Here is a 144179-nt window from a genome sequence, read left to right on the forward strand (position 1 = left end):
TACTCCTTCTCATAACACAAGCACTAGGGGTACCAAATGAAATTAATAGACAGCATGTTTAAAACAAACAAAAGGAAGTATTTCTTCACACAGTGCAGTCAACCTGTGGAACTCTTTGCCAGAGGATGTTGTGAAGGCCAAGCCTATAACAGGGTTCAAAAAAGAACTAGATAAATTTGTGCAGGATAGGTCCATTGATGGCTATTAGCCAGGGTGGACAGGGATTATGTCCCTAGCCTCTGTTTGCCAGAAGCTGGGAATGGGCGACAAGGAATGGATCACTTGATGATTACCTGTTCTGTTCATTCCCTCTGGGGCACTTGGCATTGGCCATTGTCAGAAGACAGGATACTGGACTAGATGGATCTTTGGTCTGACCCAATATAGCCGTTCTTATGTTCTTATGTTTTTAAAGACTGTAGCTTCTTATGTCTTAGCCACTAGAAAGCTCTCTCTTTTTGTTTAAATAAACTTGTTATTTTTTATCTAAACCAGACTGGTGCAGTGTTTGAATTGAAGTGACTGTTAGCTCCAGTTAAAGTAGTTATCTGTGCTTTTGTCTCTTTAAAGGAGCAATGAACCTTATTACTTCTCTGAGTGTTCCAGGAGAGGGCTGGCCTCTTCAGGGCAGTCAATTTTGGGGGAAATTTGGGACTGGGAGTGTGTGTGGGGGTTACCCTACAAGTAGTAACCAAGGTTGGTGGATACCAGGGTGGGGCTGTTGTGTTGTAGGCAGGCTGCTGGGGTCAGGGTACTAAACTAGGGCTGCACCACACAGACATTAAGGGAATTGCATGCTTGTCTGCTGGCCCGTATCTGGGCTGTGAGCCACAGCAGCAGAGCATTTAAGCACCCAGAGTTACAGGGCAGGTGGTGACACAACCCCTCACTGGTTTGGGTTGAACCCCAGAACTTCACACACCAATACTGCTTTCTTCCTCGATTGCGGCTTTTGGGGCACCTAATAAAGTGTTCTTTAAAAAGTCCCAATTATCAGTCACATTTTTCTGATTAAATTCTTCATCCCAGCTGATTTGGCTCATAATTGTTTTCAGCTTTTTGCAATTGGCCCTTTTAAAGCATCAAGGATATGTAGTGACTGGTCTGGACTTTATTCTGTTTGCACATTATAAATATGATCAGGTCATGATCCTGCATCCTGCAGGCACCTCATCCTTCAAAGAAGTGTGAGAGTATCTTCATGCACGTGAGTTGTGCCCTTGAACTCACCGGGATTTCTCATGTGCACAAATGTTGGCAGGATCCAGGGCTAGGACTGCAAACTCTTTGCTGCAGGGAACCCATCGTCTATGTGTTTCACATGCAGTGTCTGGCGCACTTGTGGGGTGTATAACATAATAAATAATCATAAAAAGCTGATCAGGCCTGTGTCTTTTACCAGCTTCCTCGGCACTTCCTCTACCCTGGGGAATACTATAGCTATGGAGTGACATAAAAAGGCAACATCTCTTTAAAACTGTTCCCAAGCCATGGAAACCTCATTATGGTTAAGTGTATGTGCAACAGGGTGACTGGACCTTCAAATTGAGATGTGTCCAGCCCCACCTGAGATCCATTTAGCTCCCCTCTCCAGATGGAGAAAATTAACAATGTCACATGACAAGCAGGTCATATGGCCAGTTCAGGTCTTCTGGGGGTATAATAGGACAGAAGCCTGTAGAGAGCTAAAGAAGAGAGAAGGAAAGATACTAGGTAGAAAACTTTGGGTGTTGCTGTTTGATAAAGAGCAGGGAGAGACTCAATGGAAAAGGAGGGCTGCATGAGGTGCCCTACACAGAGAGACAGTCCCCAGCTCACAGGCAGAGAGCCTGGGGAGTGCAAGCCTGCCTGGAACAGGAGCCAGCTAAGAAGGCTGGAGTGTGGAAAGCAAGTCTGGTAGAGGAAAGCCTAAGCAGGGACAGGACTAAGAGCCCTCCACCAAGGGTTTTTGAGCTAGCTAGGAAGATGATGTGGGAGCTTTTGTGTTTCCTTTTGAACTTTGTTAATAAACCCAGACCCCAAGAAGGAGTGTTACCTGATGCATAAAAACCTCTGACAAAGTTTTTGGGGAGCCCAAGGGTGGGGGAAGTGAGGCAGTGGTCAGCCCAAAGCCAGACTAGGTATGGCATCATACAAGATAAAGAGGAATATTTCTAATGTGTCAACAGATTTGGGATAAAAACTAGAAGCCATACAACTTTAGTTCATAGCAGGGAGCCTAGCTGTTGAGAGTGAGAGGTTTTCAGTGTAATAGTTATCAATATTGTATTGCAAGCCTTATGTTCATTCAAGTGAGTGAGATGGGAAAGAGATCTGATTTCCTCCAGAAAATCAGCACTCTGCAATCTGAGAATGTGGGGAATGTCAATCTTTCTCCATCTTCCTTTGCAAAAGTAAGGCAGAGATTTGTCCAAGATATAAGAAAAGTAATACCTGAAACTAAAGCTCTGGGTTTCAGGGTGATTGGAGTCTGTTCTTAGTGCCATTAGTCAATGTTCCTTGACAGGATTTACATAATTCTGAATTATGGTTATTGTAGTCAGCAGGAGTAAGATTTAGCTTTTAGCTAGCATTATTAATCAATGTTATGTTTGATATACTTCCAGATAGCAAAGATATCATGTAAACACAAAGAAGTGGAACTATTTTAGCATGATGAAATTGAAATTTTTCCCTTATAAATGTTTTGGTCTTGGGTAGCCTCATGAAATACGCACCACACTTCCAAGATTCCCTCAAGTCCTACATATTTAAACCACACCAACATATGTCAGTGCAATCACTTGATGGGATTATAAAGGTATGTAGGTTTTAGATTATACTGTTTCAGAAAACAACTTGTTTCCAATTTTCAGACAAGGAGCATTCTTTTTTTTTCTTTTTCTTTACCCTTTAGACTTAAGGTTGTCTGGTTATGACCTTTGTGCCTGTGGTTGAATATGTTTGACTTGCTATGGGAACAGACACTAAGACTTTGTGAGTATTTGGATCTGTGTATGTTTGAGAAGGTGATATAAGTAGGTATGTAGCTTTTCACTGTACTTCCTGGATTTTGTGGTTTTCACTTTTGTGTTATTGTCCCTTAGCAACCTTAACTGGTTCTCACAAAGTGTGTTTATTTTTGAATTTGTAATAACATCTGCGCCACAGAGAATGAATCAGATACATCTGTGAAATATTAGTGAAATCACAGTAGGTAGTCACACATCATGAAGTTTCAGAATGATCAAAAGAGTTTTCTGGCCTACTACAATAAATGTCTGGGATTCAGAGAATGTTAAAAGTGGACTGCATATTAAATAATTAATATTCATGTAAAAGCACATTCTATAACTAATTATGGTACATCTATATTCTTCATCAAATTCATCAGGACCTCCTGAAGATTTTATATATTGGAAAAAACATAATTGGCAAATTTGGCCATAATCGCCCATTGTCCAAATTAGCATATGGAGAAAATGGATTGTCTCCTTCAACCAATACCTTAGGAATTCAGAGAGAATTAATCTTATAATTAGGGGTATCAGAATGTCATAAGCCAGGGAAAGTCCTGAGAACTGAGGATTGGAGAAAGAACACCAAGATATCAAGGCTTGATTATTCCAACATGTTGCAAGAGATAGACTTGGTAAAAGATAATCTATTTTTATAGAGCTGCCCAAAAAATATCAAATTCTGAAATTTTTAGACAAAAAAGGGGCACATTTTTTACAAAAATGTTCACCAAAAATTCATCCTATTTTTTTCAACCAGCTCTAAATTTTAAAAAAATGAAATTTTGAGAAATGTTTTTACATTTTTCAACCACTATTAAAGTAATTATTGTATTAGGATGTTGGGCCTGGTCTAGTGCCTCGAGTTTGACTCATCAATGTAAATTTTTAAATTTAAATCATTTTGGTTTTGTTGTACACTAGTATAGCTAACTATGTGGATGTATTTATTTAACTATTTTGACTGTCTGCATCTTACAATAATTAATGTGTACAATATCATATTTAAAACCACAAGTTACTAACTGAAAGGACCTTTAAGAAGACAATTCCTCAGCCTGTCCCCTCCCAAATGCCCAAGAACAATGAGGAGATTCACAGCTTGCTCAGAAGGATAGCAAATCTAGGCTCTGGTGGGCCACAGGGGGCTGTAGTTTCCCCTCATAGAACACACCCTGTGGGTAGGCATCTTCACTTGGAACCATGGACTGCTAATTTATATGCCTTTAATTGTTATACGTGAGGTTTCATTGGCTCTCTGGTAACCAGGACCTGAATCATCCAGGACATGTTGATCAAAGGCAACACCTTTAAGGTCACCTGGAAATGTATCAACAGCCAATGGCATTACAAAGCACTGTACAAAGCACTGTGTTTCACCACTTAGCAACCAGGCAGCTATCTCTGGCACTAACTTTGATTTCCAGGTGGATTCATTTTGTAGCTCTATGTAGTGAGCATTGCAGCAGACTATTGTCAAGGTGACAAAGGCATAGATAACTGAGGCAAGATCTACATGTGACAGTAAATACCACATTCTTTTCACCAGGTGTAGATGAAAAAAGCTACATTACTCGGGGGGGGGGGGAGGGTGTGTGTGAAAATCCACTCCCCTGAGCTACATAGTTAAACTGATCTAATCCCTGTGTAGAAAGCACTAGGTCAATGGAAGAATTCTTCCATCAACCTAGCTACCACAGGGAGGTGGTTTAACTACAGTGATGGGAGAACCCCTCCTGTTGTGTCTACACTGAGGGTATGTCTACACTACAGGATTAATTCGAATTTATATAATTCGAATTTAGGAAACCGATTTTATAAATTCGAATGTATTCGGCCACACTAGGCACCATTAATTCGGTGGTGTGCGTCCAAGCTACCATAGTAGCATCGATTTCCAGAGCGTTGCATTGTGGGTAGCTTTTACATAGCTATCCCATAGTTCCCGCAGTCTCCACCCCCCTTGGAATTCTGGGTTGAGACCCCAGTGCATGATGGGGCAAAAAACATTGTCGCAGGTAGTTCTGGGTACAGCCTCCCCCTCCCTCCCTGAAAGCAACGGCAGACAACCATTTCGCGCCTTTTTTCCTGAGTGAACTCTGCAGACTCCATTCTGCATCAAGCATGGATCCCGTTGTGCTCCAGAACGCAGTCTTGAACATTATAAACACCTCGCGCTTTCTCGTGGAGTTTATGCTTACACAGGACCAGAAAAAAGAGGCGAGGAGGAGGAGGAGGCGGCGATTGCAGCGCAGCGACCAGCGTGATGAGGACATGGACACGGACACAGAATTCTCTGAGACCGCGGGCCCCGGTGCTTTGGAGATTATGATGTTAATGGGCCAGGTTATAGGCTTTGAACGCCGATTCTGGGCCCGGGAAACAAGCACAGACTGGTGGGACCGCATAGTGTTGCAGGTGTGGGACGATTCCCAGTGGCTGAGAAACTTTCGCATGCGTAAGGGCACTTTCATGGAACTTTGTGACTTGCTTTCCCCTGCCCTGAAGCGCCAGAATACCAAGATGAGAGCAGCCCTCACAGTTGAGAAGCGAGTGGCGATAGCCCTGTGGAAGCTTGCAACGCCAGACAGCTACCGGTCAGTCGGGAATCAATTTGGAGTGGGCAAATCTACTGTGGGGGCTGCTGTGATGCAAGTAGCCAAAGCAATCACGGAGGTGCTGCTACGAAAGGTAGTGACTCTGGGAAATGTGCAGGTCATAGTGGATGGCTTTGCTGCAATGGGATTCCCTAACTGTGGTGGGGCAATAGATGGAACCCATATTCCTATCTTGGCACCGGAGCACCAGGGTACCCAGTACATAAACCGCAAGGGGTACTTCTCAATGGTGCTGCAAGCACTTGTGGATCACAAGGGACGTTTCACCAACATCCATGTGGGCTGGCCGGGAAGGGTTCATGACGCTCGCGTCTTCAGGAACACCAATCTGTTTAAACGGCTGCAGCAAGGGACTTACTTTCCGGACCAGAAAATAACCGTGGGGGATGTTGAAATGCCAATTGTTATTCTTGGGGACCCAGCCTACCCCTTAATGCCATGGCTCATGAAGCCATACACAGGCAGCCTGGACAGGAGTCAGGAGTTGTTCAACTACAGGCTGAGCAAGTGCAGAATGGTGGTAGAATGTGCATTTGGCCGTTTAAAAGGTCGCTGGCGATCCTTATTGACTCGCTCAGACCTCAGCCAAACCAATATCCCCATTGTTATTACTGCTTGCTGTGTGCTTCACAATCTCTGTGAGAGCAAGGGGGAGACCTTTATGGCAGGGTGGGAGGCTGAGGCAAATCGCCTGGCTGCTGATTACTCGCAGCCAGACACCAGGGCGATTAGAAGAGCACACGATGAAGCGCTGCGCATTAGGGAAGCTTTGAAAACCAGTTTCATGACTGGCCAGGCTACAGTGTGAAATTTATGTTTGTTTATCCTTCCTGAAAACCCGCCCCCTTTATTGACTCATTCTCTGTAAGGAACCCACCCTCCCCCTTCCCCCAGCTTGCTTTCAAAGGAAATAAAGTCACCATTGTTTAAAAATCATTTATTCTTTATTAATTGATTATAAAAAGAGGGAGAGAACCTGAGTGGGGTTTGGGAGGAGGATCAGCGGGAAGGAAAAGCCCAGTAAAAAAAGGTTAAGAAAATGGCAGCCTTTTGCTTGGGCTGTCCACTGGGGTGGAATGGGAGGGTGTACGGAGCCTCCCCCCCCGTGTTCTTACACATCTGGGTGGGGAGGCTATGGAAAATGGTGAGGAGGTAGGGGGGTTATACAGGGGCTGTAGCGGCACAGAACCTGAGTGGGGTTTGGGAGGAGGATCAGCGGGAAGGAAAAGCCCAGTAAAAAAAGGTTAAAAAAATGGCAGCCTTTTGCTTGGGCTGTCCACTGGGGTGGAATGGGAGGGTGTATGGAGCCTCCCCCCCCGTGTTCTTACACGTCTGGGTGTGGAGGCTATGGAACATGGTGAGGAGGTAGGGGGGTTATACAGGGGCTGTAGCGGCACTCGGTTCTCCAGCAGCCGTTCCTGAAGCTCCACCAGACGCCGGAGCATGTCTGTTTGCTCACGCAGCAGCCCCAGCGTTGCTTCCCGACTCCTCTGATCTTCCTGCCGCCACCTCTCATCTCGAGCGTCTCTCCTCTCCTCACGTTGGTCCCTTCTGTCCTCACGTTGGTCCCTCATGTCCTCACGTTGGTCCCTCATGTCCTCACGTTGGTCCCTCCTGTCCTCACGGTCACTGGCTTCTTTCCTATACTTGCAAACCGTCTCCTTCCACTCATTCAGATGAGCTCTTTCATTCCTGGTGGATTGCATGATTTCGGAAAACATCTCTTCTCTCGTTTTTTTTTTACGACGCCTTATCTGGGATAGCCTTCGGGAAGGAGGAGGGAGGCTTGAAACATTTGCACCTGCTGGAGGGAGTGAAAAAAGGAGAGAATTTTTTTAAAAGATACATTTTTCAGAACAATGCTTATACTCTTTCACGGTGTATACTATTCACATTACATAGCACATGTGATTTCTGTGCAAGGTCGCATTTTGCCTCTTAATATTGAGTGCCTGTGGCTTTGCTGCTAGAGATCACAGACGCAGGTCGGGGCAACAGAATTCACCTTGCATGCTGCCATGGTAAGCCACTGTCTTTAGGCTTCTGCGCCCTGCTTTCCCACATACCAAGCAAAGCCCGTTGTGCTGCAGTTTTCCTGTTAGCTTGTTTTCTGCTGCTGAAGGTTAACACCCCCCCCCCCCCATCCAATTCTCTGGGATGAGTGCTTTATCCCTCCCCCCACCGCCTGGCTGGTATCAGGGAACATCCCTGCAGGAACCAAACTAACACCCCCCCCCCCACCCGCCATGAATTCTCTGGGATGAGTGCTTTATCCCTCCCCCCACCGCGTGGCTGGTATCAGGGAACATCCCTGCAGGAACCAAACTAACACCCCCCCCCCCACCCGCCATGAATTCTCTGGGATGAGTGCTTTATCCCTCCCCCCACCGCCTGGCTGGTATCAGGGAAGATCCCTGCAGGAACCAAACTAACACCCCCCCCCCCCACCCGCCATGAATTCTCTGGGATGAGTGCTTTCTCCCTCCCCCCCACCGCGTGGCTGGTATCAGGGAAGATCCCTGCAGGAACCAAACTAACACCCCCCCCCCACCCGCCATGAATTCTCTGGGATGAGTGCTTTATCCCTCCCCCCACCGCCTGGCTGGTATCAGGGAAGATCCCTGCTAGCAAAACGCGAAAAGCTCTGGGCCAATCCTCCCCCCCCCCCCCTTGCACTTGGCTAAATGCAGGGAAGGATTTCTTTTCAGCCACAGGCAAACAGCCCAGTAGGAACGGCCACCTCAGTCCCCTTAATTAAATTCCCTTATTTCAACCAGGTTACCCTAAGCGATATCACTCTCCTGAGGATTACACAGCAAGATAAAGAACGGATGTTGCTTGAATGCCAGCAAACACCGGGACCATACGCTGCCAGGCTCTGTCAGGCAATGATACCAGATTACTTGCTACTAGCATGGCGTGGTCAAGTGTCCTACCATGGAGGACGGAATAAGGCTGCACTGCCCAGAAACCTTGTGGCAAGGCTTTTGGAGTACCTCCAGGAGAGCTTCATGGAGATGTCCCTGGAGGATTTCCGCTCCATCCCCAGACATGTTAACAGACTTTTCCAGTAGCTGTACTGGCTGCGAATGCATCCCAAGTGCTCAGGGCAAATTAATCATTAAAAATGCTTGCTTTTAAACCATGTTTTATATTTTAAAAGGTAAACTCACCTGAGGTCCCTTCCATGGGGTCATGGTCTTGGGTGCTGGCTTGGGAGGCTTGGGAGGGTACTTCAGTCAGGGTGAGAAACAGTTCCTGGCTGTTGGGGAGAACGGAGAGCTGGGTGCTCTCTGCCAGCTCGTCCTCCTCCTCCTCCTCTTCCCCTTCCGCGGAATCATCAGGTGTCCCTGATGAGATTATCCCCAGCTCGGAATCCACAGTCAGAGGTGGGGTAGTGGTGGCGGCCCCCCCTAGAAATGCATTTAGCTCAGCGTAGAAGCGGCATGTCCGCGGCTCTGACCCGGAGCGACCGTTTGCCTCCTTTGCTTTTTGATAGGCTTGTCTGAGCTCCTTGACTTTCACGCGGCACTGATCTGTGTCCCTATTGTGGCCTCTCTCCATCATGCCCTTGGAAATTTTTTCATAAGTTTTGGCATTTCGTCTTTTCGAACGCAGTTCAGCTAGCACTGAATCCTCTCCCCATATAGAGATCAAATCCAGTACCTCCTGTACGGTCCATGCTGGTGCTCTTTTTCGATTATCAGCCTGCATGGTTACCTGTGCTGATGAGCTCTCTGTGGTCACCTGTGCTCTCCACGCTGTGCAAACAGGAAATGAAATTCAAATGTTCCCGGGGCTTTTCCTGTCCACCTGGCCAGTGCATGCGAGTTCAGATTGCTGGCCAGAGCGGTCACAATGGTGCACTGTGGGATAGCTCCTGGAGGCCAATAACATCGAATTGCGGCCACACTAACGCTAATTCGAATTGACAAATTCGATTTTGGCGCTACTCCGCTCGTCGGGGTGGAGTACAGAAATCGAATTAAAGGGCCCTTTAATTCGAATTAAATGGCTTCGTTGTGTGGACGGTTCCAGAGTTAATTCGAATTAAAGCCACTAAATCCGAATTAAAGGTGTAGTGTAGACCAGGCCTGACACACTACAGGAGTGCAACTGCATCTGTGACACTGTAGCATTTTAAGTGTAGACATAGCCTAAGTATCCAAGAGCAGAGCAGAATCTAAATGGTGAATCTGTGTTATGAATGGCAGATGCAGTCCTTTGGTCAGGGAGAATCTTTTCTAAGACTTCTGGTTGCTTTCTGCAGCCCACCAATGTTACCTTAATTCTAGCTGGCTGAGGCTCCATCCAGATATTTCTCAAGAAGTAAACCCCAAACCTATTCAGACACTGGGTCATTCCATTATATCAGATGGGTCCGATGAGATGGACAGAGGGAGCTAGGTCTCATTAGCATATTGATGCATGTGCATATCTTCTTATTAATGGTTGAACAGGGGGGGTGATAATACTCAATGTTGCATTAAGAGCTTTTTTAGGGCAGAGAAACTATCTTCTGGAACATCTCACCGTACTCGGGACAACAGTTGTATCAACAACACTTCATTGTCAACAGTATCACCTGATACTTTGTAACATGATCATTGTGAACACTTTTGGGCTGATTCTCCCTTCACTTACAAATCAGGAGTAACTCCACTGAAGTCAACGGAGCTAGACTAGTGTCAGTGAGAGGGGAATCAAGCATTTGTCATCCATCATTAGGAGGAAGTAAATGATCAAAACCACCATTCAATTTCTGTTCATTTCCCAAACCTGACTGAGTGGGGTCTAGGAAAACTAAATCACCCTGAATACCACAAGAGTTGCCCAGGTAAATCTTCTTAATTATCTTTCCCAGAAAGGAAGATAGGATATAGGTCTATAGCTAACAAGATTGTCAATGTCAATAGATGATTTCTTGAGAAAAGGCCTGGAAATAGCTTCCTTAAGACCAAATGGCACTCTCAAGGGAGGAATTGACAATATTATCCACCAATGAGCCCAGTACTTCCCCACTGACCTTCACTGGCCAAGGGCAACATACATCCAACTCACAGGTAGTGGCCAAAAGCACCCCATTGCCTCCAGCATCTCAATGAATGGCATATTAAATATTGCCTGTCCCATTGGCTACAAATCCAGAACAAACTGCATCATCAGCACCTACCTTAAGGTATCAAGGGGCTCTTGTATAACACAAACAGGATTACTTGGGAGCTGGGTAAAATTTCTGGCTGTCTGGGAAAGTTTCATTGAGATAAAGCAATGAATGGAGTGAAGCACAGAGGGGATATATGGATAAAGGGGCATCTATGCGGCAGAGTTACAGAAGATATACAATAGTTTAACACATTACTGCAGATTGTATTGTTAAAACTGAATACAAAGCTGTGTGTCTTCAGCTTTGTGCAGTTTCATCATTTGTTATACTCAGATTCACCACCAGCATACCAGATTGCTGTGATAGGCTGATGATGAGTCCTGTTGGAGTGAAATGTGTGTCTACACTGTTAAATGTGGTCTAGAAAAAACTAGTTCTAAAAGCTACTTGTGGTATCATAGGAATTATAAATGGCTTGGTATGCTCACTGCATGTCAGTTTTCATAACTAATTTCTGGCTCACAGATGTTCTCAATAGAGATGGACCTGACTAAAAACTTACTTCCACCGTCTCCCCCACTCCCTCAACCAAATTTTGGAAAAGTGTCCTGGGCTAGTCTAAACCCCACATCCAAATACACCAGAACTTTGAAATATTTGGATCTGGCCTCTGATCAGAACCTTGTGATTCAGTTCCATCTCCAGTGTTGAGATCCAAGGTGTGGAAATAAACAGAAAGGTCTGGGTATTTCTCAAGGGTGCACCAAGCTCTTTTCTGTGGCTTTGCAATCAGATATAAAAAAATATCTCCCTCCTTTTTGCTGCCAAATATTAATGTTTGGTTTAAAGAGAACAGCAGTGTTCCTTATGTCTGTGGGTCGGGAGAGATTCAAAGTGAAGGTGTGACATGATTGACACAATAAGTACCAAAGAGATAAGTAGACCAACATCAGATAACATGAATTACTGCTTAGGGGTCATAAAGAATGGTCCTTTTGACATTTTCTAATGTTATAGTTAGACTGATAGAATCAAATCTCTATACCTGGTTGGGTGAAATATGCTAAAGCTTAGCTGCACTCTGTTATTATGCAACTTAGCACTGATAAATACTGAACCATAAACCATTGCAGAGTTCAAGAGATTTTTTAGTTTCAGAATGTTCTTCTGATGTTCCAGCATTGTAACTTGGGACTTATTATATATTGCTGTTTCTTTTAATCTAATATATTTAGTTTCAATGTCAGTTTTAGATATTCTCTCTGGAACTACATTTAAAAAAAAAAAAGGCTTGATCATCATCCAGCTTTATGGAAATTCAGTGTGAGCAATTATGAGCTGAACCTTGACAAGGTTGCATTTATAAGCCAGAACAAATAGGGGAGTTTATTGAGAGTGACTGTTCAGTGAACAGCACAAACAAAACAAAATGCAAATATGCTCACTTGGCTGTTGCCTGCATTGTGCTTTCTGCACTGATGGCATATGTTCTGAACTCCAGTATGTCTTCTACATGCCACTCTGTAGGGAATGTTGCTAAAGAGTTGCATATTATACTGCTGCTACTAGTGAGCTTAGTCAGTCAGGGGAACAGCCACATTAATGTAGGAAAGTTTGCTAATCCGCTTTTAAAATGAATGTGCTCCCATCCTACACTGATTCTTACACTGTCACTCACACTAGTGTTGGGTGCTCTCACTCTCTCTCCATCCTTGAAAGCTTTTAGCTTTTTGAAAGTTTTGTTTTCTCACTGAAATGGATCATTTTAAAATTTAAAAATTTATAACATATTGAATTTTGAAATGTCATATTTGGGAGTGGTTTCCCCATTTATCTCCTTTTTTTTCTTTTCCTTTTTGTGCCACTGAATGCAACTGAAAGTCCTATGTCTACTTTCTTTGGGAGAGCGTTGACCCTCTTCTTCTCCCCCTTCCACTTGTTAATTTTGACCCTGTGGTTTACTATTTTGTGATTGATCAAAACTTCCTCAGTTTAGGAATTATTACAGTGAGGCAAAAGAAAAAGTGAAACATTGTAACTCTGCCAGGATTTGGACCTTGCAGAAAAGGAAACATCTTTGAAATTCCAATTTTTTTCATAATATTTTCATTTGTTGATTACCTCTATTGGAGACACACACAGTTCTAATGTAGCTCTTAAGTAAATTTTCAATGATTTTCAATGAGCCTTAAGCTTTTCAGTGCCTAAATCACATCTGAAAATAGACCTTAAGCTTTTAAATCACATGGGCGCTTTAAAATAGTATCCCTTGTCTACATGTGGTAGTTGCCCAAGTTGGAAAAGGATGCCTCACGGTCACCCAACAGTCTGGTTGAACTATAAACTTGGATTGAAAAAGACGCATTGTTTAATATATTTTTATCCAAATGTAGAGAAATTAAGATTATCAATAGCTTTGTTATTTTCATTCTCATCAGCATTTTATGAGTGTTTGCTTCCAAATAGACTATAATGAACTCGATAGCAGACACAGGTATCACTATCCTCTTTTAGATTAAATCAGAAACACTCATTTGTGTATCATAGGCCCTATCAAGTTAATGGTGATCACCATAGGCTCACTGGTGCTTTTAGAGTAGGAGAGTCTGAGTTCTACTCTCACTCACACTGGGAAGTTCTCAGTGACTGTGGAAGTTCTAGGTGGCCATGGATTTGTTGCAAATGGACCTTATTTAATTTTGTCCATATTCACAAAAAAGACCTAATTAAATAACATTCTGTGGACCTGACTCAGTTTCCCTACACCTTGTCTAGTTGCTTATGCCTATGCAAAGTGAACTCAAAGTGGATGTAAAATGCTCCCATTCTGATCTGGAAGCATTTCTGTTACTAAGACTATGTCTACACTAGAGAGCTTAGAGCAGCACAGCTGTACCAATGCAGCTGCGCCGCTGTAAGGTCGCTCTATGGCAATGGGAGAGAGCTCTCCCCTCAGCATAATTAAACAACCCCCAACGAGTGGTGGTAGCTATGTCGGTGGGAGAAGCTCTCCCACTAACATAGCATGGTGCACACTATCACTTTTGCTGGTGAAACATATGTTGCTCAAGGGTGTGTTTTTTCACATCCCTGAGCAACATAAGTTTTGCCGATATAAGTGGTAGTGTAGACATGGCCTAACTTTTTATGGAAGATAAACAGAATGACCGACAGTCTACCTTATGGCATGTTGCTTAATTATTAAAAGACAGATTGAGAAATACAAAAAAAGTAAAGGAATGCAGTGAACTTCAGACAGTATAGGTTATGAATTACAACAGGTATACACATACTTTGTAAAAATTGTCAGCTATTCTATTTATAAATTCACCTAATTTGCCTCATTGTTCCTCAAATAGGTCAGATGCTAATCTAATACAGGAAGTGAGTCATTCCATCTTAACTGCAGTCGACTACACTTCTATAATTGGGATATGTTTTGCCAGCCCTTGTGACGAAATTGGCTGAAGTCACAACTGTTCTAAATGGGAAACGCATCTTTGTCTCTCCTGAGATTGTCCCACATCGAAAGCCTTTTGGTCTGATGTCCTACAATTGATTTGGAAGCATTTTACACAAGGTGATAAATCTAGGTCTGAGATTGTCTGCTAAATAATACATTACATTCCCCCCACTCCCGAAATATACTCTCCAGATCAGGTATAATTTCATAACAGTATGTGATGCAGATATATATTTTGTCATCATCCATGTCTAACGATGATCCTTACTATAGCAATGAATGGATCTGCACATCCTCTTTGTGCTATCTGAGCACTCCTTTAGATGTGCTCTGGAAAGCTATTACAAGAAAGAACTTTTTTTTATTTTGTTTGTTTTATGGCTTGCTTCCCTTAGCCTTTATTTGATGTCGCAAGGTAGTTATTTTTGCCCTCTGTATAATAAACTATGAATAGAGCTGATGAAAGCCAGGAGGGTATAAAAAATAACACAGTGCTGTGGTACTGAAAAGAAAGCTATGAAGCAGTCCATTTGTGCAATATACTGAAAGGAAAACACCAAGTGTAATCAGAGAAATTAATGAGTTTTGACCAGTGGAATCTGCTAGATAAGACTCAAAATGCTATTGAAATTCATTGAGCCATGGTGTATTGAACAAAGTCAAATTCTTAGAGTTAGATTTTGGCCTAAATAGCTGAGATAATTAAAATCACTGGGCATAATCTTATTCATGCAATGCAGGTTCATTTAATCTTTATTGAAATAAATGATTGGTAAATTTTGCTGAGGTGACAAATGCTGAGATTATTTCATAAAATTAATAAGAACATCAAAGTACAAAACCTTTTCTTATTTCTTTTTAAGTATTATTAATATTTTCCCCCCTCTAGGCAGTGAGTGTGCCCTACAGATTTAACTCAGATCACACTGGTGGGATGAGGCAACCATGAGAGTTAGCTCATTGTGTACCTGCAAAATACAGATGGAACAAAGCTCTAGGCAAGTTCAGCAGATGTCTGCTAGCATTTGATGCATGACTGAGTGCGCGACTCCATTGCAAACACCTCCAGGACACATCTACTCTTCAAATAACAGCAGGTTGCCTTTTTACAGCTAGCAGTGCTAAAAGTTTTGGCAATTAAATTACAGGTACAAAAAACCAAGCAATGAGAAAACAGGACACTGGCACCAATAATTAATTCCACACCTTACAATTCATTCTCATCTTCAGGCTTTTTGCAACAGGGACATTCACAAGTAATCATGCAGGCACTTCAGCTCTGAGCTGGAAAGGACACTCACAGGTATGTGTTCATTAGGCATTCATATGTTTCCTTTAAACATGTTACCACTTTGTTCTGCTCATTCATTTTCAAATAGCTACATGTCCATGTGGTGTTTTATCTGACATGGTACTGGAGATTGAGTTTTTTGCTTTCCTGTGCTCAAGGATTGTCAATTATGTTCATAGCCTTTCTGCCTACTAATGAGACAAAAAGAGGGATGAGCTTATGTTGGCAACATTTCTTTGAAGTTAAAATCTTTAGTAGGGCCCTATCATTTCTAACACCCTGTAGGGTACCTTAATATTCTTGATTGGAAGTTAGGTTTGGGCTGTATTTCACTTTCTTCCTTATCATGCTTTTTCAATGTGGTGCAGGTAGCTATGAAACTGTGATGCTTTTGTTTTCTGTGCTTCACCTTTACTTTTAGAAAAACTCTTGACTGTGTGGAGTCCAGTGGCACCTTAAAAACTAACAGATTTATTTGGGCATAAGCTTTCGTGGGTAAAAAACCCACTTCTTCAGATGCATAAAAATTACATATGCAAGCATAAATATATATATATACTGGCACACGAAGAGAAGAAAGTTACCTTACAAGTGGAGAAACAGTGTTGACAGGGCCAATTCAATCAGGGTTGATGTGGTCCACTCTCAATAATTGATGAGGAGGTGTCAATACCAAGAGAGGGAAAATTGCTTCTGTAGTGAGCCAGCCACTCCCAGTCCCTATTCAAGCCCAAATTAATGGTGTTAAATTTGCAAATGAATTGTAGCTCTGCAGTTTCTCTTTGAAGTCTGTTTTTGAAGTTTTTTTGTTGAAGATTGGCTACTTTTAAATCTGTTATAGAATGTCCAGGGAGATTGAAGTGTTCTCGTACTGGCTTTTGTATGTTACCATTCCTGATGTCTGATTTGTGTCCATTTATTCTTTTATGTAGAGACTGTCTGGTTTGGCCAATGTACATGGCAGAGGGACATTGCTGGCACGTGATGGCATATATCACATTAGTAGATGTGCAGGTGAATGAGTCCCTGATGGTGTCACTAGAGTAGATATGGGGACAGAGTAGGCAATGGGGTTTATTACAGGAATTGGTTCCTGGGTTAGTGTTTGTGGTGTGCTGTTGCTGGTGAGTATTTGCTTCCGGTTGGGGGGCTTTCTGTAAGCAAGGACTGGCCTGCCTCCCAAGGTCTGTGAGAGTGAGGGATCGTTTTCCAGGATAGGTTGTAGATTGCTGATGATGTGCTGGAGAGGTTTTAGCTGGGGGCTGTACGTGATGGCCAGTGGTATTCTGTTATTTTCCTTGTTGGGCCTGTCCTGTAGTAGGTGACTTCTGAGTACCCGTCTTGCTCTGTCAATCTGTTTCCTCACTTCCCCAGGTGGGTACTGTAGTTTTAAGAATGCTTGATAACGATCTTGTAGGTGTTTGTCTCTGTCTAAGTGATTGGAGCAAATTTGATGGTATCCTAGGGCTTGGCTGTAGACAATTGATTGTGTGATGTGTCCTGGATGGAAGCTAGGGGCATGTAGGTAAGTATAGCAGTCAGTAGGTTTCCGGTATAGGGTGGTGTTTATTAAATAAGTGATGGTCACATAAACTACAATTCATTTGCAAATTTAACACCATTAATTTGGGCTTGAATAGGGACTGGGAGTGGCTGGCTTACTACAAAAGCAATTTTCCCTCTCTTGGTATTGACACCTCCTCATCAATTATTGGGAGTGGACCACAGCCACCCTGATTGAATTGGCCCTATCAGCACTGGTTCTCCACTTGTTAGGTAACTCCCTTCTCTTCATGTGTCAGTATAGTTATGCCTGCATCTGTAATTTTCACTCCATGCATCTCAAGAAGTGGGTTTTTTACCGACAAAAGCTTATGCCCAAATTAATCTATTAGTCTTTAAGGTTCCACCGGACTCCTCGTTATTTTTGTGGATACAGACTAACACAGCTACCCCTTTGATTCTTGAGTGTGTGTGGATAACAGCCATTTTGTTCTCAGAATTGGTGCAGCCTATGTAAAGGAGATGTGCGCACATACAGTGCTTTGCCATGGAGATTTACTTTTGTGTTTGTTTTTCCATGAACATTCTAGCAATTGAGTTGTATAGGCCCAAATGTTTGTGCAAAAGCAATTTACATGCACACATAATCATGGATACCAAGTTTTAAACATGCACACTTTGCCCTTGAAATGCTTCTATTCCCCAGTCAGGGAAGAAAATCTGTGACTAATCTGACCACTAACAACTAAGCAGTACAGCTTGAGTTACAATTATGCATCATCAATCCCTAGTATACAAAATTTAATCAACTAAATCAATTCTAATACGTACAAATAACAAGTACATTTCCGGGAAATGCAAATTGCTGAGGATGTTCTGCAAGTCGGAAAAAAAAAACAAATTAGTCAAATACATTACTACTTATGAACCATTCTTTCTGTTCTAATGTTTTTATGTACTTTAACACTTCACAGCCCCCGCCCCCAATCCAAAGACTTTATAATCATCTTCATTTGAGTAAAATCCCTTTGTAATGCTCAAAATGGTTTTGTAATGAACATAGTGCAAATGGTTCTTGTTACTATATAAACTGAAGGGTTTGTTTGGCATCAGAGCACATGTGTGGGGACATTTTCAGCAATCTTCTGTTGCAACCCACATTTTTTTCCACATAGAGAAACAAAGCTGAAATCCTGGCCTCCTTGGAGTCATTAGGAGTTTTTTCATTGACTTCAATGGGACCAGGATTTCACCCCCAAGTCTTTATCCAATTAGGTCAGATTGCAGCTGTTCCTCTGCTGGAGAACTGAGTTGAAGAGTGTAGATGGCACCTTTTACCCTCACATAGTGCAGGGCAGTCAGGTTACTGATGTCGCTGCTAACTTTACAAACCAAATTGGGGGTAGCTGGATGAGAGTGGGCATGGTCAAACCTTCTTCCTTTCAGGTAAATGGATGGAAAGCACATCCTGCATCCTTTTACAGATGGTTAGTATGCTACTTCCAGAACTCAGGCATTCAGCCTGCCTCTAAACTCTCCTTTGTCCTATGACTGTAGAGGTGTTAATTGCAGACTTCATTTTAAATGGTCTCCTGCAACAATCTGTCCCACCTTGTATTTAGCTGTGACACTCTGGATATCTTTCCTAGACCTGAAGAAAGCTCTGTGTAGGTTGAAAGCTTCCACCAATAGAAGTTGGTCCAATAAAAGATATTACTTCACCCACCTAATCTCTCTCTGTCCTACATAAGCAGAATGCCTCAGGCTACCCCTAGTCAGCTACTACTTTGCATGTTCCCATCTCACTCATACCCTGCAGCTACTATGCTTAAAGGCACAATTTATCTCTTAAATAAGATCTTCCATGCATGACACTAAAAAAATTAGCTTTTATTTTTAGCTCCTCGAGTGTTTCAAGACAAACACTCTATAGATAAGTGCAAAGTACTATTGCTAATATTAATACTGACATGCATTTTCTGGTCAGCAGGCAATAATGGGCTTGCTATTAAAAAGCAAAGCTCCAGATATGTCAGGAGGTGAGGAATTCAAGGCATGCAATATCGGTGTGTGACATAGCATGACTCTTGATCATTCTACTGAGTGAGTTGTGAGAGCAGGGGACGGAAGTTGTGGAAAAAGTGGGCACTATAATCTTTGATCAATAATACCACAAAGCAATTGACAGGTAGCAACACTGCCCACATTTTCACAAGTGTAACAGGCTGTTCAGATGACACTGGCAAAGACTCTACAACCTACCATGATGGAAGCATTGAGTGGCAATGCAATAAGATACTAGACAGATCTACTGTGTATGGAGGTGAGTCTACAGGCCCAAAGCCAAAGGGGTGTTCCACCTCAACCATAGATTTCTGGCAATCCAGGCCTAGCATTTTGTATTTGTTAACATAACGTGAGCATATCCACCTAGCTACCAGAACATGTTGTTAACTAATGATGAGTCCACAACATAAGAGTTAGAAAAAATTAAAGTCAAGTATAAGACTGCACAAAGAGAAGAAATTATTGGCCAGACCATGTCCTGTCCTGTATGTCCAAGTGCGGGAGAAGAGGGCCCAAGGAGACCCTTAGCTCCCCTGCACTCACTACCCACATTGCGGGTAGCAACACTGGGAGAGGGATAAAAGAAAGCAGCATCTATGGAGTTGCTGGGTGAGTGGGTGGGTGGAAATGGGGACTGGACAGAGTCTTGGCTCCACCCTCACTTCATGTCAGGGGCCCTGCAGCTGAGCCAGCATGCCAGATAACATAAGTAGTGGAAAATATAGGGTTGGCACAGGGTATGTTCCTCCCCCACGCCCCGGAGCAGAGAGAAACCAGGAGGCAGATTGTGACTGAGTCACAATTTGCTTCCTAGGCTGCTCATAGACAGGGCTTGTAGCAAAGCCACAATTTATCCCTATGAGTCTAGGCTAGTACATCAGTCATAACCAAGGCAAAAGAAAATGGCATGAGGGAAGGGGGAAGGAAGGGTGAAAATTACAATAAATTGTATTATTTGGGGAAGAAAATTGTAAGGAATTCTGCTGTCTTATCCATATAATTTGGCTTGGCAACATTTGATTTTTATTTTTTAATTTTGACAGATAATATTAATGATTTATTTTTAAGTAGTGTTCAATTTTGATTGATCTAAATTTTCACAGTTGCAAAAAATTATGAGGGTGTCAGACTGGGGGGAATCAGATAATTATTTAATGGCAGTAGATGCTGAGATTCAAAAAGTTAAAGCTTTATAACTCTTAAAACCCAAATTGTCAACATCATGTGTTAAAATATACAAAGTAGGTAGCCTTAAATCAACCTCTATTAGGGGAGGGATACCTCAGGGGTTTGCGCGATTGGCCTCCTAAACCCAGGGTTGTGAGTTCAATCCTTGAGGGGGCCACTTAGGGATCTGGGGCAAAATCAGTACTTGGTCCTGCTAGTGAAGGCTGGATTCAATGACTTTTTGGGGTCCTTCTAGTTCTATGAGATAGGTATATCTCCATATATTTTAAATTATATTTCACAAGCAGCATTTTCCTTACTTGCTTCTCTGTAAATTTCAATTATTGTTGTATGGAAATATTGTTCCACGGGTTTGTGTGTATGGTGAAATCGTTGTATTGGCATTTATCATTACAAAGAAGCCTTTGAAGCCAACATTCATATAATGGAGGCAATTGCTAATATAATTATCATAGAATTGATTTCTCAAGTAAGGAGTATGTACTTTTTCCTTCAAACATGTTGTATGGTAACACAAATCTACAGAAGCTGTTGACTGGTGAGACTTTTGCCCCAAATCTGCAGAAATCAACAGTTCAGTAACTTGCTGTCACTGGATTAAAGCAGTCACAGCATTTCAATGGTAGCAGCTATGTGTACCTTGTTCCCTACAGCACCTCTGCTAAGCACAGATGTAATTAAATGAACAACTTTCCCATACTCCTTGGTGAAGGCCTGGAGGGCTGCTGGCCTGCCTTCCCATTATTCAGGAAGACTAATGCCACACCCAGGACTTTTAGGCCCTTCCCCGAGGCCACAATTAAATAATTCAAACAAAAAACTCACAAAGTAACACCGAACATAGCTATTCCCCTGACCGTGGACCACAGGGGCCTGGAGGCCTTTCACTGACAGTGCCTCTCTTTCTGGTCCAAGGCCAGTCACACGATCCAACCTCCCTCCTGTAGCTCTCTCAGCCCTTTTTAGAAACTACCTGATCACTTCCCAGCTAGGTCTGATAATCAAATTGGGGTGGCTGATCCGATTTATTCATTCTGTGCGGAAGGTGAGGTGAAGAACATTTGCATGACTAATCCCTCATGCAATGAACAAGTCTGATTAATTGTTTACAAAATGTTCTGGAGAAAGTAACTCTTTTATCCCTTAGGGTTCGAGGTGAGCATGTGAAGGGTCTCTTAGTAGCACTGCAGTGTAGGCACACATTGCTTATTTAGACTTATAGCCCTAAAGACTATAAGTCTATAATGATTTAATGTCATCAGAACACTTTTAGATCAGGTTTCTTTCCAGCATGGGCAATTTGTGAACAGCATTTTTGAGGGAAGTTTGACTTATTCTTTCCTTAACTTTCACATCCTATGCACTGTTTCTGATAGGATGTAAATAATTTTTTTTTATATAAACATTATAGTTTATGTTCTTTTAGATCCTTAGAGATCAGAAGCTATGGACTCCATTCTGGGAGGTGCTGAGCACCCTAAACTTTAATTGTCTTCACTGAAAGTTGAGGTAGCGCAGCCCTCCTAGGAGTACTTGAAGGATCGAGACCCATGGCAGTATAAAATATTAATGCTTAGTGTTGCCCTTTTGGCTCAGGCAGTTAGCCAATATTCAGGGCTTCAAAGGGTTGTTTCCATTACTGGGGAGACATTCATTATACAAGGCAGGCATTTCTTTGGTAAGCTCTTGTTTGTTTACAAAGAATGTACACAAAGCCCTGTTTCCCTGAACACAATAGAAACAAGCAACAGCAGGCAGTTTCCTTACTCACAATTTACAAGCCTGTCTTTCCAGCCAGTCCTGTGTCCCAAAGAGCTCCCGCTCAGGGCCACTTTCACAGCTGCTTCTCTTGCTGTCTGCTGACTTTTTGGTGGCTTTTTCCTCTCTCTCACACAGCTTTCCAAACAACTCCCTAGTCCCTACATTTTCAGTAAGTCTTAGGAAAACCTCTCAGACTACATGACTTGCTCATGCTTTGCTGTGTGTGGCCAGTTACCTTGGGCAGTAGCGTCTATTGTCTCTCATTTTCTGGCTCCATAAAGAGATTTAATTTTTCCTTCCCATTAACGCTGATGACACTTCTTTCAGGCTTATGAGGTCTATGATTGTCTATAGATCAAAGACCTGCTTGATGGAAGCCATTAAAACTTCCAGCATAACATTACTTTATTAATAGATTCCATAGCATCTAGCATTCTATGGCACTAGAGTCTAGAATTTCATTTAAAAATGTATCCCAAAATACTTTAGAGTTAAAATTTACATACACAGACTTAGGGCCTGAGCCAGCTCTCTTTAATGTCACTGTACAGATCCTATTGACCTCAATGAGAGCTGGATCAGGCTCCTTTATAATAAATAATATCAAAGGGAGAAAGAAATTAAGAAATATGCACACGGGCAGGATCGCTGAGATAGTTTAGACCCAACAGTGAGATTTCTGAAAAAGTTTTACAAACCTGAATGTTCGCAGAAAGTTTCCATTAAATTATTGTTAAATGTTGCAGCAAAAAGAGGTTTTCTAAAATAAACATTTCCTATGCACTATTTACAAGCTAACCACATGACTGGCCAAAACTTGCTGCAAGGTTGGGGGTAAGGAGCCCTGCCCAGCCCCCGAACCCACACAGTCTGTACAATCATGTCTCAGAGTTATAGCAATGGTACAAGGAGACCACAGAGCCTGCTGCTGAGTGACTGAAGAAACAACAAAGGAAGGTTGAAGCTACTCACTGCTTTACTCCCAAAGCACATTTGAAACAAAGTGTCAAAGTAGATGTGGGGTCAGTGGGGCAGGGAGCTACTGAAATATTACATGAACAATCCTTGAAAATATATGGCCAAACTCAGTTCTCATTCACATCAGTGTAGCTCCAGGAGAATTGTCCCATTGTAATAAGAACACATTTCTTCTGGTTTTTTTCACAGAATAAGTATAATAAATTGTGATTCATCAGACAACTGACAGCATATTTATGGCAAATTAATCTAAATTATGCCCAAATATATATGTACAAAACAGCTAGGGAAAGGTGTGGTGGTTAACTTCACACATAATGTTTAAAATCCTGGGCTCAGATCTTAAATACAAACAACCAATCCCTTCCCCAAAACACCTTTAACTCAAATGTGAGTTAGGATTATTAGTCTAATCCTCAGGATGTTTATCTGTTTCACAAAATAACTAATTCATCTGTCTCAGTTGGTATTGCCTATGCAGGAGAGACACAGTCCTGCAATATATACTAGGCTGTGGATCAGAATCCAGGTGCATGGCATAGTGACGTGCAAGGTGTGCAAGGAGGTCATACCAAGCCGTTAGTTACATTTGCTTTCTTGTGCAATAAAATGCCCTGGTCTATACTACACATCAGGTGATTTTCATGGATCTACTAAGGTGTTTTTAAATTAGGAAAGTCAAGGAGGCTAAATCTTAATGTTAGTTACGGTATGTGGACAAGAAGCCCAAAATTAGGGCCATATATTACCCTCGATCCACAGCCGTTGACTAGAGTTCACACAAAGATCAAGTGTAGAATTTGGCCTTAGTGAAGTACAAAAATGTTTGTTTTGGCCCTTCGCACATACAATCACCCATCTGCACACAACTGTGGTAATTGTGCAGCATAGGTGCACAGTGGCACATCGACATTATTTGGAAGTGGCTGTTAAAGCCTCTGCCATAGGCTTAAGTCTTAATACTCCATTAAGATGAATGGCACAGTTCACATCTGTCTGAAGTTGTCTGCAGATTCGCTGCATTGGCTACATTTGGTTTGTGTTTGGGAGATTTTCTTTACAACAGTAAAGGCTAGAAACTTATTGGAGGGGAAAGAGAGGAAAGAGAAGAAAGAAAGAACACTTGGAGTCGGCAAAATCTAAATCTGTCATAGAAGCTAACAGTGTGGGGAATACCTGGCAGTGTGGGGAAGGGGCTGTGACCCTGCCACCCTCCCCACACTGCCTCCATTGCCTTGACAGAGTCCTGCTCTGAGCAGACCAGCTCAGGAGCATCTATTGCTGGAGGCGCTTGGGTGGCCAGCCACACAATGTTTTAGTATCATTTAGAGTTGAATATAATTATATATACTATTATAATGTATAGAGCTATACTGATTATTATTTTATTATAATATTTGCATAAAATGGGGCAAGAATCTTACTATGGTGAGAAGAGAAGGAGAACTAGCACAATGAGGGCCCTGTTTGTATTCCTTCCACACTTAACTGATGTGCCAGGAATTCTTATACAGATATAAAGACAGACACTGTGACTGGGGGGTGGGGGTGGGGCACCTGTGTGAGAAATCCTCACAGTCATCGGAAAGAGAAGTGCTGTTGTGTCCCATTGGCGTTACCCTGATGGGATGTGGCGGCAGCACAGTCTCAGATGTGGAAACAAAAAGCTTTTTCCATAGCATGAATTAGTTACCTAATACACTGAATGAAGGGACTCTGTCAATTTTTAAGGGTTTATTTATTTATTTATTCAAGACAGATCCCTAGGGTGGGAAATCCATGGAAAAGGAAGCAGTGCCTACAATAATGGGGTCTTGGTCTATGACTAGGGCTCCTACGTACCACAGTAATAATCATAATATTTACAAATGAAAGGTTTAATGTGAAGAGGGGAAAAAAAGAGTGACCCGAAAGATCTGGACATCAAAGCGCTTAGTCTTCTGAATGCATTAGTAGGGATGGGAAGCACAAGCAATGTTTACATTTACAAGAGGCCCCCCCCCCCCCCCCCCCCAAAGAATCAATTCAATTCCCTGCCACACTTTACAGTAAACTATTCAGCACCTCCCATTTGGTTTTTTTCCCCTTTAGTTCCAACACACTCAGATCTTTAGCTGTAATGAACTACAGGACCTGCTTCTCTGTTTTGTTGCTCCAGTGGAACTACTGTCCAGACAAATAGACCAAATTCATCTAAGTCAGTAGAGTTACTGACAATAGGGATGAATTTGGCTAAATAGGTGTAGCAGTGTAGTCACACTATGCAGTGTTTCTCAACCTGTGGGCCACTTGTGGCCCAATCAGCATACAGCTGCAGCCCATGTGACATCTTCAGGGCCATACAGGTAGTATATATGTTGTATGGATGCAGCCAACATAACACATAGAGAGCTGTATATGCGGCCCACAATGGTAAAGTGATTGAGAACCACGGCGTATAGCAGCACTGCTATAATGGCATTACAGCTATGCCGCTAGCGGGCTGTAGTGTAATAGACACTTCCTAAGTTGACGAAAGGGGTTTTTCCATCAATGTAGGTAATCCACCTCCCAGAGAAGTGGTAGCTAGGTTGACAGAATCTGTCAAGCTTGTGGTGTCTACATTAGGGGGTTAGGGTTGACCTAACTATGTCACACAGGGCATGAAATTTTTGACAGCCCTGAGTGATGTAGCTAGGTTGACCTAAGTTTTAGGTGTAGACCAGGCCAGAGTCACAGGATAACTAGAAAACAGAATTACAGATGTACTGTATGTTATTCTACAAGTCACATCCCATCAGCATTATTTATTTATATTATAGTAACACCCAGTGGCCCCAGCCAAGATCTGGCTCTATTATGCTAGGTATGGTACAAACACATAACAACTGTCACTGCAAAGAGTTTACAAGACAGACAAAGTGTAGGAGAAAGGAAGTATTATTATCCCAGTTTCACAGATGGGAAACTGAGCCACAGAGAGACTAAATTATTTGCCCAAGGTCACACAGGAAGTCTGTGACTGACCCAGGAACTGAACATTTGTATCTCGAGTCCCAGTCTAGTGCAAGATCCTTCCACAGCCACCTATATAGGTAACATTTTCAAAAGCACTTAAATGTCCAATTGACTTTCAATGGGACTCATGTTCCTAAGTCACATAGGCACTTTTGAAAATTCCACTTTATATCATCAAAAGATGCCCTGTGTTTTCTGAAGATAGAGAAACAGAGCATAGGAAAACATGAAAAAAAAATCTAACATTGCACAAATACAGCACATGGCCATTGCTGCACTTTGTAATCATTACTAACTGGGTTTTACAAAACCTTTTGTTGTGAAAGAAGTTATTCTGTAAGCAACAGAAGTGAAGCTTCTCAGTAGAACCAGAAGTACCAGGTTAGTTCTTTCAATCAAATTATTTCTTTGTACTGTTGCCTTCTTGTATGGAAATAACAGTGAGATAATGTAAATAATTCCTCTAGGTTCAAGCCCTACCTAGAGTATCCTCAGCAGTAATGATTGTTAAAGAGGGGGAAATATCCTGCCTCCTCTAGCTCTAATAGTGGATAGGGAATTATGCTAGCTGAAACTTGCTTATAAATACTCCAGTTGGTGCTGTGATTCATCAACCGAAAAGCAGGCTGGAGCATGCAGGGAGGTTTGTTTTTCCAGTTGTGACTTTGAGCAAGTCCAGACTGATGTAACTAGTCATCACTTTCTGACTGTTAACACATCCATGCCGGGCTCACTGCACACAGTTGTTGTTCCTGAGCAGAGTGGGTGGAGGTGGTAGTTCCAGGAAAGTGAGCATCACTTGATCAGTGCATGGATTGACATGGGAGAGTAGCATATGTAATAAAGTATCACATTTAGGCATCATTATATCATGTGTGTCTGGATATTAAAGAAGCTTTCAACAGATGACTAAGTGACACAATTACTGAACTAGAATCTTGACATTCAGTGCATTCATTATGGCTGCCAAGACAGATTAAAACAATCACATTTGCTCTTTCTACTGGAAGGTCATAAGCTCTTTAGATTTTGACCATTCAAGTGCCTTTTCAAACGTATTAGACAAAATAATAACAACAATTATATTAATTAATTTTTTGAGCAAGTCCTATTAGGTATGGTCCCTCCTATATGGTGTAGGTCATGTGATGCCTCCAGTTCAGCTATTAGCCAAGGAAGTTACTCTAAGCCAGGGGTTCTCAAATTGGGGGTCAGGACCCCTCGGGGGTCGCGAGCTGTCAGCCTCCACCCCAATCCCCGCTTTGCCTCCAGCATTTATAATGGTGTTAAATATATTTAAAAGTATTTTTAATTTATAAGGGGGGTCGCACTCAGAGGCTTGCTATGTGAAAGGGGTCACCAATACAAAAGTTTGAGAACCACTGCTCTAAGTTATCAATTTAATAGTAAAATGATTGGAGGGTGATTACATAACTTACATCAGTTCAGTGTCATGTGTTGTCATCTAAGCCATTAAGTATTTGTTCATGGATTAATATGTTGCACTAGAGTGTATCTGATCACAGTTTGCAATGAGATGTTTAATAGGAAATGCAAATATAATTTACTCCCACATTAAGGCCCATTTGAACTACTGTAACAGTGTAAGGCCCCTTACTGTAAATGAGAATCAGGCCCTTATGTAAAGGAAGTGACCTCATTCCATACATGACTAATACAATACAGCACTTCCACAATGTTTAAAGACACAGAAGCAATATGTTTTTGTGATGTCAGCATAATCCATGTACCACTTCAATAAAGATGCATTTTATCACACTAGACATAAACAGGCAGCTTAAAGGTAGGGTGGAATCACTTTATTTTCTCCATGAATATTAAAATCACAAGCAGTGTGGCTAGAAGGCAGAAAATCTGCATATTTATGAATAAAAGACTGGCAAGTATGATAAAAGCATCCCCTTTATTGATCACAAGCTGCTCTATTAGATTCAAATAATAAAACCAAATAATGTTACAACCTTTAAATGCTGGAGTTCACCAAATGTGAGAGGCTGCATGCAGGTGCACTGATATTGGTAGTCCAAAGGGCAAGCTGTTATCAGCTACTGTTACCTGCGAAAGTACATGTGACACTGGGATTACAAATGGTAAGAAGCAGGAGGCAGGGATGAAAATGAGAAAAAGAGAAGAAAAAGCCCCTATAAAAATAAACACTCTATAATAAATATAAAAATATGACCCAAGGCTGGAGCTTTTCCTTTTCAAAGTGCATGGCCTGGGGTGTGCCTGTTGTGAGCATGATGGGGTTGTTGATGGTAAAACCCAGTATAATACAAAGAATTCCTTGTTATGCTTCCTGAGGATTTATGCTTAGTGATTGTAGCACGGGCTCCATTTTCTGGATTTGGCCAGTTGATCATTTGCCCACTGGTTTATCCCTGCCTGCATTCGCGGTGATTTTAGTCAAATCCAAATAGCTTAACTATTGAAAACAAAAGTTGTGGCAGGGTAGTGGGCAACCGCCACAGTTCAATCAGTGCTGCATTCTACCATGCTGTGCCTAGGAAAATATGGGTAGGCAGATGAGGGGCAAAGCATACTGGGCCAAATTCGACTCTCAGTGGCATGTGACACCCAGCTGAAGCCTGAGAAGGGAATCTGGCCCTCCGGGTGTACATTTTAAAACCCCATTTACAAAACTAAAGGATCCTACTCCCCAGAATATGGCCACAGCTGTGCTTCATGCCCACAGGGCACTAATAGAATCCTGATGGGGGGACGCCCTCCCTAAGCAGCAGCATCGCTGCCCACCCCCCACTTGAATTCACAGTCCCATACTCAGCCACCCCTTCTTATCATATATGTCCATGGAGCAGCATGGAGGAATGATGCTGGCAGGGAGGTGGTGCATCCTTCAATGTCCCTGCATAATGGGTGGGGTCTCCCTGGCTGAGAGATAACAAGGGGCTGAGCAGCCTCCTTCTCTGGCACTGGACCAGGCTGACCGTTCTGAAGTGGCCCAAAAGATATCCCCAGGGAAAGGTAGTAGAGGGTGAACCTCTGAGCACCCTTTACCTCCCAGTCCCCTCACCTCAAACAGCTGATTTTGAGGTCACAGCCTGTCTGCCCCACACAGGTGGATCAGTGGGAGTTAATGGCTGCCAGGAAAGAGGGAGATTCAGAATCAGTGGCGGGGGCAGGGAGCTCATGTGGTCCCTGTCTCCTTCGGAGCCTCTGCAGATTCCAGTCACAGAGTGGCTGAGCAGCAGCTCTGCACTCCCTACCAGACTATCTTGACCAGCCTTAGGATCAGTAAAGCCAGCCCAGATCCACAGTCTGTAAGAGGAGCGGGCCTGAGTGGGCTCTAAAGCACTAACTGAACCATTACAAATACATTTGCAGTTTAAAATTTTGGGGTCTCTCTTTCTCCTTTGCTTAGCTCCCAGACTGTGCTTTCAGGAATCAATTTCCAATGCAAAAGACGTTGACTTCACTACCTAGGATACAATGATATGGGCTAGGTATCCTCATGCTTCAGGGTACAAAATTATCACCAGCTGGGGACAGGAGACATTCCCCTCCCCCCAGTAATATACATTGGAGTTAGAATCATAGAATATCAGGGTTGGAAGGGACCTCAGGAGATCATCTAGTCCAACCCCCTACTCAAAGCAAGACCAATCCCCAGACAGATTTTTACCCTGGGTTTAGCAGGCCAATGCTCAAACCACTGAGCTATCCCTCCCCTCTTGAGGCCTTGGCTACACTTGGGACTTCACAGCGCTGCCGCGGCAGCGCTGTGAAGCGCGAGCATAGTCGCGCCGCTGTACAGAGAGCTCTCGCAGCGCTATATGTACTCCACCTCTCCGAGGGGAGTAGCTTGCAGCACTGTGAGCGAGCGTGCAGCACTGCAGGCACTGATTACACTGGCGCTTTACAGCGCTGTACTCGCTGTGCTCAGGGGTGTGTTTTTTCACACCTCTGAGCGCAGCAAGTTGCAGCGCTGTACAGGGCCAGTGTAGCCAAGGCCTAGGTGTATCATTGGATTTTACATCTTCCTTTGAAGCAGTCAACACTTGCCACTCCCAGCAATAGAATGCCAGATTAGAAGGAGCCTTGGTCTGTTCCAGTATCTTTTGTTACTACAGTACGTCACATTTAAACAAGTTCAGAGTGTGCAAGAAAATGCTTTGGTTTAGGAGCTGGAAAGCCATCAAGACTGTACTCTGAACTCAAAAACTGGCAGGCAAGTGAGGCAAAAACTGGCTTATACCTACAATTATTTATTTAAAAAGGTAAATGTACAGGGAAATATTACTGGGCCTAATTGCAGCATTTAGCCACTGGTCTGAGCGGTGTAGCTCCTCTTTACAGAGAGCTCAAGGGAAATTTGGTCAGTCCATTTTTAATATCTCAACCAGGGATGAAAAAATGACATCTGTGTCTGATGGGATAATTGGATCTTTTCCTGAGCTTTTCCTTCCCCTCTCCTTTTCACCTCCAAATAGACAGGCTGAAGTTTAATATAGGCCTTTGAGTCCATTAATCCTCTGTGCTCATTAAGTTTATTCATTAGCTGTGATTAACAGGGGAAAGCTAGTACTGATGGGGGATTTATCCAAGCATTTTTAAAACTTGCTAACGGCTCGTACAGAAACCTAGAGTAGACCCCCAAAATGACAACCCTGCACTCATTATATTACATTTTAGCTCCCCAATTATCATTTCATGGTAAGGAGGGGAAGCACTAATATAGCACATTGTGTAATGCTGACAGATGCCAATCAGGGGGATTGAACCTGGGATCTCTCTGAAGCTTACTGTATGAGCCTCAGCTGCATGAGCACATGCCTGTTACTCAAGGCTGTAGCAGACTCACTGATTGCTAGATGGTCTAGGTGTCACTAGAGGGGAAACAGAGCATCACATCAAGCAGGCATGGGTTACACTTCACTTTTTCACAAAGATGTATCAATATTAATTAATTAATGACTGCCCAATAAATATTTTATGTTTAATACAGATGCCCACCTCAGCATTTGAACTGTAAATCTGCCATTATGTTATGTAATATATACACTCCACCGTCATTAAACTCTAATTACACACAAAAAGGCTACCTTAAAGTAACATTATTAAGTTTGCAAAGTCAGGTATTCAAAAGTTAGGAAATGCCAGAATTAAGGTGGTTGGTGTGCTGTATCAGGCTATCACATATCATAGTGCTTAGAGCACCCTCCTGAGACATGGGAGACTCCCATTCAAATCTGATTTTTGAGCATGGATAGTATTCTATACCTCTTAATACGTTCAAAGCAATGCTTTTATTGACTTCAGTTACAGCTGTGAGTGCTCAGCTGTCCTGCAAATCAAACCCAGGGCCTCATGTCAAGCATTCAACTCTCTCTTCCAGCAGAACTCTGCCTCATTCACTACATGTGATGGTTCTTTGGTACTCAGTATTATGAGTCAGCCTGTTACCCCCTGCCTCCAGGCAGTCTTGCTTGTAGTGGTTTGCGCCCACCCACTTCCCAGCACCCAATAAGACCACTGCCTTTCAGTCATTCAAGCACTCTCCTCTGGTCTCTGTCAGCCCTGTCTTCACCTTGCAGGTTAACGAGGTGAACTGCAGTCCCCGAGTCCCATTGAATCATTCTCCTGTGATATCCAGTCACTATCACTGGCTACTCACAGAACGAACAAAGTTTTAACTAGAAATGACAGATGGTGATGGAAGCAAATGCTCACAACAGCAAACAAAATCATAAAACTTGAACCTGGGCCTATACCTAGTAATAGTTAGCTTTCCTTTCAAATAAAGTAGGTCCCCCCCCCCCCCAAAGTTCAGCCTGTTGCAGAGCTGGTTGACTTCACAGGAACCAGAATCCAAACTTTCATCAGAATCTCCCCACTCCCAAGATGTCTCCTCAGTGAATGGATTCAGGGTACCTCTCCCTCCTCTGTGTTATACTGAAACAGTCTTTGGTTTGCCCTGTTTAGGAATAGAAACAAATGTCTTGTTGTTATGTTGTTTTTTTAACCTTCAAGAGGTTTCAGTTGTTTTCAGTTGTCTCTGATGGTTTTCCATGGAAAGTCTTGGTATTGAGTAAGTCTAAACAAATGAGACTTGCATTTCATCACCAGCTAAACCGGGCAGGATGACACCACCATCTTGCCTGAATGGGCCATCACTGAGGCACAGTGTCCCCTGGTGATTAAGTTTTACTCCAAGTCCATCATTGTTCCTTAAATATTACCCATAAATACATCCTGCAAGTCGCAATGATTATGATTCTTGACAAGTTATAATCTTTCTGTAGATACCGTATGTGTTACTCTTTATGGATAAGTATCCTGTAAGGTGTGTTTGGGGTAGTTTGTCAGATCTGAGTTGTTTGCAAAGAACAGGGGGCCCTTTGCCTGGGAGCCTCTGTGTCGCACTACCCACCTTCCAGGTCCTCCCACTGGGGTCTGATGATGGTGGGTGGGCTCAGCACTGCACAGGTCACCTTCAGAGGTTCCTCTTTCCTCCTTTCCCTGGAGGCCTTTGACTCCCAGTTTTTATTTTACATAATTAATATAATGAATTAATTTTACCCACTGAATTTACTTATTGAAGGCCCCCAGTCACTTATATCCAATGAACATTTTTGGGGGCAGAATTTTTAACATAGATGCCTGAAGTTAAGCACCATACTCAAATTTAGGCATACAAATAAAAGTGGGCTGATTTTCATAGGTGCTGAGCACCAACAATAGGAGCTGTGCCTGGTCAGCACTTCTAAAAATAGGCCAGATTCATTTAAGTTCCTGGCTTTAGGTATTGTTAGAGACTTTTGACCTATAACTCAGTATACAATCTAGGCAAGAGTGTGGGAGGCCCTTGCCCAGGAATTATTCTACATAATACATAATCAAATGTCTTTATATTTTGTTAAATATACTGAATTTGCCACCAGGAGTTTTTGGGATGGTGCACGATAAATTAAAGTGTGTACAGGAGGCTGCTTTACTCTCCTGCTAGATGCTTTTCATGTGACATCTTGCTTATATCTCCCTGCCCCTTAATACATATGCTACACTAATTTTACACTCCCTTGCATACTTAATTTGGTATAAGTTACACTACTTTTCTACTCTACACCCTGCACCTGTTTCCTATGCACACCAGTGTTTATGTCACCACTGAATTTGGCACACTTCCACTGACCTTCACTGTCTTTCACATCACATCTGAATTTTGCATCTTGTCAATTAAAATTGAATTTAAAAAACCCCCACACATTTAGAAATATTGAGCACCTGAAATTCTTTCTTTAAAAAAAAAATTTGGGGGGCACTTTTTTGTTAAAAGTAAACAGCTATTTTTGAAGCATGGGCAGGACCTTAGGCTAAAATTTTCAACAACATCTAAGGGACTTAGGAGGACAAGTCTAACTGAAAACTAATGGTACCAGTGCGCCTAAATTCTTATACACTTTTGGAAATCCTACTTCTAGTGTCAACCATGGTGGTCTTCTGATGTGGCATTGTTATTATGATTAATGATTGCTATATTGTTGTTTATTTATACAGCTCCACAAAATGCATATGGCACAGAAATAAAAGACAATGAAGGTATGTCTATGCTAGAATGTTACAGCAGCACAGCGACAGTGCTGAAGCCATACGGTTGTATCCTGTGGCATGCCATGACATTTTTAGTCAGGCACGCAGCAACTTTTTAGTGAACGAATTTTGCACTAACCTTTCCATCTTGACAAAGAATTATTTGTCCTGCTAGCTCTGTTCTATCATGGAAGATTCAGTTCTACTCTTGGCTGTCCTAGGTGGTCCAAACTTTCTAGTGACATTCCACAAGATGGTGTCTTCCAGCTGATATGACCTGGCGGCACATGAGGTTTGTGAGAGGTCACGCTGTGCAGAAGATGCTCCTTTGTTCTACAGTGTGCATTCGGGAGCTGGATGGAATAGTCACATGGGCCAGATCCAGCCTGTAGGCCACCAGATGGGCCACATTTTTATGAATTCTGGGACATGCAATGCATGCACTGCATATATAGCCACTGGCTGTAGTGCTACAGTGTAGATACTTACTGCAGTGATAGAAGGGGTTCTTTCACAGCTGTAGAAAATCCACCTCTCCAAGAGGGGTAGCTTGGTCAATGAACCTAGCAATGTCTACCCTGAGGCTTAGGTCAGCTTAATTACATCATACAGGGCATGACATTTTTCACAACCTTGAGTGATGTAGTTAAGACAACCTAACTTTGTAGTGAAGACCAGTCTTTAGTCTGATTTTCACCTTGCTTACACTGCTTTTACGATGGTGTAAGCCCACTGACTTTATACCTAATTCATACTAGGGTGATAAGACAATTGGACCCAAAGTCACTATCCCAAAGACCTTAGGCCCCGATCCTGCAAATTGTAGTGTGCAAGTGAATTTCTGTGCCTGTGTGGAATCCCTGTGGATGCAGTAGTCCACGTGTATGCCCCACATCGCAGGATGGGGCCCTAAATTAAGAAGGTGAGAAATTCAGTCAGGGAAGGTAGACAAGCGTTAAAGAAACATGATTATGAAGATGCTGAACTTAAGGATACAAGCATTATGAGGGTTACAGGTGAGATTTATCTGTCTCTCAGAACATATTTCCTTGATTCACTAAGAGTTGCTTCTGACTTATTAAAGTTATGTGGTCAAAGTGGGCTGGTGGGGGTTGGAAATCTTTAGTTAAGCTGACCCATTTTCCCCTCCTTACCTTAAATGGAGTTTTGCATGTTTTGCATTTACTCACATCTACAGACCATAAGATACCGGTAATTAAAATGTAAAATCTAATTAAAATTAAGATGATCTAAAAAGTGAATCAAATACCTTATATCTTTCTTTAGAAGACATGACTTCTATCACATTTAATTACTTTCCCTGTGGCTGGCCTAGTAAAGATCCAGCTTCTAAAGGAGGACAGCTGCTATTTAAAAACTGCATGATAAAGATTCAGACACTAAGAGCTTCACCTGCTGCAAGATGTTCAACACCTGGCTTTAATCCAGCAAAACATTTAGGCACACACTTAATTTAGAGCACATGAATAGTCCCATCCACTCCATTGGGATTACTCATGTGCTTTAAATTAAGCACATTTCTAAATACTTTGTTGAATCAACATCAGCTTGCTCATTAGTAGGGGAGGTGCCACAGTTATGGTACAAGCCTATGCCTGGTGTGGGTTCAAGGTGTGTGGGTTCAAGTCCACGTTCTGCAACAGACTTCTTGTAAGATCCTGTACAAGCCACTTAGCTTCTCTGGTCTCTGCCTGTAAATGGGGATACTAATAACTCCCTACCTCACCGGGGTGTTGTGAGGCTAAGTACATTAAAGATTGTGAGGTGCTCAGATACTACAGTAATGGGGACTATATAATTATCACAGATAAATCATGCAAGCCCTACAGGAAGGCAGCTTCTAAGGTCCCTTCTGCTCCACAAACGCAATACAGTTGTGGGTGGGGAGGGACTGAGAATGTGGTTGCCTCTGAACTTGGCAGAAGCCAAAGTATGGTTCTGTAAGGCAGTAGGGTGACCAGACATCCCAATATTATTGGGACAGTCCCGATTTTAGGGGACTTGTCCCACCTCCCGACCTTACATCGGTCGGGACGCCCTTTGTCCCGATATCAGGGACCGTCCGGACCGCAGCCGCGGCGCCACCACTCATCGCTTCCTGGGGCAGCTCCCAGCGCCCGCCCCTGGGCAGGAGCGTCACGTGCTGCAGGGGCGGGGCTTGCAGGCACTGGGAGCGGGCAGAGAGTCCTCCACTCCCCCACCCGACCCCACCCTACCCGCGACTCTAGGAGCCAGAGGGACCAGCCTGCCGGATGCTTCCTGGGATGGGAGCTGCCCCAGGTGAGCACCGCCGGGACTCCCCACCTCGCCCCCTGGCAGGTCCCTCTGGCTCTTAGGGTGGGGGGCTCTGCGTGCTGTCGGCACCTGCAAGCCCCACTCTGCGGCTCCGGCAGCTCCCACTGGCGCTTTTCCCAGCCAATGGGAGCCACGGAGCTCGCGCTTGTGGAGGGCACAGCACGTGGAGAGTCTGGAGACTCCCCTCGCTGCTCTCACCCTAGGAGCCAGAGACCTCCCAGCAGGGCTGGTGAGTGCGGCCAGGGAAAGGGGCAGGGTGTGATGGAGTGAGTGTCTGGGAGGTGTGTGTGGGGCGCTGGGCTGTGAGGGTGTGGAGGGCGTTGGGCTGTGAGGGAGGTTTGTGTGTTTTGGGGTGCTAGACAGTGGGGGCCTGTTGGGGGGTGCTGGGCAGTGGGGGAGATCTGTGTGTGTCAGGGCACTGGGCAGTGTGGGTCTGTGTGGGGCATTGTGTAGTTGTGGTGGTGGGGATGTGGGGAAGGGCACTGGGAGGGAGGAAGGAAGGGAGGGAGGGGAAGTCTGTGTGTATTGGGAAGCGAGTGGGGGGTTCTGTGTGGGGTGCTGGGCAGCTGTGGTGGGGGCTGTGGGCAGGGGGGCGCTGGGCGGTGTGTGTGTGCACAGAACTGTGCATTTGTGGTGGAAGGGTTGTAGGGGGGCTCTGGGCATAGTGGATCCAGGGGGCGCTGGGCAGGGGAGCTGTGTGGCGCAGCATGGGCCCACCCCCAACAGGAAGGGGCACGCTGGTAGCACAGGGCCAAGTGGACCAGTGTGCCTCTGGCTCCGGTCGGGGCTGTGCACCTGTGTCTGTCGTTGTCCTCCACCCCACCCCCCGCTCGCCCAATGTGTCCTGATATTTCACTCTTGCAATCTGGTCACCCTATAAGGCAGTGACCTAACTCTGTTAGGAGTCACTTATGTATATGCCATGTTTGTAGTTAGAGCTGAGAAAATCACCATGTTTGTAGTTAGAGTTGAGAAAATAACACAAGTGATTTTTTCCCCAATAATATTTACTTGAGCATTTTATTATGAATTCACTTTGGTTCTGCTCACACACCTTTTGGGTTCTTGTTCTACAAACACTAGCCTGTCACTTGGGTTTTATAGGTAAAATTGTTCACAGAAAGGAAATTGCAAAGTCCCTTGCTTGAATACTCAAGGAGCAAACATTTTTAATTTGCACATACAAGTATTCATGCTGGAATTATTGATTATTATTATTAATAATAATAATCATATTTATTATGGCAGTGCCTAAGGACTAACAAGAATGGGACCCCGTTGTGCTAGGCACTGTACAAACACAGAGTAGTAGACAGTACCTGCCCCGAATAGCATGCAATCTAAATAGACAAGACAGATACAGGTTGTGGGAGGGGTAGAACACACAGAATGAACTACTGATGGCAGCAATTGTCATGTTAGTTCCATAATTATTATTTATTTATTTATTGTGGGGTGGGTTTTGTTAAGTAAGAATAAGATACATGGAAGTAAAAGTGAAGGGAGGGGGACATTGAAGGGAGGGAGAGTGAGGGGGCCAGGGAAGGGAGGAATAGGGGTAGGAATGGATGAAGCTAGGTGAAGAGACTGAGGGAATGGGAGGAATGGAGCAAACAGCCAATCAGCACAGGGTACAGAAAGTCCTGTCTAAACTGTAGAAAGTTCTCTGAATGTCTGAAGGTCCTGGCTTTGGCTGCTTCTGCAGGCTGCTACTACTGGCTGGAGTTCATGGCTGATTCCTTGGTCGCATGCTCATCCAATCAAGGAGGAGGGACATGTAGCTTGTTTTGACCAGTCACAACTAAGCAGCACAGCTCAAGTGTTGAATAGTCACTATTTGTCCCTAGACTAAAGAATTTTAAAAAAAAATGTTGACTATATTCAAATCATGAATAAAACTAAGCAAATTAAAATCTGTTCATGGATGTTCTATGAACAAAAAAAGAGAGCTACATTCACTGAATAAAACACTCATTGCAAATTATGTGTACAGCTTTATTTGGAGTAGAGACAGGACCTAAATATACATATGTGTATGTAGCTATGTCTGAATATTAAATATATAAAATCTTTCTTGCTACCTGCCTGTACATGTGATATATCAGCATGTCCAGCCAGGCAGCAATGAGCGTTGTATCATCCCTTTAGTTTCATATCATGAGTGATAAATAACTATATTGGAATGCATAACATCAGCCTTGCTAACTTTCACCTACAGTACATCAGAGGAGAGTAATCCAATTCACGGAACTCTCAACACTTCAAAAGGAAGTGAGAGATACAGGCCATTAGGAAGAGTGGGCTCTCATTGTTTTCCTGTGCTGATTTAGCAGGGTGCCAATAACCCCCTCCCCCCCCAGTACAGCCTGCTTGGGATCATTTAATCAAAAGAAAGCAGCAAGCAGCATCCATTTTCTCAGTCATATAATTTGCACAGTGGTACACAGAAGAATTTTCATCTGCTTTTTCACTCTTAAAGGAATTTGAGCATATGTGGCAAGATTTCACAGTTACAGTAGTATGAGTTTCCTGGAGGGAACTCTCCTTTCTACCTGCATGCTCATCAATTCTGACTTAGATTCATCAATGACTGAAGCACCAAAAATCAGTTAAAATCCAACTTTTGAGAGGAAGGTGCATGGAATGATATTCTGAAAAGACCTCAGACAATTTATTTAATTATTCTCTTTGTTGGGTTTTATGAGGTGAATTAATTGAATTCTGCAGGACTCCCATTTTATTGCATTATTGGGGAGCTGGTGAAGATGCTGCAAACGCTTTGTGCCATATCATCACAACTGAGTGTCCTTGCAGACTTTGAGTATGTGAGTTGGTGCTGAAATCACCATGAGAATAACTTTCCTCAGAGAAAACAACAAGGAGTCCTTGTGGCACCTTAGAGACTTTGGCTTTGTCTTCACTACCCGCCGATCCGGCGGGTAGCAATCGGTCTATCGGGGATCGACTTACCGCGTCTAGTGAAGACGCGGTAAAATCGATCCCTGATCGCTCTGCCGTCGACTCCGGAAATCCACCTCGGCAAGAGGCGGCAGCGGAGTCGGCGGCAGCGCGGCAGCGGTCGACTTTCCCGCGTCCTCACCGCCAGGTAAGCCGACCTAAAATACGCAACTTCAGCTACGGTATTCACGTAGCTGAAGTTGCGTATCTTAGGTCGGACCCCCGCTGTAGTGTAGACCTAGCCTAACACATTTATTTGGGCATAAGCTTTCGTGGGCTAAAACCCACTTCACGAAAGCTTATGCCCAAATAAATGTGTTAGTCTCTAAGGTGCCACAAGGACTCCTCATTGTTTTTGCTGATACAGACTAACATGGCTACCACTCTGAAACCTTTCCTCAGGAAAGTATCTTCCTCCCTTTGGGCCAGATGCGGACCTCCATACTCCCACTGGTGATTAGTTACTCACACAAGCAGCCCCGTTGACTCACTCTGATTATCTGCTCACCAGTGAGTAAGATGGTTACAGTCTGGGCATATGGTGATTCCTTCCCCCATGGGCGGCATGTGACTCCAGCATCCAGGGAGTCAGGGCCTGAGCGTCGGAAGCTCCCTAGAAGCATAGGCACTGACTCCATGGGTGCTCTGGGGCTGGAGCACCCATGGGGAAAAATTGGTGGCTGCAGCCAAGCTTCCCAGACCGCCCCAGCTCACCTCCGCCTCCTCCCCTGAGCGTGCCGCATCCCCACTTCTCCTCCTAGTGTAGGGTGACCAGACAGCAAGTGTGAAAAATCGGGATGGGGGGTGGGGGGTAATAGGAGCCTATATAAGAAAAAGCCCCAAATATCGGGACTGTCCCTATAAAATCGGGACATCTGGTCACCCTATCCTAGTGCTTGGCACCACGAAACAGCTGTTTCACAGCATAACAAGCTGTGGGTGGGAGGGGGGAGGAGAAGGAACGCGGCGCGCTCAGGGGAGGAGGCGAGGATTTGGGGAAGGGGTCCAATAGGGGCAGGGAGGGGGTGGAGTTGGGATGGGGACTTTGGGGAAGGGGTTGGAATGGGGGTGGGGCAGGGGCAGTAGTGGGCAGGGCAGGGTGGAGTTGGGGCTGGGGGAGTCGAGCACCCACCGGCACCAGGAGAAGTTGGCGCCTATGCCTAGAAGTGTGTGTATGGGGGGTGGGGGGCACCAGTGCCTGGACAGTGGCCCCGCCCCCTGCTTCAACATTGTTAAAAGAGAATTGCAAAGCTTTGTATAGTAATTTTGTCTACATTTTGAAGATTTTAAAAGAGTAACAGAACATGCTTGTTGACTTAAGGTTAAATACTTACTTGAATTTCCTTTTATTTTTAAATAAATAGCTCTGGTTGGTTTAGAGATCATTGATGGAAAATATTCTCCATGACCATGTTATTTTCCCTGTCAGTGTCATTAACAGAGAATCATGCCCAGTTTTCACATTAAAGAGTTTACAACTCTGCCCCTGTACACATGCCTCTTACATAAGTCAATATAAAAATCTGTACAAAGTGCATTTCAATTTTTGTGGTGTAATTTTGCTGGGCAGACCAAGAAGTGCAGAAAAAATTCGAAGCTGCACAGTTTTCAGAAAGAAGCCTTTTTAAAATCTTTAAAACTACTTAGTCAATTTAATAAAACAGTTCAGAAAAACCTGGCAATTTTCAAGTCCAATGGATTTGCCAAGTTAAGGTTACAGGTCGGGCAAATTCAAGGTTTTATAATGGAGGTTGCTTGCAACTTTAATATGGAGAAGCTAATACCCATTATCTCCCTTCTTAATTATCATAGTATCTGACTGCCTCCTGCCATTATCTAACTCTCTATTTCTCCATCTCCCTATGTGTTTATGTGGACCTTAATATTGCTTGTTTCTTTAAAATATTTGGGAGGTCAGATTATGATAAGGGCCATGAAGGCAGGTAAGTAGGTAGCTGGATAGATAGATTAGATAATGGCAGGAGGCTGCAAAGTCTTCTCTCCCAGCTGCATCTGTGTTCTCCATGTAGAGAGAAGGAAGGGAGGTTTCTGGACCAAGTGCCTCAGGTGTGTCCTTATGCTCTTGTTTTACCTGTTCACTCACTAACAAATGTAATTGTGATTTATCAGAAACCCTGGGGTAAAAATACAAACAGATAATTTTGGTTGAAAGACTGAGGCCCTGGTCTTCTAAAATGCAGAATATGCTGTGACCAAAGGTTATTTTTTGTAGATAATTTAGTGAAAGGTGGCAGCCTGTGTCACGTTATTGATTTGAACTGGGACCACATAGAACATGGTTGCAACCAAAGTCCTGTAGTGGCACCAAATCTTGTCTAAAGGGGGTCAAATGAGGTGTCTAAGACAAGGTTATGGTTTGCTGGTTATAATTATGCTGTCTATATGTGTGTATCAATTTTGTAGTTGAAGTTATGAATATTGGCTCTATACTGTCTGTATTTCAAACTTATGCTATGCTTCTGGGAAACTTCCCAGACAAGTTGGTGTTAGCTCTGCCTAGCCTGCTTGATGGCCCATTAAGGACCATCAGCTATACAATTGACCCATTGAGAGAAGGCAAATACGCCTTGCAACTCAGCAAAGTATGCAGGGACTGGCCCATGTGACTCCAGACTCCATTTTGCTGTAATTTTCCACAGTAAGGACAAAGAGATATTCTTACACCTGGAAAAGACTATAAAAAGGCTGATGCCTCTCCTCCGTCTTCAATCCTGCTTCTTACCTCTGGAGGGACTTTGCTAAAAATGGAAGCCCTACACAAAGAACTGAATGACCCATCCCAGCTGGGGATGTACTCCAGAGACTTGATTTGAACCTGCAGTTTATTCTATCTCTGCTACAAGTCTGAACCAAGAACTTTGCCATTACTATATGTAATTAATTCCATTTAACCAATTCTAGCTCTCATCTATATCTTTTTCCTTTTATGAATAAACCTTTAGATTTTAGATTCGAAAGGACTGGCAACAGCGTGATTTGTGGGTAAGATCTGATTTGTATATTGGCCTGGGTCTGGGGCTTGATCCTTTGGGATCAGGAGAACCTTTTTTCTTTTATTGGGGTATTGGTTTTCATAACCATTTGTCCACATAACAAGTGGCACTGGTGGTGATACTGGGAAACTGGAGTGTCTAAGGAAATTGCTTGTGTGACTTGTGGTTAGCCAGTGGGGTGAGACCAAAGTCTTCACTGTCTGGCTGGTTTGGTTTGCCTTAGAGGTGGAAAAACCCCATCCTTGGGCTGTAACTGCCCTGTTTTAAGTGATTTGTCCTGAATTGGCACTTTCAGTTGGGTCCTGCCAGAACTGCATCGTTACAGCCTGTCAATGTTAGGAGTGAAACCCAGAGTTTATCCATAGAAATGTTTTAGCAAAAGCTCCAGCAGTACAAGCTTTCCCATCAATGTGCCTCAACTATGAGCTGGAGCGATAACTTCTGGGGATGGAAGAGTAGTTCATTCTCCACGATCATTTAGTCTTTTGCCTTTCTGCTAAGAACACCAGTAAGGATAAACACTCAGACCCAGATCCTCCTTTTGATTTCATCTTCAAAACAGCTGTGCTCCAGATATAAACTGTTTAGAAAAATAGAGCAGATAAAGACTGGTTAATGAGGTGATTCATATCCTGCACAAAAAGACCTCATGGCCTCTCTCCCCTTCCTGGTTAACTTGTGTTTTGTAAAAAACAGTGCAGCATGAGCACATATATATATATATATATATATATATATATATAGTCAAAGGGCTTTGGTTTTGAGAGTCCTTAAAATTCAGTTAAAGAAAGAGTCATTGAGATGGTTAGAGAGAGAGAGAGAGAGAGAGAAACCCTTCTCAATGACTCTTTCTTTTAAATGAATTTTTAAGGACCCTCAAAACCAAAATCTTTTGAATTTTGGGCAGTTCAGATTTGAACTCTGAGCTACAATGAGGAGTGGCATTATAAAACACTAAAAACCTGTCCAAACAGGTTTGTTTTCCAGTTGCAGCCAAAATTTCACAGGAATAGCTGTTTTAGCAAGGTTTCAACCCATCATGGTAAGAATCTGAAAAGAACAGCTGATTTTGTAAGATGTTTTTCCCACCATGCAAATGGCAGAAATCTTTCAAGATCAGCTGAGGCCAAAAATCATTGAGATTTTGGAGCCATTGGATCCAAAGACAAAAGAAGCCCCGATCGGGCCTGAAACCGAAGCCTCAAAGTCTATCCTAAAAGTAATTTTGATCAGGATCCCGATCTGAACCCCACCTCTTTGGTATATGCACATCGATATGTATTACTCAGCCAGAAAAGTGGGAGCTGCCTCTGAGTAACTGGAAGCAGATGTCTTTCCAGAGAAGTTTGAAAGTATAGGATGGGACTATATGACTTCTAATGTCATGAAACTACATGTTATCCCTCTTCAGTAAGCTCGACCTTTGCCAAAAACAAAACAGAACAAAAAAAACCCTGAAATGCTGCACTCTCAGAAAACTACAGGCTAGTAACACAGACCCACAGATTACTAGGCAACACCTCACACATCCAGAGATTGTACCCTCACTGCTTACACAGTTCTAGAGATTTTGAAGATCATTTGCCTTAGAGTCCAAAAATGATGGTCCTAAATGGATTCTGTCAGGAGGAAGGAAACAAACTCACCTTGACACCTGAAAATTCCTTTGGGGTGCTGGTGGTGGTGATGGTGATGATGATTATTGTGATGGTACCTGGAGGTCTCAGTCAGGGATTAAGAAGGCATTGTACACGTGAGTAAAACAAAGATATTTCCCCTTCCAGAGTGCTAAAATTATGATAAAATGAAACAGGCAGATAAACAGAACAAAAAGTGGTGAAGTGGGGAGAGGGAGACAAGGTAACTTAAAGATTGGGTACGTTTGCATAAATTAATTGTCTCAGTGGTCATAATAGCAGCAGGTGACTGCCAGTCCAAAGGAAGTTTTCAAAGAAGGATTTAAAAGAGGAGGAGGTGGCAGCTTTCTGACAGTGAGTTTTCCCCCCCATGCATTGGGGTCAGTCTGCCATGAACATGACTAGAGTGGGTATTATTTGAAAAGAAATGTGCATGGACTCAGCAGTTATATTGCCTAACGTATCATATGCACTCGATAGAGGGGGTGTTTAAATACATCATTGTAGATTGACCACAATATTATAATTGGAGAGAGTAAATGAAGAGCAATATAATGACCAAGAATGTTTATTTTGTAGAGTTATTGTATGTTCCCATATCACTCTTCCAAACTCATTTCAGAAGCTTATCTGCTCTTCCATTTCCTGCTAGGAGACACCCTCTGCCCCCACAGTTACACCCCAAGTGTCGTGAGTCATTGTGCTCCTATATGTTTCCTCTTTATTTCCATATATTATTGGAATGCCTCCAGAACAACCCTTCACTGAAAGCTCCACTCAGGGAGTCTGATTAAAATACATATTGCCATGATGACACATCAGGGATAATTTGAATGCAGGTGGGTATTTTTCAAAGTAAAAGCTGTTAGTCACAGAGTAATAGGCCTTCATGTTGGAATGCATTTGAGAAAAGATGGCAGGAGTTTGATTTTCTGTCTCTATCTGCCAGGGCAAGAATCACAGCTCTGATAACAAGGAGATTATTTCCTGTTCTCCACATGCCAGGGATATTGTTCAGAGTGGCCTCATAGTGCATCACATTTTTAAATACCACAAGGACCTTGCATTTAATAAATGCATTAAGATGGTTGATCAACACGCACAAAGTACATACATACATATGCTGAAAGTCATTTCTGATCTGATTCTTAATTAGTAAATAGAAGGGCTATTCTGCGTTCACTGGACTGTATGGATCTTTTGGCATTTATTGTAGCACAATAGGAACATGGTAGGGAAATTGTTGTTGTTATATTTATAGAATTGGTATTGGGAAGTAAGATCCTCAAGCTGGAAAGAAGACTGAGGAAGTGAGAGGCATAAGGCTCTACTGTTATTAGCTGTATGTACACTTGCATTGAGTTTCTTCCAGTAACTAGATGCTTCCACTGAAGACATTTGACATGGCCATGTGCAAGGCATGGCTAATATTGCAACGTTCTCCTCTCTTGCCATCCTGATACATTATTCCTCTTCAAACTGTCCAAAAATGGTGCTGCTAAAATCATCTTCCTCCCTCCACTGGCTTGTCATTGCCCAGCACATCAAGTTCAAACTACTTATTCTGGCTTTCCTGGCTTTATGTGACTCAGCCTGGACTACATCTTTGAGCTTCTCTCATATTTGGTTCCCCATTCTGCTCCTCCACCCCACCAATAAAACAAGCTTTGATGAGCTCTTCATTCACGTCTCCCATACCTGACTTCATGCATCTTCCCACACTGTCCCATATGGAAGGAAAGACATCCTCTCCTCATACCTTCTAATCACTTTTGCTGTGTCACCTCATTTGTATTGTCATGTCTAAATTTAGATTGTAAATTATTCAGGACAGGAAATTTGTCTCATAATTTATTCTGCCAAGTGCCTTGCACAATTTGAACACTGCAAAATTTGGCTACACTCTAAGACTCTTTGGAAGCTATAACTGGAGCAAAGCATAGTTGTTGGCTTGTTGACCGGGGCTATTCCCAGGGCATACATTACTGCAATGCTCCATGAGCTGCATTGGCTTCCACTTCATTGCTGGGTGCAATTCAAAGTGTTGCTTTTGACCTTTAAATCCCAAAGGCTGCACATGAATGGTTTAGAGCCTGCCCATCTCTTCATGTGGTATTACAGCTGTAGAGGTCAATTGAGTTACTTGTAGCTAGGAGCCCTCGGTTTTATATGGAAAGAGTATTTCTAGGAAGGAGCTCTCAGTGAGAGACCCTCAACTGGAGCACACTTCTCCCCTTGGTTTCACAGAGCTTGAATTTGTTGACCTTTGTGTCATTCTCTATTTCCCCAGGCTGTTGAGGGAGGGTGTGCAGGTGGCTGAGGAGAGTGGAAGTGGGCTGAGGTAAGTAAAGTTACTGTTATGTTGGGTTGGATGAGTGGAGGGGATTTAGTGGTTATATGGATCAAATCTGTAATTTTTGGAATGTTTGTTTATATTTGTTGTACCGGTGTTTAGATCATGCTACAAAAGAAAACAAACAAATAAATACATTAAATAAAGTACAATAAATACTGGGGGTAACACATAGTGTAAACCAGGGGTCTCAAACATGCAGCCCGTGGACCGCATGCGGCCCACGGGGTGATTTTCTGCGGCCCGCGAGCCCCTTGCAGCCCCCCGCCCTCCTCCAGTGTTTACGAGAGCGGCGGCCGGATGTGCACCGGGAGCAGGGCATGCTCCCTGCTCCCTGCCTGCCTGCCCTGCGCAGCTCCGGGAAGAGGCTGGAACGTGAGGAAGGGGGGCGGAGGGGCTGTGTGTGGCTGTTGCTTTAGGCAGCGCCCCCAGCAGCTCCCATTGGCTGGGAACAGGGAACCGCGGCCAATGGGAGCTGCTGGAGGTGGTGCCTCAAGCAACAGAAACACACAGCCCCTCCGCCCCCCTTCCCCATGTTCCAGCCTCTTGCGGGGGCAGGGCAGACAGGCAGGCAGGGAGCGCAGGCAGGGAGCCTGCCCTGCCCCCGGTATGCACCGGGCCAGATCCTGCCCCCAGAACCCCTCCTGCAGCCGAACCCCCTGCCCTGAGCCCCCTGCCGCACCCTGCACCCCGACCCCCTGCCATACCCTGCACCCCTCCTGCACCCCAACCCCCTGCCTCACCCCGCACCCTTCCTGAATCCCAACCCACTGCCCTGAGCCCCATGCCACACCCCTCCTGCACCCCAACCCCCTGCCGTACCCTGCACCCTGACCCCTGCCCTGAGCCCCAGCTGCACCCTGCACCCCAACCCTCTGCCCTAAACCCCCTGCTGCACCCCGCACTCCTCTTGCACCCCAACCCCCTGCCGCACCCTGACACCTTGCTGTACCCCTCACCCCTCCTGCACCCCACACCCCAACTCCCTGCCCTGAGCCCCCACCACACCCCACACCCCTCCTGAACCCCCTGGGGGCAGGGAGGGGGCAGAGTTGGGGTGGGGATTTTGGGGAAGGGGTTGGAATGGGGGCAGGGAAGGGGTGGGAAGAGGCGGGGTAGGGGCGGGGCCTCATGGAAGGGGTGGAGTGGGGGCGGGGCCGAGGGCGGCATGGGGGGTGTCAGTAAGGCGGCCCTCGGGCCAATGTACTAGTCCTCATGTGGCCCTCATGGTCATTTGAGTTTGAGATCCCTGGTGTAAACTCTGATCCCTGTGCTTAACACAACTGCAAACCTTCCACACTGCTCCTCCAGTCACCTAAGAATCTCAGTGGCCTCTGATTCTGCCCAGCACTCCCCACACTCAGATGCAGAGAGGACTAGGACGCAGGTGGTGTCGCCCCTCCTGCCAGCAATGTGACCTTTAGAAAGAAACTGCAGGGAGGAGCCAGACAGACACTGAACCTGGCAGAGCAGCTGCAAAACAATTTCAGCAGGGTCCCATGGATACTGATAATATTTTCTACAGTTTCGACTTGTCTGTGCTAATTGGCTGTTTGCTACAACCGCCTCCCATCGCTTTGCTCACAGTCCCTTCATCTCAGCGTCACTACCCCTCCGAATTTCCTTCCCCTCCCTCTTACCCCCGCTCTGTCCCTCCCACCCCCGATCCCCTCCCTTCCTTTGTCTTTCTGTTTAGTTTATCTCACCCTCTGCTAAATCCAGCCCAAACAATTAAAACAACTGTGGAACTAACATGATATTTTCTGCCATCACGTCGATCGCTCTGTTACATCCCTTTTCCTTACCCTTCTTCTGTCTTGTCTATTTAGATTGTAAGCTCTTCAGGGGCAGGAACCAGCTACTATTCTGTGTTTGTGCAGTGTCTAGCACAATGGAGCCCATTCTTGGTTAGTCCCTGGCAGGAAAGTGCAGAAGGGGGAACAAGCATGTGCATCCCCCTCCCCCCAGTATTAATTAAAATATATATATATATATTTCTGCTCCAGCCCCAGACCTAGCCCCAGCTGCTGTTCCAGCCCTGGACCCAGTCTCCAGCTGCTGCTCCAGCCCCAGCGACTGACCGCTGTTTGCTGCCTCAGCCCCAGCTGCTGCTGCTGCTCCAGCCCCAGCCACTGCTCTGGCCCTGGACCCAGCCCCTGGCCGCTGCTCTAACGGTCAAATTTAAATTCCAGAGCACACCCTTAGTCCCTAGGCACTTCACCGAATAACATCATTAATAATAACAACTAACTATGTGACCAGTTAGAGTATGTAAACAAGTACAATTCTTGCCTGAAAATGTTCTCCTCAGTTTGATGCTGTGAACTAATTTTTTATCCTCCCATAGCTAGATTCCTCTCCACTTACTTTACCTTAAGTTAGTTTAACACAGGGGTAGGCAACCTATGGCACGTGTGCCGAAGGCGGCACGCGAGCTGATTTTCAGCGGCACTCACACTGCCCGGGGCCTGGCCATCGGTCTGGGGGGCTCTGCATTTTAATTTACTTTTAAATGAAGCTTCTTAAACATTTTAAAAACTTTATTTACTTTACATACAACAATAGTTTAGTTATATATTATAGACTTATAGAAAGAGACCTTCTAAAAACATTAAAATGTATTACTGGCACGCAAAACCTTAAATCAGAGTGAATAAATGAAGACTCAGCACACCACTTCTGAAAGGTTGCTGACCCCTGGTTTAACATATTTATTTGCCATTGTGCTCCATAGCAACCTTTTCATTACAATAAATCCTCTTCCTATTTTATTTTTCTCTCCTGAACACCAAGTTCAATTCTCCAGATCTCATTGAAATCCATGACTTGATATAAATGTTCCTTTCTATCCTGGTACTTCTTTGCAAATCAGCAATTATCCCTGTGAGAAATCAGTATATCCAGTATATGTAATAGTCTCCTGCATTGGGATTTTTTTCTATGTAATTGTGAAATCAACTAGATATAGTATGCTTGTCTGTTTCTGTGTTTCCCCTTATTTCCTGTCAGTACTGCCTCATCAGTGGCTGCTTGCCAGTGTTTCTCTGTCTTGTTCAGCAAAGCTCTGATGGGAACAAAGTGAAACAAACCTAGTTTATAGGCTTTAATTCTGATGCTCTACATATAGTTCCCAATCAGTGGTAAAGGGGCTTTCCTTCTTTTTTTCCCCGTCTGTGAAACCTCTTTTATAAATGCTTGCCTGGATCTCTCAAAAATCATTTAATGATGATTCAGTCATCTGTAATCTTTAATAAGTTCTCAGCACTGTATGTTGACAGCTTAGAAATTTGAGGAGGCCAAGTATAAGATACGGTGTATGAGTGTTAGAGGGATAATACTTCTGCAGGTTCAGTTATAGCTCCAAATCAGCAAAAGATGAAGCATAAATATAGTAGTGTCTCAATTTTAGGTATTTGTCCGGAGTGATGCAAGAAAGTTGTAAATCAATCCTATTGCCTTTGTTTTTGTTTTGTTACACGTCTAATAACCTTTTGCAAATAAGCTACGACCAGCTGGTGCTGGATATGGTAGGTCCAGAGATGCCCTTGACTCTTTGCTTGCCTGTTTTGATTCTGTCCTGCTCAGTTGTTGCTAGTTACATAACAGTTTTGCTTAACCTGTAATAAACCTCATGTTAATCTGAGGTTGAGGTCAGCTAGGGGCTACATAGCTGTATGTTGTGACACTGGCATCATAAGTCTGATTTCTCTGAGTTCTATTAATCCAGTTCCAAACCCTAAACATGATCCAGAGACTACGCTGGTCCCATTGTTCTTTAACCTCTGTGTAGTGATGGAGTAAAGTCAGCTGATTCTTTTAGATTTTAGTATTCTTTGTGCACTTGCTTGAGGATCATGATGAGTGGATGGAGTAAGCCTGCATGGCTTTGTCCCTGTATCTTGAATGTAGACAGAGATAGAACATGCTCTCCATGGTCTATAGATTTGTATTTCCGGGGGAGGAGGGCATTTTTCAAGGTGACTTGCCAATTCTTTTCTTTGTCAGGCCTTTCTCTTGGTTTCACACACAACTTTATGGACAGAATATTTTTAACTGGGGGCCTAGAGTAAAGCATCTAAGTCCCTATTTAGGTTTCTAAAGAAGACCATGTCCTTATTAATACCTATCTCTGATATAGTGCTCTTCATCACTAGACCTCAAAGCACTTTACAAAGGAGGTCAATATCATTATTACCATTTTACAGCTGGGGAAACTGAGTCACAGACAGATTGAAGTGGCTTGCTCACAGTCACCCAGCAGGCCAGCCAGGACTAGAACTCAGGTCTCCTGAGTCCCACTTCAGTGCTTAGAAAGTAGTAGCACAGTGCATGATGAGAAAGGTGGCTTTCTTGTCGTCATAGGGTCACTGTTCCAGCCCCTGATGTCTGTGAAGTTCAGTCTTTCTGAAGGGGGTTCCCATGAGAGCTAGTGGGGAATTTTTAGACTTTTTTTTTTTTTTTTTTTTTGGGTCAGAATACACTGATTCTTTTAAACAGAAACTGTTTGCAGAGAAGGGTCACTTTTGACGAATCTCCCGGGTTTTGGAAAACAAACAGCAAACAACAACCAAACCCCCCAAATAAAAAACAAAACAAACACAAAAATGAATGCATTTTTAAACTGTTGAAACATCCCATATTGACTTTTTTTTTAAATGAAATTTCTGGTTTTTCAGGTGGAAATGACGTTTTGTTTTGAAATTTGTTACTTTATAGTAAAAAAAATTTAAAAATCACAATGAAATGTTTCAGAATTATGGAAATGTAATGTTAGATTGACCCAATCAAAAAAAAAAATCTGATTTTTGGTTTGCCAAATTTTTTCAAAGTTTTGACTTTTTGTCCTGCTCTGGGATGGGAAAAAATTCAAAATCTCAAAAATTCTCAGGAGCAAACCATTCCCCCCACAACTCTATCCCTGATCCACACTACAAACTTATGTGGGTCTACCTGCATTGCTCAGGGGTGTGGAAAATCTACACCCCTGTGTGACGTAGTTATACCAATCTAACCCCTGGTGTAGACAGTGCTATGTCGACCAGCGAGCTTCTCCAGTCAACATAGCTACTGCCTCTTGGGGAGGTGGAGTACCTAGAAGGGCTACAGTGGCACAGCTGACTGGTGCAGCTGCAGTGCTGTAAGTATAGACAAGTCCCTTGTCTCCATTTCTCTCACTAGAATCTCTTTTCTGCTCTGCAGACCTGCCAGTTTTATTCTTTGCTCCCTGTGAAGTGGTCAGGTGTTAATCGGCATTATCATATCAGCCATGGAGTGCTCCGTTTTATCTGAATAGGGATGGTGATATTTGCACAGGTGCTCTAGCTGAGCGAATGAATTAATATCCGTTTTCTCTGCCCAATAGGTTTGTTTTCCATCTCCTGTCTGTTAATAAACATTAATGCAAAAGCTCCTTTGAACTCACATATACAATTACCTGCCTTGGACGGTGGTCTTTCTCTTCCACTGATGCTGATCTGAAAATAGCTCTTAATGTCCTCGCCTAAAGGCCCAATCCTGCTCCAACTGAAGTCATTGGGAGTTTTTCTATTTGCATCCTTGGAAGCAAGATCAGGCCCTGTATTAGCGTATTCCCTTCACCCCCAAAGGTGTTTGCTTTCCTGTGCTTAATTACTAGACAGTAGATCATTCTCCTTCAGTCACAGCGTTAAGGTTCTCAAGTTTTTCCGTAATTCCATATTTCTCAATAATCTCATTCTTATCAAGTATGATTTCTCAACTGACAATATCCAATCTGTCATAGTCCCCAGGCTTGTACTGTACTTTTCATAGAACTTCAGGTTTCCCAGATCTGAAGCTCAATGTGACGCCTCCCAGATTCTCTCTCTCTCTGTCTCTGTCTCTCTCTCTCATCAGTACTATAGTATTTGAGCATCTCCCAAGGATTTAAAATTTTTCAAATATTTTTCTTTCTTTCTTATGTTTAAGTAGGATCTTTGTTTCTCTTTTTATCTCTGTGCAGAAATTATTGTGGGAAAGCAACTTCAGAGAAACAAGTTTTGCATTTAGTCTGGGAGATGGTGAGGTTCATAGTCATTCTTATCTCTCGCTCCATAGTTTAGCTCCAGCTCCTGTGAAACTTCTGTTTTCCACACTCATGAGCTCCCCTTATTGGCTGACAGTTTCATGGTTTTAATAGAACATAGCTGTTGTAGGAGGACATGGTGGTGGATGGAGAGACAATCTCTCAGGTAGCTAGGAACAATTAAATGGAAGGTTTTGACTATCAGGAAAGACCTTGAACTGGACTCTGTATTTTATTGGGAGCCAATGCAGCGATAGTCTGACCCAAACCCCATTAAAGTCAATGGAAAGGCTCCCATTTGTTTCAGTGGGCTTTGGATCAAGTTCAGAGTGGAGCACTGGTTTGCTGAGCAAATGGTCTTTTTCAGGGTGTGTGGCTTTGTTCCTAGATATAAGTCCCAGTAATCAAGCCTAAGAGTCCCAAATGCATTGGTCACCCTGGCCAGGTCTGTGTCTGATAAGATGGGGTGCAATCTTCTGGCCAGTAGAGCATGGATATGTACATTTTTTGTCACCATGGCTATTTACACATCAATAGCATAATGGTCCAAAGGACCTAAAGGCTACAGCGTGACATAACAATCAGAAGCATACCTCTCCCCCTTTCCAAACCCAAAAGTGGGGTGCAGGATGTGACAAAGAACCAAACTGAAGAACAAAAGTGATTTTGCAGGAAAGCTTACTTGCTGTGTTTTCCCTCATGTAAATAACTCTTTGTCCTATGAGCATTTCTTTATTCTTACCTGCATTCAGCTTTAACTAGCTGCTTTTCATTCAGGTGTTGGATTCAGCTAGGCATTGAGAGAATATTTGGGGATGGACTATGGTGGTGGTTTCTTCTGACTGCAATGGGAAGAGTTTCTGCCTGAGGGTAGAAGTGATCTGACCAGGATAGGATGATGGTTCTTGCGTTTCTGATGTCCAAGCCCCGTCCAAAAATTCATTCTGGTAACAGCCAGCTGGGGGGCAAATATCACCTAGGAGAAACCAAAGTGGAGTGTTTGGGTAGAGGGCTTCGGACTGTCATAACAGACGCTTCATCTATGTGGATATTGAAGTCTACCAAGACAATTGGTCTGATATTGATTCTTAAGAATTTCATCACCGTGTCAGAAAGTATCTTTTACCAGCTTCTCTGGGAAGCCAGTGATATCTCGTGGTTTATAGATTAGCAGGATGTCCAGTTCAGTTTTGTCTCTGTGGTCTCATAGATTAAATGGACATATTCAAATCATTTTCATTTTAGTGACATTTTCCTGCATTTGAGCTGGAAGGGAATAAAATGGCTACTCCACCTCCTTCTGCAGGCTGGCTGGATGTAAAGTGGTTGAGCTAGTTGCAGTTTAAAGCAGAAAGTGAAATTTCTAAATCGCTGTTTTCCCCAGGGATTGTGTCTGGTAAACCCTTTGAAAATCAGTGCTTGTAAGTGCTGTTAAGAATTCCATTCAGATACTGTAAGTAGTTTTAGGAATTACATTCATATAATAGAGGAAAGTTGGGGGAAATTTTCCAGTATACTAGAAATCCAGCTAATAAATATAAAATAAATGAGTGGCCCATCTCTGTTTTTATTGAGAGAGTCCACTGGCATAGAAAAACCACAAGCATGAGCAATGGATCTACACCGTACATGAACTACCATTTGCTGCTCCGGCGTCACCCTCCTCCCTCATCATCCCTCCACCTGTTCTCCTCCCAGCTGCTTCTCTCCATCCTTGTTTTATTCCTGTAACCTCTTAACTCTCAATCCTCATACCACGTGGTTCTCACTTCTCAGCCTAGTGGCTGTCCCCTGACTGGGATAAAATCATCCATTACAAGAATTTTTTTAGCATGGATTGCAGAGTGAGTAACACACACATCCATGTGTTATTTAGATGACACAGTGCGAGTGTTTCCTGTTCATAAAGTACTATAATAACAATCTCCTGGGATAAACAAACTCTGAGGCAGAAACCTCAGCTTTTGCAGGATTATCCTTGATTTTACCACATTCTGGAAGCTGTAATTGGAGCATTTAAATATCCTGAAAAATTGTTTCCTCACAAATAAGAACATAATCATTCCACAATGTCATGGTATATTTATGTGATGTCTGCACCATGGGATGTTTTGTTGTGATGTCACAATATTGCAGAATGATCCTACAGCACCTGTAGAGCAAACCAAGTCCAAATCCAAGGCGTTTATTACTAAAGCTGATGGAACAATAATAACTGAATGCTTTCATGTGACACATTTCAAATACAACATCCAGCAAAATGTTTGTCATTAATCATTCATCTCAGTTATTAACCCACGAGATAATTATTGCTGAGCTAACAGGAAGCATCCTAATTGTTGTTATACTGAAATGTCTAATTAGTAAATATTTGGTGGAACTAAATGATGATAGGTTAAAAGATGGTATGTTGTGACATGACATGAATAGCTGCCTTTGTTATGGGTATATACACAATTCATTTTAAGGCAGTAGTGAATCAAAGTGAAAATTACCATACAGCATCCCAGAAGTCTGTATTTCTGAAGCCATTCCATTACAGTGTAATTCCTGACAATATCACACTGAAAAAAATCTCCTTTCCTAGATGCAATGTTGATACAGCTAATGCTTCTAGAGTTCTTAAATGTATAATTGTTTCCATAGTAGTGATAGATAGTACCTATCATCCAGCTCTATTCTTATTACATTACATGTAGAGGATTCACTTACTACCTTATGTCTACAGTGAACAAGGCACCTCAGGAGGAATTGCCTGCTTTCCAAGGGATATTTCAGTTTCTATTTTGATAAGGTGAAGTCTTTATTTTAAGCACTGAATGACATCAGACCTGAACTAATTCTGGAGACTGATGAGGATTAGTTCCCTGTCTAGTAATCTAACTGGGCTACTAAACCTAAAGATTAACAGTCTTCCTTCCTACCCATAAATGTCCTTATTTTCGATGCATGCAAACTCTTCCTGGTTAAAAGACCAAGCTGATGACAACGTTACCCTGGAGAATATGAATCAGATGATTGAGTTTGTTAGTCTAAATTAATCACTGTAAGGAAATAGTTGCATAAAGCACGCTGTATTTTCTCCATTTGTTCACTGTGTTACCTCTAATAAGATACAGTGATTCCTTACCGTGATATTCAGTCCATGTTTTAAAGATTACAAGCTAACTACAATGGCATATAGGTTAACAAATTAACAATATTTCAATTTACTCTTCAAATTAAAACATGTGAAATGGACAAATGGATCAATTAATCACATCAGAAGTTGTCCCAGGGCATCACATTTCAGTGACCCAGGTGGTTTAACAAGTGAATTGGATCATTTAATTGATTCAGCTATGGACTCAAAGATATCATGTTTCCAGATGGCTTTTTTAAACATTTATGTGGACCCTATTAGATAGTACAAGGTGAATTATTAGCTGGGTGCCTGTTAAAATTCACAAAATATTGCAGTCCAAGGGCAGCAGCTTGCAAGATCTCAGCAGGGGGGGCATACAAGAAATACATCCCATAAAAGCGGTATAAGGAGAAGGAAGAGACATCTCTAAATCTATTTCAAATATATGTATGTAATAAGTATACCAATGCACCTTGTGATTAATGAAAAAGAACTGATCTCACCCTTTCCATTTAGAATTTCACTTATTGTGTTCCTTTATGAAACAGTTAAAAAGGATTTTTTACAAACTGAGAGAAAAATGGAAGGGGAGGACTCTGATCCTGACAAGTGAAGTCGATGGGAGGTTTGTCAGGATCGAGCCTGGAAGTACTATGCTGAGAAGTATTATAAATACATTCTGTTTTTTATGCATTATAGCTTGGCCTATGCTGAACCTGCAAGACCCTTCACACGCCAATTTTCTTGCTCTATATGGGACTGCAGTTGACAACAAAAACCCAAACAACTTCATCCTGTAAACCATTTTTAAAAATTTCTTTACAAAAAGAGTAGAACAAACAATATTATTCTTACTCAGAAGTGTTAGCCCTGATTTCCTGGCCAAATTCTAATTTGGGTCATTACATTCTCTCTATCAGAATTCCCTTTGCAATTTCAACTGAATATGGTATCCTTCACTTCCAGTGCTAAATTCTTGTAATAATACCATGTGCTGTTAAACAGCTGCCTCTTTCCACTGCAGCGGTGGCAGCATTTAGATGATGGGAGGAGTTGTTATTACACTGGTCTACAATTTTTGAGAAGTCGTCTGCTTCAGAGATAAAATGTGCTATTTATTATGTATTTTGATGTGCTGAATTCAAATATGACAATTAAAACAACTGATTGGCTACTGTTTCTAAGATATTTAAGTTTTTACATTTTATGTCTCTGTATATTGTGTAGATAGTAGAGTTTTAATCATAAATTGTAAACCTAGGTCTTTTCATGTGTTTATGGTTGCTTTACATGATAATATTTCACCTGTCCTGTTTATGTAACACTTTAAATATCAGCAAAAGGGTTATATAAATAAAATTTATTATGAAACAAAAGGCAAAAAACTATTATGTACATAGTTTAGTCCTATTCAGTGTCTCCTCGGCGCTTCTTGGCTTGTCTCTTGTATTCATTAAATGGAGCATCTCTTGTCACTGTCCAGCAATAGACTGCAAGCATTGATGGGCTCCATTTGCCCTGATAGCGTTTCTCCATTGTTGCAATGTCCTGGTGAAATCGCTTGCCGTGCTCGTCGCTCACTGCTCCGCAGTTCGGTGGAAAAGAATCTAGATGAGAGTGCAAAAAATGTATCTTTAGTGACATGTTGCAACCAAGGCTTTTGTATGCCTTGAGGAGGTTTTCCACCAACAACCTGTAGTTGTCTGCCTTGTTGTTTCCGAGAAAATTTATTGCCACTAACTGGAAGGCTTTCCATGCCGTCTTTTCCTTGCCACGCAGTGCCTGGTCAAATGCATCATCTCGAAGAAGTTCACGAATCTGAGGACCAACAACGACACCTTCCTTTATCTTAGCTTCACTTAACCTTGGAAATTTTCCATGGAGGTACTTGAAAGCTGCTTGTGTTTTGTCAATGGCCTTGACAAAGTTCTTCATCAGACCCAGCTTGATGTGTAAGGGTGGTAACAAAATCTTCCTTGATTCAACAAGTGGTGGATGCTGAACACTTTTCCTCCCAGGCTCCAATGACTGTCGGAGTGGCCAGTCTTTCTTGATGTAGTGGGAATCTCTTGCACGACTATCCCATTCGCAGAGAAAACAGCAGTACTTTGTGTATCCAGTCTGCAGACCAAGCAAGAGAGCAACAACCTTCAAATCGCCACGAAGCTGCCACTGATGTTGGTCATAGTTTATGCACCTCAAAAGTTGTTTCATGTTGTCATAGGTTTCCTTCCTATGGACTGCATGACCAACTGGAATTGATGGCAAAACATTGCCATTATGCAGTAAAACAGCTTTAAGACTCGTCTTCGATGAATCAATGAACAGTCTCCACTCATCTGGATCGTGAACGATGTTGAGGGCTGCCATCACACCATCGATGTTGTTGCAGGCTACAAGATCACCTTCCATGAAGAAGAATGGGACAAGATCCTTTTGACGGTCACGGAACATGGAAACCCTAACATCACCTGCCAGGAGATTCCACTGCTGTAGTCTGGAGCCCAACAGCTCTGCCTTACTCCTGGGTAGTTCCAAATCCCTGACAAGGTCATTCAGTTCACCTTGTGTTATGAGGTATGGTTCAGAGGAGGAGGATGGGAGAAAATGTGGGTCCTGTGACATTGATGGTTCAGGACAAGAAGTTTCATCCTCTTCCTCTTCCTCGTCTGACTCAAGTGAGAATGATTCTGGTGCATCAGGAACTGGCAGTCCTTCTCCGTGGGGTACTGGGCGTATAGCTGATAGAATGTTTGGATAATGCACAGTCCACTTTTTCTTCTTTGACACACCTTTCCCAACTGGAGGCACCATGGAGAAGTAACAATTGCTGGTATGATCTGTTGGCTCTCTCCAAATCATTGGCACTGCAAAAGGCATAGATTTCCTTTTCCTGTTCAACCACTGGCGAAGATTTGTTGCACAAGTGTTGCAGCATATGTGTGGGGCCCATCTCTTGTCCTGATTTCCAATTTTGCAGCCAAAATAAAGGTGATAGGCTTTCTTAACCATAGTGGTTATACTGCGCTTTTGTGATGCAAAAGTCACTTCACCACAAACATAGCAGAAGTTATCTGCACTGTTCACACAAGTACGAGGCATCTCTGCTCACTTTGGCTAAACAGAAATGTGTCCCTTTGCAAAATCAAACACTGACAAATAAGAGAGCACGACACTGTATGATTCCTAGAACTGATATAGGGCAATTTGTTCAGCAGAGTGATGTAAGCTTCGTTATGATTGCATCATCCATGACTTCTAGGAATAACATGATGCAATTCATATCATGTATGACGCAATACCAGCTTCAGATTGCATCATTCATTGTTTTGCCTAAAAAGCAAGTACTGTCCAAACCCAGTCATAGATTTATTCATAGATCCAGTCAAAGATGTATTTTAGTCATTTCTGGTTTAAATTGAGATCCCTTCCCTTTATAACTCACTTATCCTCCGCCATTCCCAAGTCAAGGGTCGTATATACTGACCCAATAGCATATCTTGAAAACTAGAGCCAATCAACAATTTTAAGCATCATTTTCGTTCTCAGTGACCCAGAATTAGTAAAGTTTGACTACATTTATTTCAGAAGCATTTTGGCTGTAGAGCAGTGATATGGTATGTCTGTACTGAGCTATCTTGATGATCACTTCAAAAGTTTTTTTTCTCTTACTTAATTGGCCTCTCAGAGTTGGAAAACTCCCACCTGTTCATGCTCTCTGTATGTGTGTATATATATCTCCTCAATATATGTTTCACTCTATATGCATCCGAAGAAGTGGGTTGTAGCCCACGAAAGCTTATGCTCTAATAAATTTGTAGTCTCTAAGGTGCCACAAGTACTCCTGTTCTTTTTGCGGATACAGACTAACACGGCTGCTACTCTGAAACATGGTATAGCCTAGTAGTTCATAAAGTGCTCTGGGATTCTTCATCAGGAAGGGTGCTGTATAAATATAGGTTAAACATTTTATTTTATACTCCTGAATTCCTTTTTCATTTATGTTTCTGTTCACCCAGGGAGAATGAATTTTTACATATTGTGCAGTGCTATTTTATATTTCTGCTTTTGAAAGAAAGTTTTCCAATATGATTGAAGTTGGCATCTGAGTTTTGATTGAAATCTAAGGACTCTAAACTAGTGGTTTTCAACCTGTGGTCCATATTCCTGGGGGTCCTCAGACTATATCTAAGATTTCCAAAAGGGGCCACACCTCCGTTCGAAATTTTTTTAGGGGTCCACCAATGAAAAAAGGTTGAAGCCACTGCTTTAAAACCTAGAACAGGGGTGGGCCAACTTTTTGGAGGGCACATCTGGATATGGAAATTGTATGGCGGGCCATGAATGCTCACAAAATTGGGGTTGGGGTGTGGGAGCGGGTGAGGGCTCTGGCTGGGGGTGCGGGCTCCGGAGTGGGGCCAGAAATGAGGAGTTCAAGGTGTGGGAAGGGGCTCCAGGCGGGGTGCGGGGTGGGTGGGTGGGTGAGGGCTCCGGCTGAGGGTGCAGGCTGGGGATGAGAGGTTTGGGGTGTAGGAAAGTGCTCTGGGCTGGGACCGAGGGGTTCAGAGGGCAAGAGGGGGATTAGGGCTGGGGAAAGGGGTTGGGACGCGGGGGGGGAGTGAGGGCTTCAGCTGGGGGTGCAGGCTCTGAGGTGGCACTGGGGATGAGGGTTTTGGGGTGCATGAGGGTCGGTGCTCCGAGCTGGGACTGAGGGGTTTGGAGGGCGAGAGGGGGAATCAGGGCTGGGGCAGGGGGTTAGGGAGCAGCAGGGTGGCTCAGGGGTGCAGGGTCCGGGTGGCGCTAACCTTAAAGTGGCTCCTGGAAGCAGCGGCATGTGTCCCCTCTGGCTCCTACGTGGGTGCGCAGCCAGGTGGCTCTGCTGCGCACTGCCCCGTCCACAGGCACCACCCCTGCAGCTCCCATTGGCCATGGTTCCTGGCCAATGGGAGCTGTGGGGACGGTGCTTGGTGCGGGGACAGCGTGTCGCGTGAAGCCTCCTGGCTGCCCCTACATGTAGGATCTGTATTATGCAGTATTATGGCTTTTCCAAATATAGAATTTTGACACATTTTTTGTTAAACTGAAGCATTTTAACCTTAAAAACATTAAGTCTGTCCTTTAAAACATTTCTATAACTATGTAGTAGAAAGACTGTGCCTTGGTGATCTGTTAAGGAACTCATAGACTCACAGGCTTTATAGTCAGAAGGGACCATCGTGATCATCTAGTCTAACCTTCTGCACGTTGCAGGCCACAGCACCTCACCCACTCCTGATGTAGACCCCTAATCTCTGGCTGAGTTAATGAACTCTCCTGGAACTCCTCTTTCATTGATTAAAAATAGCAATGGAGGAACCTCCAAAGGTTCAGGCCTCATTCCTCAGACACAGTGAGTTTACATTATATATGAGAAGTTCAAAATATTCCTTACAGTGTTATTTCCTTGCACTTGTCTGTAATTAATGTAATCTGCTATCATGTTAGGTCCCTCTGGAGTTCCTCACAGTCTGCTCCAGTGCTGACTAAATTAAACAATTTTGTATCGTCCGCAGATTTTTTTCCACCTGAATGTTCACCCTCTTATCCAGATCATTAGCAAATACATAAAACAATGTTTCCAGTACAGATCTTCGGGGCACTTAATTGTTAATCTCTTCCCATATGGCAAATTGAATGCTTTATCCTTACTCTTTATTTTCTATCTCTTGGGGTATGTCTACACTACGAGAGTACTTCGATTTTAGTTAATTCGACTATGTGGAATCGATATTACAAAGTCGAACGTGTGTGTCCACACTAAGGACAGTAATTCGACTTTGTGAGACTTTGTGAGTCCACACTAACGGGGCAAGCGTCGACATTGGAAGCGGTGCACTGTGGGCAGCTATCCCACAGTTCCCGCAGTCCCCGCTGCCCATTGGAATTCTGGGTCGAGCCCCAAATGCCTTCTGGGTAAAAAAATGTGTCAAGGGTGCTTTTGGGTGCCTGTCGTCATCCGTCCGTCACTCCCGCCCTCCCTCCCTCCCTCCCTGAAAGCGCCGGCGGGAAATCAGTTCGCGCACTTTTCTGATTACTGACAGCGCGGACGCCACAGCAGTGCGAGCATGGATCCCGCTGCGACCATCGCTGCAGTTGTGGCAGTTCTCAACGCCTCGCAGCTTCTCATCCACCTTTACCAGAGGCAGCTGCAGAGAAATCGGGAGAGGAGGCTACGGCACCACCGTGACGGCATGAAGTCGGACACTAGCTCCGACCTCTCAGAAAACATGAGACCCAGCGCCCAGGACATCTCGGTGTCACTGGGTCTTGTGGATACTGTGGAACGGCGATTCTGGGCCCTGGAAACAAGCACGGACTGGTGGGACCGCATAGTGCTGCAGGTCTGGGATGAATCCCAGTGGCTGCGCAACTTTCGCATGCGGAAGGGGACTTTCCTCGAACTGTGAGTTGCTGTCCCCTGCCCTGAAGCGAAAGGACACCCGGATGCGAGCAGCCCTGACTGTCCAGAAGCGAGTGGCCATAGCCCTCTGGAAGCTTGCAACGCCAGACAGCTACCGGTCAGTCGCTAACCACTTTGGTGTGGGCAAGTCTACCGTGGGGGTTGCTGTCATGCAAGTAGCCAAGGCAATCGTCAAGGTACTGCTATCAAAGGTAGTGACCCTGGGAAACGTGGAGCTCATCATAGATGGCTTTGCCGAGATGGGATTCCCAAACTGCGATGGGGCTATAGATGGGACTCACATCCCTATCCTGGGACCGGACCACCAGGCCAGCCAGTACATAAACAGAAAGGGATACTTTTCCATGGTGCTGCAAGCACTGGTGGACCATCGGGGACGTTTTACAAATATCAACGTTGGATGGCCGGGCAAGGTTCATGACGCTCGGGTTTTCAGGAACTCTGGTCTGTTTAGACGGCTGCAGGAAGGTCTTTACTTCCCGGACCACAAAATAACTGTTGGGGATGTGGAGATGCCTACAGTGATCCTCGGGGACCCTGCATACCCGCTCATGCCCTGGCTCATGAAGCCCTACACTGGCGCACTGGACTCAGGGAAAGAACTCTTCAACTACCGGCTGAGCAAGTGCAGAATGGTGGTGGAGTGTGCTTTTGGCCGTCTCAAGGGGAGATGGAGAAGCTTACTCACTCGCTGTGATCTCAGCGAAACCAATATCCCCATTGTGATAGCTGCTTGCTGTGTGCTCCACAATCTGTGTGAGAGCAAGGGGGAGACCTTTATGGCGGGGTGGGAGGTTGAGGCAAATAGCCTGGCTTCTGATTACGCCCAGCCAGACAGCCGGGCGATTAGAAGATCCCAGCGGGACGCGCTGTGCATCAGGGAGGCTTTGAAAGCCAGGTTCCTGACTGAGCAGGGTCTCCAGTGACTGTTTAGTTTGTGGACTCAGAACCTGAACCTGCCCCCGTTTCTTTACCCAGTTACTGTTCACTATCCTTCCAAGTTACATACCCCCTTCACCACCTTCCCAACAAATAAAATCTGTTCCGTTTTGTTAATGAACAAGGTTCTCTTTCTTACTGTTTTCGCGGGAATGTTTTAAACCGGGGACGCAGACTGTGGCGGGGGGGCGGGTTTAGTGTTTTGATGCAAATGATGCTTCTAAACTCCTGGAATGACAGGCTCCGCAGTGCTGGATTGGTTGTTTCAACGGAGCCTGCCAGCAGTCCTGGGCGGGACTGCGTGTATGTGTCGGACAAGTGACTTTCTGGCAGGGGGGCGGAGGGTTACAGACCCCCTGCTGCGTGGCTCTGTGATCCAGGATAAGGACCGCGGCATAAGATCTCTAACTGCCCTCCCCCGCCACAAAGTCACAGATCAACCCCCCCGCACCCCAGAACATGAAAACCGCCTCCCAGACTGACCAGGGTAACTGGTGACTGCACTGTGTATGTGTCCTGATGCTGGACCTGCCCCCGCCTCTGTAGCCTGCTAAAGGTGACTGTCCTGTCCAAGTAACAAACCCCTTCCCCCCCTTCAGACAGAATCCCCTCTAAAAGACACTCTCGGAAACAGTACTTAACAGAAACAGATGTTTTATTATGAACCGCACATGAAAAGGGGGGGGAGGAAACTTGGACGGGGGCTTGTGTGAGATGGGTAGGAAAGGACTTTTCAAACTTTGTGGAACGAGAGCCTTCTATTGCTGCAGCAGTGTGCAGGGGCTGACTGAAAGTTTTAACGGCCCTTGCCGCCCCTCCTTCTTTGGACTTTTGGTGAGGGGGGTGTGGGACTTGGTGGCGGGGGAGGGCGGTTAGAGATAGACAGCAGCAGGGCTCTGTCCTCCTGCCTCCGGTCTTGCAGAACATCCACTAGGCGCCGGAGCGTCTCCGTTTGCTCCCTCATTAGTCCAAGCAGGGTTTGAGTAGCCTGCTGGTCCTCCTGGCGCCACCTCTCCTCCCGTTCCATGACTGCTCGGTGCATTTGTGACAAGTTCTCCCTCCACTGTGTCGTCTGGGCTGCCTGCTCTCGTGAGCAGTCCATAAGTTCATAGAACATGTCCTCACGCGTCTTCTTCTTCCTTCTCCTAATCTGCGCTAGCCTCTGGGAGTGTGATGCCAGGCTGGGTTGGGAGACAGTCGCAGATGTGTCTGTGGGAATGGGAAAAAGGGAGTGAATTCCTGAGACAGATAAATGAAGTTGCTAACAAAGAACATAGTCTTTCTCTGTGAACAACACCATGCACTGCACCTTTCACATGCGCACTCAGGACAAGGTCGAATTTTCGGCCCTCGCCTTCAGTGCCTGGGGTCTTGCAGTTGCGATCAGAGAAGCGTGGCAGGACACCTCTACTTTTGTTGCAGGAAAACATGGTAAGCCGTAGACTTGTGGCAGCTTAAAAATTTAATAGTAGCACTGGGCTCCTTTCGCACTGAAAGCAAGGCCACTCTCTGCTGGCAGCAATCAGGGAAGCATGAGCTCTGCCCCTGTCCCACCACCTCGCGGCTGTCCCAGGGAAAGATCCCTGTATGCTGCCCCTCTGCCGCCTCCACCGCGTGGCTGTAAAGCAGTCCCAATACTAACATTCCCCTCCCTAATTTAAAGCAGGGCGTCATGTGCGACATAACGCTTATGAGGATCTCGGAGAGCGAGAGGGGACGGATGCTTCGGGAGAGCATGCAGAGGCCAGGGCCGTATGCCGCCATGCTCTGCCGTGCCATGATCCCGGACTACTTAATAGACTCATGGCGTGGGAACGTGTGTTACCACGGTGGACCGAACAAGATCGCCCTGCCACGGAACCTGATGCGCATGCTTGAGCGGTACCTCCAGGAGAGCTATGCTGAGCTATCCCAGGAGGACTCTCTGTCAATTCCCGGGCATATTGACCGTCTTTTCGTTTAACTGCACTAGAAGGGACTACAGAGTGGAGCGTCCTGTGGTGGACTAATCATGAAAATCCGGACATTATTTGATTTTTTATACATAGTTGGGACTAAATAGTTGACTAAGCCAAAGAAATCATGAACACCCAATTGCTGATATAGTTAATATTCCTGTTTTGTTATAAATAAAAGTTTCTATGTTTAAATGAGTGAATGAAAAGCCCATTCTTAACAATATAAATATTCCAGTTATGTTAAAATTACATGTTAAATGTTTAAAGCACTCACTGCTTGATCCTTCCCCTGATTCGGTGTCCGGGGTAACGGCTGTGGACGGTTGGTAGGGGATCTCGGTAAGGGTGATGAAGAGCTCCTGGCTGTTGGGGAAATCAGCGGTGCAAGCGCTGTCGACTGCCTCGTCCTCCTCATCTCCATCCTCATCTTCCCCGTCTGCTAACATTTCCGACGAGGAACCAGCCGTGGACAATATCCCATCCTCTGAGTCCACGGTCACTGGTGGGGTAGTGGTGGCGGCCGCACCTAGGATGGAATGCAGTGCCTCGTAGAAACGTGATGTGTGGGGCTGGGATCCGGGTGTGGACGGGTGCAGGGTTAATTCGATGTAACGGCGCTAAATTCGACATAAACTCCTAGTGTAGACCAGGCCTTGGCTAGTTTCTAATCCATGGTAGTTCTTTACCTCTCACCTCATGACTACTAGTTTCTTTAATAGCCTCTTGTGAGGACTTTGTAAAAAGCTTTGTGAAAGTTCAAATAAATTGTGAGCTGGTTTTTCCCCTTGTCTCTTTTTCAGCTTTGCGTTACTATTCACAAGTAGAAAATAAAGGACTCTTATCTGAAGACACCTAATATCTCACCCAGACATATCTAGTATTGTTGGAATGGTGAAGATGTTTATATCTAAGAGGTAATTGTAGAGTTCCCATTATAATAGCATCTAACCACCTCACAATCTGTAACACACACTGATCTCTACAATACTCCTGGAAGGAAAGTGTATTCCCTATAGATATATATAAGGTGGGGAACAATCAGCGAGACAATGTGACCTGTCCAAGGTCAGACAGGGATCCTGTGGCAGAGCAAGTACTTGAACCCTGGTCTGTAGAACCCTTACTTAGTGCTTTAACCACTGGACCATCCTTCCCATCATCTGGTTTTATTATGGTTGAGAAACTCAGATTAGCTTTGCACGAGTTCTGTGCAATTTGCAATGCACACAAATAGTATGGCAAGTATCACCAGGGCTGTGATAAATAAAGTGACCCTTTCTACAGAATTTACTGATGAGAAATACTCCAATGATACAGAAGATAATGCTGTCCTTTTTCATTACAAGGGAGATTCAGACAGAACTCATACAACCAGAGCAAGTAGAGGGAGTTTGGCTTTGTTTAGGGTTTAGAATTTTGAGAGGGTTTTTTTTTTTTCTGGGCCCTTTTGTTAGATGATGCTGGTGCTTAGGTCTGATTCACAGGGTCATCCATGAGACAGTTCTTATTACTAATGCTCCCACTAAATGCCTTGTTATTCAAAGGTTCTCATTCACAGTCATTACTATCCACATCACTGTTAAAGTTGATAGGGGTTTGTTGCAGAATTCTTGGGGTCTTGGAAAAAGATACATGCTAACAGCGGATGCTGCGAATTTGTGGCACATCACTGCAATGTGTGGTGCCAGGTGGAGCTTTTACTCTTGTTATTGCTCTTGCTGATTTTTGATGGACTATTGCTCCTCAGCATTTGTTTCAGTTATTGGTGTCTTACACCCTCATCTGGTTTTAAGGGAGGACAAGCCATATCTTTCTCCACAGCCAACCCCACCTCACCATTGCCAATGTTGCCAACTCTAATAGTTGTGTTTCTGTACCATTCCAGGCTCCTCCTGGCACAATTTCCATCTCAGGGACCTCTGGCTGGGTTTATGTTGGAAGCAAACCCTGGGTGAATTTGTCTCCTGATATTTACAAGGTAAAGCATGATGTTTACATGCTCCAGTAACATGGTTGAAACCCAGTTTGGTTCCATCTGCACAGGCAAAAGAAACCAGTTTTAGTAGACAATTAGGATGAGCTTCACCCAACATGCTCCATTTGCCCGTGTGTATAGGCCCACAGCCTAAATCAAAGGAATTCCTTCAGAGTTTTGATTCACTAAGACTACCTCATTATTTATTTAATCCTTTTTTTTTTCATTTGTGATAGAGCCAGAGTGGTAAAGCCCAGACTGTTTTAATACTCCTCTCTCTCCTGCACTGTGTGAACTTCAGTAATACACACACACATATGATATCCCCATTAATTATTTGTCATTATTATTTATTGGCAACTAGACTAAAACACAGGCTACATGTCTGAATGGTTCTTCCTTTACACTATACACATTTAAGGGACATTTTCTTTGCAGAATTGGATGCAAAATTTTCCTTAACTATCAGAAGCCTGATCTCCACTCCAGCCTTCCCCACCTGGTCAATAAAAGTTCTTTGAGTTATGGATGCAGAGTCACATTGGGAGCAGTAGATTTTAATCACCCATCTTTGACCAAATGAAACAGTGTGTTCCTAAGCAGGCCAAGAGAGATCTAGGTGCTTGCTTCACTTCCCCACTGGCTCTGTCTTGTTTTGCTTGTTAAAGCCCCCCCCCCCCCCCGAAAAAAAATAAAAATAAAAAAAACAACCAGAGGGAACAGACTAAAAGGGCATGGCCCCTTTAAACGAGGAGGATTATGTCACTCCCAGTTAGACCTGAGTCCCATTGCAAAGGGAAGTATTATAGGATTAGTGAGTCATTTATACTGACTGATAACTGTAAAACATCAGGGTGTTTTCATTTTAATTCAGGGACATTGTTAGGGAGCGGGAGGACGGGGACAGGATTGTCCCTTGTGGTCATCACCCCAGGAAAAGTGTTAGCTAATGACTTATTCAAAGTGAATTAACAGACTAAGGGAATCCTCTGTCCAAGCAGCCGCTTTAGATAACACTATTCACTTGCTGTGATAGCAAATCATTGTGTATAGTTTTGAGTTCTCTCTGCCACCTTGCTTTCTATTTCCTCCACCAACCAGCCAAACAAACAAAAACAACAATAACAATAACACTACAATGATTTTTCCTTCCTCTGACATGGATTATTTAGCCTTGGTGTCCAGAAAGCTGCATTTTAGCTAGATCAAGTTATATGCAAAGGAAAGGCCAAATTCTAAAGCTCATTGAAGTTAATGAGGGTTTTGCCTGAGTACAACCTGATTTGGTCTAAAATTCAACAATGTTGTATTTGTTTTGTAACTTCATCTATTAAGGTGAAGACATGAAGAGCTCAGTTCTATTTTACATTACATCACTCGCCACTGTATATTGTTAGATAACTTAAGTACTGTCCTCCTAGTATTATATCTAAAACAAGCGCTCTGTTTTATGTTTCACAAGCAATTTGATTGCTGAGCAATAGAGTACTAACAATTCTTCAGGACCATGTTTAGTCACTGCCCTACAAGACTCAAAGACAATTTCATAATGCAACCCCTAGTGTGCATAGTGTGGACATAAACTGTTGCTACTGACTTTAAATTTAGCATGATTTAGTGCTTTACCGGTACGGCTCCCCTTTTAAATTTGACACCAGGTTAGCACAACTTCATGTAGTTCATATGGCTCCATTTGCTCCACCTATAATTAGTTTATCTCTTAAGATGTGTGCTAGCTAATGCCCATTCTCCAATATGTGTCCCTGGGTTTTGTATGTAGTTTCATCTGCACTGCTAAATCATGATAAATAATATGAGAAAATATCACCAGGCCCTGATTATGGGAAAGAGAAGGGGAATATGCAACCTATTATCTAAATTTCCTCACTCTTCACAGTTAATCTGTGTGAACAAACAATGACTCACTAATTGCTTTGCTCATTAGATTGCAAAAGAAGCATGGGGTGGGGGGAGGTCTCACACCATGAGCCTGTTGTGACTGGCCCATACATTTAAGTACCAAGCCATCTGCACCACTGCAGAACATACCCCCTGCCAATGAATCCACATCCTCATTGTCCTTGCAGCTGGCCTGCCTGCTGTGCTGAAACAGCACTATGAGACAGTGACTGCTCACAAAATGGAGAAGGGATGCAGAAGGAAGCTACTTCAGGACAGGCTTTGCCAGTAAAAAGCTGAGCACCTAAGAGAAACAGAAGAAATAAGGGAGGATGAGCAATTAAAAAAAAAAGATTAATTTAATGTAATATATTCATTTAAAGTGCCCGTCACACTTATCTCTGGAGTTACAGGCAGAAACATTTCTTAAAACTCTACAAAATTAGTTCAGCAATAGCAAGCTGAATGTTATAGACTCAATAGCAGAGTTCTAAACATAACCCCCCATCTCTCCCAGTAGTTATAATAAACCTCTCAGCAAAAGCCTGAGCAAACAGCCAGGCAGTTCATGTGTCCTGAAGGTCAACAGACTCAGGCTCTGTCAGACCAGGGGAGGAAGAGAATTTGGGACTCAAGAGGCCTCTGCTGAACATGCCTACCCCAAAACATTCTACTCCAAGGTCTGTATCAGCTCATCTCAACTTTGTGGAGGTGTCAGGAAGACAAACTGTCAACTGTGAAATAATCTCCCTTACAGAGAGCAACTCTCACCAGCATACTTAATGGCCTATACAGTTCCCATCACACCTTATAAACCCCATTTCTCATGGCTGTGTAATATGACAATTAATGTTTATTCTGGGTATGAGTTAACTGGTTTGGAAAGCCACCAAACCATCACCCAAAGCTGTAAAAAGAACAGGAGTACTTGTGGCACCTTAGAGACTAACAAATTTATTTGAGCATAAGCTTTTGTGGGCTATAGCCCACTTCATCGGATGCATGCAGTGGAAAATACAGTAGGAAGATACATATATACACAGAGAACATGAAACAATGGGTGTTACCATACACACTATAACGAGGGTGATTAGTTAAGGTGAGCTATTATCAGCAGGAGAGAAAAAAAACTGTAGTGGTAATGAAAATGGCCCATTTCCAGCAGTTGACAAGAAGATGTGAGGAACTGTAGTGGGAGAGGGGGGGCGGAATAAACATGGGGAAATAGTTTTACTTTGTGTAATGGTCCATCCACTCCCAGTCTTTATTTATTGGACACCATTAAATTAAGCTTGAATAAAGACTGGGAGTGGATGGGCCATTACACAAAGTAAAACTATTTCCCCATGTTTAGTCCCCCCCCCCACCCCCCAGTTCCTCACATCTTCTGTCAACTGCTGGAAATGGGCCATTTTCATTACCACTACAAACAGTTTTTTTCTCTCCTGCTGATAATAGCTCACCTTAACTAACCACCCTCGTTATAGTGTGTATGGTAACACCCATTGTTTCATGTTCTCTGTGTGTGTGTATATATATATATATATCTATATCTATATATAATCTTCCTACTGTATTTTCCACTGCATGCATCCGATGAAGTGGGCTGTAGCCCACAAAAGCTTATGCTCAAATAAATTTGTTAGTCTCTAAGGTGCCACAAGTACTCCTGTTATTTTTGCGGATACAGACTAACACGGCTGCTACTCTGAAACCCAAAGCTGTGTGTTGTATAAGGTTTGAAAAAGGTAGGCAAACTTTTGTTTCTTCCTTATTTTTAATTTACACACATCTAGGCGCTTCCATGTTATGGTCACTGACACACCATGAGAAATGGCTGTGATCTGGATGGACTACAAGCAGGAAGCATGAAAAACCTCTTGACAAGCTGTAAGATTTCCACAAGGGGATCAGATAGCTTGGAGAAGCTCCCAAATTTCTGGGTGTTTATCCAAACAGTCTCAAGCATTTTGAGGGTCGTCTCTCATTAATTCATTCGGTGCTTACATTTGCCGTACAAAGTCTTCGTTAGTAAAGAGCATTATCCTGAAGCCCTAGTCATTCAGGATTCAGTTTATAGCCATCAGCAGTAGGGGTAGGGGGCTGAGACACTTGGTCTATGGCTACACTAGAGAGTTTACAGCGGTGCAGGTGCATCTAGCCGCTCCTCTAAACTGACAGGAGAGAGCTCTCCCATTGACTTAATCCACTCCCAATGAGCGGCAGAAGCTATGTCGGCGGGAAAAGCTCTCCTGCTGACATAAACCTGTGCACTCTGGTGCTTAATCTGGTGTAATTTATGTTGCTCAGCGGGATGGTTTATTCACACCCAAATGACATAAATTATACCGACATAAGTGGTAGTGTAGACGTAGCCTTGCGGATGGTTTTATACTGTGCTGAAATTCCTAGGCACCAGTGGGATGGGTTAAAGACAAAGATACAAACTGAATTTCCTGATTTCTGGGTTTAAGCCAAACAATTAACATCACTGAAACATAAGGGGAAGCAAGAGAGACGTTTTCATGTGAAGACTTTAAAGGTGAAAGGGATAATTAAGCTGTGTGTGGTACTCGATATTTGTAGTGTATAAAGCCACACAGCTATTCATATTTGCTTGAACTTGTCAGGTTAGTGGAGTCTTTATTTTCATTATCATCATTATTATTATTTAATATTGCTGCTCTGGTAAGTTGGGCATTCAGTTTATAACTCACTGGCAAAGGGCGATGAATGAACTCTGAGATTCAGCGACTCAGCAACACCGCAGAAAGGACTTCAGGGTCAAAGCAATCAACTCCTGTAGTCATAAAAGCATTACACTAAAATAGCACTGCAGCATCCAAAAGAGGTACAAGAAAAATTCAGTTGTTCATTGGAGAGCACAGAAGGAATGACTACATATTTTGGGTATGGAAGCTAGAATGCAATTTTCTGATGATGTCAGCACTATTCTGTTCTCTTTGTCACTCAGTGGTGATGTCAGACTCAGACGCGATCTGGAATAATATGAACTAGCATCATAGTTATAATTATTGGTAGGTGAAGCTCAAAAGGCCGGAGATTTATTCCAGGTAAGTACCCAGCAAACGTTTGGATACTTATCCAAATCTTATTTCACGCATCTGAACATCCTGAACTCCGCAAATCTGAGCTTAAAGATTCATGGTAAAATATGAGTTCCTCATGAAACATCTGATTTATTTTGGTCTGTTCATGTTTGAAACATAGCACATTAAATTATTCTGTTCAAAGTATTTTGGCACTTTTACTCAGAACTAGAAGAGGCATATCAAGCTGGCCAATATGGGTTTTTTGTCTTTAAAATTAACTGAAATATTTTGAACTTTGAAAAATCTTCTGTGCAACTTCAGTTTGAGTTCTGGGTGAAGGATCAGGTCAGAGCTTAGTGGATATGAACAAATTTGTGCGTCCCTATTAATAAGACTGCTAATGTTCCGATCCCTGATATCCATGATGGCACTTTGCATAGGACAGAGTAAAGGAATTGGTGCAGTGCAGTGTAGTCTGTGTATACTCTGGGCTGGAGCTTACTTTTCAGTCACTTCAGCTTTGAAGAGCTGGTGGATTTGGTGATTTCTATTTGCTACCCAGAGACAGGAAAGCATTCCCAGGACCAAACTGAAGGGGCCTATAAACCACATTCTTTGCATTAAATTCACCCTTGGGCAGAAAGCTTGTCCAATGTCTATGCACCTCTTAAGTCCCATTTAAACTAACTTTTGGGGATGTACATTGACCACACCCTCCACACAGGAGTGTCATCTCACCCCTTGCAAAGTCCATAAGCAGTGAAGAACTCACTGGGTAACTTCCTGCTACCCGAGGAAACTAACACCAGCAAAGTGCTGCTCAGGAGCCTGGCAAAAAGTACCTCCTGCCACATTCACTTGTTAGCAGGTGAAATAAAATAAGGGTGACCAGATGTCCCAGTTTTAAAGGAACAGTCCCATATTTAAGCCCTCCTGTAGGTGTCCCGACTTTTTCTTTAAAAAGGGCAAATTGTCCTGTATTTTCTGTCTCCCCCACATCAGTACTGGTGGGTCCTGCTGCTGGCCAGATCACTGCTCACCAGCCACCCTCCCACCAGTGATGAGTGGGGGGATCCAGTGGCCAACTATGGCGGAGGGTGTGCAAGGCTGGTGGCGGGGCAAAGATGCAGTGCGCGGGGCCGGCCGCTCCCCCAGCTGGTCCATCAGTGCAGCCCCCACTGCATGCTGGCTCTTGGCCAACAGGGCCCTTCCCCCTGTCCCATTTCCAGCCGGCACTGGCTGTGGGCTACAAGCTGTGGTGGCTGGTGCGTGCGGGCAGCTGCCAGGCAGTGGCCAGTTACCTGTCACCTCTGTTGCCCACCCATCAGCCCTTTACATGCTCCCCTCTCACTGTCCTCTCCCGAATTTGCCCCTTCATCTCCCCAGCCCCGCTGCTGCTCCATATCCCCACTGGCGAGGCGAGTCCTGCTCCCAGAGCTGTTCGGAGAACCAGCCCTTGGTCAGAGCACTCAGCTCACCAGCAGCCTGGCTGGCATGCTCCTGCTTTCCCCCACTGCCTCTGGATGGGCCTGCGCTCTGGGAAACCCTGACACCCTCCGGCTCAGGGTGCTGGCCAGGAGGAGCCGAGCCCTGCACGCCAAAGCCCTGGGGGAGGAGGGGAGGAGAAGAGATGAGCTCTGTGAAGACACAGGCCAGGTCATCCCTTGCCCCCTCTCCCCTTGCGACTGGAAGCAGCTCCCATCCATTCCCTCCCACACAGTGCCAAAAGACTACTGCTGCTCACATTCTGGTGTGAACCCTGGCAGAAATCAGGGGGGAGCATGTGACCCTGCATGTCCCTCCACACGTGTTGCCTCGGGAAGATGCGGCACCAGGTACCAGGAGAGGCAGGTCAGTCCCAGGGGCCCAGCCAGGCCTGGAGGGCGGAGAGCACCGGGCAGGGAGGGGAGGGTTGGTTTGGTCAACCCCCCGCCCCCCATGTGAGAGAGGGGTACGGGAGTGTGTGTGTGTAACCTCTCCCCATGTGTGTGTGTGGGGGGGCGGGGTAGAAGTGTGTGTGCATCACCCCTCCCTGTGTGAACCCTAAAGCCTTAAAGATAAGAAGGTAGATAAAAAGACTCCAACTACACAGTATTTCTTTTTAATGGGAGCTCAGTCAACTTGATTTTAATTTGAACGTTTGTACTGCATAGTTCTGACTGATTGCTGTTGAACTTGCTTGAATATGACTAATTTTCCCAGATGTCCCGTATTAAGCACCCTAAATAAAATACAACCAATAGACAGGGCACATAATGTTCTAGTACACATCAACAACATCTTCCTGAGTTTACATCATCATCACTCCAACGAAACCACTCCATCACCTCCTTTTTATACACAGATGGGGACATGCTCTTCTTTAAATATATCTTATTGCAAGACTCGATCTATAAAGCATCTGAAAGTAGGAGATGAAAGACAGTCTTTCAACTCTATGCTACGTGGAAAAGAAAATTCTGAATTTAGTTTAATGCTTTTAAAATAATTCTCATTAACAAATAAAGATCTTTCCTAGCAAAGGTGTGATTAAAAAATTGAAAGTGGAATGGAAAAACAAAAAATCAAAAAGGTTTTGCATGTTAGAAAATGATCTCATATCATGAACTGCCAGTGAAGTTTCAGTAGAGAGACAAGGTGAGTGACCAGCTTCGGTTGATGAAGGAAACAATTCCAGATACACAGAGTTCTTCTTCGGGTCTGGGAAAGGTTACAGTAAATACAAGGTTTCAGAGTAGCAGCCGTGTTAGTCTGTATCCGCAAAAATAACAGGAGTACTTGTGGCACCTTAGAGACTAACAAATTTATTAGAGCATAAGCTTTCGTGGGCTACAACCCACTTCTTCGGATGCATATAGAGTGAAACAAGGTGAAGTGGCCCATTAATGGTCCCTTAGAAAATGTGTTAACTACTTATGCTAATCAATTTGTTCCATCTTGTGTTTAGCTGTAACCTTTCCCAGACCTGAAGCAGAGCTCTGTGTAGCTCGAAAGCTTGTCTCTCTCACCAACAGAAGTTGGTCCAATAAACGCTTTAATCTCACCCACCTTGTCTTCCTAATGTCCTGGAACCAACACAGCTACATCACTACAAACAATGAAGTTTCATGTAATTTTACTTCAAAAAATGGTCCTGTTCTGAGTAAAAATTGCAAAATGTTTAGTTTTGCATCTTTTCAATGAGAAAATTGTCCTCTGTGAAAATCATTTTGAAACATTTCATGAAACACGATGTTTCTGGTTTATGAAATGTCAGGGATAGAAATGACAAAAACGTTGATGCAAAATTTTATGTATTTTCTTCACTTTCACATACAATCCCTACAATAAGTATCAAGAAAGTCCCTGATTCCCCTCTTTTAAAAAAACATCCCTGTCATTTCATCTGTTCAGTTCAAAGAAAAATACAAATAGCCATTTGGACTGCACCCAGTATACATTTTGCTGTTTAATGAAGGAGTGGAATATTATAACTGTTGGCTTGTTTGTATTTTCAATTTATACGGACATGTTGATCTGACATTGCAAACTTGCTTATGTTGCCATTAAAACCCATAGAGAATGCCAGGTTACCATATGTCTGACGCATTATCATATGATGTGATGCCAAGTGTCAGAAGTCTAACATAAAAAAGGGCTTCTGTTGACATACACACTTGTTTTAAAAGCCCATGCTCATCATTTTGGGTAAGCTCAGATACTAGGGTGAGAAGTGAAGTATAAGAACCTAAACAGAATACAAATTTCAAATGCTGAACATTCAGTCTGAGTAAACGTATATTTTTACAGGGTTGATGGTGTGTAAGAAGTCTATAAAAAGGAGGGTATTTCTTAATTCATCGGGAGCCAAATCATGAAGTCCTTTCCCAATATCTACTCATTCCTTACCCAGACATTATTGTGAATTTGCCTGAATAAGGACTGAGAAAGAACTTCAGCATCTGGATGCACAAGCTGTAGAGATTTCTACACAACCCTGTACTAATTAAATAAAATTGGGCAAATGGTTCAGGCAGGAATCAGAATCTGTCCAAATCAACAGTGTTTAAGGAGCTGAATGCTATGAATTGCTTTTCAGGATAGGCAATATGGCCTACTCTGTTTTTGCAGAAAGTTGTGTAAATCTATGGTACTATGTAGGTTTAATAACAAGTAATAATGACAGTTAGCCATAACGGATGTTTGCATTGTGTCACAAACATCATATATAGTACTATGGAGTTGAGACCCACCTGTTTCACTGTAGCTGTCCCAGGAAAATCCCATGTTCTAGAAGCCCATGTCTGGAGCATGAAAAATAGGAGAGGGACAACAATTTCCAAGCTGTACTCCAGAAGAGCTTGTCTTTGAGACACAGGCTGGAGTTGTGTCAATAAAACCATACAGACACTAACTGAATCTCAGCTTCTCTGGGTTTACTCACCTACAGTAATAAGCTGCAACTTACTATGACTATAGGCCACTAATACCCTGTCTAGGAATTGACACACCTGACCAGACCCAAGGTCCATCTAGTCCAATATCCTGTCTCTGACAGTGGCCAGTACCAGAAGTTTTTGAGGAAGATGCAGGAACCCCACAGTCAGCAGATGTGGGATAATCTTCACCCCCACATTAGGCCTCATCCTGATCTCTAAGAATAAGAGATTGGCTTAAGTTTTGAAGCCTGTTTGATATACCTTCCAAAATGTTGTTAGCATTCATTATTATAATGCTGCATATTCCTGATAGCCAAATGAATGTCCCATCCCTTTCTGAATCTTGCTAAATTCTTGGCCTCAACAACATCCCGTGGCAATGAGTTCCACAGTCTAATTGTATGTTCTGAGAAAAAGTATTTCCTTTTTTCGTTTTTGAATGTGAACAATAATACTTTACATTTATACTTGTTAGAGCCCAGTCCAAGACCCATTGGAATCAGTGGAACTGGAGCGCATCATTGGGCCACTACCCTGAGAGCCTTCCTGCTGCCATCCAGCCATTCCATCTTTGAACCGCACCCAGAGAACATCTTTACGTGCTCATTCTTCATACCATCCACTTCCTTGCCCTTGTGTCCCACTCCAGCATCAAGTTGCGGAACTTACTGCCATCTGCAGAGGGCAGGGAGCCCTAGTGGGCCAGTCTGTATTCCACTCTGGTTCCATGGCCCACAGGGGATTTTAGTTGGCAGTTCCTCCATGGAGCCATGAGCATGGGCATGTACCTGGCATGGTTCACAGAATCCCCAGACACCTGTTCCTTCTGCAGCAAGAGGGAAACTCTGGCACATGCCTATGTAGAGTGTGTCAGGCTGCAGCCACTCTTCTGACTCCTCCAGAACCTTTTACTGAGGATCTGGCTGCACTTTTCCCCTCACATGTTCGTCTTTGCACATCCCACCCATGTCCCCACAAGGTCAAGACGAGACCTCCTTGTCAACCTCCTCCTGGTGCTGGCCAAGGTGGTCATCCATCACACCAGGAGGAGGAAGATGGATGAGGGAGGGATACTCTGTGACTGTGGGGCTTATTTCCAGTTCTTGGTCAAATCACATCTCCATGAAGCGTTCCTGTGGGCAGTGTCCATTGACTCCTTAGCTGCCTTTGAGGAGCAGTGAGCACTGTCGAGGGTTCTCTGCTTAGTGTCCCCTTCTGGTTCCCGGATTTTTAACCTTTGATCTCACTCTCATTCATGTTTTATTATTTGTTGCCTCAATAATTCATTTGTGGTCTGAGTTCAGTGGTTCTTCCCCCTGGGGTGAGGGGGTGGGTGTTTAGTTCTAAGTGAGCGTAGGTCCACTCATCCCAGTACCCGCAACAGGTAGACTGTCACCATTGATTTCAATAGGCATTTATGAGAGGTTTTTCAGAGGAGCCAATCCCCTGGTCTCGGTTTTCAAATAAAAAAATGAAACCATATCAAATCGACTATAAAAGGAGTAGATCTAAGGAAAAGCGTTTTGTAGTTCCAAGGTGGATTCCCACCCAACAACCCACTCCATCCTCCATGCCACCATCCTACCAGGATAAACCTGGAGAAACATAATAATAATACCTTCTTGTTATACAGCACTTTTCATCAGTAGATCGCAAAGGGCTTTACAAAGAAGGCCAGTATCATTATTCCCATTTTATAGATGTGGACTCTTCACAGCTGAGTGTATTCTGAAGGTCACTAAACCTAGCCTCTGGCAAACTAATGAGGCAAGTGGTTGAATTACAAGGCCAAGGACCCCTCACCAAAAATGCCCTGCTACCTTTCCCATCCTCTTCAAAGTAGGGAGGTGTCTGTTAATGGGAACAGAATGGATAATTGTAAAAGCAGCACATGGGGAAAGATGCAGTTTCTCAAGCAGCTCATTTTGTTTTTCATAGGTTAAAACCAGCCCTTTGGACTTCACTCTGTAATCAGCTGTCTGGCAGCGCAGAACTCATGTGCTCCTGGCAAGAAAACTGAGCCATTGTGCTCTGCACTAGCTCTAGTTTCCAAATGGTTTGAAGGTTTAATTCCATGCAGAGCACGTTGCAGAAATCAAACCTCAAGGTGACAGATAATCATAGAGAGGTCCTTATCCAAGAGAAAAGGACACAACCTTCTTGCCAGTCACAGCTAACAAAGAGCTTGGCAGAGCAGAGGTAACAAAAACAGTCTCTGCATTTAATATATCGTGTGTTACTTGATAGAGGGCAATGCTCTTTTGGACTTTCTTTGTATGATCTGAATGGGGATTTGAACTATTGGGTACATTTTTCATTATTATTCCTTAATACATTTAAGTATATTTTGGTTTATTAGAGCAAATTAATCCATTTCAGGTTTCTCTTTATTCATCATAAAAACATAAAAGGAGGCACAAGTCCAATTTTTCCACATGTGCAGGTCACCTTTCATATGTATTATAGCTCATTTGAAGATTCATAAGACATATGTTTGCACATTGTGATTCCATTCGTAACATGTTTAGAATTATAATCCTTAGAAACAATAAGTATTCTATAAGTAGATGTTTTGAAATCTCAGCTACTTTGCTTATTTTTTAATATAGAAAAAAGCATGTAACCTGCATTAGGAAGTAATATAAAAGACTCAAAAGGCTTACTGCCTATTGTTGACAGTTTTATAATTTTAAAATAGCTAAATGGGTGTTTATTTTTTTTTAATGTACTCCTGACCTGAGAACTTGTGTGCCATATTTCAGCTAGCAGCACATTTTTAAGGCGAGGTTATAAACTCCCTATCTTCCAGGCATAGCTGTAATTATATTTGATCCCAGACTTGGATTTATTCTCTACCTCAACTTGCATCTGTAAAGAATGAGCAGGTCGGCTCTGTATTTCCACTTGTAGAGTGGCAATGGGGAATGCAGGTTAGGAGAAATCACTGCTTTCTTTAGGAGTGATGGACTAACTTTTCACAGTCTAAAGCTCTGTAACAATTACAAGCCTGAACACTGTCCACTTCTTTTTGACTGACAAACTGGATTTTACTACCTAGGCCTTTGTCACTCAGGACGTCAGTATGGAATGGCTTTGTTAATGAAATCAGTTTCAGTGTCAAGGAACTTCATCTGGGACAGATAAAAGATAATCTGAGATGGCAAGCAGCCAAGAAATTAGAGATACAAAAGTTCAAGGTGTACATGTTTCTCAAACTTTTTAAAGAGACTGGTAACCTTATAGTCTTTCTACTTTGGGACTTTAAGTTTGTTCCCTTAACCACAATTATATATGGAGATATACCTATCTCATAGAACTGGAAGGGACCTTGAAAGGTCATTGAGTCCAGCCCCTTACCTTTGCTAGCAGGACTAACTACTGATTTTTGCCCTAGATCCCCAAATGGCTCCCTCAAGGATTGAGCTCATAATTCTGGGTTTAGGAGGCCAATGCTTAAACCACTGAGCTATTCCTTCTTGTATTAGAATCAAAGTCACTTATTGTCCTATTTGTGGGTGTGTGAAGGTAATACTCAAATCTTTTTTTTTTATTTTGCAGACATACCTATAATTTCTTGGTGATTTCTTATCTTCTTTTAGTACAAAGCACCACTCCAATATTAAATATTTGAAAAGAATAGCCTCTAAAGTTCTCTTTGGGCTATTTCTTGTTGAAACTTTCTATAAGCTGTGCTGCTAGTTAATTATTTGCACTGGAATGAATATGCATGTTTGTGCTTCTCTTGTTAATGTTTTATACATAAAATGATGGGCCTGATTCTCTTTCCCTGAATGCTGTGCAGCCATCTACACTAGTGCAAAGTGACTGCAAAATACTGCCACATCAGAATAAAAAAACTTCATCATGTCACTATGGGCTAGAGTCACAAAGGGATTTAGGCAATGTGACACTGATCATGGCAACCCCTAACTTTTTGGTGCTTAGGAAATCATTGGAACAACACTGCAATTCACAAATGTTAAGCATCTAGGATCCCTATCCAATGCTTGGAGAGAGACTGGCCAGCGTGTTAAGTGGGGAGCTGCCTAAGCTAGCCAATGGGAGATGCTGATGAGAGGGATGTATGCTAAGGCCCGCTCCCTCACAGTGATAGGCACCTAAGTCCAGGCTGCAGGGAGGTGCCTAGCTCTGCTAGTGATCCATGAATGGGAATGTCTCTTCTGGAGGCAGGTGGCTTAGTCACCTAAAGCATTTCTTGTGAGAATGAGTTAGGCAGCTGCCTCATTCCAAACAAAATGGCTGCAGGAGGAGGTGCCACCACCTGTTTTATAGCTTTTAGCCAAGTGGTTAGAGCACTTGCCTGAGATGTAAGTAGGGTGACCAGATGTCCCAATTTTATAGGGACAGTCCCAATTTTGGGGTCTTTTTTTTATATAGGCTCCTATTACCCCCCACCCCCATCCTGATTTTTCACATTTGCTGTCTGGTCACCCTAGATGTAAGAGACCCAGGTTCAGTTCCCCCTGTGAGCCAGAGGGAAAGAAAGGATTTGATCGGGGTGTCCTAGGAACATGTGCTAACCACTGAGTTATGGGATGTTCTAGATGTGGGGGCTGCCTCAGTTTCTCCTTCTCACGTAAGTTGTTCCATTGTGGATCAATACTGAAAGAGTGATTGGAGCACTGGGGCTGGGCACCAGGGTCTCCCACCTCTGAGGAAGGTTCCTTAACCAGCAGACTACAAAGTCATTTGCTCACTCTTGTTCTCTTTTTTCTCTGGCCCAATGACTCTTTAATTATTTACCTCCAAATAATGGCTTGTAGTAGCCGACCACAGACAGAGAGAGGCTAGAATAACAATTGGGGAAGGAGGTGCCCTATTCCCATTTCAGATGATTTCTCCCTGCCCCAGTGTAAATAGTTCATGTCCTAGCCACTGGTCTACTATTTCTATGACTTAGTGGGGCTTTCGGGACTGGCTGGAGAGATTGGCATCAGGGCTTCTAAACAATTAAAAAAAAATAATTTCTGTTCAAGCCACTAATGTCACCAAAAATGTCTGGAGGCTCAGAAGGCTCCTCAAGGGTCAGAAACCCCAGAAGTAATTTTTGTAATGATTTCTTTTTGGGGTGGGGAACACAGCCACTTTTTTTTTTAATCACTAGCTAGGAAGAGTTTGTAATGTTTGGATTATTCATGTTCAATTCAAAACTGCCTTGAAATCTAAAAAGGAATGCAAATATTATCCTCTCCACAGCATCCTAGAAAACACCGCCTTTATTAAGCTCAGCAGAATTTATATGTATTCATCTCTTTTAATATGATTTAGCCCACAATTTTCAAAAATTTATCCAGATGTGGAACTCACTCGCTATGTGCAGCCTTAGTGCACAGTACATTCAAAGGTCTATACAAGGCTAAACAGGCATTGCTAAGCACACATTCCAGTTATTGCTTATGGGTGAAATTTACCTCCATACCAAAGGGCAGAACAAAGCTTTTACACCACGTAAGCTCTATTTTGGGGATGTAAGTGGGACTTAAGTCATGCATGGTTGACTTGTGCTGGCCTTTTGCATATGGAGGATATTCACCCTGTGTTAATAAGCAATACGTACTATTCATGGGGGGGGAGGGGGGAAATCACCTACATGCATGATGTGATATGAAAGTATGCTACATGATAGATGCCACATGCATGGTACGTGGATGAAACGGTCCAAAGGGTCAGATAGTTTGTATTGAGTGTGCTGTATGAATATATCTCAAATATACTTCAAACTCACAAAAGCAATGGAAAATTTACCACCTACACACACATTATTAATGCACACAGTGCACCTTGCTGCTCATCTCTGGGTTACACCAGTAATATAAAATCCCATCAAGTTATTATTACACAATCTTTCCTGCAAAAATGATACTTTACTGCGGTAATCATTTTCCTCCAGGAGACTGCACTCGAAGCTTTCATCTTCATTACTTGTGATTTATAAAGTAGGTTTTGCACACACACCAAAAGCTTTCCCGTGACCTGCTGCAACACAATTAATGGAAGCTGTAATAAGCAGGGATGGGTGAATTCAACCTCTCTAGTTATGAACTTACTCAAACAATGTACATTTCAAAGTTTGACATGAACTAAAGTAATGTTGGGTTCCTGCTTTGCTCAGGAAAAAGAAGAGTGGGAGCTGGGAAGGGTAGGGAGAAAAAAATAGGGTGAAAATGAAGCAGAAGAAGAGGAGCAGTGCAAAATAAAAACAGTTAGAGGGAGTCTAACTGTGATACTCTTACCCCCCCCCCCCCCGCCCCACACCATATAAATACACTTTAAACAGGACACTCATTTGGGCACAGGCTTCCCTTTAGGTAGAAAAACACATTGGCATTGTTTCTAAAACCTAATCACCCTATGGAACATAATGGGCTTAAAATAGTGGGAAAAGTCTTGTCAACCTAAAACTTAGACTTTGATCCTGTCATGCGAAACACATGATCAGGCTCATGTGCAAATGCAGAGCCCCATTGAAATCAATGGGATTCTGCACTGGTGCAGGGGTCTGCCTGTGTGGTTCTTACTGAAGGATCAGGGCCTAATTTGGAGGGGGGGAAATATATTTTGTGAGAGTTATTAACCTAAGACACCCTTAATGATAAGGTCTGCTGTTAGCTCGGTGCTCTGTATTCATGAAGCTTTCGTGACAAAGTCAAATTGAATGGAATGCAATAAAAGTTCTGCTAGACATGGTGTTCTGCATTTCCTGCTCTGTTCTTCCATCAGGCAATATTGCCCTTCCTCATTATCACCTACAAAGAAATCCGTGTGGCGAGAGAGAAGTTTATGTGCAGTAACTGCTTATAACAAAGCTAACTATGCTAAAGAGGAAGTATCACTTACAGCAGCCCACTCATTTTAAGGCCTGTCATGTTCATTGCTTAACCTCTGTAAAACCAACAGATTTTGTTTGAAACTTACTGAAGCACCTCCAGCTTTGCAATAGTTCCATTGCTATGCTAACAATTCACGTGCCGCCAGGCTTACAATCTCTTATAAGGGGCATCCCCCGTTCTTCAGTATTATATTTTAAGATACAATTTGGAATTAGGTACCAGGAAGAAGTCTGTGATTGCCATTAATTAAACCCTCCTTTGGGAATGGGCTCCATGTAGGACGGTTCTGTAGGCATTCATGAGGGTGACAATGTTAGTTATGGAAAGGAAGGAGCGCCATTTTTCTTTACTTTCTTGTAGCCTCTTTTGCATTTTGGGTATTTTATTAACTTTATTTGTGCACTTCCCCCGTTGAAATTGATAGACAGAGGCCTGAGTAGGGAAGGCTTAATGATGGATCTTAGTGAATAAGTAAACAATATGTTTTGCAGAGCTGCAGCTCAAGGCCAAGGTGCCTTAGAGGCATAAAGGCCTAGTTTTCTTGTTTAACTGGGGTGCTGGAATTCAACAGTTAAGGCAGGGTTGTGACAGCTAAATGGATAGACCTTTATTATTGGCATGAGTAGTAGCAGTGTGCACCTGATCCAGAGGCATTAGTGAGAAGGGCTCTTAACCCCTGCAGTTGTGGGGTTTTATTTTGTGCGTGTGTGTGTGTGTGTGTTACACTGCTACTAACACGTGAACTGAATATCTGAGTGTAAGCGATTGCATATTTCAAATCATCACACGTTACGCCTCTGAGTACTAAGAAATGACTCAGATGGAAAAATAACAGCAGTTACATTTTCCATGACATGTATTGTTCCAGCTGTATAAAGATACACTGTATATGAGTATATGTATATAGAATGTTACAGACTTGACCACTTGTATGCTGTTTAGAATTCGCAAAAGACAATACATATTCTCCTTTGCATGATGTACATTGCGTCCTTTGCATCAGTTGAATATATACTGTATTCAATTTCAGTAAGTTTCTGTGTGTGTACAGAAAACTATTGCAAAAGGAAACAATGTACATAACTGAAAGGGGAATAGAAATGGTTGTTACACTGAGTATTTTTAATAGAATACATATATATATATATGTGTGTGTGTGTACATGTAATGCATATATATGCCCTTCTTTTTATGAAACATATTTACCCATATGCACAGTTAATGTATTTATTATAAATATGTGTACAGTAAAAGAGTACTAATTTAATAATTGCAGCTCATTAAAGGGTTAGAAATTGCTCCAACTAAGACTTTATCTCAATGAACACACTTGTTCTTTTACACTGAAAAGATAAGCTCTTTTCTGGGTCATAAGTTGTATCTCTTTTCCAAGAACATCACCTCCTGCATATCACATGATTATGGTTTGGTATCCAAATTCAACGTTTTAAAGAAACAGAGAGAGAAAGAGAGAGAGAGATCAAGAAGGAAGGAAATTTACCAGCAAATGAAGTAGTTACTGTCTAAATGTTTTCAGTGTTTTGATAAACTAGTTCGTTGCGTGCCAAGGCACATTGCTGAATAGGTGTCAAAAGTCCACTCAGAGTCAATCTAAAAATAACCTCAAAGTACATTCTGTGCCATCTTTTTGTTGATTTTAGCAGTTCAATATGTTTCAAAACCTGAGCTGAATTTTCATTACATATGGTTGGTAGGATCTCAGACTGTCCGTGGAGAAGGCCAGAGCTCCAATTTCCTGACCTGAATTGTTTTCAGCAATGCTGCCATTGCAAGCAAGGTGGAAGGTGCAGCTGCCAGACTCCTAATGCTCAAATGATGAAGAATGTAGCAAATATGTTTGGATTGTAATAAATATACACACAATACAAGGAAAGAAAGAGCATTGAAATTAGGTATGAGGAAATGGTTAGGTGTGTGGTGATTGCCAAAAGATTACCCACTCTGTCTTTCCTACCTTTCTACAGGAGCAAATTAAACAAATCATGAGTCCAGTTCCCTGTAGTGCTGCAGTCCCTTTATGCTGTTCTGGAGGCATAAAGGGGCCAGAAAGGAGGAAGGAAGCTCTCAGGGGACACCCCTTCAGATACAGAGCTAACAGAACAGTTCTAGACAGATCCCTCCTTGCATGCCCTCTGGTGTAAGGAGAGAGAGGTGTGTGTGTGTGTGTGTGTGTGTGTGTGTGTGTGTGTGTGTGTGTGTGTGTGTATTATGGCAGGGAGGGAGTATGGGATTCTCAGCCATTCAAGGTGGCAATGCATAAATTTGCACCTCACTGAGATTGCCCTCACTTCCACTGGTAGGAAGGCAGTCCCTGGCAGACCTAGAATAAAAGTGGTGTAAAAGCTAAGAATGTGAACAAAGCAACTGCCAGTCAGGGCTCATGGGTGTATGTAGACATATGGGATTTACCCAGCTGTGTACAATGTTTAATATTCTGGAGGCAACATTTTTTGTGATGACTGGCAGACTATTTTTGTTTTTCTCCTCAGTTTTTTATTAAGCCTTTGCTAGTTCTCTCAGCCTAACAGCACCTTAAAAAGGTGGAGTGTCAGAGATCTATTAAGAATAGCAGTATTGTGTAAAACCATGGGCTGAACAGCCAGTGGAGAAGGATCAGCAGGCATCTGTCCAGCCTGTCCTTCATTATTTTTGCCAGCACATTCTGAAGTAATGAGAAGTGAGAACAGAAGCATGAAAACTGTCCATAGGATTGAGAATTGCTTTCCTGCCTCTTGCACTAAAATGCACTGTGTTCCTCTGATATAGTTTCATGTATGTTTGTTATGACTGGAAACTTGTCTTTCCTAAATGATTGCATACATGACCCCAATGTTTTAAGTCCCACTGATGAACAACCAGGCTGTCTGCAGACAGAAGAAATAAATGTTTTTAAAGCAGAAAAGCTCTTTTCAAAGCCTGCTGACAGCAAACTTTCAGTATATATCCATAAAGCATCTCAATCCTTGTGGGTGAGCAGAATATAAATAACTTTTTTAGTACAATGTCATGGTCATATCATGTAAGGAAGCAGTTGACTCAGAATGGGCTTATTGTGGCTAAGTACACCATTGATTCATCCAAATATTATCCTCCTTATGTATATTTATTTCTAAATGGAAAAAGGTGGTAAGAATACTCAGAATCTAATGAAAGTGTCCTGATCTCTATTTTATGGCATCTCTGTACCCAGAACATATTGTTTCTGAATAGTGTTTTAAATAAGGGCAATAAAACCAGGAAAATCCCATTGCGCTAGCTAGGTACAAAGGTCTTGGTTGTAAAACATGAATATCTCCATGAAAAGCAGGGACTATTCCAATTGGATATACAGTAAAATTCCATATTCTATTAGGACAGAACATTATACTTTAGGGATATCGGCAAGGTAACTCGGGCTGCAAACTTACTCTCCTCTCCTCCCTCACTACAGAGCTTTACCTTAACCAAAATGTACCCAACCCCCACGCACTTAAACATTGCAAAGGCTAAGTTTTGGAACATAATGAGGGGGCAAAATGAGAAAAAAATTCCCTTTCAGGAAGCTTTGAAAGGATTCTGAATGACGTTTTTTCAGCATAAATGTTTCATTTAGATCAGTTTTAGTACAAGTGTCATTTAGATCAGTTTTCTAGTTCAGCGTGTCTGATAGGGCATGATCCAAAGCCCATGGAAATGAGTGGAAAGATTCCCATTGACATCAGTGAGCTCTGGATCAGGCCAATAATACTTTAAAAGTAATATCAGGGACCGAATCAATGTGAAGTCAACTGGAAATGGACACTCCTCCACCAAGAAGATAATCCCTTGAGTGAGGAAGGATTTAAAAATAAAGATAGAAAATATCCATGACCTCCATTTGTTTGCTACTCCCACTTGTTGCGTCTTATCTTGAATTCAATTGGGCAGCGACTTGTTTCTTGCTGAGTTTGCAGAGTGTCTAGCACAATGGTGCCTCCAACCATGATTGGGGCCTTTGCCTACTACTACAAACAAAAGGTCATTTTAAATGATTTTATGGAGCCCTATCATTGAGACCTCTGTTAAATTGTGTTTATTATAGTGGTCCATACAGTACAATGTTGATCTTTTGGTTAAGGCATTGGATTAGGACTCAGGAAATCTGCATTCAGTCCATGGATCAGGTACAGACTCTTCCTTTCTGACCTTCAGCAAATCTCTGTGTGCCTCAATTCACCAGCTGCAGAAGCTGAATAATAATATTTACCTTCTCCCACCCTTTGTCTGTTTTGTCTATTTAGATTGTAAGCTCTTCAGGGCAGCAACTGTCTCTGTTTTTGTTTATACACAGAAGCTAGCATAATGAGGCTCTGATCTCAGCTGGGTTCTTTAGATGCTACTATAAAACAAATAATAATAATAAAACATATTTCTCGACTACCAATGCTTTTACGGCTACCCCTCTAATGCTTTTATAAACATTCCTAATTTGAGCTCACAATGTCTCTCTTCCCCTCCTTTCCCCTCCACGTTTATCTCTCATAAACACTGCCCTTTTCTGCCAAATGTGCTTGGGCCTTTCTTGGAAACCTCTCTTCCTCTGCTGTGGTGTTCGCTTTCTTTATACAGAGAATTGAGAAGCATGCAATTAGTGAAAAGCAAGACAGACCTTGTCAGCTGACATTAGCTTTAGAATGCTCAACAGTCTCCTGATCAGGACTGAGACCATCATTTACTGTTAAATGATTACTGGAAAAAAACCCAACAGGATGACTTCCCAGGTCCTTTCTCTCTCTCTCTCTTTCTCTCTGTAAATAACACTAATGGTTGTAACAGTGTATAAAATCTGTCTCAATGGATAGTCTCTTTTTCCATAACCTTCACAATATTTGTTTAAATTCTGGCTATGAGGGAATAAGGCGCTAGGGGCCTCAAGGACTGCACAAAGAAACTTAACTATCTCTTAGAGGGAGAGCACCTTCCTAAGAGGATCACAATGTCTTTTGATGCAATGTTCTGTTGGCAAAATCCCAGAGGGGGGCCACATAATGCTATGCCACCTTCCACCTAGTCTTTCTACCATCATGCATGGGTGCATGAGACAGCATTCCTTTCCCCACAACAATATGAATAGGACAGACTAGAACTGAAATTATATTAAGCACGAATATTCTAAACATTTAGTGATTGTAAATGGTCTGTAGAATGCAATAGAGAGGAGTTACACCATTCTCTGGGAACACAGCGATATTGTGCCTTAGGCTTCAGCATTTCTCTGTGCTCCCAAACAGGCAAGGAACATAGGAATTGTCAGACTGGATCAGACCCAAGGTTCATCTAGCCCAGTATCCTGTCTCTGACAGTAGCTACAATCAGGGCTTGTCTACACTACAAAATTAGGTCGGATTTATAGAAGCCGGATTTATAGAAGCCGGTTTTATGCAGCCGACTGTGTGTGTCCCCACATAAAATGCTCTAAGTGCATGAAGTCGGCGGACCGCGTCCACAGTACCGAGGCTAGCGTCGACTTCCGGCGCATTGCACTATGGGTGCCTATGGGTACCTATCCCACAGTTCCCGGAGTCTCCGGCGCCCATTGGAATTATGGGTTGAGATCGCAATGCCCGAATGATGCAAAGCAGTGCCGCGGGGGGTTCTGGGTACATTGCGTCACGCACCTCCCCCGCCGTCACAGCAACGGCAGACAATAGATTCGCGCCTTTTTACCTGGGTTACCTGTGCAGACAACATACCACGCCAAGCATGGAGCCCGCTCAGCTCAGCTCACCGTCACCATATGTCTTCCAGGTGCCGGCAAACGTGTGACTGCATTGCTAAACAGCAGCAGCAGATTACTGCCTTTTGGCGGTAGACGGTGCAGCATGAGTAGTAGCCTTCATCGGCGCTCGGGATGCTGGTAGCTGTGGGGCTGGCAGCCGTAGGGCTGCATTGCACCAGCCCCTTGCCTTTTGGCAGTAGATAGTTTATTACGACTGGTAACCGTCCTGTCAGTATTGTCTGCTGAGCATCCAGAAGAGGCCGAGGGCAATCTGGGTGCTCAGCAGATCTGAAAGAAGAGCTTTCCTCAGGTCTGAAAGCAAGTAAATTTAGAGGTTGCCTGAAATGCTCATAGATTATTGTAGCCTGAGCGCCTTTACCGAGCCTTCTGGCTACTGTACAGCAGCAACCCCTTGCCTTTAACCGTCCTCGTTGGACAATGATGGTTACCAGTCGTAGTATACTATTTGCTGCCAAGTATTGTCTGCTAAGCACCCAGAAAAGGCCGAGGGCGATCTGGGTGCTGGCAGACATGTGGCTGGCACACGTGGGGCTACATTGCTACACAGCAGCAACCCCTTGCCTTTAACCGTCCTCGTTGGACAATGATGGTTACCAGTCGTAGTATACTATTTGCTGCCAAGTATTGGCTGCCAAGCACCCAGAAAATGCCGAGGGCTATCAGTCATGCTGCACTGTCGTCTTAAGATGTAAAAAATAGATTTGTGTTTTATTCATTTCCTTCCCCCCTCCCTCCGTCAAATCAACGGCCCGCTAAACCCAGGCTTAGGAGTTCAATCTCTGGGGGGGGGGGCATTCTGTGTGACAGTTGTTTGTATTTCTCCCTGATGCACAGCCACCTTTCTTGATTTTAATTCCCTGTACCTGTACGCCATGTCGTCAGTCGCCCGCCCCTCCCTCCCTCCCTCCCTCCCTCCCTTCTTCCCCTGGTCTTTAGATACTAGTTTCGCGCCTTTTTTCAGACCAGACGCCATAGCTAGCACTGGGATCATGGAGCCTGCTCAGATCACCGCGGCAATTATGAGCACTATGAACACCACGCGCATTGTCCTGGAGTATATGCAGAGCCTGGACATGCCAAAGCAAAACCAGGAGGACCAGCTGAGGAGGAGGAGGCGATTGCAGCGCAGCAACGATAGTGATGAGGAAATTGACATGGACCTCTCACAAGGCACAGGCCCCAGCAATGTGGAAATCATGGTGTTACTGGGGCAGGTTCATGCCATGGAACGCCGATTCTGGGCCCGGGAAACAAGCACAGACTGGTGGGACCGCATCGTGTTGCAGGTCTGGGACGATTCCCAGTGGCTGCGAAACTTTCGCATGCGTAAGGGCACTTTCATGGAACTTTGTGACTTGCTTTCCCCTGCCCTGAAGCGCCAGAATACCAAGATGAGAGCAGCCCTCACAGTTGAGAAGCGAGTGGCCATAGCCCTGTGGAAGCTTGCAACGCCAGACAGCTACCGGTCAGTCGGGAATCAATTTGGAGTGGGCAAATCTACTGTGGGGGCTGCTGTGATCCAAGTTGCCAGGGCAATGAGAGGCCTGGTGATATCAAGGGTAGTGACTCTGGGAAACGTGCAGGACATAGTGGATGGCTTTGCTGCAATGGGATTCCCAAACTGTGGTGGGGCGATAGACGGAACCCATATCCCTATCTTGGCACCGGCGCACCAAGCCACCGAGTACATAAACCGCAAGGGGTACTTTTCAATGCTGCTGCAAGCCCTGGTGGATCACAAGGGACGTTTCACCGACATCAACGTGGGCTGGCCGGGAAGGGTACATGATGCTCGCGTCTTCAGGCACTCTCTTCTGTTTCGAAAGCTGGAGGAAGGGACTTTCTTCCCGGACCAGAAAATAACCATTGGGGATGTTGAAATGCCTATCGTGATCCTTGGGGACCCAGCCTACCCCTTAATGCCATGGCTCATGAAGCCATACACAGGCAGCCTGGACAGGAGTCAGGACCTGTTCAACTACAGGCTGAGCAAGTGCCGAATGGTGGTGGAATGTGCATTTGGGCGTTTAAAAGCGCGCTGGCGCAGCTTACTGACTCGCTGTGACCTCAGCGAAAAGAATATCCCCATTGTTATTGCTACTTGCTGTGCGCTCCACAATATCTGTGAGAGTAAGGGGGAGACATTTATGGCGGGGTGGGAGGTAGAGGCAAATCGCCTGGCCGCTGATTACGCGCAGCCAGACACCAGGTCGGTTAGAGCAGCACAGCAGGGCGCGGTGCGCATCAGAGAGGCTTTGAAAACTAGTTTTGTGACTGGGCAGGATATGGTGTGAAACTTCTGTTTGTTTCTCCTTGATGAAATCGCAGCCCCCCCCACGCACCCGGTTAACTCTACTACCCTGTAAACCAAGCACCCCAACCTCCCCTACCCTCCCCTCTTCAAGCACCACTTGCAGAGGCAATAAAGTCATTGTTACTTCACATTCATGCATTCTTTATTAATTGAGCACACAACTAGGGGGATAATTGCAAAGGTAGCCCGGGATGGGTGGGGGAGGAGGGAAGGAAAAGGACACACTGCACTTTAAAACTTTAAAACTTATTGCTGTGGAAATCATCTAGGGTGGAGTGATTGGGTGGCCGGAGGCCCCCCCACCGTGTTCTTGGGCGTCTGGGTGAGGAGGCAATGGGACTTGGGGAGGAGGGCTGGTGGTTACAGAGGGGCTGTAGCGGCGGTCTCTGCTCCTGCTGTTGGTTACAGAGGGGCTGTAGCGGCGGTCTCTGCTCCTGCTGACAGAGGGGCTGTAGCGGCGGTCTCTGCTCCTGCTGTTGGTTACAGAGGGGCTGTAGCGGCGGTCTCTGCTCCTGCTGCCTTTCCTGCAGCTCAACCATACGCAGGAGCATATCACTTTGATGCTCCAGCAGCCGGAGCATCGACTCTTGCTTTCTGAGTACAAGCTCACGCCACTTCTCCTCTTCAGCCCGCGTTTCAGCCCGCCACCTCTCCTCTCGCTCATATTGGGCTTTTTTAAAATCAGTCATTGACTGCCTCCACGCATTCTGCTGTGCTCTGTCAGCGTGGGAGGCAGTCTGTAGTTCAGTGAACATTTCGTCACGTGTCCTTCGCTTCCTTCTTCGAATATTCACTAGCCTCTGTGAAGGTGAAACATTTGCAGCTGGTGGAGGAGAAGGGAGAGTTGTTTAAAAAAGATACATTTTTGAGAACAATGGGTACACTCTTTCACGTTAGATTTTGCTGTTCACATCACACAGCACATGTGCTTTCGTTACAAGGTCGCATTTTTCCTCTTATATTGAGGGACTGCCGGTTTGGTGTGAGAGATCACTCACGCAGTGCCAGGCCACAGATTTCAGCTTGCAGGAAGCCATGGTAAGACACAGTCTTTGGGCTTTTTTAACCTTGTTAACAAGTGGGGATGGTTTAAAACAGTACTGCTCTCATTAACCATACCAAGCACCCGTTGGGTTGGCCATTTAAAATGGGTTTGCAATGTAAAAGGAGGGGCTGCGGTTTCAGGTTTAACATGCAGCACAAACCCAACTAACTCCCCTCCCCCACACACCCAATTCTCTGGGATGGTCACTTCACCCCTCCCCCCCACCGCGTGGTTAGCAGCGGGGAATATTTCTGTTCAGCAGAGCAGGAAGGGGCACCTCTGAATGTCCCCTTAATAAAATCGCCCCATTTCAACCAGGTGACCGTGAATGATATCACTCTCCTGAGGATAACAAAGAGCGATAAGGAATGGATGTTGTCTGCATGCCAGCAAACACCGGGACCATACGCTGCCATGCTTTGTTATGCAATGATTCCAGACTACGTGCTACTGGCCTGGCGTGGTAAAGTGTCCTACCATGGCGGACGGGATAAGGCAGCCCTCCCCAGAAACCTTTTGCAAAGGCTTTGGGAGTACATGAAGGAGAGCTTTCTGGAGATGTCCCTGGAGGATTTCCGCTCCATCCCCATACACGTTAACAGACTTTTCCAGTAGCTGTACTGGCCGCGATTGCCAGGGCAAATTAATCATTAATCATTAAACACGCTTGTTTTTAAACCATGTGTAATATTTACAAAGGTACACTCACCAGAGGTCCCCTGTGTGCCCACAGGGTCTTGGGTGAGTTCGGGGGTTACTGGTACCAGGTCCAGGGTGACAAACATATCCTGGCTGTTGGGGAAACTGGTTTCTCCGCTTCCTTGCTGCTGTGAGCTATCTATGATGTTCTCTCCATCCTCATCTTCCTCGTCCGCCGAACCCGCTTCCCTGTCTCCAGTGAGGGACTCATAGCACACGCTTGGGCTACTGGTGGCTGCACCCCCTAGAATGGCATGCAGCTCCTCGTAGTAGCGGCATGTTTGCGGCTCAGCCCCGGACCTTCCGTTTGCGTCTCTGGCTTTGTGGTAGGCTTGCCTTAGCTCCTTAATTTTCACGCGGCACTGCTGTGCGTCCCTGTTATGGCCTCTGTCCTTCATGGCCTTGGATATCTTTTCTAATGTTTTGCCATTTCTTTTACTGTTTCGGAGTTCGGCCAGCACTGCTTCATCTCCCCAGATGGCGATCAGATCCCGTACCTCCCGTTCGGTCCAGGCTGGAGCTCTTTTGCGATCCTGAGACTGGGACTGGGACTCCATCACGGTTACCTGTGCTGATGAGCTCTGCATGGTCACCTGTGCTCTCCACGCTGAGCAAACAGGAAATGAAATTCAAACGTTCGCGGGGCTTTTCCTGTCTACCTGGCCAGTGCATCTGAGATGAGAGTGCTGTCCAGAGCGGTCACAATGAAGCACTGTGGGATAGCTCCCGGAGGCCACTAATGTCGAATTCCGTCCTCACTACCCAATTCCGACCCCCATAAGGCCGATTTTATCGCTAATCCCCTCGTCGAGGTGGTGTTAAGAAACCGGTTTAAAGGGCCCTTTAAGTCGAAAGAAAGGGCTTCGTCGTGTAAACGTGTCCAGGCTTAAGTCGACTTAACGCAGCTAAAGTCGACCTAAACTCGTAGTGTAGACCAGGCCTCAGTGTTTCAGAGGAAGGTGTAAGAATCCCACAGTAGTCAGATGGGGGATAAAACTCCCTCACATTAGGTCTCATGCTCATGTCTTAGAAATAGGCGTAAACCCTGAAACATAAGGTTAAAGGGGTTCTCCACCTTTTTCTTTCTGCGCCCCCCTCCCCCAACATTTTTATTATAATTAATTATGATAATTCTGGATATTCTTGATATCCACATACATATCCAATCCCTTCTGATTCTTACTAAGTTCTTAGCCTGAGTGATTTCCTGTAGCAATGAGTTCCACAGTCCAATTATGCATTATATGAAAAAAGTATTTCCTTTTGTCAGTTTTGAATTTGCTACCTTTTAATTTCATTGGATGTCCTCTTTTTCTTGTGTTATGAGACAGGGAGAACAGACGTTCCTATTCTATCTTCTCTGTACCATTCATTATTTTACATACCTTATTCATCTCCTTTCTAAGGTAAGCCATTGCAATCTTTCCAATCTCTCTTCATCTGAGAATTTTTTTCATACCCTTGGCCATTCTGGTCATCCTTCTCCAAACCTCTTCCAGCTCTGCAATATTCTTTTAGAAACACAGCCATTTTACAAACAGGTTGACCAGTATGGCACACAGTATTCCAGGTCAGGCTGCACCATTGATTTATAAAAAAGTATGATCAGATTCTCCATATTATTTTCCATCCCATTCCTTTTTCATCCTAACATCTTAGCTTTTTTTTTTACCACAGCAGCACACTGAGCTGGTTTTATTGAGCTGCTTACAATGAGCCCAGGTCCCTTTCTTGAGTTGTAGGGGGGCATGCTACATCCTTCAGGAGGTGCAGCATGCACTTCCTGCTGTGACCAGCTAGCTTCATTGGCAGGTGCTGGGTGTGGGACGCGTGCCAGGGATAGGTCTCCTCACACACTATGTCCCCCAGTGACACTCCAAGCAAGAACAAGAGTCCAGGTGAGTGTTCCTCCCAGAAGGCAAATGAAGCATGTAATTGGAAATGTTTGCATGTAGCTCACACCTTCCTGGTTCTGTGATCACTAGATGTTCTTTTGCTAACACAGGCTATACTGACAAGGTCTTGGTACGGGCAGCAAAAGCCAAATAAGAGAATTAAAGAAAAGAGACAGAACACAGTTACATAACACAACTCAAACCAATCTTGTACATAAAAGCCTCTCCTAAGATACCAGCTGTCTACAGACAAAGTTCACCAGATAATATTTCACACAGCTTTCAGAAAGGATTTTTCCACCCGATTACTTATCAGCTAGTTCTGAAAGTGAACTTAATGCTAGTGAAAGGTGCCAAATCAACAGCTGTGGGGACTGAAGTCCTCTCTTCACAGAACAGGTACACAGCATGGGCTAGTCGACTTCTTCACCACATGGTTCAGCCCAGAGGGAGCATTTCCAGCAGGAGGGAGTTCATTCTCTCTTGAGCTGACAGCTATATGGCCCTCATTACCATAATATCTGGCTGACTCACAATCATTGATGGAATTTATCTTTACAGCAGTCCTCTGAGATAGGGAAATGCTATTTTCATTTTATAGACAGGTGACTGAGGTGGAGGATAGATGAAATTACTTGTTCAATGCCACAGAGGAAGTCTAAGCCAGGAGGTGAACACCAGTCATCCAAATCCCAGTCTGATGCCATCTCCACTAAACCATCTTTCTTCTATTGGGTTGTCTGCTGAGACTGGCAAATAATGCAAAGTATGAGAATGTTTTGGTGTTGAAGTTTTTTAATGTGGACATCTGTTAGCTAGCGAAGACCACCATCTCAGTGCCTATAACTCACTGGATACTAAGGCCTTTTCATCACTGCTGATCAAGGCTACACTCACTCAAATTGCTGAAAGGCTCCTTATCCCTTTGGCCACTCAGTCCCCCAGCCACTGCTCTTATTTTCTTTTAATTCTTTCCAGGTTTGTTTCCTCCACCAGCCAATAACACAGCAGAATCCATTTCAGTGAACATAGTTACAATAGTAAAACGCTGCCTATAGAGGAGTGGAGGGAAAATCCCCAAATACTCAGACCACTTCAGTGGCCTGTCAATCCTCTGCTCTGAGCAGCTTTTGTGGTGAAGATGCCAGTGGCCACCTATAAGCCCCCTTTTGCCCACACATACTCTGATGCACACTGTCTGCAGTTCAGCTGATCTACCTGGGACTGCTCTCAGCCCCACTCTTTGCCCTGCACTTTAGTCACAGGGCAAAGGAGCCAGCAACAGTAATGAGGGCTGCCAAGCATGCACAAGCTGTGCCAATAGGGCACAGATGAAAGTGCAGCAGCAGGTCATGCTGATCTGTGAGGGTGTGTCAAATATCTATGAGTCTGGGCAGCACTTTGGCGATTAAAGAGCAGGCCAAGCATTTCATATGTACATTAGATCTGGGAATGTTTCATGTGTGCTACATACTCACAGGATTCAGGACAGCATGGTTTTATCCTTATGCACATCTTTTTTTAATAGTACTTCATGTGTATGTGAACATCTCCTGCCTCCCTCAGGAAATACTGCCAGATGCCAGGTTCACAATCCCAGCATCACTGATTGCCAGAATTTACATTACCTGCTTCTCTTGGTGGCAGGTGTAATCAATGAGGATGATTGTATCAGCCAACCTTCTTTCTTATATGACCATGGTGTGCTGCACCAGGCTGCTGGTAATGCCACTAGTTAGGCACTTGTCTGCTTTTAGATGGCACAGTTGCCTGTAAGTTACAGTGTTTGAGCGCAGTCAAGCTCTGCCTTTTTTCCCCTTTGCATCCTGTAGAACAGCGAGGCACCAAACATGTGCAGTTCTTCTGTCTGTCTCTCTCACACACTCACAAACCTACATACTTTGCTTCTTCTTAATTTATGGTTTTTTGGTTATACTAGTGAGCAAGTGGGAAAAAAGCCTCTTTTCTCGATATAAACAGTTGCCAGGATCACTCCACATTGCACAGGAATGAATTGGAGTTGGGCCCTGCTAATGTGCCAGCCAGATCTCTATGTCCTCAAGGGATGGGGTTCTCCACCTTTTTCTTTCTGCGCCCCCCTCCACCAACATGCCATAAAAATTCCACAGCCCCCTGTGCCATAACAACAGTTTTTCAGTGGGTGAAAAGCCAGGGCTGGCGTTAAGGGGGGAGCAATCAGAGCAGTTGCCCAGGGCCCCATGCCACAGGGAGCCCTGCTAAGCTAAGCTGCTCGGGCTTCGGCTTCATCCCCCGGGCAGTGGGGCTCAGGATTTGGCTTTCTGCCCTGGGCCCCAGTGAGTCTAATGCTGGCCCTGCTCTTTCATTTATTTTGGTGGATGCCCTGAAACCTGCTCGCAGCCCCCCCAGTGGGCCCCAGGCTCCTGGTTGAGAACCCCTGCTCAAGGGGATGTGGTCTGGGATGGTATTCACTGCTTAGTATGTATGTTTCCATCAGTTCAAACCCTAGATTGAAGATGGTCTGAGCTTTCTCAAAGAAGTAGCAAAGTATCTCCTACCTTTGTGCTTTGGCTTTCCCCTATGAATCCCCTTTCGGCAGAAGACACACTGGACTGCCACACTAAAGCTAACCTGTCCAGAGCAGAATTTTACCCTAATAACTGATCACTATAAAATACAATTGCCTGGTATTTAGCAGTAATATGGGTAAATTGCTACAGTAAAGTTACATAAATCATGTCTAAATTTGGCAGCAGTAATCAGGTTTTTCTCTGATGTCTACAGTCTGCAACTGTGAAATGTATTACTAACCAAAGCTTCTTGTGGGACGAGTCCCAACTGGATTTCTGTGTTCTATTTGAAGCTTTTTGCAAGCCTGCCTGTCCCAAAATGCTCTCATTTATTACCACTGACAGTTCTTCAGAGCCAGCCTTCATTATAAGAGGATGCCTGTGTGATGCTTTTGTGGGTTTTTCACATTATATGTAAGCCTTGCATACACTTTCCCTCTTGCTCACTCCAGGAGGAGAGGGAGAGGAAATTACTTTCTGCCAGACACCCTACCCCTCTGGCAGATGGGACCAGATGGAGGAAAATTATAGCCTAATTCTTCCTCCTTCCCATTTCTGGGAGCTTGGGGTCTTGTACTTGCATCAGGCCCTAAAGATATTAAAGCTGTCTGCCTGGTTGTCTAGAATTAACACAGCATTCAGTATTGAGGCTGTCAGTCTCTTTTTATGATATGCTTATATGACAGGCTGAAACTGTATGTTGGATTTTCCTCCAGTCCCCTATAACATATAACAGCCTACTACTGCTGCCAGCTAATGGAGTTACTCAAGTAGTATGTGTTCTGAAGCTAAAGGTCATGGCTTGTTACCCTGCTCATGAGCTACAGTAGACATTATCATTATACCAGCAGTGAAGAGCCTCAGCTCACAGTGACTTTTCTAATTTGTGTCTATTTATTTTAGATTCTGCTCAGGAGCAATATATATCTCATTGTTGTGAGTGTCCCAGCAGGGGACAGCCATCATTCAATCCCTGTTTCAGCATAAGCCAATAAAATACAAACAATTAATGACATAATTGTCATTCTAAGAAACAGCAGATACCAACAATGAACCATCACAATGCGAGCTCATTTTATTTTATGGCCAGATGAGTAGCCATGCATCACACACCATCTCATTAACTGCCAATGCAATCAGCAAAAACATCCTTTTGAAAAAGAAAGCAAACACCACTTCATTATTTACAGCAAAGTATAATGTACGTAACTTGATAGAAATTAAGTTCTAAACAGTTTTCTAATGTCAATGCTATTTCGTAAGTATTTCATTAATACACAGGGCCATAAACTCTGAGGCTGTACTGGTAATAGGGACAAATGTTAATTGTGTCACATGGAATAATATATCTGTTCTTATGTGTACAGCATGTTAATAACTATGCACTTATTACATTTGTCTCTTTTCCGCTGATGGAGAATAGTGAATCAGACTTTAAGTGTTCATTGGCTCTGTGAAGCAGTGGGTCTTTATCCAGTGCTACATCAGTTAAAAACTAACAAATTCTTCATGGTCATTTTAGAAGAAGATTAACAGTAGAAGTTTGTGAACAGTACCAAAATAGTGCTCTCTTAAAGTAGGAAAACATAGGACCAAATTCAAATAGTATAACTCCATTGAAATCCACAGAATATACAAGGGATGAATTTGGCCTGTATGTGTATGTGTGTCTCAGAGTGGAATGGGAATCTGATGTGCTCCAGGTGGGATGGATGGCAGATTGCAATGCCTGATGGGTAGAGGATACAAAGCACCTAGCATTTTTAATGTCACATGCCTACTTATACTTTACTTGCTATCTTATTTACCTGCCCTTTTTAGATTCCATCTTGGACTCAATGAACACCACAAAACTAACAAGACTTTGCAGATTTGTAGGCCTTGATTTACCGCAGAACAATACAGAGCCTCAGAGGAAAAGCTATAGTTGCATACTTCATCATTCTACTTATGGTAAGGCTACTTTATTCAAAATGCAGGGAAATATGGTCAAGAAAAGCCACAAAATGTTAACAAAGAGGAAGGAGAAGGGCAGCACTCGTCACTTAATATATTCCATCTGCTGCCACAACCCTAAAGAAAATTTGCTTCAAGCAAGATTAGCTGGAGCTGTGATGGGGCAGTGACACAGAAAATAAATAGGTAAATTGGCCACTCCTAATCCACAGAACAACTTGATTGAGCCAGTGAGTTCCTTATCTGAATCTGCTGGAAATGGAAGAATGATTGCAGGAACTGGGTGAGGCATTTTTCCTGTGAAAAAATTCTGTGCGTGAACTCTTTATCCGTACCTGAATTTTGGAACTTAATTCCAATTTACAGTTGGGGTTAGTGCAGATGAACCGTGGAGGCAACACAGTGTGAGTGCCATGAAAACAAACTAGAATCATTAAAACCTAACACTGAACACATTTATGTCATGATTAAGATTTCATAAATACATGGCAAGGCCCCAAATTGCACAGGGAAACATAGCGTGACAATGGAGAGGCCTCAGATTCCAGACACAATAAAAGAGACAAAGAGTGGTTTGACTTTATATTTGTAAAGGCACTCACCCTCTATGTCTTGCAGGGTTTGCAAAGTGAGTGGCAATGGAGGTTATTAAAAGCTGTGGCTAGCCTGATGGGTGAGTTATTAGTTTAGCTTCATACACCATGGTGGGGGATCTGAGCATAATAATATCAGCCTGGGCATTCCTGTTATGGGGTTGATATTCTCACTCCTGGAACAGGTAATGGGGATAAGGAAAGAATATTTTGTGACATCTCTGGACAAATTCCCCAGTGCCAAGTAGCAGGTGGAAAAAACATCAGCAATTGCTCTAATTTCCTAGGCTCAGGTAAAATGCTATAACTACATAAGATGAGAAACGAATATAGGCAGCAAAAGTAGGCCACAAGGAATGGAAATTGTGGAACCAAAATAATGTAGCTTGTCTGGGAAGCTGAGCCTGGACCTACAGCTGTGTGCTCAGTGCATCCCCACATGGTGCCCCTTGCCTGTGGTGTTCCCTTTGGTGTTCAGAGCTCTAGGGCTGGGATTTAGTGGCAATAAAGCCATACTTTTTAAAAAATAGTAAGATTATAGAATGGGACGAGAGTGATGAAAACCTCATGGAAAGAAGTAGAAGCTTACAGATAGGGGAGACAAGGAGGGAGATATTTAACAACATGTAAGGCCACCACAGCTGAATTCTGATCTAGACTAGCTCATTTTCCCTTACAGAACATAGAAGCTTCTAAAAAGACCAGGAGAGGTGAGAAACTTACATGCACTCTTGTTACCTATTTTACCATTGCAGGACCATAATGTTCTTTGTGGCTTTTTTATGGTGTGGTGTCTCATCACAGTGTTATGCTTTATGTTTATTCTCACTAGTGAAGCTTTGAGTACATAGTTTCCACACAACAAAAGCAAACTTTGCGTAAAGTTCAAGGCATTCTTTGTATCATTCAAATAAGCCTGGCTGTTTGTGGTACAAGCTTTATCCATTTCAATGTACTGATTTAAATAAAAATATTCAGTATTTGCAAACATGCAGCTTCCCCACTTGAGTAAAAGGCGGCATCCCGGACCCTCTCTTTTGTGGAAGGCTATTATCTGAATGGTTCTTTTTCAAGGAATGATTATGAAAAGTGAGACCAAAGGAGCCAGATAAGATTTGTGCCCTCTCTATGTGAAAGAGGAAGGTGAACCCCATGCTCCAGGACAGAAGGAGGATCCTCATTGTCATTTTCTAATGTATTGTTTGTTAAGCACCAGCCATGTGCTCAGCATTGTACAGGGTAAACAGCAAGACACTGTCAGGCTAACACGATCTCTTACAGAGATGGAGGAGGCATCTGTTGTCTGATTTGGGCCGGCATCAGTTACAAACAGTGCCAGCCAGCATTGTTCAGGTTTGGCCACTATCTACCAAAGCCAAGGGGTCTATAATCCTCATGCTTAATGCCAGTGCTGTGATAATAGGTCCCAACAGAGAAAATATTGCATCAAAGAGAAACATGTTAATAATGATAGAGGCCTTTGAAAAGAGACAGCGTGGAAGTTTTCACTTGGCACCCACCACGCTCACGTCTGTACAGCCACCACTAGATCACACCAACATCTTCTCCCTTCTTGCGCCTAATGTCTCTCTGGCACAATTACTATTGTTGTTATTTCTTAAGAACATAAGAACGGCCATTCTGGGTCAGACCAAAGGTCCATCTAGCCCAATATCCTGTTGGCCAACAATGGCCAATGCCAGGTGCTCCAGAGGGAATAAACAGAACAGGTAATCATCAAGTGATCCATCCCGTCGCCTATTCCCAGCTTCTGGCAAACAGAGGCTAGAGACACCATCCCTGTCCATCTTGGCTAATAGCCATTGATAGACCTATCATCCATGAACTTATCTAGTTCTTTTTTGAACCCTGTTATAGGCTTGGCCTTCACAACATCCTCTGGCAAAGAGTTCCACAGGTTGACTGTGCGTTGTGTGAAAAAATACTTCCTTTTGTTTGTTTTAAACATGCTGCCTATTAATTTCATTTGGTACCCCTAGTTCTTGTGTTATGAGAAGGAGTTAATAACACTTCCTTATTTACTTTCTCCACACCAGTCATGATTTTATAGATCTCGATCATATCTGCCCTTAGTCATCTCTTTTCCAAGCTGAAAAGTCCCATTCTTATTAATCTCTCCTTATATGACAGATGTTCCATATCCCTAATCATTTTTGTTGCCCTTTTCTGAACCTTTTCCAATTCCAATATACTGTATCTTTTTTTAGATGGGGTGACCACATCTGCACGTAGTATTCAAGATGTGGGCATACCATAGATTTATATAAAGGCAATATGATATTTTCTGTCTTATTATCTATCCCTTTCTTAATGATTTCCAACATTCTGTTTGCTTTTTTGACTGCCACTGCACATTGAGTGGATGTTTTCTGAGAACTATCCACAATGACTCCAAGATCTCTTTCTTGAGTGATAACAGCATATATAGACCCCATAATTTTATATGTATAGCTGGGATTATGTTTTCCAATGTGCATGACTTTGCATTTATCAACATTGAATTTTATCTGCCATTTTGTTGCCCAATCACCTAGTTTTGAGAGATCCTTTTGTAGCTCTTCGTAGTCTGCCTGGGACTTAACTATCTTGAATAGTTTTGTATCATCTGCAAATTTTGCCACCTCACTGTTTATCCCTTGTCATAACTATAAAGGGAAGGGTAACAGCCCTCCTGTGTACAATACTATAAAATCCCTCCTGGCCAGAGACTCCAAAATCCTTTTACCTGTAAAGGGTTAAGAAGCTCAGGTAACCTGGCTGACACCTGACCCAAAGGACCAATAAGGGGACAAGATACTTTCAAATCTTGGTGGGGGGAAGGCTTTTGTTTGTGCTCTTTGTTTTGGTGAGAGTTCGCTCTTGGGACTAAGAGGAACCAGACATCAATCCATGCTCTCCAAATCTTTCTGAACAAGTCTCTCATATTTCAGACTTGTAAGTACAGACAGGCAAGGCATGTTAGTTTTATCTTTGTTTTCTCAACTTGTAACTGTACCTTTTACTAGGGTGTTTACCTCTGTTTGCTGTAACTTTGAACCTAAGGCTAGAGGGGGGTTCTCTGGGCTCTTTAAGTTTGATTACCCTGTAAAGTTATTTTCCATCCTGATTTTACAGAGATGATTTTTACCTTTTTCTTTAATTAAAAGCCTTCTTTTTAAGAACCTGATTGATTTTCCCTGTTTTTTAGATCCAAGGGGGTTGGATCTTGATCCACCAGGAGTTGGTGGGAGAGAGGAGGGGGGATGGTTAATTTCTCCTTGTTTTAAGATCCAAGGGGTTTGGATCTGTATTCACCAGGGAATTGGTGAAGAGTCTCTCAAGGCTACCCAGGGAAGGGAATTAGCACATTGGGAGTGGTGGCAGCGGACCAGATCTAAGCTGGTAGTTAAGCTTAGAAGTTTTCATGCAGGCCCCCACATCTGTACCCTAAAGTTCAGAGTGGGGAAGGAGCCTTGACATCCCTTTTTCCAAATCATTTCTGAATATGTTGAATAGGACTGGGCCCAGTACAGACCCCTGGGGGACACCACTATTTACCTCTCTACATTCTGAAAACTGACCATTTATTCCTACCCTTTGTTTCCTATCTTTTAACTAGTTACCACGCCATAAGAGGACCTTCTCTGTTATCCCATAACAGCTTACCTTGCTTAAGAGCCTTTGGTGAAGGACCTTGTCAAAGGATTTCTGAAAATCTAAGTACACTATATCCTCTGGATCCCTCTTGTCCACATGCTTGTTGACCCCCTCAAAGAATTCTAGTAGATTGGTGAGGCATGATTTCCCTTTACAAAAGCCATGTTGACTCTTCCCCAACAAATTATGTTAATCTATATGTCTGACAATTTTGTTGTTTACTATTGTTTCAACCAGTTTTCCCAGTACTGAAGTCAGGTTTAAAGGCCTGTAATTGCCAGGATTACCTCTGGAGCCCTTTTTAAAAATTGTCGTCACATTAGCTATCCTCCAGTCATTTGGTACAGAAGCTGATTTAAATGATAGGTTACAGACTACAGTTAGTAGTTCTGCAATTTCACATTTGAGTACCTTCAGAACTCTTGGGTGAATACCATCTGGTCCTGGTGACTTATTACTGTTTAGTTTATCAGTTCCAAAACCTCCTTTAATGACACCTCACCTTAACAGTAGAGATGGTCAGGAAATGAGATTCCATTTTTGCAAAAAGTTTTTTGAATTAAAACTACTTTTTGAAAAAAAAAATTCCTTTTTAGCACAATTTTCTGACCAGCTTTTTTTTCTGGTAATGCCTCAAATGTGCCAGGTGCTGTACAAACTCAAAAGGAGGCACAGTGCCTGCCCCAAAGAGCTTACAGTCTAAAAAGACAAAACAGACAGAGAAATGGGGTGTAAGGGAAAGAGAACAACAATCAAGTAAGGAGGCCCAGAGTGATTAGCACATGCCCCAGTGATGTCAAGTTCTAAGTCCACCTTTACATAAACAGCCTTTCTGAGTTACTTTGTAACCCCCTTTGGCTATAGCTGAGGATCAGGGCCTACATTCCTACTTTGAGAAGGGGAAATCCTGTTCCCATTGCCCAGGTTAGGTACCCAGACTAGATACTGATTGGTTTCTTCAGGGTTTGTGGGGGTGGGGTAGGGGAAGGTTACACTATAATTTCAGGGCTGCAAAAGCCCCTAGAGCCACTGGGCCCCCTTCACAGAGGGAAGTGCCTGACCAATCCAGGGGTGTCTCCTCCCTAAACCCCAAATCTTCCCTCTGTATTAATGCACAGGGAGCCCCTTTGCAGCAAAGCTCAGCAGTGTAGTATCAATCACAGGTAAATCTGTCTATGTTAAACTAGTCTATTGTAGACAATAATAGTAGAAGAATCAAATGCACATGAATTCATCTTACTGTGGACCTTGAGAAGTAACTTTTAGAGTGGTAATTTATACAATTAATATGAAGCTAAAGTTTGATGAATCAAAGGCATAGGTTCACAATTCATTTTGGAAGATGCCAGTAGCACATTATACAGACTCAAGGTTCAGAATTCAGAATTGTTTACATTTATATGTCACATGCCAAAACAGCTGTTAACCTTGCAGGAAGTCTCTTGCTAGGTTATAAACCCAGGAATACCTATAACAAGAATACCTGAAATGTACAAAGGGTCACTCACCTCACAAAGAAACAGGAAGTAATTGCAAGATGTCTGAGGAGGGACTTGTATTAAAGAAGGTAAAGGGAACATGATGCTTTAGGTGACTAATGTTTTATTATGTTTGTACAAGGGCACAGTAACATTACAGAGTGCACAGTAATCCAGTCGGTTCAGTAGTTTAAAGTGAACTGATATGTTCTCCCAAAATGCATGTGTGAAAGCCAGATACAAGGGAAAACTGACAGGTGAACTTTTCCATAATTTTTGAGAGAGTGAGTGAAATAGGAGTTGGTACAATGAAATTAATACATTCAGGATAAAATAGGGACAATGACCAAGTATAGAGTATGATTTTTTATATAATAATTTTAAAGTATTTTGCAATCCTGACTCTTTAAAATTCTTCCTGCCCATCCAGGGTGAATTATATTGAATAATACTGAGTGCCTGTAGGAAATACACTTCCTTGCTGCAAGACAGGAGGAATTTTAAAGGGCCAGACTGTGAATGTACATTGTGCTCTAAAACCACTTAGAAGACAAGATCTTTGCCTTGAAGCGTTTACGGTCTAATTCAGACACATACAATACACACTTCTAATGCAAAGAGATGCAGGTACTGAGTGTATGAAATAAATGTGTTTTAAGGAGGGATTTAAAGGATAAAAGGAAAGTTACTTGATGCATGAGGAAAGGGAGATCGTTCCAGGTGTAAGTAAAAACATGGAGGAAGTGCAAACACAACAGCAGGAAGAGGACACAAAGGAGCAATTATCCAGAAGGTAGGGCTATGTAGCAAGCAAGATGGAGGGTAGCCAGAATTGAAAGTAGGGGTGTAGCCAGGGACAGAGTTGTGTGGACAAAAGTCTTACACTTGTTATAGAAAAGGAAAAGGTGCCAGAGAAGAGATGTGGAGAGGAGGTGGAAGTGGCCAGATGACAGGACCAGATTTTTACAATGGGGATGGAGAGGAAAATGAACATTTTAAATATGTTGTAGAGGGGGGGAAGTATCAAGACTGTTTGAAATGCCAATGGAGCATCAGAATAGATGCTGGAAGGACAGTCAGAGATATGAAACTGGACCGTCCGGGTGAGGCTGACAATAGAGAGAGAATTTGTGAGTCATCATACAGGTAGTAGCTGAAATTAATGGAGCAGATGAAGTCATTCAGACATGTTTAGAGGGGAACCTCTCGTACATCCTCCTCCTTGACCTCTCAGTTGCTTTGACCAACCTTACGTCTTGAAATCTTGTCCTTTCTCAGTTTTCAAGCCTGTCCTCTTCCTACCTCTGATTATTCCTTCAGTGTCTCCTTGATAGATACTCCTCTTCCTCCTTCCTATTTTGTGTGTGATTTCCACAGGGCTCTACCCTTGTGCCCTCCTCTTTCTGGGTGACCTTATCTGTTTAGATGGCTCCAGCTGCAGTCTTTACACTGACTCAAAAATCTCTCTCTCTATTCGAGACATGTCTCCCAAACCTCAGCCTCTTTTTCTCTCTCTCTGATATCTCCTCATGGATGTCTTCCCATTAACTTAAGCCAGGGATTCTCAAACTGGGGGTCGTAACCCCTCGGGGAGTTGCAAGGTTGTTACATGGAGGTCATGAGCCAGGCCAGGTGCGGGACTGACAGCCCCAATTCCCCATTAAATTAAATTAAAATTAAATTAAAGCCCCATTTTTTATTTATAAAGGGGGTCACACACAGAGGCTTGCTGTGTGAAAGGGGTCACCAATACAAAAAGTTTGAGAACCACTGACTTAAGCTCACCATGATCAAAACTTGTTTTTCTTCCCATTCACTCCATATCCCGCTATTTCTCTTCGGCTGTTGACAAAACCATCATCCATACCTGTTACTCAAGCCAGTGACCCAGGTGTCATCCTTTGCTTCTGTACTCCCTCTAGCTTCACATGTCCAAATTGTGTCCAGGTTTTGTTGCTTCTTCCTCCACAACATTTACAAAGTAGAAACATTTCTTTCATGGGCGGTGGGTGGAGCCCAGCTTTGGGGTGGCTAGACCATGGCTCTGTCCCTTATGCCTCCCCGCCCCCCCCTTGAAGCTGGAGCCCCAAGACCCCCTCCCCCCCGCAGCTGGAATAACGAGCCCCCCTCCGCCCGGAGCCAGCCCCAAGCGCCCCACCCCCTTGACTGGAGGAGCCCCAGGCTGGCTGAAGCCTGGTTGCCAAGCCCCCGCCCCCCGCACCTGTCCAGAGGAGCCCTGAGCCCCTCCCCACACTTGCCTGGAGGAGCCCTGGGCTAGCCACAGCCACGCTGCACCTCCCCTCCTCTCCCCAGACCCCAAGCTGCCCAGGAAATGCCACAGCGTGATAGAGTCTCTTCCTGAAGAAGAACCTGAGCTTTTGATATTCCCCATGCAGGTCCCAGAGTGGCTGAAGAGGCAGTATCTGCTACTCAGCTTTCTGGGTTCATCAGTAATCTCTCTGGAGTCCAGGGAGATTACTGATGAACCCGGGAAGCTGAATACCACATATTGCCTCCTCACTGCCCCGGAACCTGCATGGGACATAATAGAGCAAAAACTTACCCTGCCAAACCCGCAATCAGGCATTCAGCAGTAGTGGCAGCTCCAGGGGAGGTAGAGCCTCCCCTGGCCTATTGTACCCACCACCCATGATTTCTTTCTGTCTTCACTGCCAAAATTCTTGTCCAGGTCTTCATCTCCTGTCTTGACAACTGTAAGCTCCTCTTTCTCCCTGGCTTTTCTGGCACACATTGCACCTCTCTCAGGACATGTGTGTGTGTGTGTGTGGGGGGGGGGAATAAAGGTGGCTTTACACCACCTTTATGTCTCCCCAGTCCTGCAGCCATCCTCAGGGTGCTGTGACCCTAGATGCAAATTTCAGCTGAGGACTGCTTTAATTTTCTCCCAGCTACCAGTGGCCACAAGGGATTGTTTCACCACTCAGGGATAACCCGAGTGCAGTTGTATCCCAACTCTGCCTCTTCATGCATCCACATCCCCTTACAAAGGGCTAAAAAGGGGGTAGTGTAGAGCCCACTATGCTGACTCTGCTACCTGTATTCCCCCAAACTGGGAGAAATTCTCATTTAGCTTGTTAAGCTGGCTTTTTGACGTACTGGTACCATCAGAGCAGCACTAACAGACTGGAACTGCATTGAGGCTCTGGCCCATTATGTTTAGTGAATGGCGTAGGCTGTTCTGGATGGTGTCTCTGTGTGTATTTTATATATATATATATATATATTAGCTGCTGCCCTAAAGGCCATCTTTAGGGCAGGGGTTCTTTTATTTTATGTTTTTACAGCCCCCAGCACAATAGAACTCCAAGCTTGATTGACTTGTAATACGATTCCTACAACAAGTACTACTAGTGTAGTTGGTTGATAGGCAATAGCAGGAATGACAGAAATGCAGAGAACATGTTTGACTGAAACTGGACAAGACACTAGTGGTCCTGTGGTTTGAGGAGGATCTGATTAGTAAATGTGTAATAAAGCTTTAAACCTTAGAAAAATACTCCTTCCTGCCGCTCCACCCCAGATGGGATAACTTCTCTTACAATATCTTGAGAATTTAGAAAATGTTAGGGACACTCTGATCTTTTGGAAGGAAATAAGAAACATTTGCTGTGTGCTCTGCCTGAGCATGCTGGAGTTTTTTCATTAACTGTAGGATACAAGGAAGTCTTTGTCTAGGGACAGCAGGATACATGTTTAGTCTATGGAGTCCTTTACGGTTATTCTTGTAGGGAAGTCTAGATTAACAAAACACTTCATCCACCTTGGCTTTTGAAATAAAAGAAAAACCAATATGGTTCCAGCTGGCATCACGTCAGAAGAACTCCCCCACTGTTAGTACTTGAGCCTGAGTGGCATTTATTAGTTTTACAGCCGAGAAGAACATTGACCATTTTGTAGAAAGTCTAGATGGCAAATTCACACAGAGTAAACTGTCCTGGATACATTGCTATCACTATTAATGAAAGATGGGTTGCTATATAAGAAGAAAACTCTTTTGATTTTGCACGCCTTTGACATAATCTGATCAGGTCATTCACTGTGTCTAGCACAGGCGCCAACTTTTCAAACTGCCGTGGGGGGCTCGACCCCCGGCTCTGCCCCAGACCCCGCCTCCACTCCATCTCTTCCCCCAAGGCCCCACCCCCACCCCACCTCATCCCACCCCCGCTCTACCCCGCCCCGCCTCTTCCCACCCAGTTCCATCCCCTCCTCCGAGTGCACTGCATCCTCCTCTTCCCCCTCTCCTCCAGAGCCTCCTGAACAAACCAGCTGATCATGGTGGGTGGGAAGTCTGGGCAGGGAGGGGGAGGTGCTGATTGGCTGGGCCCACTGATGGGCAGGAGGCGCTGGGGGGAAGGGGAGATTCTAATAAGGGGGCTGCCGGTGGGTGCTCAGCAGCCACCATTTTTCCCCATGTGTGCTTGTCAGGGTTCCCTCCCCACTCTGAACTCTAGGGTACAGACGTGGGGACCCGCATGAAAGACCCCCTAAGCTTATTTCTACCAGCTTAGGTTAAAACTCCCCAAGGCACAAATTCTCCCTTGTACCTTGGATTAGGTAACGCTGCCACCACCAAGTGATTAGACAAAACTCAGAGAAAGGACCACTTGGAGTTCCTACTTTCCCCAAATATTCCCCCAAGCCCTACACCCACTTTCCTGGGGAGGCTTGAGAATAAGCAAGATGAGCACAAACCAACCTTGGGTTTTTAGGATACTAAAAAAAACCCAATCAGATTCTAAAAAAAAACCCCAGAACTTTATTAGAAAGAAAAAAGGTGAAAGGAGTACCTCTGTAAGATTAGAATGGAAGATAATCTCACAGGCAATCAGATTCAAAACACAGAGGGTTTCCCTCTAGGCAAAACCTTAAAGTTACAAAAGGAAAACCAGTAATAACCTTCCTTTCAGCACAGAGAAAATCACAAGCCAAACTAAAAGTAAGCTAACACATTTCCTCGCTAGTACATACTAATTCTAATGGAGTTGGATCGCTTGCTTTCTTGACCTGTCTCCGGCAAGCACACAGAACAGACAGACAAAACAAAGCCGCCCCCCAGATTTGAAAGTATCTTGTCCCCTTATTGGTCCTTTTTGGTCAGGTGCCAGCTAGGTTACCTGAGCTTCTTAACCCTTTACAGGTAAAAGGATTTTGTACCTCTGGCCAGGAGGGATTTTATAGTACTGTATACAGGAAGGTTGTTACCCTTCCCTATATATTTATGACAGTGCTCCAGTCCCGGAGCACCCATGGAGTCAGCGCCTATGGTGTCTAATATACTAGCTCTCTACAAAGATAGTAAGTAGGTACTGAGATTTCCTCTGTATTTTGTACAGTGCTGAGAACATGGTTGGTGCTCATTAAATAAGGAGCCTGGAAGAATTAATTGCAGTGCAGCTTTTCGGGGACTGGGATGCCTCAGGGGATGTCTACACTGCATTGTAAACCTGTGTCTGTGGGACCTGGGCTTGTGGACTCAGTGTTTCCAAGCCTGTGCTTGAACATTCATTCTGCATTGTAAACCTGGGCTTACAATTGCTGGACCTGGATCTCATAACCATGCTAATGCATCCATACTGTACTATGCAGACCTTCTGACTCAGGTCTACAGCTTGAACTGCGTCCACACTGCAAAATGACAGGTTTGGACCTGAGTCGCAGTGGGACTTTAGTCTGACCCACCCACCCCTAGCAGAGGCCTAGGGACCAGGCACCTGAGTGCTTGCTGATCCGAGTCAGACTAATTTGTGGGTGGACGGAAGGGGTGGTTGGGGGTAAACCTGAGTCAGACTCTGGGCTTACTGTTCGATGTAGACATACGCTAAATGAACTCCATCTCTGACTACAACTTAAGGACACCCATGAAGCTTAGACAGTAATTTATTAAATAAATGAAAAGGTCTCTCCCAAGTACTTCTCTTTCATAGAGTAACCTTCACATGCATGTGCCATCTCAAAGAGGATGAGTTCGGCTTTTGCAGGTTTGTGGAGGAAGGCCAGGGCTCTTCGACCGGAATGATCCTTAGACTACATCTACATTGAAATAAAAGACCTGCAACTAAGCCTTGTTCCAAAATGGAACAGAAAATTGAAATATCAACAAATAATCAAAATTTCAATTAGAAATGTTAAAACAAAAAATGGGGGTTTTTTCTGAGTAAATCAGCAAAAATGGTTGTTTTGACAAAATTGTCACTTAGTTTCTTTTTTAAACCCAAAATGACATTTTATGATGGAAAAAATGAAAAATTGTTGCTTTGTTTCTAAATGTCAATTCAAAATGACAATTATTGTCAAGAAAATTTTGAAAATATTCATCAGAATCAACAATTTCTTCTGAAAAATTTCATTTTCAATCAAACTGTATTTTTCAGCAGGAATACTTTCCAAATGATAAATGTTGAGCAGCTCTAGCAATAATATTCATCTTCTTACTATTACTGATGGAGCATTCAAAAGTGTATTAGCTGCATTACAGACAACAACAAAAAGACGGCTGCTGCTGCATTGAAGAACACAAAATGTAAATATTAGACAAAGTGCAACAAACATGGAAATGAACATGGAGGGAGAGAAGATGAGAGCCATGCTTAATTTGTGCCAGGGCTTGCCAGGGCTGAGCCCTGGCACCTCTAAGCTCTTGGCAGGTCATAGCCCTGGCAGCTTGCTGCATCAGTTATGTATGTAAAAAATTTGCTTGAGCCGTGGCACCTAATTGCTTGAGCACCAGATGAGGGTCCTCGAGAGGTTATCTAGTCCAGTCCCCTGCACTCAAAGCAGGACTAAGTATTATCTGGACCATCCCTGACAGGTGTTTGTCCAAATTGCTCTTAAAAATCATAGAATAGAATATCAGGGTTGGACGGGACCTCAGGAGGTCATCTAGTCCAACCCCCTGCTCAAAGCAGGACCAATCCCCAACTAAATCATTCCAGCCAGGGCTTTGTCAACCCTGACCTTAAAAACCTCTAAGGAAGGACATTCCACCACCTCCCTAGGTAACCCATTCCAGTGTTTCACCACCCTCCTACTGAAAAAGTTTTTCCTAATATCCAACCTAAACCTCCCCCACTGCAACTTGAGACCATTACTCCTTGTTCTGTCATCTGGTACCACTGAAAACAGTCTAGATCCATCCTCTTTGGAACCCCCTTTCAGATAGTTGAAAGCAGCTATCAAATCCCCCCTCATTCTTCTCTTCTGCAGACTAAACAATCCCAGTTCCCTCAGCCTATCCTCATAAGTCATGTGCTCCAGCCCCCTAATCATTTTTGTTGCCCTCCGCTGGACTCTTTCCAATTTTTCCACATCCTTCTTGTAGTGTGGGGCCCAAAACTGGATACAGTACTCCAGACGAGGCCTCACCAATGTCGAATAGAGGGGAATGATCACGTTCCTCGATCTGCTGGCAATGCCCCTGCTTATACAGCCCAAAATGCCGTTAGCCTTCTTGGCAACAAGGGTACACTGTCGACTCATATTCAGCTTCTTGTCCACTGTAACCCCTAGGTCATTTTCTGCAGAACTGCCGCTTAGCCAGTTGGTCCCCAGCCTGTAGTAGTGCATGGGATTCTTCCGTCCTAAGTGCAGGACTCTGCACTTGTCCTTGTTGAACCTCATCAGATTTCTTTTGGCCCAATCCTCTAATTTGTCTAGGTCCCTCTGTAACCTATCCCTACCCTCCAGCATATCTACCACTCCTCCCAATTTAGTGTCACCTGCAAACTTGCTGAGGGTGCAGTCCACGCCATCCTCCAATCCCCAATGATGGAGATTCCACCACCTCCCTAGGCAATTTATTCCAGTGCTTAACCACTCTGACAGTTAGGAAGTTTTTCCTAATGTCCAACTTAAACCGCCCTTGCTGCAATTTAAGCCCATTTCTTCTTGTCCTATCCTCAGAGGTTAAGAATAACAATTTTTCTCCCTCCTCCTTGTAACAACCTTTTATGTACTTGAAAACTGTTATCATGTCCCCCCTCAGTCTTCTCTTCTCCAGACTAAACAAACCCAATTTTTTCAATCTTCCCTCACAGGTCGCTGTTTTCTAGACCTTTAATCATTTTTGTTGCTCTTCTCTGGACTTTCTCCAATTTGTCCACATCTTTCCTGAAATGTGGTGCCCAGAACTGGACACAATACTCCAGTTGAGGCCTAATCAGCACAGAGTAGAGCGGAAGAATTACTTCTCGTGTATTGCTTACAATACTCCTGCTAATACATCCCAGAATGATGTTTGCTTTTTTTACAACAGCATTACACTTTTGACTCATATAGCTTTTGATCCACTATGACCCCCAGAGCTCTTTCCGCAGTAATCCTTCCTAGGCAGTCATTTCCCATTTTGTATGTGTGCAACTGATTGTTCCTTCCTAAGTGGAGTACTTTGCATTTGTCCTTATTGAATTTCATCCTGTTTACTTCAGACCATTTCTCCAGTTTGTCCAGATCATTTTGAATTTTAATCCTATCCTCCAAAGCACTTGCAACCCCTCCCAGCTTGGTATCGTCCACAAACTTTATAAGTGTACTCTCTATGCCATTATCTAAATCATTGATGAAGCTATTGAACAGAACCGGACCCAGAACCAATCCCTGCGGGACCCCACTCATTATGCCCTTCCAGCTTGCCTGTGAACCACTGATAACTACTCTCTGGGAACGATTTTCCAACCAGTTATGCACCCACCTTATAGTAGCTCCATCTAGGTTGTATACCCCTAGTTTGTTTATGAACATGCTCCAGAACTTCCATTACAGCCTGCATAAGTGAATGAACAAGGCATGCTCAGTGCGTGAATCTTGGATCTTGCCAAGTTGTGCTCGTTACATTTGGTAAGGGCCATTACACCAGCCAGGGATTGCCAGGGTACAATATGGTGTGGTCTTGCTTCCCTCCTATCTCCCAGCATTCTCCCTAATGGTGCAGAGTGGAGTTATTCCCACTTTTATCTACAAAGTGATTCCCACAACCAGGGAAATCTCCAGCTGCCCAGTTACCACAGCTTTATGGTCACTTTGTACCAGAAGGGTGCAAAAGTACCAACCAAAAAAACATACTTTTTTTTACAAATAAAATAATTAAGACAAAGGTAGTAGCAGGTCTTCTTGCATAGCCCTTTTTTACATAATTTATTTTTAAAGTTTCTTGGTCATGGCTGTTCATTGGAGCTTTTTGACTTGATTGAGGTCCCATTGAAGTCTGTATACATTTTTGCCATTGACTTTAGCATGAACACTACAGGAGTCTAAGGAAGAAGGCAGGAAGCTTTGATGGTGAATGGCGTGGGATGGGGGAACTCCAAGAAGTCAGTTTCCAAGTCATAAGTGAAGAAGAGGGTGACTGGCTGGTATTACTCAACTTGAACACACAGGCACATACAGTCTGGATAGGAAATAACAAGTTTTAATTCCTAGGTGTCTTGGGCTACGTCTACACTACCCGCCTGAATTGGCGGGTAGAAATCGATCTCTCGGGGATCGAATTATCGCGTCTCGTCGGGATCTCTGAATCGGCACTTGTACTCCACCAGGGCAGGTAGGAGTAACTGCCGTCGACGGGGGAGCCGCGGAGGTCGATTTGCCGCCGTCCTCACAGCGGGGTAAGTCTGCTCCGATACGTCGAATTCAGCTACGCTATTCGCATAGCTGAATTTGCGTATCTTAAATCGACCCCCCCCCCCCCATAGTGAGGACGTAGCCTTAGAAATTGTTACTTCCAAGTTTCAATCCTAGCTCACACCGGAACCAATCATGTTGTTGGTGTCACTAGGCATAGCTACCAGGTAACTCGGGGGGGATGGAAGGCCATAAGTGCCGATGAAACTCCCCTGCTCTGGGTCTAAGTGAGCCACAGTAACTCCATCTTGTGAACTTTAACCTACCTCCATGCTAACAGCTTAAAAAGCAGAATATGTAATGGTCAGCTTTTCTAGCAGACAGCTGCTGTTTCGCTCATACTAGCAAATGTAGTAGAGATAAGACGGGGGAAAAGGGGGAGGAAGAAGCCTGCTGCGTCTTAGCTTGCAAGGCCAAAGATAAGCAGGCGAACGGGAAACTTTTCTAACAAGCCACAATGTGTACCTGCTGTAACTGCTCGGGACGGGAGGGGTAGTGGGGGAGAAACAGACAAAGCTTACACAGAAACAGCTTGGAATATAAAAGGGAAAACTTACTTGTATGTGCTGCGCTTGATTTGAGACATGCTGGTCTCCTAGTGCCTTTTCAAGATCTCGAATAAACTTGGTTTGCTTCTCCACCCTGGTGTGTCTATTGGTGCGGCGCACACCGGGCAATGAACCCTGTTGCCCCCTCGGGGCCCTCTGGGCCAGCAACAGTTTTGGCGCCCAACGTGTGGGGCTCGAGGCTGAAATTTTAGCCTTGCCCGGATCCCTCCTGGCGGCCGACGGATTACGGCGACGACCGACGCCCAGTGCGCACCAGTGACTTCATCGGGGGCCTCGGCTGAGATGTGCTGTGATCGACCCCGGAGGGCACAACGGTGCAACGCGCTTGAGTAGTGGAGAAGCAGTTGGGGGTGACGGTGAGGAACCGGACCCTTGGATAAGGTAGGAACAGTCCAGTGGGGACTTTTACCTGTTTTGACCTGGGGACGCCCAGTGTCTCCCTAGAGAATGGGGCAGGGACAGAGTACTCTAGGCAGGGCAAGGTGTACGCCCTTAGAATGCATTCTGGTGAACTGGAAAGTGTTTGGATCATATTCGATGCTTAGAAGTAAATTAAAAAGATTCTGTACAGTAGACTGGCCTCAGTATCAGCTAGAGTGCCAGGAAAGGTGGCCACCGGAAGGATCACTTAATTACAACACAATCCTTCAGTTACTTTTGTTTTGTCAGCGAACAGGTAAATGGAATGAACATCTCTATGCGTATACGTTTATGGTGTTAAGAAATAGGCCTGATATTTTGCACAAGTGCCATTTGACTCCGACAGGCTCGGTAGTACCTACTGCTAATCCTCAGAACCCTCCCACAGTTGTAATGGCAGAATCGGTATCCCCTTCGGCTCCAGCACCCCCACAGGCTCCAGAGAGTACCCCCTCGGTGGGATTGTATCCGTTGATTACTGAGAATGTGGTAGCCTGTCCAGGAACACAGGATCGTGCAGCCCAGATTGTGCCAGTGTATTCTCATGTTCCTTTTAACCCAGTGCACCTAGCTGCCTTTAAGGCAGAAGCAGGGGAATTCTCCACGAATCCAAGCAAGTTTATTTCAATCTTTGAAGGGTGTCTAGCAAGCCATAAGCCTGACTGGGATGATTGCAATATACTGATGAGAACCTTGTTGTCTGAGGTGGAGCGGAATCAGGTTATAGCTAAGGCTAAGGAGGAGGCACAGAGAAGGCATTTAAGGTTTAAAAAGGAAAGCTATTGGACACCAGAGGTTGTACCAAGTGGAATCCTCAGAAGTGGGTGTGCTCGTCCTGGTTTGTTGCTTCAAAGCTCTGTATAGAAGTTATTTTACTGGAAGGGTGTATAATGGCAATGTGTATGTGTTCATTGTTGGGAAAAGGTGTATGAGTGAAGAGTGGAAGTTTCCTTTGGAGGTTAAAAGAAGCCAAGAAAGGGAGAAGGAAAAAGAACAGAACGAGTTAACTGGAAAATATAGCTAGCAAGCTCAGACCAAAGATAAGATGCTGGCCCCATCCAAGGACATTGTTCACAGCTAAGACTTGGCTGACAACCAAGAAAAGGGGGGCCTGAATGTGCCTAAGCAACTATGAGATCTGCAAAATACTGCCAGGCATAAGGAAGACAACAGAAGGGTTAAAAAGCAGCTTTGCTGGACAGTATTGGCCCAGGGATTTAAAAATTCCCCCACTCTGTTCGGCCAGGCTCTGGCCAGAGACTTGGAGGAGTGGAATAATTTGGACAAAGTCCTCCTGCTGCAATATGTAGATGATTTGCTAATTGCCGCTGTGGGTCTAATCCCTTGTCTCAAAGCTACTGTGAGTCTCCTGAACTTTGTTGGACTCCGAGGATACAGGGTAGCTCGAAGCAAGGCTCAAATTGCACTCTCTGAAGTACAGTATCTGGGATTTCACATAAGGCAGGGAGAGAGACGGCTCTCAAATGACAGAAAGGAGGCTATCTGCCAAGTTCCTATCCCTAGCAACCGTAAACGGCTCAGAGCATTTTTGGGCATGGCAGGCTTTTGTAGAATATGGATCCCAGAGTATGGACTGTGGGCTAAACCTCTGTATGAATGTGTTAAGGGAGCGGATCATGACCCCTTTCACTGGTCCCCAGAAGCGGACAGAGCATTTAAAATCTTGAAAAGGAAGCTGATGGAAGCCCCAGCCCTAGGTCTGCCGGATCTCTCTAAGCCGTTCCAACTGTATGTGCATGAAAGGAAAGGGATAGCCCTGGGAGTGCTTACTCAGTTACTAGGCACCTGGAAACGTCCTGTGGCATATTTCTCTAAACAACTGGATCAAGTTGCAAAGGGGTGGCCAGCATGCTTGAGGGCGGTCGCAGCCACTGCCCTAGTGCTTGGGGAAGCTGAAAAACTGACACTGGGAGGAACTGTGCAAGTGTATATTCCCCATATGGTCCAAGCTCTGCTGGATACTAAGGGTGGTCTTTGGCTCACACAGGCTCGGGTTGCTCAGTACCAGGCAAAACTGTTAGAGGATCCTGAAGTTACCCTGCAAACCTGTCCCTCCCTTAATCCAGCTACCCTGCTACCAGAGATAGAAAAGCAGGAACATGACTGTCTGGAAATCATAGATGCACAATATTCTAGCCGCCCAGATTTAAAAGATCAACCACTCCCAAATGCTGACTTGGAATGGTATACTGATGGCAGTAGTACTGTTGTGGATGGGCAAAGAAGGGCGGGTTATGCTATTGTGACACTTCATGATCCCGTGGAAGCTGAGAGTTTACCTGCTGGGACATCTGCCCAGCTTGCTGAACTAGTGGCCCTGACTCGTGCACTCGAGCTGGCAAAAGACAAACGGGTTAATATCTTTACTGATTCAAAGTATGCTTTTGGGGTATTGCATGCTCACACTGGTCTATGGAAGCAAAGAGGGATGCTAACAGCCCAAGGTTCTCCGGTTAAGCATGGGTCTCAAATTCTCTGGCTGTTAGAAGCAGTACAACTCCCCTCAGCAGTAGCAGTGGTGCATTGCAAAGCCCATCAAAAGGAAGATCAAGATATAACCAAGGGCAATGCCAGAGCAGACAGGGAAGCCAAGCGCGCTGCTACCCTGAAATCACCAACAGAGGAGAATGCCCAAATGCATGCCCTCATCCCATCAGTAGGTGAGCTTGCAGCTCCTCAGTACTCCCATGATGACAGAAACCTGGCTGACAGGCTCGGTCTCCAGGAAAAGGAGGGATGGCTTTATTCCACAGAGGGAAAAATCCTCCTGCCCAAGGGCCTGTTCCGACCAGTGTTGCAGAAACTGCATCAAACCACACACGCAGGCAGAGAGGCTCTTACCCAGCTTATGAATAAATATTTTCTAACCTCTGGACTTAAACCCCTAGCATCACAGGTACAGGCTGAATGTTTAATCTGCCAAAAGAACAACCCTCGACCAGGAGTAGCAGTGTTGCCAGCCACTCTGGAACCTACCCCAGGCCCAGGATTGGTGTGGCAAATAGACTTTACTGAGTTTCCCAGGACCCAAGGGTACAGGTACCTCCTCGTCTTGGTGGATCGATTCAGTGGATGGCCTGAAGCCTTCCCATGTCGTAACAACACTGCCAAAATGGTGGCTCTTAAGTTTGGCAAGGAAATCATTCCTCGCTTCGGACTCCCCCAGTGGATGGAATCTGATAACGGAACACACTTCACATCTCAAGTTGTTCAAAAGATATCAAGTGCCTTGCAAATCCCCTGGAAGCTCCACACACCATGGCGACCACAAGCCAGTGGAGTAGTGGAACGCACAAATCAGACACTCAAGCGACACCTCTCAAAGGTCTGTCAGGAGGTGTCTCTTACGTGACCTGATGCTTTGCCCCTTGTGTTACTCCGCATTCGTGCTCTCCCCAAGGGCAGGTTAGGGCTTAGTCCCTTTGAGATTGTTTGGAAGGGCATGGCCTCTGAATGGTACACCGGTTCTGGCAGGAGAGTGGGAAATGGGGTGTGGTTTCTTGTCTCAGTACATGTGCTCTCTGTCTGCTGTTCTTTCTTCTCTTCACAGATACACCAAAGATTCACAGCATCTTCTGCTGGATGCCCCGGTCCACTCCTTACAACCTGGTGACTCCATTCTCGTTCGGACCTGGAAGGACAAACCTCTCCAAGAGAAGTGGAAGGGACCCCACATCATCCTGCTTGTCTCCCACACGGCAGCAAAGGTCGAAGGACACAAGAACTGGATTCATCACTCTCGACTGAAAGCAGTACCCACTCCTAAACAGTGGACTGTCCAGCCTGCAGAGAAGACTGCCAGCGACAATTTGGGAGTTAAGCTGTTAGTCAAAAGAGGGTAAGGGTAACTGGGAATGCCTTGTGATCTCTCTGAACAGCCACAGCACACTCCCCGCGAGAACCCTGAGCATTGGTTCTATCTATTCACAGTAGGCCGACCTAGCCTATGGTCCTGGTCCTTTTATTTTTTTAATTTGTTTGGTGTCAATAATTCTTATCTTCTGGGCATTTGGGTTGTTGTAATTACAATATGGGTTCAGGTTTAGGGTCTCTCACAGCATTCCTTTTTGTCACTGAAGCAATCCTTCTGTTACCTACTGTTTCATCCACATTGCATGCAGGATGGGGAGCCATCCCTGCAGATATGGCTACCAATACCTATGAGGCCCTAAAAATTGCCTTTGCCCATGAGTTCAATCTCTCCCACTGTTGGATATGTGCCCAGACTCCCCACCATTCGGCTGGATTGCCCTGGAGAGTAGTTCCCCAAAATTGGTCAGACTATTGTCAAAGGTGGATGGTTACCAGCAGTAGCACCTCTGACAATTTAAGTTTGCGATCTAACTGTACTGCGGAAGCTCCTTATGGCCTACACAATGGCTCTTGGAATTCCCACTATAGTAGCACTCTTAAGCCCCAGCCTATTCGTTTACGCTCTCCACCCACTGGTCTCATATGTTATCAGCAAGCCAGTACAAGTAATCATACCTGGTTTGCAGGCATTAGTACATGTAGATTTTATATTGGTCCTGGTATAAGTCTCACTGTTCCTTTACTAAATGCCACCGGTTGGCAAACCGGCACTGCATTTTTTTGCCCTTTCCCCACAAGCCACCCTACGGGACCTACAAGGTAACAATGGAAAGGCTAGTTATGGTGAAGCATTCTGGGTTTGTGGTAATAGTGCCTATAAATGGCTTCCTCATGGTTGGCATGGTAGCTGTTACAAAGGCTATCTCGCTCCTCCCCTCCGTGTTCTCACCCAGGCTCCCTCAGGTCGCCCTAGGTACTATCGATCCTTGAGAGCTACCATTGAACCCATCGGAGAAGGAGACAGGTTTGGGATGATATTCCTCCCTACTTATGGAGTGGGACGGCTAACCCAACTCTACAGGAGACTTTCTAAATTTCTCACTCAGTTTGCCAATGATACCCTGGCCATAGAGAAAAGCATAAGTTCTGAGCTGTACCAGTTTCAATTGTTGGCTCTACAAAACCGCCAGGCCCTAGATTATGTGTTAGCCTCACGGGGCGGGGTCTGTGCCCTTATTGGAGAAGAATGTTGTACCTATGTCCCAGAGTTTTCACAGGATATTAACAAGCATATCTTGTCAGCTGAACAGGCCTTGAACCAGTGGAAGGCCCAGGAAGGGGAACCCACTATTTTTGATTCCCTTTGGGGTTGATTACCTAGTCTAGGAGGACTAGGGGGAGGCATTGTTCGCATCTTGCTCACAGGTGTTGTGATATGTTTTGTTCTCTTTCTTTTGCTCGCTTGCTGTAAAGTGCTCATACGTAAGATTTGTACCTCCCATTCCCCAGAAGTTCCTTTATACTCTCTCATTGATGATCCCAATTGCATGGAGCTTAATCGCATTTTGTCTTTAGAGTATGAGAAAACTCTGCCAAAGGTTTGTTGAGTGTTCTCAAAGGAGGGATTGTTGGTGTCACTAGGCATAGCTACCAGGTAACTCGGGGGGGATGGAAGGCCATAAGTGCCGATGAAACTCCCCTGCTCTGGGTCTAAGTGAGCCACAGTAACTCCATCTTGTGAACTTTAACCTACCTCCATGCTAACAGCTTAAAAAGCAGAATATGTAATGGTCAGCTTTTCTAGCAGACAGCTGCTGTTTCGCTCATACTAGCAAATGTAGTAGAGATAAGACGGGGGAAAAGGGGGAGGAAGAAGCCTGCTGCATCTTAGCTTGCAAGGCCAAAGACAAGCAGGCGAATGGGAAACTTTTCTAACAAGCCACAATGTGTACCTGCTGTAACTGCTCGGGACGGGAGGGGTAGTGGGGGAGAAACAGACAAAGCTTACACAGAAACAGCTTGGAATATAAAAGGGAAAACTTGCTTGTATGTGCTGCGCTTGATTTGAGACATGCTGGTCTCCTAGTGCCTTTTCGAGATCTCGAATAAACTTGGTTTGCTTCTCCACCCTGGTGTGTCTATTGGTGCGGCGCACACCGGGCAACGAACCCTGTTGCCCCCTCGGGGCCCTCTGGGCCGGCAACAATGTGAGACACTCATGATATCCTCAACTCCCTCTGCAGTCAACTCAGCACCTCACAGATCGGGCCTACCATATGTGTCTGAAGATCACCTCCAACCAGGGTCTAACACAATTATTACACATATTACAATATCCCCTGAGATAGATGACCTGACATTTAAATTATATTACAAGGAAATTATAAAGAAAGACAGCAGAAAAAATAATGGGCCGTTAGCTTCCGCAGTTTCAGACTGCATCATTGTAACCATGTCAAGTTAGACATGGGAAAATTCAACAGCATTTTGTTAAGAGCTTCACTTTATATAATAATAATAATAATTAATGGAGATATCCCATCTCCTAGAACTGGAAGGGACCTTGAAAGATCATCGAGTCCAGCCCCCTGCCTTCACTAGCAGGACCAAGTACAGATTTTTGCCCCAGATCCCTAAGTGGCCCCCTCAAGGATTGAACTCACAACCCTGGGTTTAGCAGGCCAATGCTCAAACCACTGAGCTATCCCTCCCCCCTAATACACTTTAATACAATTATTTGAAGCCTGAATGCATTAGGACCCAAGCAAATACATACGATACATTGCATGAAGTGATGACTGCATCCCGTAATTCTGGTTTTCTGTCTCAGCCCCAGGGAGAACAAATGACAGCATAATCAAAATCAGGAAGCTAGCTATTTGAATGCAAACAGCCAGTAGCATAAAGACACAGCAGGTCCATTTAAACAGTGGATCAGAGACATTAGTGGCCTGAATTTCTTCATCAGGGTGCCTGCACTATACTTTTCAATGTTGTGTGGTATAAATAACTCTTACATGAGTGTGAAATTGTACACAAGTTCTGCTGTGTTGTTTTGGTTGCTTCATGTATCATGTGACTGTTTCCTTCTGTTGGATGCTGAAACCCCTTGGGGAAGTTTTGGGATCAAACAGACACTTTGCACAATTTAAATGAGCTAATTAAAACAGTGACATTTGAGGGTGACATTTCATCCTTAGGTGTTTCCTCACCCACGGCACTTAACTGAATGTGTGATGTTAAGAGTCTGGTCATAGCTGTAGGTATAAAATGACCAATTTAGGATGTTGTGTCACTCTGAACTTCGAATAATTTGCTTCCTAGAGTTTTGGTGGTTTATGACACAGCCTTAAATATAGTGACTGGAATGCACGTTTCCATTGGTTACAGAACACAAAAACAACAACACTGTATTGTTGCAGCAGGAAGCTAGTGATGTGTGGACCTTGAAAGATCAAGATTTTATTTCAGATTAACCGCCAGAAGTCCATATGCTTATTGCAGCCTTATTTAAAACTCCAAATCTTTTGACCTCAAGAAATACAATCCCAGTATTTCTGCATCAGGTTATGATCATTGATCTCCCATCCCTAGCTCATTCTCTGATCATACAACCAGGGCCGGCTCCAGGCACCAGCTGACCAAGCACGTGCTTGGGGCGGCACCTTATAAGGGGCGGCCAATGTTGGGGTGGCGGGGGGGCGCTCGCGGTGTTTTTGTTTTTGATCGCGGGGCGGCGCTCGAGGGCTTTTTTGTTTGTTTGTTTCGGCGGCGTGACGCGGGGGCTTCGGCGGTGTGGCGCTGGGCGGCCCGGCCCGGCCTGGCGCGGCGCGGCGCTCGGGTTCGGGCGGCCCAGCCCGGCCCTGCCCAGCGCTCCGGGGGTTTGGGCGGCCTGGCCCGGCCTGGCGCTCGGGGGGGGGGGGGGGGTTCGGCAGCCCGGCGAGGCGCTTGGGGGGTTTCAGCGGCCCGGCGCTCCGGCGGTTTTGGGGTGTTATGGCGGGGCGGCGCTCTTCTTTTTTGCCTGGGGCGGCCCTGCATACAACATATTTATTTCCATCCCCTCCACAACCTCCAAAAACTGTTCCTCGTCCCTCTCCCAACCCGTTCCACTTTGAATATCCGGGAAATCATAGTGACTTTAAGGAACTGTTGCTAGAGGAAAAATAGGCCCAAGGGTCCCTAATATGTGTTGGTATGAAAACAAGACAACTGTTATCCTTTGGACGGGTATCACTCTACTTCTCTGCCTCTGGACTGTTCCACCCTCTCCCTGGCTGACAGCTCTATTTCAAAGCTGTCTGCTTGGGGACACGATTCAGGCTATGGGTAAGTCTATTCTGCAAGCAAACACCCGTGGCAATCCTGAGTCAGCTGACTCAGGCTTATGGGGCTCGGGCTGTTGCACTGTAAAATTGCAGTGCAGATGTTTGGGCTCAAATTGGAGCCCAGTTTCTGGGACCCTCCCTTTTCATAGGGTCTCAGGGCTTGGGATCCAGCCCTAGCCTGAATGTCAACACCATAGTTTTACAGCACCGTAACTCAAGACCCGCGAGCCTGAGTCAGCTGACACTGGCTAGCTGTGGGTGTTTAATTGCAGTGTAGACATGCCCTATGTGTCTTACCCATTCTCTCGCCACTTCTCACTCAGCTTGGGAAGAGCGCATCCACATCAAAGGGCTTGGCTACACTTGCGAGTTACAGCGCAATAAAGGAGCCCCGGGCGCACTAACTCACTCCCCGTCCACACTGGCAAGGCACGTAGAGCGCTCTGACTCCGTGGCTACAGCGCTGCTGGTACTCCACCTCGGCGAGTGGAATAACGTTTGCTGCGCCCCCCGCTGGAGCGCTGCGGCGCCAGTGTGGACGAGGTGTTGCATTACTGCGCTCTGATCAGCCTCCGAAAATGCCCCATAATCCCCTTAAGTCAAGTGGCCACTCTTGCCATTGTTTGTAATCACTGCAGCAATGTGGATATGCCCTTTGAAAGCTCCATTTCTGACAGCCGGCTCCTTATCTGCTCGGAGACAAAGCAACCATTACTGTGGAATGCTGTGTGTGGGAGAGAGAGGCGAGGGGAGAGGAGGGGAGGTCAGTTGCTGTCTGAACTTATAAGACAGCATGCTGACATGCTCCCAGCCCCCCAAAAACCCACTCTCTCTCTCCCCCCACATATACACACAACACACTCCATGTCACACTCCACCCCCCCCCCCATTTGAAAAGCGCGTTGCAGCCACTTGCATTCTGGGATAGCTACCACAATGCATTGCTCTCTGTGGCCATTGCAAGAGCTGCTAATGTGGCTATGCCAGTGCGCTTGCAGTTGTCAGTGTGGACAGAATGTAGCGCTTTCCCTACTGCTGGTTTAACTCAAAGCGCTCTACATCTGCAAGTGTAGCCATGCCCAACGATTTGAGAAGACTATTCAGCAGCCACAGAGAATCACTATCTGAGTATTGCATAAATACTTTATTTGCATAAAGAGAATATAACACATCCAATGTTTGGGGCAGAGAGGAGCAGTAGGATTCAGGAACTGGAAGAGTTGAGACAGACACACTGCAAGGGGAACTGTGGAAACTAAAGAAGCTGAGAAGAAGAAGAAGATGTCCAGTATTGTGTCCTGATTTGGCTCCAGAGTAATAAGTGTTGATTGATTCCTGAGATTTAGACTGCAACTGTATGTGTGTGAGCCAGAGGAGTTTGTGGTATCTGCACAACACCTGTGACTTGATTTGTTTTCTGATTCGTGCTGGCTTTAGTCTCCTGGTTGTGCACTGCTGCAATACTCTCCCACCCTGCAGTGGACTTTCTATTGCTATGGGCCCTATGCCCCGGTTTCCACTGGCAAGACTTAGTGTGTGGTTACAGCTCCTAGTATTCTAAAGTAAATATCTTTACTATGAACTTTTTGGGCCTGGTTTTCATTTATATTAAGGCCCCTTAACACTGTTTTGACAGTGAGCATAAGTTACAGTGTACCTACTTCAAGGCTCCTTTACGCTGCCAGAGCCGTGTGAATGGGCTTTGGTGTAAATGAGAATTTGACCCTGACTATTACAGTTCAAACTGAAGCTGCAATATTCCGTCTGGACTTTTGCCTTTACCAACAAAGGAACTGTGCCCTGCCAGAGAATCTTAAACTTATGAGAAACAGGTAACTAATTGGCAACAATGGGTTACAGTATTGATTAATTCTTAACTACTTTTGATAGAAGACTGAGGAAGGACATAGTACACACTACACAGGGTCAACCCAGTAATGGCCTGAAGAAGTTACTTCATGATCAGATCTGGGCGCTTTGGGGTTTGGATGACAGATATATTGATAAGATGTGGGAGGGGATATCTTTTATTGGACCAATTTCTGTTGGTGAGAGAGACAAGCTTTCGAGCTACACTGAGCTCCTCTTCAGGTCTGGGAAATGGACTCAGGGTGTCACAGCTAAACATAAGGTTTGAGTCATTATGAATGAGTGTGACAAGGGCATTGTGGAATTCCATGTTTATTTCCATATCAAATCTGTTCAGATGAGAAGCAAAAGGATGTTTTTTCCAACTTGGGTTTTAGGTGGTAACTCAGCTTGGCCTATTGGGTTAACAGTTTGGAGATAGGGAGGGCTGCAGCCCAGAGATTCACTGCTTATGTTCACAGCAACAATTAGCTCGAGTTAGTACACTTGAGGTACTTCACCCCAGCTAGCCTAGTGCAAGTGATAACGACAACACTGCAAAACACTGGAACCACACAGAGTTATTGGATTAGCACAGGGATTTCATTAGCAGCTGCGTACCCACTGCATTACTAGCACAAGGGACAGCAGTACATGCTAGCTAGCACAAGCTTAAAGTGCCACATAATTGGAGCTACAGGATTTTGTGAGTGGACGGGAGCAGGGTTAGGGTAAAACTAGAGTTGTGGCTTGAGCTAACAATACAGTGAAGATAAACCCTAGAGAGGCGGGACCACTTGGTTCTACCCTTGAGGGAAGTGAAGATTGCCAGACCTGTCACCTGAGGGGGGCACTCAAGAAGGCCTAAAGTGCAGCTTGCCTGGTAACCAGGACAGTCCTCAAAGACACCTGTGCAACCTTCAGAGGGGCTTGCACAGGTGTAACTAATAGGCACTATCAGAATTCAGAAAACCAGTTCTTTTAACGAGGCACAAGATAGACTGAAATGAGGCTCCCTCTCCCGTAGCTGTACTGACTCTGCCCTGCAAAAGTGACCACAAAATAGCATGGGCGGTGGGTATCATAGGCCAGGAGAGGGCAAGCCTCCCCTAACCCAGGCTGTGGTCCCGCCCTGGCTCCTGCTCTCCCTGAAGCTGGCGGGGTCTTAGCTCCGGCTGGCGGCCTGAAGCTGGGGCTTGGCCAGCCAATTGCTTCGGCCGGCAGCCAGGGGTGGTCCAGGGTGGTTCGGGGCTGGCCAGCAGCGTGGTAGTTGGGCTGGAAGGTGGCCCGGGGGTTGAGCCAGTGCTTGGGGGCCGATGGGCGGCCAGGGCTCAGGGCGGTTTGGCTGGGGCTCCTCCCACCATGGTGTGGGGAGGCCTCAGGGCTCTGGTGTGTGGGTGTGTGTGGAAGGAGTGGAGCTGGGGGCAGGGCCTGGGGGCTAGCCTCCCTGAAGGGGGTATTCACGTGCTGCCTATGCAAAATAGTAAAATAAACTGCCACTAACATCAGTAAATGCCACAAGCCGCTCACAGGGAGAAGGTATGTCAAGAGAGAGAAGGTGCCATTTTTACTGAGTTACTTTTCAGGTCAGAATTGAATTTTAAGCGATGTGTGGTGGTAGAACTCCTCTACATATAAAGCTAGAGTGGCAAGGAGATTCAAAAGTGTATGTAAACTGTCTGATGATGAAGCCGTGATCTCAGGAGATGTATACCGAGGGTTTAAACATTTCAGATCAGGTGAAACTAGCAATTGTGACAAGCCTCTAAATGGGAAACCTGCATCAGCAACACCACACATGCATGCTGAAAAGGAAGAACAGCTCATTAGGGGAGACTGATGAATAACCCCTGGTGACCTTGCTGCTTATTTAGACTGCAATTCTGCTCAAGCATGAAGAATCATACACAAAGTGGACTTTTCTAGAGTTTGTGAGTGCTGGGTCCCAGGAAGAATCAACAAGGAACATAAAACTAACGGTATTTGGGAAATGCCCCTCTTACAGATATGAACAATATTAAACATGGAAGACATTAAAAACTAAAAAACAACCTTGGATGATCCTTCCAAAGTGACCTTAGTGTTTTGTTCAGAGTTTTGTCTTAAGATTGTGGGCTGGCTTCTCCTTTGCATCCTGGCCCCTTGTGTCACTTGAGCAAAGGACTTGAAAAGCAGCTAGTTCTGCCCAGATGAGAATTTCTCTGATGCAGGGGAACTGTCAGCCAGTGCAGAGCCAGCACAGGTGGCTCCTGCTCTGCCATACCCCCAACTGACCCTTGTAGAGAAGACACATTGACGGCATGTCAAGGCAGGAGTGGGTGTGGCCAGAGTATGAGCCTTGGGGACAATAGCCAGTAATCAGGAGTTAGAACAGCCTTTGCTGAGGTGCAGGGTGGCAAGACCCCACCCTAAGAATCAGGAATCTGTAAGTGGTTCCCTGACACCCCTACTCCCCTGCAGCACTGAGGGGAAGATTAGCACAGCAGAGTATCTGGACCACTCTGTTTTCAGTAGCTGCATTTGTTGTTCAACATGGGCCTGATCCAATCACCTCAAAAAAGATATTCTAGCACTAGAAAAGGTTCAGAAAAGAGCAACTAAAATGATTAAGGGTTTAGAGAGGGTCCCATATGAGGAAAGATTAAAGAGGCTAGGACTCTTCAGTTTGGAAAAGAGAAGACTAAGGGGGGACATGATAGAGGTATATAAAATCATGAGTGATGTTGAGAAAGTGGATAAGGAAAAGTTATTTACTTATTCCCATAATACAAGAACTAGGGGTCACCAAATGAAATTAATAGGCAGCAGGTTTAAAACAAATAAAAGGAAGTTCTTCTTCACGCAGCGCACAGTCAACTTGTGGAACTCCTTACCTGAGGAGGTTGTGAAGGCTAGGACTATAACAATGTTTAAAAGGGGACTGGATAAATTCATGGTGGCTAAGTCCATAAATGGCTATTAGCCAGGATGGGTAAGAATGGTGTCCCTAGCCTCTGTTCGTCAGAGGATGGAGATGGATGGCAGGAGAGAGATCACTTGATCATTGCCTGTTAGGTTCACTCCCTCTGGGGCACCTGGCATTGGCCACTGTCGGTAGACAGATACTGGGCTAGATGGACCTTTGGTCTGACCCAGTACGGCCTTTCTTATGTTCTTATGTTCTTAAATCAGTGGGAGTCTTTCCATTGACTTGCAAGGGGTTTGGATCAGGCCCCATCTGATTGAGAAAAGTGACTTTGGCCAACAACATTATTAATAACAGAAATATAGAACTAATGATATATTATGTTTATGTAGCATCTTTCAACAGGAACGATTGTGTACTCTCCATCTCTGCACACAGGAACTACTTCACCAACCACTGAGATGCAACCATTGCTAGGGTTGAATGTGGCAGTGGTTGAAGAGTTCACAGCAATGCTATATAAGGAGCATACTTCCAGTTTTTCTGGCTCCAGTGCAGTACATAATCTCATAGCAAAATTTTGTGTAGAATCAGGGTGAAAATCATGACCTGCAGGAAGGTTGGCCTACTTCCCAATACTGGCATTTCTGCTGAAAGAAGCTCACTAAATATTTTCCTCTATCTTTTTTTATCCTCATCTGTGCTCCATGAACTTTTGAGCCTAACTTAATTTAGTTTCAGCTATGCTGTTAATCTTATTTTTATATTTATCTTCCCCTTGCATTTCTTCCAGAGGAGAATTAACTGTGGTGCATACTCAGCATATGTACAAAATCATGCCAACGTGACATGTGATTCAATTCAAATGCAAAATAAAAGAGAGTGCACATTCAAATGCAAAATAAAAGAGAGTGTTTCAGATCACGAAGATGTCTTTCTGGAGCAAAGTTTAGAAGAAGTGCTGAATAATTTAGTGATATGCTCAAAATCCAAGGGAATATCTTGGCTCTAAAGAGACTTTGTTTGTCCCTTGAGAATGTCTAATGTTGGGTAGGCTTAAAGATAAAAATTCCTGCTCTCCCCTCCATCTCTCAGGCAGCATACGTTTCAGAGCCGTAATGCTGAACTATCAGATTTTATCTACCTGTCGACACATGCTTTTTGTTTTGTTGTTTGAAACTTAATAATTGTTATTGCATTTCCTAGAGATGCTATATAGTGAACAACTGCTAATGAGAGTTAACACTGAAATATACATGAAGGAAATGAAGATTTGTTCCCAAAAAGCTCACGCTGGGTAGACAAGGATATTTCTGTACCAAATATTACACTGCAATTAAGCATGCATGTCATTGCTATAGGGCCAGTTCACCCAGATATGTGACTGCTGAGTCTGGTAGGACTCACTCTGGTAGGACTCTGGTTGGTCCCTTGAATACAAAGGATTAATATTAGGCAGAGCAGAACATCCAGGGCTATGAGGGAGACAAGTTCAGTGTGCCCAGTAAGAGGGCTGAGCTAATGAGGAGAATTTATAGATGGGATTTTCACTTGCAGGATGAAAGCTATAAGATTTCATTTCAGATAAAATATGTCAGTAGAAGCACATCCTCTCCTACACACAGTTAATGCAATTGACTTGTACAAGCATCAGATAAGCATAGTCATAGACAATGTGTGTTGGAAAAATCAAGATGTGCGAGCTGTGTCTGTTGTTAGGGGTAGCGTAATCTACAGCACACGCCACCCTTTAGACCTCCTGAGGGTCTTGGGGGGGTTGTCCAAACTCACTAGCTAGGGATAATCAAATAAAGCTCAGAACATTATTACAATTCTGATATTAAGGATCAAAGTTGAGGAGTCAGCTCTGGAAAGATCAATGGAAAGGGGCACTGAAAAAATGGCTATTGCTAAACTTCCTGGCTCTTAGACATTTTCCATATTAAAGCCATCTCCCTTCCTCAGGCTAATTTCACATCTTACTCCATAGTAGGTAGGAGTTGCTTGGTTACATGAAAAAATAATATTAGGACAGGATGAAAATAAACTCTCTAATGTGATGGATGTGATTGCCGGGTTACATTTATTTGTTAGTGTTTCCGAGGTTTGTTTGCTCATCAACCTCTGGGACTTTCAGGTTATTACTTCCAAGCCTCTCTTCATTGCTAGCTTGCTCCATTCCACTCTCTAGATCACTTAACAGTGAATTTTCTTCTCCTGTGTTTGCTACCATTCCAACTTTGATTCACCCACACATTTGATCACAAATAAACTTACATTTGAAAACATTTTTTACTTCCCCTAGCCTTTATCTGTTTGGTCTACAGAGATAGCAAGCTTTTTAGAGCAAGTACTCCCATTGACTTTAGAGGGACCAGGATTTCACCAACACTTGGCATATAATGGACTCTACTGGAGCAAATGATAACTAAGAGAAATACCTGACAACGCAGTGCATTGAGTAATCATGCAGGCTACTAAGAGGGGGTGTTATGTGTGTTTTAATTCTAGGTGGTCAAAAGAGAGATCCTCAGAAATCAAGATACCAAACTAAACAGACTTCAAGGTCAGTTGCAGTGTGACCATTCTTACATTTAATCAACAGTTGATGCTGCATGAGAGACAGAGGTAAAAGCATAGAGGGACCCCCGAGCCCACTCTCTACCACAGGTTTCCAGCCCCAGGACCCTAAACAATTGGGCTGGAAACACAAACCGCTCTCTTTCCTTCCCAAAGTTTCTTCCTGTGGGCTCAGCCTGGACGTAATCCTGTACCCTTTCCTACTGGTTTCTCATTCTTTCTGGAGCATTCACTCCCAAGTCTACTTTTCCTGGAATCTCCTCCAGTTGGCCACAGGCTGCCTGTATATCTCCCAGCAGGAAGGTGGGCTAAACCTCACATAGGTGAGGCTGAGTTCCAACCCCCTTTAAAGGGCCAGCTAACCCTGTGACACTGAGCAAAAACAAAATGCACAAAAGGCTGCCGTTGTGTACTAAAATAATGAAACTCAAAGTTTGCAAACGTTCAGAGGAAGGTTTTAAGGTATGAAATACGCAATTCTCAAATGACAAAGGATTATCAGCTTCCTGTATTTTCTCATAATTAAATATTTGGGTAAGTTTTGCATAATCCATGGCATCTAAAAGTTAATTACTGATACAATAGTGAAAAATAATCGTATTTTTCTAACCAGTTAAAACTTTTCTTAATCACATTTCACGAGACCAATTACATTTGAGTTCCCATAGCAACCTGAAGCTCTTCTTCATCAGCATAACCTATATCTAGCTATTTTCAGTATTTTTTTTAACAACTCGCTGAGGAGAGATTCATAAATGGCCTACTCCTTGCTGAGGCAGAAGCTGTGTAACCTCACTGATTTCCAGTTGTCAGTACTTCATATTATTTCCATTAGGAAAGATTATTTAGGGCAAACGTCTGGGGTTTGTAAGTGTCTTGCAGGGAGCAACTTGCAAAAAGCTATGCATAAGGAAATTTATCCTAAGAACTATAGATGGCAGCTGCCAGCAACGTTAAAGCAATGACCTTGCAGGGCTTATGTAGAATCACTCTTAATGTGGTCTGCCATGGGCAGCAATTTTACTATCCAGGTGGCTCAAAGTTTAGAGATGGCTGTATTTGAGGATTAGATTCAGTACTGGATGACTCATGAAATTCACTGATCTTTTTATATGATCTCTGATTCTAATGCAGTCATCTCTATACTTTGACCCTCTTGGACAGTAAAGTTGTTATGCATACCAAACCATGTTATCTTTTAACTTGGAGTAAGGGACCTGAGCTTGATTTACTGTTAATAAGCATCAGAGGGGTAGCCATGTTAGTCTGTATCCACAAAAACAATGAGGAGTCCAGTGGCACCTTAAAGACTAACAGATTTATTTGGGCATAAGCTTTCGTGGGAAAAAAACCCACTTCTTCAACCCACGAAAGCTTATGCCCAAATAAATCTGTTAGTCTTTAAGGTGCCACCGGACTCCTCGTTGTTTTTGTTAATAAGCCTTTCAAGTCCAGTGCTCTAACTTCGTTAGCAGCAGTTGCAGACTCTAATCCATTTTCTTTTCTCTCTGTGTTCAGTAAATATCCCACAGTATTTTGCATGATTCTCCCTTCCCTTTAAGTCAATCTTTAAAAAACAAAAGTGAAATTAGATCTCAAGTGTTAGGTACATAACAGGGGTCACTGGGTGTGTAGGTGGGTGGAGAATGTGCAAATGAAAGCAGTAGCTGAGTCACAGCATCAGATACTTGCCATTCATTTTATGATCTAAAGTAAATCTCAAAAAATGGCAAGGAGTGTAATCCTGGTCCCATTAAAGTCAATGGCAAAGCTGCCATTGACTTCAGTGGTGCCAGAATTTCACCACAGGTATCTTCAGTTTTACTTACTTGTTTATGTTCTGCATAAATGGATCCACTGAGTGTTTGCTGATTGTTTTAAAATGTCTTCAGATTAGTCCTATTCCCCTCAATGGGTTGGCCCTTCCTTCTTCTCTTGTTGGGTTTATGATACCAGACTCCCAGAAGAGTACGTTTCAGCCACAGTTGTTTACAATGCAGTCTGTAAATAATGGATTACCATTGTTTATTCAAAGTAAAAAGGAAGACCTACAGCTAAGGTTTAAATATCTGGCGTCAGGCTCCCCACACACAGCCCATGAGCTTCCCTTAAGAAGCCAGAAGTATCCACCCCTCTTGTAAATAGTCTCTGTCAAAAGCACATAGGAAAAAAAGCTTGGGCAAAGGGAAATGTACAAAATGAATTGTTGTTAAGGATGAGGATACAGGCAAAAAGGGAAGTTTTTGGAACTCTGAAGTTAAAGTCTTGCAATTTAGCTAATGCTACTAGTACTTGGGGCACGGGCCTGTAAATGGTTATTCCCACACAGAGTTACTCTTGTATAGTAGTAAACATCTATATTATGGTATGCCCAAAGGGTTCTCTTTGGACTAGGGACCCCATTGTGCTGAGTACTGCACAGACATAGCTAAGAGTGCGTGCTTGCTGCAGCTGGGAGGTGTAATTCCCTGTTGAAGTAGATGTGCATGCGTTAGTGCTGCCTTTGATAGAACTAGTACACTCAAAGTAGCCGTATGGTGGTGACACACCAAGGTGTTGGCTCAGGCTAGCTCCCTTAATGCAATCTCATCTGAGATCCTTAGGTACTTGAGTAACTAGCCCAGAGCTACACTGCTGTTTTTAGCACATGTATCTCTACTGAGCTGGGAACTACACCTCCTAGCTGCAGTGTAGTTGTACCCTAAGAGACAATTCCTGGCCCAAAGCTGATCAGCTGGGGAAAATTCAGTTACCATTTCCACACCTGTCTTACAGTGGTGTTACTATTTGGAGGCTATATTAACATTTCTAATACTCTCTCCTCACCCTGTCACTACTTTCAGAATTCTTCCGTGCACACTAAAGTTGACACGCTCCCTTTCCAGCACAAACCTTCGGAGTCTGTGACCTCCTTGTTTGAAAAAAGACCACACCCCAACAAGCTATTTTCAAGCTTTTCTTCATTCAAGAAGCACTGATGTCTATGTGGTGACCTCACAAAGTTTTCATACATGACGACGTTTCTCAACTTCGCCGCGCAAGGTGCACCACAAATAATAATATTTCCATGGCAACATAAGAACAACTCTCCTGGTTCTACTTTCGCAACAGCTGGCAAGCACATTGGTATGTAGGGTAACAGATGCACAGTGTGAAGCCAAGCACAAGATGTGTATGTCATGAGTCTGGCCCTGCATCACAGAGGGAAAGGGAGGCCCCCATATTTATATGTATTTATTCTTTTTTTCTTAAAAAGCACCTATCCAGAGCTTTGAGTAAACATTAAAACACAAATAATTAGAGCATAAAATTTCCACAAGACCAATCAGAACTGAATAAGCATCCAAACATGTAGGATGCTCACCGAGGGTCTGATCCAAAGCCCATCGAAATTAATGGGAAAAGTCTCATTGGTTTTTAATGGGCTTTGGATCAGGGCCCAAGGTACTAATCTAAAAGAGCACTAAAAAGCCTGTGCTTAACTTTAAGCATGTGGGTGGTCCTATTTCAGTCAGGGGCTATTCAAATGCTTAAAGATAAGTACATGCTTAAGTTATTTGTTGGATCTGGGCCTTAAAGCTCAAAAACCTCTTGCCAATAAGAGGTTCAAACAGAGGCACAGAGAGTGCCCTTCTAGAAGCCCTTTCATATGAGGGTGACAACACACATTACAGGCCCTTGTTTAACAGTCCTGACTTGTTTAATATCTAGAAGAGGAAGTAAACAGCATGTTAGTGAAATTCACAGCTTATACTAATTTGGGGGTGTGACAGCGTACCCCATAAGGCTTTATGGGGGGGTGTTTATAAATGTATGTATGATATAACTGAAATATGTTTTGTGCTGCCTGTGCCATGTAACATATCTCCGTAAAGGTTATGGTCTACTATATCTATTCATCCTTTGTACTTATATACCATTTTCTACTTGAGGTTAAGAATATGGGCTGTATGCTTGCTTGATTTCTAAGTAAGCTTGGTGAGGCATTTGGTCAGCTTCTTTAGGAAGGAATTTGCCAGGTTAAGTACCTGATCGGGAAACACTTGGGGAACAATGCATCTTGGAATGCTCCAATCCACATAAGAAGTCTTCCTGGAGACATGCAAGATACCATGTGGACAATGGCGTCGGCCTGTAAAGACTGAGTCATGCAGGGGCATGTGACTTGCCCAGGTGTCTCCAAAACTCCATCTTGGAGCTGGACTTTGCATAGGAGGGAGGAGGGGGGTCTCCTCCCACAAGGGAGAGCCTATTTAAACCTGGGGGAGACCCCTCCATTTTGTCTTCAGCTGGCTAAAGAAGGAGCCTCTCCACCCCCCCAGGATACTTGAAAGAAACTGAAACAAAAGACAGTGACTACCGGGGTTGTGAGAGATTGCTGGACCCAGGCTAAAGGGAGATTAGCCTGTAAAAGGGAGCATTCGGGAACTGGTGAGGAACTTATCTGTATTTAGTTTGATTAGACATAGATTTGCGCATTTTATTTTACTTTACTTGGTGACTTACTTTGTTCTGTCTGTTACTACTTGGAACCACTTAAATCCTACTGTCTGTATTTAATAAAATCACTCTTTATTTAGTAACTTACTCAGAGTATGTATTAATACCTGGGGGAGCAAACAGCTGTGCATATCTCTCTATCAGTGTTATAGAGGGCGAACAATTTATGAGTTTGCCCTGCATAAGCTTTATGCAGGGTAAAACGGATTTATCTGGGTTTAGACCCCATTGGGAGTTGGGCATCTGAGTGCTAAAGACAAGCACACTCCTGTAAGCTGTTTTTGGGTAAACTTGCAGCTTTAGGACAAGTGATTCAGACCCTTGGTCTGTGTTGGAGCCGGACAGTAGTGTCTGACTCAGCAAGACAGGGTGCTGGAGTCCTGAGCTGGCAGGGAAAACAGGAGCAGGGGTAGTCTTGGCACATTAGGTGGCAGCTCCCAAGGGGGTTTCTGTGATCTAACCCGTCACAGGGGGAAGCTACAATCATCAGCAAATACAACGTATGTGAAAATTACACACTGGGACTCAATATAGAAAAATGAGGGCTACTATGTCTGGGGGAAAATAATCCAAAACACAGACATTCAGTGAGCGGGAGAAACCTTTGAACCAGTGTTGGGAGTGATACAGGACAGTAACTGGACAAGACTTGGGCAGGTGGTGGGAGGGGAGGGAGGAGACAGTGAAGTTTTGAGCTGCATGTGCAGAAGTATCTCATCACAGAACACTGAGGTAATAGTCTCTCTGCCAGTGCATTCCCTGAGTTGCACTAGTGGAAGGTGGCATAATCCAGGTTGTGGGTCCATTGCAGCAGTACCTGGAGTAATTCCATTTTGCCAAGGGGCCCAGTGCCGCCCTAAAAAGTAGCCATAGGAAACTGTGAGATGTGCTGATTCAGCACGTCTCACAGGAAGCTTCATCCAGTGGAGTGCGAAGCAGATTTCAAAGATGTTCTCCTTAGGTGGAAGCCACGGGATGGATCACCACCCCTTTCACAGCAGCCACTGTTCTCCCACATGACAGAGATTGCCAATCAGAGGTTCAAACAGAGGCACAGAGAGATTAAGTGACTTGCTCAAGGTCACACATCAGGACTCAGAGAGAGTTATGAACAAAGGGCTGATTTCCTGACTCCCAAACCTGTACTTTAGCCATTAGACAATGCTCCTTCCCAGATCTCACAATAACCCTAATCTGTTTTTATGTGTCTGTAATATTTTAACTGCAGATTGAAAATGTAACACAACAAGTATAAAGTCATTACATAATATTACTGTAATTCCTGTAAACCAAGACAGGAAGTAGCTTCTCGCAGAACCAATAAAACCGCCCTGGGATCATAGTGTTCTCTCAGTTTCCAATTCTTCAACACCCTTAACCCAATTACATTGTTTACATAGGAGGAGCCACATTGTTGCTATACCTTGGTATTAATCTCATTTAGCATATTTCCAGATGGCTTTGAAGAGCATAGACTGTACAGCCCACATTTAACTTGTATCCCCATGAGCACTGAAGACATAGCTCTGACTCAATGCCATCTCTAGTTATGTTCCCGGACTACACTCTGTGTCAATGCTTCCAGAAAAGCAGCCAATCAGCAAGTATCTTGGCAGTTCCTCCTTAACCTTTCTAGCTTGGCAAACAAACCATATTGAACCAGCCAGGTCACAAGGAAATATCACTGGACCCCATCCAGTGTTTATGGATTTTCAGTTGACTTGTAGGAATGAAAAATAATACTTGCATACACTGGCCAAAATGCAATGCCATGTCTTCCCTATCCTTTTTATATTTATAACTGTAGTGTGAAATGTTCCATGGGCTCATTTTTGTATAATTTGGGAAAGTAATCCACAGTTGAGCTCTGCCATAGAAGTCCATGCTATTATAAGAGCTTATTCTCAAGCTCTTCTTCCACCCTACATGAGGCAAATGGCACTCTAACAACACACAATTTCAATCAAGAGTGGTGCGTTTAGATCCAGCATCACACAGCAGTCAGGTCTGTTGCATGTGTTCCCTTAATAGAAGTTGATTCTCTCTCTCTTTTTTTTTTTTTTTTTTTTTGGTTTGGTTCTGTAATTTTGATTTCCTGCTGAGACTGAAAATGCTTAGCTTTTCCTTAGAAAACAAAAATAAAAAAGGAATGAGGTAAAGGCTTTATCACTAAATAATTGCAGCTTTAAATCATTATAAATGAAAGAACAAGTTCAGCTGCAGGCTGGACCATAAAAGGCTGTTCCATTTTCTAATGGTAATCTGATTTATGTAATGTGATTGAAGTATATCCCTAAAAGAAACACCCAAAAAAGCAAACACACTGAAGCTAGGAGCACCACTGAATGTGGTGCCCTCTAATCATGCTGGAAAACTAGCCTGAGCTGGCAGATCAAGGGAGATGTATTACACTTTTGATGATCTAATGATCTTAGTTTTAGGGGGTGGATAAATATAGGATAGCATGCAAAGGAAGAAGCTCTGCAACCAGGGATTAAGTGATAACTCTGGGGGGGGAAATATCAGCATAACTTGTAGGAGCCAAGGGGACTTTATTAAAGCATACCTATTGCTGCCTGTGTTCCTTGCTTGTGGGACACTGGCATAGACCTTACCTGATTCTCCACATCTCATTCAATAGATGTTTTCAGCACTTACCACTAAGGACAAACAACTTCTGGGATTTCTAAATAACTTACATCTCTGCTTGCATTTCTTCTTACTCCAGAAGTCTTCTTCACTTTCTTCACTCCTGCATAGCAGCTATTCACCATATTTATCCTTGAACTCTGTAAGCATAAGGATTGTGCCTCACCAGTACTAGCCTTCCCAAAGGAGACTGGGAGGAGCCGCCATCCTCTCTTGCACCAGCCAGTAGAGAATAACCAATGCTGCATTCTTTCAAAGGTCTAAGTACTGAGCTGGACACAATGTATTCTGGAGCATCTACATCAGCCAGTGGCTTAAAGTGACTATCAGGCCCTTTATGTTTGTATATATAATATCGCTGGTCAATTTTTCAATCAAATTTTTATTATAGAAAAATGGCTTTTTTACCCAAAAGAAAATGTTTGCAAAAAATTATTGATTCCGCCCCCCCCCACACACACATTTTTAGTTTCTTCGGAAAATTAAAAATGTATCAATCTAATGTCTTCAAGTATAATACTAGGTTCAGAGCTGGCTCATTTCTGCTCTCACAGTGGTGGAAATCTGTAAGTGTGCTATTCCATACTTACACCATTATAGCTGACAACAGAATTTGGTCCTTTGTGTCTGTGACGTTGCACCCCATAATGCTTTATGGAAATATGCTTATGAATGTATATGTTACATGGCATATGTAGCATAAAACATATCCACCGTGATGGTTTGGGTCACAGAAAACCCCTTGGGAACTGCCAACTGATATGCTGGGACTACCTCTAAGCCATTTTCCCTGCCAGCTTGGGACTCCAGAACCTTGCCTGCTTGAGCCAAACATGCTAGCCTGCCACAAACCTAGACCCGGGTCTGAACAACGTCCCCCAAAAGGTGCAGGCTTAACTGAAAACAGCTTAAGAAGTGTTCCTGTCTCCAACACTCAGATGCCCAGCTCCCATTGGGGTTTAAACTCCAAATAATACAGGGTAAACTCATAAGTTGTTCGCCCTCTATAACACTGATAGAGAGATATGCACAGCTGTCCCCCCCCCACCCCCAGGTATTAATACATACGCTGGGTTAATTAATAAGTAAAAAGTGATTTTATTAAATACAAAAAGTAGGATTTAAGTGGTTCCAAGTAGTAACAGACAGAACAAAGTGAATTACCAAGTAAAATAAAATAAAACACGCAAGTCTAAACCTAATACAGTAAGAAAATGATTACAGATGAAATCTCACCCTCAGAGATGTTCCAGCAAGCTTCTTTTACAAACTAGCCTCCTTCCAGTCTGGGTCCAGCAATCACTCACACCCCCATGGTTACTGTCCTTTGTTGCAGTTTCTTTCAGGTATCCTTTGGGGGTGGAGAGGCTATCTCTTGAGCCAGCTGAAGACAAAATGGCGGGGTCTCCCAGGGGGCTTAAATAGACTTTCTCTTGTGGGTGGAGACCCCCTCCTCTCTCCTATGCAAAATCGAGCTCCAAGATGGAGTTTTGGAGTCACATGGGCAAGTCACATGTCCATGCATGAGTAAGTTTTTACAGGCAGCAGCCATTGCCCACTTGCTATCTTGAATGTCTCCAGGAAGACTTCTTATGTGGATTGGAGTCTTCCAAGATCCATTGTCAGTTAAGTGTTTCTTGATCGGGCACTTTATTTGCACATTCCTTTCTCAAGAAGCTGACCAAATGCCTACTTAGGGCTTGTCTACACTTACATTTTATAGCGCTCTAATTTGCGGGCTCAGGGGTGTGAAAAATCACCCCTTTGAGCGCAGCAAGTCTGAGTGCTGTAAAGTTCTAGTGTAGACAGGCTCTGAGTGCTGGGAACAACACTCCTAGTGCTGGGAGCTAATGCCCTCATGGAGGTGGATTACCAGGAGCACTGGGAGAGCTCTCTCCCAGCGCTTGCGTGCGACCACACTTGCACTTCAAAGCACTGCTGTAGGAGCGTTCCCGTGGCAGTGCTTTGAAGTTTCTAGTGTAGACATACCCTTAAACTCAAACAAGTACACAGCCAATATTCATAACTTCGAATACAAAAATGACACATGCATACAAATAGGATGAATATGTTCAGTAGATCATAACCTTTGCAGAGATATGTTACATGGCATATGTAGCATAAAACATATTCCAGTTATGTAATATATACATTCATAAGCATATTTCCATAAAGCATTATGGGGTGCAACGTCACAGTGTCTAACATAGATGTTAGCTCCTTGGGGCTTGGCTCCATTATTGCCAACTTTTGTGATCTTATTGGCAGTCTGATAATAGCTGATCTTTTCTTTTCTTTTTTTAAAGCCTCAGCTTCTGGAGTCATACGATTATGTGAGAATCTCATCTTTCATTTAAAAGAAAACAGTGAGTTTCTAAACCTCATGATTGCAAAGAAAAAGTTAAAAGCATGAATTCTAAAGACTCCAAATCCAGAAGGCAATTAAAAACAACTTTTAAAATCTCATGATTTTAAAATTATCTCATTTTTTAATGTCTGGTATTGGCAATACTCGATTCTGTTTTCTTCTGTGTTTTGTACTGCATTAAACTTGTACTGAGTAGTAGTAACAAACCAATAATAAAATAATAATGCAATATATAGTTATAGCACAATTATCAGACTTGCAGTATAATGTATAGTGGAGGTAGGTTTATAACAGAGGTCTTCCTAAAGCAGGTGCCTGAGTTGGTGGTCTCAGTCCATTTGCAAATAATGATCAGGGGCTTACTTCACAAAAATTATTGTCTTCAATGGCAGCCTTAGACAAGAAAGTCCAGACTGAATAATAGCAGTAAAGAGAACAAACTCCCTTCTTGATCTCTAAAGTGATCCTTCCAAGTTAGATTTGTAGGGGAAACTAGCACTGCTCTTGCACATATTCTTTATTAATAGAGGATGGCAGTTTCTAGGGTTGTCAAGACAACACCTTTCTTGAACTCTACATTCTTTTTCAGAACAGCAGAATGTACTGTGTAGAGAGATTGTTTTAAAATTTTGTTTTTCTTCCCCAGACCATAACATTCAGAAGATTAGATTCTAGGACCTATACATCTTTGGTTTTGAGATGGATTTAATTTTTGAAGCTATCCCTTATTTCTATTATGGGCCTACTGGGAAAGTTGAGCTCCAGATCTGTATATTCCTGTTCTGGCTCATCTCTACTTTTGCTTTTCTGACAACTGAAAGTATATTTTAAGTGAAGAAACCATGATGAAAACCAGTGTTTTCAGAAATGCTTAGAATGTCTAAATGTGACGAGACAGGTTTATATAGCAGTGAATCTGCATTAAGGTATTTGGTGGGTTTGAATCACTACTGAATTACTTCAGTTATATGCTCATGTAACTCTGCTGATTTTAATTTTGTTTCAGACTGGCATAAAACTGGAGTAACCCAGTGGTGAATCAGGCCCAGTGGTTTTGGTTTGTTTGCAGATATGAAATCCTTAGGAGTTACTGAATGAGTCCCTGCTGTGTTTATGAAGAGAAAATAGTTTTCATGCACTATTCAACATAATATTCTTCCATTAAACAAAGGTTGTCTCTGCCACCAGAGTCTCTGAAATGCTAAGCATCTAGAGAAGCAGGAAAAGCTGGCTTCAGCTAATGCCCCTTCCTTCTTAAAAAAATACCTCATTTGTAGTCAAAGATTTATTTTCCCTGACACATGAGAATGTGAGTAATAATAATTGCATTATTGGCTCATTAGGTGTCCATGAACAGAAAGCAATAGAGGCTATAATTTCAAAACAGGATAGCAAGACAGTTGAAAAAACAAGGAAAAAGAAGTCCTCAGAAATATGATCTCTTTCTCTCTGGGGAAAATCTAGCAGAGAGCTACTCGGTACAAAGCTTAAGGCTCCATACGTCAAAAGGGGTGAATGACTCTTACTAGCTTTATTGTCTTGCACGTTTTCAGGTTATGATGTGATTTAACTGTTTCTACAGAAGTCAGCAAGATTCCACCACTGTCTAAAGATACCAGAAATCAGATGAGCTTTCGCAGGCTCTTTGTTCAGTCAGGAAAGTGCTATTCCAGCAGTCAGGAAGCATTCCTCCAGCACAGCAGAGGTAGACTGCACTTTTGCCAGCATGGTTTTTTTTCCACAGATGCACTAAGCAACATTATGGAGGCAAAGAAACCCCTTGGCTAAACTCTGACGCTTTCATTTACATTGACAATACAGCTACAACGAAAATGTTAATGCAACTTTGGCCACCCTAGATTTAGTCACTTAGGCCCAGATACGCAAAGTATTTAGGTGCCTAACTTCCACTGAAATACCTTTGAGGATCTGGGCTCTAGTGTTTGTATGGGGCTTTGTGGAGCCTCGGGCAGACATCCATCACATTTGGTGATCAGCAGGAAAGATCTGGAAGTTTCTTCTGGGATGACTGCATGGGGAAGTCCTCCTCTTTTCTCCGCCTTTGGGGTGGCTTTCTTTAATTTGGAATCCATAAAAGTACTCCAGGCTATCATGTGCCCCCACGTCTGCATAGAACTATGGTGGCCTGGATTGCAACCTGTATCACAGTAGTCCTTGCTTTGATTAACCCTTCACTGATTCTGTTTTTTAACCCTTAACTTACAGAATTCACTTACAATAAATACACATCCTTAGGTTCTATAGCCTTCACATGCAAAAGTGTAACATTCACATGATAGTTCACCTTCAGCAGATGTGTTTTCAAAGGAAAGCCCTGAGAGAATCAGCGGAACAATTCTAACCTCCAACACAGGAAGACTGCGGGGAAAGTACGGTGGATTTTTAAAGCAAACAGCCAACCCTCAAAACTGACTTCAGCGGAGCTAAGCTGATTTACACCAGCTGGCCCTCTGCATAGGGCTGAATTTCACCCTCAGATTATATTTCATTGGTATTCTTAGCATAAGAGCCTCTCTGTAGCATTATAATAAATCCTTTTATTGAAACCTAGGACATTCCAAATTTCTTAAAAGCTCCCACACTTGTTCAAAACTCAAGAAGATTCCAACTAAGAAATATCCAGGACTCTCACCTTTCACTGACTCATTTTTCTGTTAGATGCCAACTGTCAGTCAGACTGACATACAGGACTAGGGAACAAGGTTCCCTACCAGCACACATAAGGAAATAGCCACTGACTCTTTTGTACCATTTCTGTGCATAAATAGAAGACTTCAGTCTTCAGGGCTGTCAGTCAGTGACTTTCTGAAACTCTACACATACAACCTGCAGGCCAAAGTAATGCTTCAGCGCTTAGGGGGATTCATATTCAGATCTAAATTCTCACTAACACAGACTGTGAATGTGTTTCAATATAGGGGTTTGGTTCAGCCTGTCACAGAGATAGGAGTCAGCTATGAAATGAAGATCCAGGTCTGGATTCAGATTCCAAACCCTCCAAAGTTTGGCTGTTTCTGACCTGTCTCTAGTATTTATAGTGCGCGCACACACACACACACACACACACACACACACCCTCCCTCTACCCCTTTTGCATAGTCAAGCACCAAAAGTAAAGATATTCCAGTATTAAGGCTGTTGGTACAACTTTAATTCAGCCCCCTCTAGTGCACATGCATTATGGTACAGTCTTCAATTACATGATCACATACCATTTTTTTCCACAGGAGGAAGCCTGCTTCATTCAGTACACGGGGTGGATGGTGTTCACTTAATGAGCAGCTATTGAATATTTCGTTTTATCGTCATTGTTCAACGTGTAGTCCCAGGCCTTATCTAATATATACTCTTCAAACCCTGCACTGATGCCAGAATTATTACTTTCCTCAGGGGCTTTTCTATGGAGTGCATCACTATAGCACCTGGGTGCTTTGCTACAATTAATCAATTTAATTTTACAACACCCCTATACAGATGGGGAACTGAGGCACAGAGAAATTAAGGTAAAATGTATCCACTAATTTTTGGTGCCCGATTTGAGATGCCTAGTTGCTCCTTGTTGTAATCTACTCCCACCCCCAGCAGGCCCTAATCGTGTGCCCTCTGCATTAAAAAAAATCAGGCAGCTTCTTCCTCCACGCTGCTTTGGCCCAGTAGGGAGGTCATTGAAAGGACAGGAGAGAGAGGCTCCCTGCTGTTAGTTCAGGTGCCAAGACCCAAATCTGGCATACCCCACAACATGTTCAGTGTGGACAGAGTTGTTAGGGAATTTAACTGCTAGTCTCTAGTTCACTTTTTCAAAGGCTTATAACCTGGCCAAATTTGGGTGGTTTTTCATGGGAATAGCAGAAGGCACATCCCTGACACAAAGGCCACCCCCTTGCCAAATTTCAAGTCCATGCTCCAAAGCTTGGAGTAGAGCTTTTCAACACGGCCAAAAGAATGTATTTTTCTGTAGCCACCCTTAGAAGTGACTGGATGATTTTGGCTGGAATTATATGTATCAGCTCGAAGTAG

This window comes from Emys orbicularis, chromosome 3 (genome assembly GCF_028017835.1).
Source record: "Emys orbicularis isolate rEmyOrb1 chromosome 3, rEmyOrb1.hap1, whole genome shotgun sequence".
Classification (NCBI taxonomy): Eukaryota; Metazoa; Chordata; order Testudines; family Emydidae; genus Emys; species Emys orbicularis.